The sequence below is a fragment of the Spermophilus citellus genome (genome assembly GCF_964194105.1).
Source record: "Spermophilus citellus genome assembly, chromosome: 17".
Classification (NCBI taxonomy): domain Eukaryota; kingdom Metazoa; phylum Chordata; class Mammalia; order Rodentia; family Sciuridae; genus Spermophilus; species Spermophilus citellus.
In genome coordinates, this window is record NC_138199.1 from 32,515,980 (window position 1) to 32,660,158 (window position 144,179).

A 144,179-nucleotide genomic window follows, 5' to 3' on the forward strand; every position below is an offset into this window, starting at 1 on the left:
CTTTCTGACTCAATCATTTATGACCTACACTGATGGCCTTGTCCGACGGCTTCACCATTAGGAGAAAAAAAAATCTCCCAGAGCCTAAGAGAGGCCCAGAAAACAAATACCTTTGCAAAACCTTGTGCTTTGCAGGTGAGTCACAGTAACTGACCTCACTGGTGAGTCCAGTCCCCAAGGAGGGCCCCGGGGCGCTGCTCCAGGCAGCCTGGGGAGGGTCCACGGTCAAACCCACATGCCAGGGTGTTCTTGGACTAATCAAGGCATCAGGGCGATGCCTTCCAGGCACTGTGCCAGGCCAGAGGATTCTGACCCAGGCAGCTCCCCAGACTGCTGAGCCACAGTGCACTCCTGGGTAGCTCTGAGCTTGGTGAGAGGCAGCCCTCAGGGACGCTCCTTCTCAGAGCTTGCATCCAGGTCTTTGCCTGCAGCCCTGGCTTCTCAGCACTAGGGACTGACAGGTCTTTTCAAACTGCAAATCTGACATCTCACACCTACTAGGATGGCTACAACTTAAACAAACAAACAACAGCAAACAGAACTATTGGTGAGGGTGTGGAGAAACAGGAAGTTCCTGAACTGTGGGTGGGAATGTAAGAGGGTACAGCTTCTGTGGAAGACAGGAGGATGGTTCCTAGGAAAAAACTCCCAGCAACTTGGGAGGCTGAGGCAGGCTGATCGCAATTTCAAGGCCCGCCTCAGCAACTTAGGGAGGGCCTTAAGCAATTTAATGAGATGCTGTCTTTCAATAAATAATGAAAAGGGCTGGGGATATGACTCAGGTCAAAACCCAGTACCAAATTAAAAAAAAAAAAATCAAGATTGGGTGTTATGCTCGAGTTCGGGATCCCCAAAACACCACCAGAGACCAAGATCCATGTAAGCAGCAAAGAGGCATTTATTGCGAGCTAGCTCGGTCCTCCACGCACACAGCAACTGGTGACACTGAGAGGCCCTGAGCCAGGGTTTGCAGCAGTTTTATACACTCTTTGGGGAAGGCAGGGACTTCACATGCATCATAGCATCTCTTAGCAAGTCTTCACACCCCGCGGGAAAACCATAAAACAACTCTTAACATTGATTAGCACAGTCACTAGCTGGATCAAGTTGGGTAAGGGTGATTGGTTAGTACAAGAGGGGGATTCGTTTGAACTGATTGGTTTAAGGCACAAGGGAGTCCGTGCTGAACTACATGGTTTCCCAACATGTTATCAACCACCATAAACTACTGGGGGTCATCTGGCATCCCAGGTATTTTCCCTGTCTCATGCTGACTGGTGGCTGCTAGGGGATTGCTATGGGTCCTCACCTAGCCTGAGTTAGGGACACCTGGTGCAGCAGATCTCTCCTGTTATTTATAGATAAACAACTCAGCAGGGTGGGAATGTGCCTAGGAGTGCTCTGTGGGTTTTTCCAAAGACAAGGGTCACACCCTCTTCCTTGGACAGGCTTTGCTCTGAGGTAGAGGCTGGTTTCTCAAAAATGGAGTCACATCAGTTTCTCAATGGTAAATTTCGTTAGGTGTATTTTACTAAATTACACTTTTAAAAATGTGAGTCAGATGGTCTCAGACTGAGAATCTACCACTGCCAGGTCCCAGTCAGGTATTATCCCTCTTGGGCCTTACCCAGGCACTTTCTGTCAGCCCAGATCTTAAGTGTACCATGCAATTAAATTATGCATGTGTCTCTGTACATGTAAGAGATCAAAATAGTTGATCCCAGTAGTGACCCAGAGGGCCCCTTAGGTCCCCTCCTGGTCAATGCTCCCTGGACTTATGCTCTCTGACGGGGAAGGCGCTTGGTGCAGAACAGAATTCATTGAATGAGATCTTGCCTGCTGCCTCTCTCCTGCCTTTCTTGTGTAAGCAGACAAACCTCAGGTGTCCCTGCCCCTTATGACTTAGATAAGATTGTCCCAAACTACACTTCACATCTTGAGAACGCCCAAGGATGTCCCCTAGACGTGGCCTTGTTCCGGGCTTTGACTCTTGCACCTGTTTACATTGAATTAAATTCTTCTCTTCAGCCTTTCCCCCTCTTGGGCTGCTGCCCGCCTGCCCCTGACATGCTCCTAGCCACTCTGTGTAGGGCTCCCCATTCTTCTGGAGGAGAGATCCCAAGCTATGCCATCACCCAGCCCCGGGGTCAGTCCTGAAGCATATTAGCCAAGACCAGGCTCTGGGTTCCATCCTGAGCACTGCAAAAGCAAAGACCTGTACACTTAAGATCTGTGCTTTCCAATTCAACTGTAAAATATACCTTAGCTTTAAAAAAAAATGGCTTGGAGAGGCTCAAGCATATTTCAAAAATTTTAAAAGGGCCCTGGTGTTTGTGAGCAGAGAGTGAATGAAGGCAGAGACACCATCTATCACCAACCACAGACTATGCCATAAGAAGTCCCTGGGGCTGGGTGCCGTGTGGCCCCAGCCTGTAATCCCAGCTACTCAAGAGGCTGAGGCAGGAGGATCAAAGTTGGAGGCCAGCCTCAGCATCTTAGCAATACCCTGTCTAAAAATAAAAGTTTTTTAAAAAAAAGGCTGGGATGTATCTCAGCGGCAGAGTGCACCTGGGTTCAATCCCTGTACCACCAATAAAAAAAAAAAAAAGAAAAAGAAATCCTCAAATCCTCCTGCAGCCTGGATGGACCCCCTTCCAGCATCCAGACCGTCACCTCCCCCTGGGACTTCAGTGAAGAGCGTGGACATGCACTGCAGAGAACCTCCTCCAGCTTCAGGCTCTTCCCACTGCCTCTCTGAAGAACAGAATTCCCTGGGTTTCCGCTCCCCAGCCCTGAGGCTCCTTTCTCCTCATTTCCTCTTGGCAAGGCCCACACGGGGTCACTTACGGGGACATCGAAAGTCCGCCCAGCTTTCTGGGAGTGACTCTGGGTCACCCAGAGAAGTCAACTCCAGGTAGCCTATTTTTCCTGCACCTTGACAGCTGTGAGTCACTCTGTCCCACCCCCAGAATCAGAGGCCCAACAGAATGGGAGGGAGGAGGAGGAGGGAGGACCCTTGGCTCTGAGGAAAAAGGAGGCAGGACCCCTTAAGGGGCACAGCAGAGACCGTGAAGAGGGCAGGGTCCAGGGCTGCCGCAGCTGGCCTCCTCGCCCTTCCCACTCCACCCTTCCCCCTCCCTCCATCCTAACTCCCATCAGCAAGGCCCAGCAGATTAACAGGTCTTGGCCAGGAGGGCAGAGACTGAAGTCCTCAGAGCTCGGGGCCCCTCCTGCAGGCATCAGCTATTTTCCGGGAACAGGGAGGGATGGATATGAGCAGATCAGACCCCAGATGGGCACCAAGTCTCCAATGAGCCCTCCTGCAAATCTGCCAGCTGGGAATCGGGAAGAGCCTCTAGCCTGGCAGGACTCAAAGAGGAACAAGCTAAGAATCGCCCATGATGTGGTGCCCTGGGGACAGGGCTGGGAATCTGCATTTTTAACCAACATCCCATAGAGACTCAGGTTTGGGGGCCCCAAAGATGACAGATTTGGGGTACATCTTAAAGAAAAAAGAGCCCTAGTCTACAAAAATAGATGGCCACAGGGACATGTGGCTGGGGACTCTCTTGGGACCACACAAGTGGGAGTCCTTGCACCCACTCACAGGCCTTCCTGCAACAGTGGCCCACCTTATGCTTCATGTTCCTTTCTCTTCATCTCCCTGCTCCTCCCTTTCTTCCCCATTTTAGGCAGATTTATCTGTCCCTGAGTGCACCCTCACCACAGGAACAAGGAATCCAGACTCTGGGGAGGGCAGCAGATCTCAGAAATGACTTTCCCAAGTGATCAAGCGAATCACAGCTCCAGCAGAGAACACGTGGAAGGTAGCCTTTGAGTCACCTCTTTAAAAACCCCCTGTTCCTGCAGATGGGCAGAATCCCAGCCTTTGAGACAGGAGTCCCCTGTGCTTCTCCTTTGCTAGTAAGTCAATAAAGCTTCTTTTTCCTTTTTCTCAAAACCGTGTCCTTATTATTGGAGTGGCATGGGGACAAGGACTTAGCTTTCAGCAACATCCCCATGAGTCCTCCTTAGGGCCCAGGGGGATTCTAATGCAAGAGGAAAGCAAAACTCCATTGAGGAAACAGCTACTGTGCTGTGGCCACTGGCTGGGCGCACCCTTGGGGGCCAGGCTCTGAGCTCTGCTCTGAGGACTGGAGATCAGGTTGATGTTTTTGCCCTCCAGAGGGCTGTGAGCCATTAGGGTTGGTGGTTATGCAAATTAGGTTTTATTATGCAAAGTGGGGAAGAGGGGGTTGTGGCAGCTGGGTGAACACAGGAAAGCTAATTCACACTCCAAGCCTCCCTTTCCCCATCTGTGAAATGGAGCTAATGACAGGCCTACTTTATAAGGTCGCTGTGAGCAGGAAATGAGCTAATGCTTGTCAGGCACGAAGAAGCTGGTGGAATGGTGGTCTGAGCACTCCCTAGATTATGTCTACCTCCCTGTTTTAGTATGGAGGGTGAGGCCGGGGTGGAGCTGAGAAGAACTGCGGAGCAGAGGTCTTGATGTAACAGGGGTTCACTTGATGCTTTGACTGTATCCCTTGTCACTTGGAAACTTACACATTTTTGCCTTTTTCCCAAACTTCTTCTCCGTGACTTTCTCCTCCTTGATCTTCTGTCTCTCCTCCCTAGTCTCATTTTTTTCTGAATCACCTCTCTAAAAGCCCCCTGTTCCTGCGGCTGGGCAGAATCCCAGCCTTTGGGACAGGAGTCCCCTGTGTTTCTCCTTTACCTACAAAGCAATAAACCTTTTTATTTGTTCTCAAAACCATGTTCTCATTATTGGATTGGCATCAGGGACAAGGACCGAGCTTTTAGCTTGGGGGAGGCACTTGGCCAGAAGGTGCTGGGGAACCCGGGGCTCCCAATCTGGAAGCCCTCTGCACCAGGCCAAGTAGCTAGCATCTTCTCCTGAGCACCGAGAGGAGTTAGAGACATGAGGTCACATGCTTTGTGTTTTAGAAGGATTCTTCAAGCAGCATAAAGGAGAACAGACTGGAAAAGTTGAGCCGAGAAGCAGGGGGCTGGGAGGTGGGAACTCAGCTTGACCTGGGTGGTGACATGGGGACAGAGAGGTTGGGTAACTGGCCACTGGTGTTATGGGAAGAGCTCTTAAACAAATTTTTATCATTCGTGATAAAGAACTGCACTAGAGCCGGCCAAGCTCATTTGACTTGGCCGAGACAGCAGGTGGTCTGATGTGCAACCAGGTCCCAGCAGACACCCATCTGTGGCAGCCACAGGGGGGACACCGCAGGCCCATCTCTAAGCATCTCAAGCATCTCTAAATTAATCCCTTCTCATTGGCCAGTCCCATCGGCCCTTTCTCCGCGTGCAAGTGGTTCTGAAATAGCTGAAATTAAACACAGGGAGCAGGGTGAGGTGGGACCTGTCCAGATGGCACCCATGTGTGGCTAGGGCAGACCCCATGGGGCTATTTGGGTCAAATCACTTTAAACATTTTTTTTTTGTTTGTTTTAATGAAGAAAGACACATGAAATGGAAATAAAAGAGTCATTTCATGCACTCTTTGAAAAAGAAATGTTCAGAGATAGGTGTGGTGTGCACACCTGTGATCCCGGTGACTCAGGAGGCTGAGGAAGGAGGATGGCACATTCAAGGCCAGCCTCAGCAACTTAGTGAGACCCTGTCTCAAAAAAATAAAAAGTGCCAGGGATGTAGCTCAGTGGTAAAGCATCCCAGGGTTCAATCTCCAGTATCACCACCAATAATTAAAATTTAAAAAGTTGAAAACATAATCTTCACAGAATTATTACAGGAGCCTGGCATTTTGTTCAAAGTATGAAATAAATGTTTTAAAGTACAGATCGATTTAAAGAAACAGATTAAATGATAGTATTGGTGGTACACGGAATGGGAAGATTTAGAAATGTAATACATGGTTGAAATATTAAAACCACGAGTTTAGGAAATCTGCCTCGTTTCAGTTTTCCGATGGGGACACCGAGGTACAGAAAGGGGACGTGACTTTCTCAAGATTGGACAATTCAGGATCAATTTTGGCAGCCGTTAACAGAAAAACATCCAATATGGAGATTAAGTTTTTCTTTCCAACGAAAAAGGCTGGATATCAGTAATTTACAACTGGGGAGGCGGCTTCACTACCCTTAGGGACTCCAGCTCCTTTTAATTGCGTCTGAACCGTCCTGAGTGTGTTACCTCATGAACTACAGGGGCTGCTACAGTCTGAGTGAGCCATCACAACCACATTCCAGGCAGCAGAAAGGAGCATGAAGGGAGAAGCCAAAGGGCACTCCTCTCAGATCAGTTGGCTCCCCCTCTCCCAGTCGACTTCCCGGAGGCCCCAAGCACTTCTATCTCACTCCATTTCTAGAACTTAGTCATGGGACTACTCATATCGGCAAGGGAGACTGAAAAACAGTCTGTTCGTTGGGTCTGTTGCCACTCTAAACAAAATGGGGGTTCTGTTAGGGGCATTTCTAGGTTTTGTGGGTGTCCAAATTTTTATAATTTGGGTGACTCTCTTTAGAAAAAAAAAATGTACAAAATGGTGAATGCAAAACCAGATACTAAAGTGAATATTTATTTGAATAAGCAAAGAAATCAAAATAGATTACACTTTTTTCAAAAGTTGACCATACCCCATGTATCCTACAACCCAGAAAAAACATGTTGTTTTTTTTTTTTTTCATGAATTGCTCAATACCACTTCTTTAGCTGCACACTCTGACTGCTTCTTCAGGTGATGGAGATCAGACCTCTTCTCTGGAGAGAAAATAGATCCTTTTTTGGGTGCTGGGTGCCATGGGACACCATCCTTCGGTCGATCATCTTTGTTTCTGAACCCAGGTGAACTGGCACTGTGGGCAGGAGGCGTGTCCAGTAGGGGGTCCTAAGCCGACAGCTGGGGACAACTGGATTACTCTTAGAAGTGGCTGTGAACCCCACAAACATATTGCACTATATCCCAAGAGAGGCACCTCCAACTTAACTCCCCCTTAACCCCCACCAAAAAAAAGAACCACTGGGGGGGGGGGCTCACACACCAAGTGACTGGGGCGGAAATGCGTGATGGGAGGGGACTAGTGGGGAGACAGCAGAGCTCTTTTAGCTCATTCAGAAGAGCTGGTGAGGCTGTGAACCCACTAAGGCGCCCTGAGGGAAGCAACTTTCAGAGGAACTCACCTCTGGGTTCAGTTCTCACGTAAGCCACAAAGAATCTGTCACAGCTGAGGGCAGCTGGTGTTGTTTGCACAGGGAGGTCACGCCTGCCCTGGGAGGCCACTCCTCCCTCCTTGTCAGGGTCCATCAGCTAATGCTCTTCTGTGTTCCTGCTCTCAGGGAGCAAAGATCCTCTGCTCCATAAACACTCCCCAGGAAAGGGCATCCATTCCGCTCTGCTGGGCCCTGGGCACTGGGGATTCTGCAGCTGGTGCTTCTGTTAGGGCTCCCCCATCCCCACCGGCTGAGTAAGGGACAAACCTAAGAAGCAGAGGAGCACCCAGGCCCATGCCAGGCAGAACCTAGAGCACCAGGAGCAGCCCGGCTCCCCGTGTGTCCTCTGACCAGCAGCACCCCTCGGCTTTGGTCAGTGAAGGGGCCGGCTGTGGCAATTGCCTGAGCAACCAGCAACCTGCTGCCCAGCTGCTGAGCCGCTCTCCTGGGGACAGATTCAAGTAGCTGCTGTCTTGATTATTGTTTTGTGTGTGTGTGTGTGTGTGTGCCAGGGATTGAACCCAGAGGCACTTAACCACTGAGCCCCATCCCTGATGCCAGGGCTCTCTGCAGAGACTCCAGAGCTGGGTGGCCCAGGAAGTGGGAATGACCTGCCCCTTTTATACATTTTAGAGTTGTTTTGTTCTCTTGCTCTCCTCCTCCCCCCATCCAGTGTACATTTGTGACAAGCCACCCAAAAGGTGGGCAAGGACCTGAAAGGTGGAGTGATCCTGGGCTAGAAAGGAAGGGAGGGGCCCAGGAGGCCTTCATTCATTAACAGCCCGGTCACCGTGGCAACAGTGGGGGCGGGGCATCCTGAAGGTATTAGCATTTCATTTCCTCCTGAATCAACCCCCATCTTTCTGACCCTATCCTTTATGACCTGTACTGACTGTAGTTTTTTGTCCCCTGGCCTCATCCCCAGCATCGCCCCCCCCCTTTATTGGGGAGTGGGGAGTACCAAGGATTGAACTCAGGGGCACTTGGCCACTGAACCACATCCCCAGCCCTATTTTGTATCTTATTTAGAGACAGAGTCTCACTGAGTTGCTTAGTGCCTCGTCGTTGCTGAGGCTGATCCTCCTGCCTCAGACTCCAGAGCTGCTGGAATTACAGGCCTGTGCCACCCTGCCTGGCACATTTTTGTCCAATTTTGTTATTGTTAAGATACAAATAATCCAAATGCATTCTGTCATGTATAACTAATTAGAACAAATAAAAAAGATACAAATAATATAAAAGTTACTGTCAGGTCGATGGAGGTGGCTCAGGAATAAAGCACCAAGCAACCCACGCGTGAAAGAACCACCAATCAGGCACTGATGGAGCTGCCTGTCAATCAGCGAGGTCTCCTGGCCAATCCTGGATCTTAGCCAGCAACCCTGGACCAACCCCAGTAGGACAAGGGACTCTAAAACCCCCTTTTCCTGTCCCAAGCCCTCCCTTCCTGCCCTAAGCCCAATAAAAATTCCAGTCCAGTCCAGCCCTGGTGCACTTCTCTGTGGACCCACTCTGCTGGTCTAAGGGTCCTGCCTGGGAGCGAAATCTCAATAAAGCCTCGTTTAGTGGCCTTTTTAAATCTGCCTCTTTTGGTCGCTGCTGCCTGACCTTACATCTGATGCCGAAACCCTGGGGGGCTTTTCGGGCCTCTTCCATACCTTCCATCTGGGGATTGAGGTCCACCCTCCCCACTTCAAACAAACCAGGAAATTCCTAAACTGCTCCTTCCCTCTCCCTTCATCCGGGGCCGACAGGAGTGGGGTAAGTTCCCTCGTTTCCCCTGACCTTCCAGGCCCTCTCTGTCCCCAGGGGTCTATCCATAAGTCACACACGAACCATAGAACCCTGTCTGCCCCGGGAACTGTGAGATGGCCCAGTCCTTGTGTGAGCCATTCCGATCCGTTTGGGCCCCTGGTGGGTTGTAGGGACACCTCAACCCCCCGCCTGGCCCTTATCCTCGGTTGAGTGCCATCAGAACTTGGGCATGATGCCTTTTTCTGATCCCACCCACCCCCGAGGGTGTCGGAAGGTCATGGGAAGCACCGAGTCCTCCTTAGACCCCCAAACTCTCTTGGGTGTCTATATTCAAATTTTGCCAGGTTAAGACTCACTCCAGATGTACGCCTCCATAAGCACCTGGTCTTTTACTCCACTGTGGTCTGGCCCCAGTGTGATTTAGACAATGGGTCACAATGGCCCCCAGGAGGAACTTTTGATTTTTAAAGCCTCACTGAATTGGACAATTTCTGTCGCCGGAAAGGGAAGTGGGCAGGGAAGTGGGCAGAAACGTTCAGGCTTTTTGAGGTCTGCTCCATCCTCCCCTCTGCTCTAGGTAAATTGCTCAAGTTCTCCTTCCTAGGGAACCCCTTCCCATTGTTCTTCTACTTCTCCTTCCTCATTCTCAGATCCACCTGAGCTGCCCTCAGCCCCACCTTCCTGCCTTCCCCCTCCCTACCCAGGCCAATCCTCTCCCTCCTCCCCTGCCCCTCCTCCTGCTACCACAGCCCCTCCTCCCCCGCTCCAGGACTCTCCCCCTCCTCTCCCTCCTCCTCTCCTGCAGCCCTGACTCCTCAGCCCACCTCTTCTACTGAGAAGCCCTTCCCCCTCCCCCCACTCACTCCTCTCTTCTCTTGTCAGTGCCCAAACCGGGTCCCACCAGACCCTCTTACCAGCTAACCCAAAGCTCCTTTGTCCTCTCAGGGAAGTGCATGATGGCTGAAGGGATCATCCGAATATACATCCCATTCTCACTTCAAGATCTTTCCCAGATTGAAAAGCACCTTGGGTCCTTCTCTGCTGACTCTTCAACTTATATTAAGGAATTCCGATACCTCTCCCAGACTTATGAACTTAACCTGGCATGATGTCTATGTCGTTCTGTCCTCCACCCTCACTCCTGATCTAGCTTGCATCCAGCAGGCCGCACAGGATCATGCTGATCAAATTTGTCTAACAGATCTGACTCTCCCCACCGGTGAAGCCGCCGTTCCCCTAACTGATCCCAACTGGGACTATCAAGATGGCCAACAAGGTCGCCGTCACTGCACTCACATGGTCCAATATCTTATAGTAGGCGGTTTCCAATAAGGTGGTTAACTTTAATAAGCCGAGAGAAATCACCCAGGAACCAGAGGAGAATCCAGCCTTATTTCTCAACCGCCTTACAGAGGCCCTCGCCAAATATACTAAGCTGGATCCTGAGTCTCCCTCCGGGGCTACAGTGTTAGCAACCCATTTCATTACTCAATCGGCCCCTGATATTGGAAAAAGCTCAAACGAGCTGAGGAGGGCCCTCAGACTCCTCCTATCTGAGATCTGGTGAAAATACCCCTTTTTCGTAACCCATCAGGGAATTTCCTCTGCTGCTACACTTCCTCTGGTTTAGCACCCTGTGACTGACTAGATCATTCAAATTTCTTCCCCAATCTTTGCTCCTCCAGGGTTTTTTTTTTTTTTTTTTTTTTTTCTGGTGCAATGGTACCGTTACAAAAAAAAAAAAAAAAATCCTAGCCTCAACATGCCCTTTGCGTTTTGTGTTCTTTCCAACGTGGTCCCTCAATTAACTCTGTACAGTGAGGTTGAGTTAACATGGCTTGTTACTACCTCCCTTCCCAGGAAAAGAAGGGCTGTCTTTCTACCAGTAGTAGTTGGACTCTCCCTGGCCTCTTCCCTTGCTGCCTCTGGACTCGGGGCAGGAGGACTTGGTTATGCAGTAATGACTACTCAGAAGCTTGAACAACAACTTCGGGAAGCGGTAGAGGCATTGGCTGCCTGTCTCACTTCCCTACAAAGGCAAATAACATCTATTGCCCAAGTTTCATTACAGAACCGTGGAGCCCTAGACCTCCTGAGAGCAGACAAAGGAGGAACCCGTCTATTCCTGAAAGAAGAATGCTGCTATTATATCAATGAAACTGGATTGGTCAAAAAGAATGTCGACACCCTCTGTTGATTGGGTGAAAGGCTTAAACAGCAACAATCAAATGACCCTTGGCCAGGCTGGCTAAACTCAACCCTCACCACATGGCTGACTCCCGTTCTCACTCCTCTATTAGTCATAGAGCTTCTATGAATGATCACTCCCTGCCTCCTCAGGTTCACCCAAAAGCACATGGGTGAAATTGCCAGAGTGACCTACAACCAGATGCTCCTACACCCCTATAGTCGCCTACCCACCAAACAGACACCCAAACCACCCTCCTCCCCCCAGTGCCCCTAGCAGCAGGAAGTAGCCAGATGAAATTCACTGCCCTATATCATCAAAAATGTTAGGTCGATGGAGGTGGCTCAGGAACAAAGCACCAAGCAACCCACACACGAAAGAAACACCGATCAGGCACTGATGGAACTGCCTGTCAATCAGTGGGGTCTCCTAGCCAATCCTGGATCTTAGCCAGCTACCCCCAACCAACCCCAGTAGGACAAGGGACTCTAAAAACACCCTTTTCCTGTCCCAAGCCCTCCTTCTTGCCCTAAGCCCAATAAAATTCCAGTCCTGTCCAGCCCTGGTGCGCTTCTCCTTGGACCCACTCTGCTGGCCTAAGGGTCCTGCCCAGGAGTGAAATCTCAATAAAGCCTCCTTCAGCGGCCTTTTAAAATCTGCCTCCTTTTGGTCACTGCTGCCTGACCTTATAGTTATTACTACCATTATTTATATACATACACACACACACACACATACACACACACATACATACACTTTTCCTTTTTCCTTTAAAAGTATCATCTTGTCTCAACCTCCCCAGATCTTCCCATTAACCATTATGGCATGCATATCTTGGATTCTAATTCCCTGTTCCTCCAGAAAGTCTCCCTGTTAGGTAGGTTGACATCCCCCACAGTGCAACTGTGATGCTAAAGGAGAGGAAATTCCCTCCCTTCTGGGGTGCACGCTTGTAATTCCAGTGGCTTGGGAGGCTGAGGTAGGAGGATACCAAGATCAAAGCCAGCCTCAGCAATGGTGTGCACTATGCAACTCAGTGAGACCCTGTCTCTAAATAATATACAAAATAGGGCTGGGGATGTGGCACAGTGGTCGAGTGTCCCTGAGTTCAATCCCTGGTACACACCCTCACCCCCCCAAAAAAAAATTCACTTGGCCATGCATGTTGGGGCTTCTTTGTGGGGTCTCTGTTCTGGCCCATTGGCTTACATGTCTGTCTTTGTGCCAGTACCATGCTGTGCTAACTATTGTAACTTTTTGTAGGTTGAGCATCCCTAATCTGAAAATCTGAAATCTTCTGAAGATAGTTGAGTGCTTTTGTGATGCCACAAATGAAAAAATCCACACCATAAAACTTTGTTTCATGCACAAAATTATTGTGTAAAGGGACCTTTAGTCTATGTGTTCATACATGATGCATATGAGACATAAATGAAGTTCTTGTTCGGTCTTGGGTCCCATCTCTGAGATATTTCATTGCACATAAGCAAGTATTCCAAAATCCAGAACCATTTGAAATCTATAGTATTTTTGGCCCCGAGTATTTTGGATAAGGGATAAGGAGCCTGACATAAGTTTTGAAATGAGGAAATACAAGTTCTTCAGCTTTGTTTTTTCTTTTTACCTCACCCCCTAAGATTGTTTGGGCTATGGAGTTCCTTAAGATCACATCTGGGGCTGGGGATATAGCTCAGTTAGTAGAGTGCTTGCCTCAAATGCACAAGGCCCTGGGTTCAATCCCCAGCACCAGAAAATTAAAACAAAACAAAAACACACATCCGAATCACACTAGTGACATCTTAACATTATCTTTCCAATCAATACATTAGATGTGTTCCCATTTATTTATATCCTTTTAACTTCTTTCAGCAATGTTTGTAGTTTTAATTGTATAAGTCTTTTATCTTCTTTTTTTATTTGTTTTACTTGTAAGTGGACACAATAACCTTTATTTTATTTTTATGTGGTGCTGAGAATCGAACCCAGTGCCTCACGCATGCTAGGCAAGCGCTCTACCGCTGAGCTACAACCGCAGCCCCTCTTTTACCTTCTTAATTCCTAAGTATTTATTCTTTTTTGAATAATTTTGTAATTATTTTTTGAATAATTTTTTATAAATGAAATCATATTTTTGTAACTTCCTTTTCAGGTTGTTCATTGTTAGTACATAAAAATGCAGTCCAGGGCTGGGGTTGTGGCTCAGTGGTAGAGCACTTGTCTAGCATGGGCAAGGCCCTGTGTTCAATCCTTAGCACTACATAAAAATAAATAAATTAAAGATATTGTGTCCAACTACAACTAAAAAATAAATATTAAAAAAATGCAGTCCATTTTTGTTTGTATGTTGCTACCTTGAAAAAATTTATTTATTAGTGCTATCAACTTTTTCAAATGGAATTTTTAGGATTCTCTACATATAACATAGTATCTATAACCGGAGTTAATTTTACTGCTCCCCCCCCTCCCATTTTGGATGCCTTTTCTTTTTCTTGCCTAATTGCTTTGGCAAGAACTCCCAGCAGCTGAATAGAAATGTTGGAAATGAGCACCCTTTTCACTTTCTGACCTTATAGGAACAGCTTCTAGTTATTCACCAGTGAGAATTCTGTTTTTTTGTTTTGTTTTGTGGTGCTGGGGATTAAACCCAGGGCCTTGTGCATTCGAGGAAAGCACCCAGCCCTTTTTCTGTGGGTTTCTAAATATGACTTCATTATGTTGAAGTTGTTTCCTTTTATTCTTACATTATTTCTATAGTAAAAAGGTTTTGAAATTTGCCAAATGCTCTTTTTCTGTGATAAGATGATAATGTGTTTTTTTCTTTCATTCTGTTAGTGTGGTACATTACACTGACCAATTTTTATTGGATTCCAGAAATAAACCTCATGTGGTCATGGTGACTCATCTTTTAGCATGCTAAATTTGGCTTGTTAGTATTTTGAGAATTTTTGTGTCAATTTTCATAAAGAATACTGGACTATTCTTTTTTCTTTTTTTGGTATGGGCTTTATATGAGAGTAATGGTAGCTTTACAAAATATGTTATTATTTCCTACTCTTCAGTTTAAAAAAAAACTGAGAAGCATAGGCATTAGCCTTTTAAATGTTTGGAAGAATTCACAGGCTAAGATATCAGGTCCAAAACTTTTACCTGGTTTAATATTTATTTTTTAGTTGTAGTTGGACACAATACCTTTTTAAAATTTATTTTTATGTGGTGATGAATCGAACCCAGGGCCTTGAATGTTCTAGGTGAGTGCTCTACTCTGAGCCACAACCCCAGCCCTACCTGGAGATTTTTGATTACTGATCTCATCTCCTAACTAGTTATAGGTCTATCACATGTATATTTCTTTGTGACTTAGTCTTCATAGGTTTTGTCTTTCTAGGAATTTGTCCAATTCATCTATTATCTAATTCATTGACATACAATTGCTCATGATACTGCCTCATATTCCTTTTTATTTCTGTAGAATCTGTAGTTTCCACATTTATTACTAATTTTAGTCTTCTCCCCCTGCCCCCACCAGTGTAAAGGATTACCACTTTGGTTGATCTTTTCAAAGAACCAACTTTTGGTTTCATTGATGTTCTCTAACATTTTTCTATTCTCTAATATCTCTGTTCTAATCTTGATTTCCTTTCCCTAATTTTGACCCAGTTTCTTTTTTCTGGTTCCTTAATTTGTAAAGTTAGGTTGCTCTAAGTGTTTATGGCTATAAATTTCCCTCTTACCACTATTTTTGCTGCATCGTATCAATTTTGGTATGTTTGTATTAATTTTCATTCATCTCCAAGTATTTTCTAATTTCCCTTGTGATTTCTTCCTTGATCCATTAGTTAAGAGCGTGTTCTCGGGGCTTAGCAGTACTCACCTAGCATGTGTGGGGCCCTGGGTTCGATCCTCAGCACCACATAAAAATAAGTAAAATAAAGATATTGTGTCCAACTACAATTAAAAAATAAATATTAAAGAAAAAGAGCATGTTCTTTAATTTTTACAAGTCTGTGAATTTTCCAGTCTTCTGTTATCGATTTCTCACTTCATACCATGTTGTCAGGTAAAATACTTTGCTAACTTTTTAAATCTATTGAGACTAAATTTTGTGGTCTATCCTACGATCTGTTCTGAAAAACATTCCATCCCTTAGCACTTTCTTTTTAAAAAAAATTTTTTTAAATTGTAGATGGACACAATATCTTTTTGTATTTATTTATTTTTGTATGTGGTGCTGAGGATCGAACCCAGTGCCTCACACATGTGAGGCGAGTGCTCAGCCACTGAGCTACAACCCCAGCCCAGCACTATCTTTTGAACACCTTAGGAGCTCAATAAATATCTGGCTAGTAAATTCCCTGACTTCAGATAAGGAGGAGGTCAAAGCCGAGACTTGGACTGGCTGTCCCACAGCTGTGTGATCTCAGGTGACTACCTTACCTTCTTTTACCTGTTTGCCCAGTGAAAATATCACAATGCCTACTTGAAGGCCCTGTCATCAGGATTAGAATAAAGGACGATTACGCTCAGTGAACAACTCCCCAGCTCAGAGTAGGGGCCCCACATATGATGGTTCCTCCACTCCTCTACCTGTTATCCTTGCACCAAGCTTCCAAGCACCTCTCTGAACACAAAGGCTGCTCCCTTCATCCAAGGCTTCTAAGGCAAAGGTCACCTCAGCCCCGGGGAGACGTACTGGGTCCAGGTTACTTGAGAGCTTCTTACTGTGGGGTTGGGTGATTCTCCTTGTGCATCAGGGGCCTCGACACCTCCCTCTCCAGAGACACCTGCCCTTGAGGTCCAAGCGTAAGTCTTCTCTCTTCCTTTAGAAGGAGCTCCTTGATGTGTGAGGTGTTTAAACACCCATGACCCTTCCATTCCTGTCACCCTATGCCATCATACGAGAGGTCCCCAACTCTCATTTGGAACTGATCAAAGCACACAGGAGCCCCAGGATTCCTTGTATAACTTCACTCACAAACTGCAGACCTGTAGGGCTGGCTCAGCACGGAGGGTGTGTTCTTACCAGTGGCAAAACAAAGACGGGAAAAATCAAAACGTGGAGACAGCACATTTGTTAATACTAACCATTTTAATTTAAATTAATAGCATTTTTGGAAGACAAACGCAATTGATAGAAAATATAAAAACTTTTACTGTACAAATTTTACATCACATTAAAAACAAAAAAAGTAAAATGTGTGCCTCGTGGCCATGGAAGACGCCAGGTGCATACATACTGATGACATCCTGAGCAACGCTGTGTCCCCAAGTCATTCCACAACAACAGCCTGAGAGGGCTTTTCACTCCCTTCAGGGACCACAGGAAGAAATGCCAGGAGATGGCACAGGGTGTTTTGATTTGGTGACATGGAGAGGTCAACTTTGCTACACGCTGCTCAGGACTAGCCAGGATTCAACCTTTGAGTCACAAAGAAACCTGGGGAGACTAGAGACTGGTGGTTAAAGGCCTCGGAGACGAGGCTGGGAACTAGGGGTGCCTGGAAGGGCCAAAGTTTCTTGGGCTCCATTCTTGGACCCCAGTGGGGACCTCTGCAGCCCCAGGGAGCCCTCGGCCTTCTCCATCCCTTTCACAGTGGGCCGTGAGCACTGAATTCACAGTATCTGTCATCCTTCATGCGTTTCCAAGGCAGACGGGGAGGGCACGCAGAAGGGTGAGCTCGTCTTCCTAACCTCAATTCACAGTCACTTAAATAAAAAAAGGGAGAAGGGGGACCATTGTGGAGGATTTTCCTAAACAACAGGCAGTGCAGAGGGGGCTGGCGGAGAGCCAGAGGCTGTCCAGGCCTTGGCGGGGAAGAGGAGGACCCCCAGCACCTTAGCCTTACCATCAGAGCCAAGAGGCTTCTGGGTTCCTGGTGGATACCAGGCTCCCAGAAGATGGTCAGTTCCTTAAGACAGGGACTGTGGCTGTTCCTACCTCTGGGTCCCCAGCACTTGCACAAGTCCACGAGGGAGCCCCCTGAACCTTGACATTCACGAGACAAAGGGAGATTGATTTTCTGAGGGGGATGGGGAGGTGCTGAGCCCAACACACCCAGCTGTCCACCAGCCCTTGGCAGCACAAGGTTGGGGGGATCTGCAGTCCCCTCTGGGGTGCTGTAGGTATGCTTCAGCCACAGAGGCAGCGGCCACATGGCTTTGAAGTGGGGAAGTCACAGGGAGGCAGACACAACGACAGAGCTGACCCCAAGTGGCCTACAGTTCCTCTTTCTCCTGCCCACAATGACCAAAAAAAGTAAGGATGTCACAGTCCCACGGTACCCTGCACCGCTGTATTGTCACATACTCCCAAAGAGGGTGGGGTGGAGGGCCTGGAGAGAGGGAGGCAGTTTCCTAGCTTCTGGATCAGAGCGGCCTGTCCTATGTGACATTAGGACCTGACTCTGGTGCTAGGGAAGGCTCTGAAGACCTGGGGCTCTGCTAGGTGGCTAACTGAAAGAGGTGGGAGCCACATGGCTGCCCTTGTCTGAGCTCAGAGCGAAGCACAGGTTCCAGGCCTCAATCCCGTCGCATCTCCACCCCATCTCCCTCGTCTCTCCTTTGTCTGTGCAGCCCCATGAGACCCAACCTCCACTTAAAGGCCTCTTTTCCATTGGGCACTTTTCTTTGTGATAGTTTTACAGAGGACAGGTGGGGTTCAATCACATCAAAGGTGTTCCCAAATCCAGTCCCCCCACCCCTCCGCCGCTGGTTTGAATGGACACAAGTAAAAGGCCTGATGTTGCCAGAGAAGGTTCTGCAGATGTGGGGGCTCCCTGGGGGTCTAACTGGAAAGGCTGGACTGCCTCATGCCCCTGTCTCAGCTCTGAGCACAGAGAGAGGAGTCAGGGATGGGTGAAGGGGTTCAATAGGGTTGGGAAGGTGGAAGAGGCAGGCAGTTCTGGAACCTTCTAGTAAAACGGATGGGATGGGTTTCTAAAGTGCCAGGGTCACCCTGTGGCCAGAAAGCGGGGCTCGGGCCCCCACTGGCTGTCTCTTTCCCCCTCCCTTTACCATATTCCTTGTTCTGACTCACCAACTCCCCGTGATATGTGCAGCTACCAGGCTGACCCTAGCCCTGGGGTCAGATGTCAGTCACACATTCGGATGTGTCTAAAACCACAAGTGCCTGTCTGGGGGCTTCAAGAAACACATTTCCACGGTGTGTGGACAGTTCTTCTCCACGTAGCAGAAACCCTAGCTAGGAACCACCCAGATGCTGTTTGGGTTCTGCCTTTACTTTTGCAACAGAAACAGCCTGGATTAGAGGGAGTCACAGGGTCTATCCAAGTTCTTCAGGGAATCCTAACACTTGTAAATCCAGCTTGGTTCCCAGCCAGGGTTTCCTCTGCAGAATGAGGAAGGGATAATGTCCCTTTGATAGGACAAGGGGGGAATCCCAGGGATGGAGACTCCCTATGGATGGGTGTTAGGGCCAAGGCAGAGGCCAGGTCACACCATGGGCCGCCTCCCCCAGAACAGCTATAATCACGATGCTTTTCCTCCTTCTGGCCCAACCCTGGGCCCCTCACCGTTACAAGTCCTCCACAAGGGACAGCCACTTCCGCCACCCCAAGGTGCCAGCGCCCCTACACATGGACTGTTTATTATTACCTATTGTAAAACATCAAGTCCGCTCCGCAGAGACGTACGTGTAAACATTCACTGTCAGTCAGACAGATCTGGTTGTTGGTGGCATCATCTCAAATAGCAGGTGTGTGGCTCCATCTCCAGGGCCCACACGTCTTGGTGACGAACAGTCTGAATGGAGGACTCGTGCTCCTCGTGTGCAGCGCTGGGCAGGTGGAGTGTTTTGATTTTTATTTATTTATTTCTGTCGTGGTGGTTGTTGGTGTGTTTTAGAAACACATTTGCAAAAGAAAGAAATGGGTGGTCGAAAAACCGCTCGGCCGGCTACATCTTTGGATTACTGGACTCCAGGGCGCCCAAGCCGAACCTTTCAAAGCGGGGTACAACTTTGCTGCTGTTAATGCTGCGAAGAGGAACAAAAACACGGGTTACGGCCTGCTGGTCTTGTCTAACACTGGGGTGTTGGTTAAAGAACAGGCTAGTTCCAGAAGCTTAGCAGAGGACCCAGCCCCCACCAAGGAGCAACAATGACTGCTCAGCCCAAAGCCTTGGCAGAGCTGCCCCTGGTCCCCCAAGTCCTGGGCCTCGGCCACATTTCCCTCCTGGGGGTAGCGACGTGGCTCATGCACCTCTGACTCCCTGGTACCTGGGGTGCACCGTAACTGCTGTGGGCTCATTTGAACAGCTCCTCACTGGCTTCCCGAGAACACCCTTGGTCCATGCAGAATTGGGAAAGAAGAGAGACCTAAGCCCCAGCACCAGGAGTGACACAAAAGCTCCTTCTACAAATGGTGACCAAATGTTGGGTCCACTAGGGCCACCTGGGAGGCAGACTGAGGTGAAGGCTCCCAGAGGCCCATTCCAGAGATCCAAAATGAACAGCCTTGCACAGAGGGTGGGGGCCATCTGCATCCAGTGAGCAGCACAGTGGCCCGTCTTCCCCACCCCGACGAATGCTGACCTGGGGTCCATCTATATAGCTCCCCGCAGATGTGAAGGGAGAAGATGTGGGGTTGGGCTGGGGAAGCAGCTTTGTTTCGGGTAGTGGAGTTGTTTGGAGACAGGCTCCGCTCTGCTTTAGGACAACGTTTCAGAGTGTGTTGCTGAGGACCCAGCCCTTCGGAGCAGGAGTCTGTCAAGGCAACAGGACTTTGAGTGTCTACTGCCCCAAGTCTACAGAGGACACAGGAACCCAGAGAGGACTCCTTGGCGCTGGTCTTGGGGCAGCTCTGAAGTCATTCCACTCCTTGTAGGACAGGATCCTCATGGGTTAGAAGCCAAGCACCCCGCCGCCCCTGTGCTGTGACCGGTCAGCAGGAGGCTCATTCAGGTGTTAGAAGAGAACAGGGCCACCCGACAGACAGAAGCAAGTCAGCCCTCTGAAGGACAAGAGGAAGAGTCACCACGTCCAAGAAAGCGGCTAGAAGCTGCTGGGCCACCCCGAGCGGGGAGCCAGGTTAGTGAGATCCTCGATCCTCGCCAACAGTTACCCAGGCACACACAGGCCACGTGGAAAGGGAAGGGGGCTGGTTTTAAAAACAAACAGAGCAAGTCTGGAGAGAGAAGTTGGAGCAGCAGAGATGGTATCCCCTGGGTTAGTGCCCGCTGGGCGTTTTGAGTGTTAGCAGAAGTGTCGCAGAGCCCAGCGGTCGATTAGGAGGAAGGAAGCCCTGGGCATGCAAGTCAGCCAGGCCTACAACCTAGAGGACAGAGAAGAGGGAGAGCAGGTCAGAATCAGAGCCCACAGGGAGCTGACCCCCAGGGCAGCCAGACAGGGGATCCTCCTCCCTGCAGAGAAAGGGACCCCTCCGACTCCATCCCTCAGGCCGGCAGCAGGGCAAGCCTGGAAGGGACCCTGGCCACAAGGAGCCTTTCCTCAACTGTCCCAGGCCAGGTCCATAGAGGCTTCTTAGCCCTTGACTATCAAAACTGACACCTTGGCGTTGACCACTTCCGCTCACTGGATTCCCTTTTGTTGACCTCTGGCCAGAGGAGGGGCCCTGGGAGCGGAGGTCAATGATCCAAGCTCTCTCCCACCCAGGGACAGGTCATGCACGGTGGGGCTCTCTCTTCCACTGGGAGAAACAAGTCTGCAGGGCCCTGGCTGGAGGCCATTTCGGCTGTGGGGTGTCACTTTGGATTATGGGGACACAATGACACGGTTAGGAGAAGCCGAGATGCAGAAGGCCGGATGCAGAGACAGGAAGAAGGGGTACAAAGGGGCAGCCACACTCAGGCGGGGACCGAGAGAAACGATAGCAACACACTATTCCTCCAGAACAGGACAGGAGTTCTTAAAGTCAGGGTGGCCGTAACGTCCTTTCCCGTAGTAGCGGCTCCGCCAGCGGCTGGGAGTGCCCACGGCCATTCACCAGGAGTGGGGAGAGCGCGGTCCAGCCCAGCGCGGATGGCAGACAGGAGGAGGAGTCAGGATGGCAGGGCAGGGGGAGAGGCCAGGACCGGCCAGCACATCCGCCATCCCCCCAAAATAAAAAAGCAATAAGGCCAATGGGAAAGAAGAGAGAGAATGAGAATTAGAGGCTGTCCGTGCAGAATGGCCGTGGTGAACAGGAAGGTCGGACAGCTCACTGGGGTCCTGGACCTCCCTTTCCGAGGGCTGGAATTCACAGCGTTGGGCAAGTTAAGTTCCCCCCTTTGTGATTCAGTTTCCCATCTATGATATGAAAAGGGGGAGCGATTTGCTTTTCAGGGAATAAGAACCATCCCCTGAATGCCAGAGCCCACCTAGTCTGCCTTCTGTGCCATGGAGGAGAAAGCCAGGGCCCGGGCTGGGCAGAGAGGCCCCAGGTCTGAAGGAGTGGATCAGAGCTCAACCCTGCTGCCGCTGTGCCCTGCCCAGCTGGTTCCCGCTCAGACCCAGCTCTGATGACTGTCTTCTGGGACCCCTCCTGCAGTCCTCCAGGGGGCGCTCCTACAGGGCCCTGTGTGCCTTCACGTCACTTGGCCTGATAAGACCATCTGCTTATTCATTCAGGCACCTGTTAAACATATGTTGCTCAGCTACTCTGTTCCTGCGACTGGTCTAGGAACTCGGGACAAGGACAAGACAGAGTCCTGTGGCATAGAGGTTTCTCTGGAGCACATCTGCTTGTCTTATCTGATGAGATGATTAAACTGCTCACTGGTGGAGGCCCAGCCTGGGCCACCTGTGCATCCTCAGGTGTGCAGCAAGGGTGGGCTCGAGCTCACACCTCCAACGGCTAGACTGTAACCCCCACCCGTACAGGCTGAGCACCCCTCATCTGAAATCACCGATGCTCCAGAATCTGAAACTTCCCAACCAGTAAAGTCTGTGCCAATAATTCAAAATCTGAAAAATGCCAAAATCTAGCTGAGGAGGTAGCTCAGTGGTAAAGTGCTTGCCTCGCCTGTGTGAGGTACTGGGTTCAATCCCCAGCACCACATAAAAATGAATAAAGATACTGTGTGTTCATCTACAACTAAATAAATATTAAAAATGAAAAAAGAAAAAGAAAAATGCCAAAATCTAAAATATATCTGGTCCCAAGCACTTCAGGTATGAGATGCCCAACCTGTACTGGGCCCTGACCCACCCTAAGATCAAAATGTTGAACCTAATGCATTACAAGATGTGATATTCCCAGATGCCCAATCGCCGCCCACTCCAGAGCACCCCCACCTCTGGCCTAAAGCAGCCAAGTTCACTGCTTTTCTTCAGTAATTTCTCTCACTTGTACCCTGCTGGGGTGACTCATGCTGGGACCAATCCTCACCTGAGGCTTGGGGCCTAATCAGTTTGGTGCTTCCTCAAAAGAGGACATGGCCAACTACGGGCAAGCCAAACAGAGCCATGAGCTAAGGTTTTGATGAAAGGGTTTTATTCATTTTTTTTTTTTTTTTTTGGCAGGGGTGAGGTATTGGGGATTGAACTCAGGGGCACTCGACCTTTGAGCCACATCCGCAGCCCTACTTTGTATTTTATTTAGAGACAGGGTCTCACTGAGTGGCTTAGTGCCTTCTGCATTTTTGCCAAGGCTGGCTTTGAACTTGCAATCCTCCTGCCTCCACCCCCGGAGCTGCTGAGATTACAGGTGTGTACCACCGTGCCCAGCCAAGGGGTTTTAAAAGAACATACGACAGACTTATCCCTGGCAGGCCTCTCTGACCTGTTCCAGAAAGAGGAATGCTACCACCACACGTTTGGGCACCAGGGGTGAGCTCTGGGCCTGCAGCTTCTCCAGGGACTAGGTGGAGACAGGGGCTGGGGGCCAGGGCAGCCTTGGCAGGGGGGTTAGCCACCAGGTTCTTGCCCTCTACTCCCCATCTAGGGCGCTCCTATCTATCTATCTATCTATCTATCTATCTATCTATCTATCTATCGATTGTTTGTTTTGGTTTTTTGGTACCAGGGATTGAAGTCAGGGGCAATCAGCCACTGAGCCACATCCCCAGCCCGATTTTACATTTTATTTAGAGGCAGGGTCTCACTGAGTTGCTTAGCGCCTGGCTTTTGCTGAGGCTGGCTTTGAACCTGCAATTATTTCTTTTAAATATTGGGGCTCTGTGGAAGGGTTCACTTTTAGAAAGAGTCTTTGGCCTTAAAAAGATCTAAAACTATTCATCTCAATCCAGGAGCCCAGCCTGGTTGTCAACTATGGCCTGCCACCTGTTTCTATATAATCCACCCACCAAGGAAGATTTGACTTTTCTAATGGTTGGTAGAAGGGGGGAAAAAGAATATTTCACGATGTATGAAAATGACATAAACTCAGATTTCCATGATCAAGAGCAGCTGGCCCACAGCTAGCTGGCTGGCCTCCATCTTGACAATGGGGGGTCCTGCCCTAGAGTCGTGGTAACAGAGACGCTCTGCACACTGCGAATGCCAATGTCAGATTAGAATCTGAACTTCCTTCTTGGCCTGCAGAGTCTAAAATATTGACCAGATGACTCCTCTCAGCAAAAGTTTGTGCCCCCTGGATCTTATCCAGCCTCCACTTTTTATAGTTGTAGAAAATGAGGCTCAGAATTCAGGCCCCAGATCCCCACAACAAAGGTTGTGGCAGGGCAGAGGTCTTTTTTGGAGTGTTCTGGGCAAGGCCACCAGAGAGAGAGAGAGAGAGAAGGAAGGGAACAAAACAGAATGCAAGAGAGGTGACGGTGGCTTCTCTGCCCTGCAGGGACTACCTTCAGGCCCGGGGTACAAAGGTCCTGTGATTACATAAAGAGGGGAAGGGCATCAGGCATCCAGGTACTGCACAAGGCTGGGGCACAAGGCTGAGTGACCTGGGGCCAGTTTTTGATGCTCAACACCTCTGATTTGAGCACCAGGTCTGAGTCACGCCATTCTAAGGATCCTGGCTCTGCTTGTTGTGGGGTTACTCAGCACCCACGTGGCTCTGACTTCCAACCCGCCCTCCTGCCCCTCCCAGGGCAGAACCTTCTCTCCTGGCCTCACCTGGTCATAGTGGTATGTGGATGTTCCCGGGTGTGAACTGGGGGAGTTTGCCTGTCAAAGGGAGTCTTCAACATAAAGTTGGCAAACGAAACCCTGGCATCCCTGGGGCTAATGTGCTCTGTACCCCTCCCAGAGCAGGGGGTTGGGCCCAGCAGAAAGTGCCTGCTGGGACCCCAGGTGAGGCCCGGGGCCTGCTGGCAGGTCTGGCTCGGTGAGGGGTACTTACTCAGCGGACTTCCAGAAGTGCCCAGGGTGGGAGAGCCTGCGGTTCAGCTTGGGCAACTTATCCAGCATGTCCATCAGCAGGCTGAAGCTGGGTCTCTCCTGCAGGTCGAATGCCCAGCAGGCAGACAGGATCTCCTGCAAACGGAGCTGCCCTCAGTGCTGTGGGAGCTGGTGGGAGGGGAGGGGGCATGGCCAGGGCCCTCCACCAAGGGACCCTCCAATGCTCTCAAGCACCTCGCTGGTATCCTCCCGCCCCCAGCACCCTGTGACATGGAGTGCTGAGAAATAACCGTATTTCAGAAGAGCTCTTAGACTTCCAGTTTAAAAGAAAATGCATGAACTTGACAGCTCTCTCCTCCCTTCTTAGACCCCCCACTCCTGAAATAACAGGGGAACAGTGGGGTGGTGGGAAAGAGAAGTGGCAGGGTCAGGGGCTGGTTCTTGGAAGATGGAAACTGGAAGGCACAGTGCTCACAGGTGACACGCGAGGTGCTCGGAATATTGTGCAGGGTGGGCTGCAATGGAGACAACTGAGGCAGGAGCCTTGGCGTCCCCAAGAAGGCCTAATACACATGTGGCAGCTAAGAGCCAGCAGAGGAAAGCCCTTCTCACTGTGGCATTTGGATCCACGTATACGCACAGCACACCCACAGCCTGTGATTCAGGAAATGCCCCCGTGGGACAACAGGCCCACACAAGTGCAGGACACAGACACTCAACATAGCAACACAGGCTGTCAGCACGGCAGGAGTGTGATCCAAAACACAGCAGACCCCATGGGGTGCTTCCAGAGAAAGACCAGAGACAATCAGAACAAAACCCTGCCTTCCAGAAGTGTACGTGTAAGGAAGGTCCTCTACCCATTTACAAATATCAGGAAGAAAAGAAGTTCACAGAATTAGCCAAAGGGGAAGGAAGGGAAGGGAGGGGGATGGGAATGGGAAAGACGGTGGAATGACCTGGACATCACTTTCCTGTGTTCATATATGAACACACGACCAGTGAAACTCCACATCACGGACAACCACAAGATGGGATCCTAATTAGAATAAGTCCTACTCCACGTATGTATCCTATGTCAAAATGCACGCTACTGTCATGCATATCTTAACAAGATCAGCAACTAAAACGATTAGGGTATAATAAAAATAAAAGTGCTTAAAAGCAAAAACATCATTTCTGAACCCCAATAGGAGCAGTGTTAGAAAATCAAAAGCAAGGAAATTCCCCAGGCTGTGGACACTTTTAGATAGGAAGGGACCAAAAGTATGAAAGACAGAGACTCATTGAGAAGGACCGAATTCCACCCAATGGGAATTTCCACCAGAGAAAACAAGCAATAGGGCAGGAAGTTATCAAAGAAAAACATAAAATTTCCCAGAAACATTCAAAGCAAACAGGAATCTTCAGCTGAAAAGGCCCAACAGAAAAATCTCCCTTAAAAAAATTTTATGAAATGTTTCAATAGCAAGGATACACAAAAGATCCTAGATGATTCTAGAAAGAACAAGACAGAGCATCTCTAAAAGGTTGAGAATCAGCCCAACAGCAGATTTCTCAATAACGCACTGGGTGTGAGTGGACAGCAGAGCCAAACGTTTGTGTTCTGAGGGAAAATGATTGTGAACCTAGAATTCTTCTCATGGCGTGCAGAGAAAATAAGGACTTTTTTAGGCACGCAAGGATTTAAAGATGTGGCAGTGTCTTTCAGTTTCACTCTCATTTTGCTGGAGGAAAAATAAAGGAGGAAAGTTATGATCGATGAAGAATCATGCAAGTGACCCAGAAATGAATCACAAACAACAATAACAACAACAACAACAACAACAACAACAAAAAACTCAGAAGGACCATGGCATTGCAGCAAGCCTGAAATCCCATCGATTTAAATAATCAGAAACAATCATCAGAAAAGTATGGGACAGGGGTGGGAGGGAAGGGAGGGGGCAGGGGGTTAGAAATGATGGTGGAATGCGATGGACATTATTATCCAAAGTACATGTATGAAGACACGAATGGGTGTGAGTATACTTTGTGTACAACCAGAGATATGAAAAATTGTGCTCTACTTTGTAATGTTGTGAACAACCAATAAAAAAAAAAATTGTGCTCTATATGTATAGTAAGAATTGCAATGCATTCTGCTGTCATATATAAATTTAAAAAATTAATTAAAAAAAGAGAAGTATGGTACAGAGGCCAGTCAATAAACCATAAAGGCAGAAGGAATACAAAGACCTTAGGAGCCGGGCATGGTGGCACACACCAGTAATCCCAGTGGCTCGGGAGGCTGAGGCAGGAGGATCGAGAGTTCAAAGCCGGTCTCTGCAAAAGCAAGGTGCTAGGCAACTCAGCGAGACCCTGTCTCTAAATCAAATACAAAATAGGGCTGGGGATGTGGCTCAGTGGCCGAATGCCCTTGAGTTCAATCCCTGGTACCCTGCCCCTCAAAAAGAAACCCCTCAGGAATATGGTAAAACTGTCTGTTCTTTCAACAAGAAAAAAAGAAGCTGGGCCCGGTGGTGCCTGTAGTCTCAGTTACTCAGGAGACCAAGGCAGGAGGATCACTCAATCCCAGGAGTTTGAGGTCAGCCTGGACTACACAGACTACACAGGGAATCCTCATTGGGGAGAGTAAAAAAGCAATTAGAATCTACAGGAGGGGCTGGGGTTGTGGCTCAGTGGTAGAGAGCTTGCCTAGTACATGTGAGGCATTGAGTTTGGTCCTCAGCACCACATAACAAAAATAAAGGTATTTTGTCAATCTTCAACTACAAAAAAGAAAAAAGAGGGGCTGGGGCTGTAGCTCAGTGGCAGAGCACTTGCAGAGCACGCATGAGGTACTGAGTTCAATCTTCAACACCACATAAAAATAAACAAATAAAATAAAGGCATTCTGTCCATTTGCAACTACAAAAAAAAAAAAAACTTAAAAAAAAAAACTTCAGGAAAAACCTAAAATTTCACAGGAAAGTCATGGTCCAAATGTGAAGCCAATAAAATTGGGAGCCTTTGAGAATCGATGGAGCGCAAGAGCTAGGCCCACAAAGAAGAAAATGTAATCCCAATGTGCCACCCACCTGGCTTTAATTCCCCACCTTTTTTTTGGTACAGCCTTGAACCCAGGTGGACTCTACCACTGAGCTACAGTCCCAGTCCTTGCTAAATTACTAAGCCTGGTCTAGAACTTATGATCCTCCTTTCTCAGCCTCTGGAATAGCTGGGAACACAGGCATGCGCCACTGCACCTGGCTTCAATCTATGTTCTTAGAAAGCTTCTACACTCTGGTCTAAAAGAAATCCTTCCAATTAGTCCAGGCATCTGAAGATGCTCATTTAAAATGACACTACATTTGATCTACTTTGTTCTACTGGAGTGTCTGTCATCAGATTCAAGTGCAAAATATTTGGACAGGATCGCTTCTCCGGGAAGGACCCTGGCTGCTCACCAACAGTACCAATCCCTCATCACTGAAAGAAAGCCTTCCGATTAGTTCAGGTCACTGGCTATGCTACAGAATCATCTGAGGAGCTTTTCTAAAAAATAAAAATAAATTAACTATGACTTTAGTCTCATCCCAGGCTGATTAAATCCGTATTCCTGTGGGGGAGGCCCTGACCCTGGTGTATTTACAAAGCTGCCAGATGATTCTGACTTGTAGCTGAGCCCTGCCTCTCCTGCGGCCCCCATCCAGCTCTGATGCTCTGCTCCAAGGTGCTAAGTGTGCAGAAGGGGAACCCAGGTGGTCGCCAGGAGAACTTGATAAAAAAATTTTTTTTTCCCCAGATATAACATTCACACACTCTGGTTTACACAAGGACGTCCTTCTGAATATTACCATAAAGGTCAAATTAGAAATAACCTCGACAGGCAGTGACAGAGGCAGTGACATGGTGGTGCAGCCAGAGGCCACACAGACAATAGGATTTTCTAATGATTTGAGATAATGAGCAAAATAAAATGTCATGTAGAAGAGACGTCGTGAACTGACAGCAGCTGTTCCGGCTACCATCTGAGCTGCCCCAGAGCCCAGGCAGGAGTCTGCAGTCACCCCCAGGAGCCCAGCCCCATGTCCAGAGTCCACCACGACCTTCCTGAGGTGCCCAAGGACACCTCCTGGGGAAGGCAGCCTCTGACTGACTCAGGCCCAGAGCAAGGCCCAGAGGACACTCCAGGGGTGGGGAGGTGCTTGTCACCTAGCCTGCCCAGCACCTGAGCTGCAGGGGTATCCAGGGGCCAAAGCCTGGTGTTGGAGCTGTGCATGAGCATTTGATGTCCTTCTTGGGGGAGCGTATCTGTACAATTATGGTGTACTTAAACCAGATGACAGGTATTTCTGTGAAACCAAGTGAATCAAACAAATTGTCATTTTAAATGAGCCCTCTGAAGATGCCCTAGCTGCTTGCTACCAGTCCATAAGGAATCTACTGAGATCTAGCAGGTCTTGGAGGAAGATGAGGCTGATGCCTGCAAACCCAGCAGCTTGGGAGGCTGAGGCAGGAGAACTGAGGGTTCAAAGCCAGCCTCAGCAAAAGCGAGGTGCTGAGCAACTCAGTGGGACCCTGTCTCTAAATAAAATACAAATAGCGCTGGGGATGTGGCTCAGTGGCCGAGTGCCCCTGAGTTCAATCCCTGGTACTCTAAAAAAAAAAAAGATGAGGCTGAATTCATCACTCTGTCTAGAATTTGTAGGTGATGATCCTACCAACATGGCTCATGACTTTAACTAGAAACTCACAGCCTCCAGAGGTCTAAACCTAGATGACTGTTTCCACTGCTCTGCTGCCCAGATACCTGAGGGAGTTACTAATGACAGGGCTGTGTTGTCCCCTCTGGTGCATGAACTTGGACACATGCTTATCCCTGATCACACCGACAGTGCCGAGGCCAGGAGTTTACAGATTGTGCTGTGACCGGGAGACTTACAAGTGCAAGGAAACCATTCAAGAAAATCCGTTCAAAAATGAGAATTCAGCAACTATGAAATTCAGCATTGTGAGAACAAGTCTGTCATGGAAACTTCGATTTGTTCTTGAGCAGTCAAGAAAAACATTAGGTGTTGGTGGGCCTGACTCTGGACCCTCCTGGAGGAAGGCTTATCTTGCTCATGGTGCAGCAGAGATGTCCTAACATAGAATGCAATGTTTGGGGACAAAGTGCTGTCAGAACACTAGCAAGAGCAATTTCCTTGCTCCTTTGACAGGAAGTTATTCCCCTGTTGGTACACAGCCATCCTGCGTGGCAGCTTCTGAACCCTTGGTGTCTGGACTCCCGTAATATGATATGTTGTGTATCACCTCTGGCCTATCGTGACTGTCTTATGTAAACTGGCACATACCCACTATGAAAGCTATTTTTTGCCGCGCAATAAAGCAGATGCAGTTCTCTGAAATGGTCTCTAGAAGGGTTTCTCCGTGCCCCCAAGCTCCCCACAGCCAATGCTGGAAGAGCCGGCCCCTCAACAATTATGGAGAAAGGTCTGATGCCAAAGCTTATCCCCACTATTTGAATTTTCAGTGGTGATTTTTAAATTTTTCTTTCATATAAGTATTATATAAGAATTTACTCTCTTTTCATCTCACCAATAATTAAAAACTTTATCTTTGGAAAAAAAAAAAAAAAACAGAAAGACTGGGGCTGGGCACCATGATGCACACCTATAATCCCAGTGACTCAGGAGGCTGAGGCAGGAGGATCACAAGTTGGAGGCCCTAAGCAACTTAGCAAGACTATATCTCCACCCCCCGAAAAAAGACTGGAAGGAAATGAAGACAAAAGTTAACGTGGGGTGATACAGGATGGGTTTTATTTTTTTCTTTAGGCTTCCCTGCTTTCCCTCATTTTCAATAAGCGAGTATTGTTTTTAGCGTCTAATTTGACACCTCAGGTGGCAGAGCTGAGACCACTAACGAGTGGTCTCTTCCCTGATGGCTGAAGGAGGGGCAGCCAGGTCATACCCCCCCAGTCCAACCTCTAGCCCTGCGTCCCTCTGGGTGGCTACTCACGGTGACTTCCTTCCCCAGGCTGACGGAGGCCAGGACTCTCTTCATGCCTTCCCCGCTTCCAATCTGCCAGATCAAGGCCTCTGCGGGCTGGTGCTTAAAGGGCCAGTCTCTTGCTTGTAGTTCATACCAGACAGTCCTGTGGGGTCGCCATAGGTGAGCTCCTGCCCGGGGCTCCGTGGCCAGAGACCTGGCTGCCACAGAGCCAGGAGCCAAGCCTGAGGACCAGCACCCTTCTCCAGCCCTCCTCCTCTCCAGGCTTTGGGTGATGGTGTGATGGCATCCATGAGGCCCCTCCCAGCCTGCTGCGATGGGGGTGAGAGGCCCAAGGCAGCGCAGGACAGATGGGGTCACTCGGCCCAAGTAGGAGCCCAGCTTCGCCACTCTCTACTGAGAGATCCTGGCACACAACTGCCCAACCAGAGGGGCGGATGCTTGGATCATGAGGATGTTGAAGTAGTAACAAAATACCACGCCCAGCTCAGGGACACATCATGTTTAGGCAATGACACAGTTCACGGTCAGGGAGGAGAGTTGGCCCTCACGGACCCCCCTGGGAAAGACATCCCGAGAGAGTGCAGAGTGGCTGGGGGTGAGCCTTCCTCGGCCTCTTCAAATCCCCTTAGCGTTCTCAACTTACTGGGACAGGGACACTAATTACATCTGCACGGTCCAACGTGGGGACCACCTGCCACATGAGGCTGCTGAGCAACCCACACCGGAGTCTGAAGACTTTAGTAGGAAAAAGAATATGAAACACCTCCTTGATTTTTTTATATTGATTAAACATTAAAATGATAACATTTTTTAAATATTTATTTCTTAGTTATAGATGGACACAATATCTTTATTTTATTTTTATGTGGTGCTGAGGATCGAACCCAGGGCCTCGCATGTGCTAGGCGAGTGCTCTACCACTAAGCCACAACCCCAACCCATAAAATGATAATATTTTAAATAAACTGATTGTTAAAACTAATTTTTGTTTTTTTTTTTTTTGGTATCAGGGATTGAACTCGGGGCACTCGACCACTGAGCCACATCCCCAGCCCTATTTTGGGTTTTATTTAGAGACTGAGTTGCTTAGCACCTCACTATTGCTGAGGCTGGCTTTGAACTCGCCATCCTCCTGCCTCAGCCTCTTGCCCCAGATTGGGGCCTTCCTGCTTGTCCTTGGTGCACCGGGGGCCTGCTCACCCAAATGCATAGACGTCCGCGGCTTTGGAGAAGGGCAGCTGGTCCTCGTCCTTCCCGGGAGTCATCTCGCGCACAATCTCAGGGGCCAGGTAGCACAGCCAGTCGTGGGACAGCTTGAGCTGGTTCTCACGCCTGGAGGCCAGGATGAGAACACAGGCCCTTCAGTGGGCAGCAAAGAGACCTGCCCTGCCCACATCTGCCTCAAGGTCAGCAAACCACCCCAGCCCTGTGCAGAAAAGGCACCCGAGCACAGAACGCTGCTCCTGCTCCTACACGATGCTTCTAGCGACTGTCCCGGGGACCCTACCTGGGCTCCTCTAGGAAAGCAGGCCAAGGACGGTACTGGCAGGGACCTGCATGTGAAGGTGCCCAAGTCTTTCTGCTGGGAGGGTGGGACAGTCTGCCCGGGTCTCAGGCCTGCCTGCGGGGCCCTGCAGCCCAGCTGCCGCTCTCTCTGGTGTGGGGAGACAGCCTTTCTCCCTACCCTGCCCCCTTCAAGACCAGAGGAAATAAAACCTGAAGCTCTTCCTCATCATGGGGACGTGACCCTGGTCCCTCATCCAGTTCTGTGAGCAGTGAGGCGACACATGAGTCAGGGGACCCAGACTCCCTGTGAATCAAGCACCAGGAGGGACTCAAATATCACCAGATGGGATTCTGGACCAGAACCACAGGGCAGGACCACACCAGCCTGGGCTTTTCTGTGGGGAGGGCCATGTGCATGAACCCTAAATACACCCAGCACGCCAGCTTCTCCCGTCCCACCCACACACCCAAGGCCAGCTCACCGTTCTTCTCGGACCACTCCTGAGATCCCAAACAGCCCAAAGTCTGTGATGACCACTTTGCCATTGTCGTAAAAGACATTCTTGGATTTGAGATCCTTGTGCACGATGCCCTTGGCATGAAGATACCCCATGCCCTGGAAGACAGCAAGCCTCACATTAGACAAAGTGACGATGACTGAGCTCCAACTTGGGCCAGGCCCTGGGCGGGAGGCTTCAGAGGGGAAGTTACTTGCCCCTAACCACACAGCAGTTAAGTAGCAGAGCTCAGATCTGACTCTAAGCCAGCGCATACTCTTTCTACACCATTGGGCTACCAAATAGCCACCTCACACTTGGATAAGATGTGGACAGGGTGATTGGTGGGGAGTCAGGAAGGTTGACTATATAAAGATCAACAATGCTGGCTGGGGTGTAATTCAGTAGTACAAAATGCACGAGGCCCTGATCTGATCTCCAGAACTGCTAGCTAAATAAATAAAATACAATACATAAAAATAACACCGTCTGGGTTAGGCCATAAAGGGCCCAGATGAGCTACAGTCTCCATCAGGATTTACACAGCTCATCTCTGCTCTCAGGTGGGGCAAGGGCTCAGAAAGGGAGACAGAGAGACCTTTCTAGAGGGGTCCCCAAATTTGGGTATTCCCAATATTCATGCTGTGGCCAAAGAAGCCCTGGATGAAAACTGTAATCCAGGTTTCACGGTCCATCTCTGCTTGGATTCTCCCTCCCTAGCTGTGTAGCTTGGACGCAGTGCTAACTTCTCTGAGCCTCGGTCTCCTCATCTGTCAAGTGCAAGGTGGGAAATTGCTGATCAGTGCTCTTTGGACTGGACACTGATGGGCCAGATGCATGGAATACAGGTGACTGACACAGAGTGATCTCATCCAAGGTCAAAGCTGTTTTCAACCCCCAAGCCCAGGCCTCCTGCAAAGCCCAATACCCTGGGGACCAGGGAAAGGCACCAAGGCTGAAATGGACCCCCTCCGGCTCGGAAAGAAGACACTGCTATGGTTCAGATCTGAAATGTCCCCAAAGGCTCATGAGCTGGAAGCACAGTCCTCAGAGCAGCAAGGTTCAGTGGTAGCTTTGAGGCAGTGACTCCTACCCTCCCTCCCTCCCTCCCTCCCTCCCTCGGTTTCCTGGCTCAGGTCAGGCCCAGAGCAAGGGAGTCTGGGGACCGTGGACTGAGACCTTGGAAACCATGAGCCCCGAACAAACTTCTCCTCCTCCCAACTGTTCCTATCAGGTATTTTGGTCAAAGTGATAAAAATCCCCCTGACCTCCCACAGTCGAGGGAGCTTTAGGCCTTATGCAGACACGTCCCAGGCCACAAAGGGGTCTGAGGGTGACGTCTAGGGACAAACAAGCCACATCTAGGAAAGAGGATCAACCAACCATGAGGCAGAACCAGAAGCAACTCAGCCCCAGCCGGAGCGCAGTCCTGGTGGGTCCGGAGGGCGCTGGAGAATTTAAACAAGGCGATTCCCCTCTGGAAGGGCCTGGGGTGTGTGTGCAGCTGCTGGGGCTCCACCCCCAGGCCTGCTGAGAGCGGTCACCTGACAGGGGGACAGGGAGCTCCGGGAAAGAACAGCTTGCTTCATTCCCCAAACCCTGATCTGAATGCAACATCTGCCCATTTCCCAAACCAAACCAAGGCCCGCGCCTTGCCCAGGAGCCACACAGAGGCCCAGACAGGGACCAGCTGTGGACCTAAGTTCAAGCAGCTCACCTTCTCTCTGAGGCTTATTTACAAAACAGGTGTCACAGACTGAGAAAGGCCAGTTTACAAAGACAAGATGAAAAGTGTCGGGTCTGGAGTACCAAGTCTCCTTTCCCAGAATTTCATGTTTCCGTAGCCACTCCTGACCTCAGACCCTCTCCCAACCAACAGTTAGGCCCCTTTTATTTAGCTTGACCCCCCAGAGCATCGGAGATGACTGTATGAAGGAAGTTTGTGGCCGGAAGGCCCAAAGGGGAAGAAGGTGGTTTCGCAGCAGGAAAGAAATCAAATAAGCCAGCAGAGGCCGCTTCTGAAACCTTTTAGTAATTTTCCTCCTGGTTCCTGGAATCTCCAGGTGTCATTGATCATGACTCAGGAGCCAGGCAGCCTCCCAGCCCTCGGAGGACAGGAGAGGACTTGGAGGAAGCAAGAGGAAACCTCCCCCAGCTCCCACAGGCCTGTGCTTAGCCACGCGGACTCATCACATGGCAAACTTGGTTCATCCACAAATGTCGCTGTGATTTTTGATCCCACGTGCACAAAATGGACTGAAGGTCAGAACAGGGGAGGAGAGAAGGGGGCAGGCAGGAGAACAAGGAGGAGAGAAAGACAAAACAGAAACTTGATGGCGCTGGTAGAAGAAAGCTTTTTAGCACAAACAGAGGAGGAGAGAGAGGAAGTCCCACCCATCAGTATTCTAATTTTTATTTGAGCCTCTTTGTTGCTAAAGAAAGCAACCAATGAGCTTTTCTTTCACTTTTAAGGAATTACTGTTGAAATGATGAAAGGAAGCCCAGGGAGCCTGCCCTCGAAGAATTTAGATGTGGAAACTTTAAGGTAGAAAGTGTGGGTCCCTTTGTGCCCCAGAAGCTAAATACCAGCCCCCTTATCCCAGTCCCCTCATTCAGTCACCAATCCAAATATACCCTCAACAAATGCCCTGCCTTGTGCCAAATTCTCTCTGCACAGAGGACTGCATTTTATCCTTGCACAGATCCAATGAAGGAGGGTGTGTATTGATATCGCCATTTTACAAGGCTCAGAGAGGCGCAACAACCTGCCCAAGGTCACACAGCTGATGTGAACAGGAGCCAAACTGTCTTCAGAACATAACTGAGAACCTCTCCAACTAATTTAATTCTATCGATGTTGACCAAGTGAACAGCTCTGACTTTGAGAAGGAAGAGGGTGGGCCCCACCTTGGGAGCTCCAGCTAGCAGGTGAGGTAGAGCACCCCAAAGCACCCTGGCACAAGCAGGGACAGCAGGACGGGGGAGGGGGACAGGTGTTCTGGGTCCAGCCGGAAATCCACCCTCCAGCAGCTAGCTGCACACCCCTTTACCTTGATGATCTCCTGAGCAATCTGCCTCGTCTTGTTGATGTCCAGAGACGTCTTGGGGTCCCTCACAAATGAGTGCAACGTCCGCCCCTTGCAGAAGCTGTCGAGGGTGGTGGGGTCGGTCAGAGGTCTGGGGCTTGTACAGCCTGACCCTACCCCTGTGGAGCCATTGGAGGGGACGGGGCCCACCTGCCTCCTCAGTACTCGCCACCCCTCAACATCAATGACCTTCACCAAGCCCGACACCAATCCTGGTGGGCAGGCCTTCAGGAGCACGCTCACTTGCACACTCAGAGGCCTGCCACCCTGCACGAGGAAACAGTTCACCAAAGCTCCCAGGAGTCAGGGCAGCCAGCCCGTCCTCAGCAGGAAGGTTGGACCACAAGCAGGAAAACTCAAAAGGGGAGAACCGGGCCTTTGAGGGACACAAGAGGCCACACAAGGGCTTTGAGGTTCATGGTAAAGATGCTCATTATTGTTCTTATTATTTTTAGATTCCAGAGCCTTTTTTTTTTTTTTAAATAAAGAATGTGCAACTAGGGAGAAGACAGTGGGACAGCTGTCAGGGGCATCAGAGTAATATCCAGCAAAGCAGCTGTGTCCTGGGTCTCCTAAGAGAATGGGTGGCTCCTTCCCCTGTTCCACTGACTCCAATCTCTCGTGGAATTGAGAAGAGGAGGGAAGGATGGATGAATGAATGGATGGACGGACATTGGCAGGTGACCCTGGGGACTGTCACCTGGTGTGACCACAGCCAGGCTCCCTAGGCATCAGGTTGTCCCACATTGGCTGGAATTGCATGCTCCTGGGGAGGGCTCCCTGCTCAGGAGGCCTGGGGAGTGGGTACTCGGACCTCTGATAGAAGCCAAATGGAAATTAATTTTTATTTTGTTCATTACATTGTTGCTTTTCCAAGCACAGGGTCCAGGTATGGGGAGTGTCAACAGAATGTTACTGAGGGATCTCTTGGCCTGATAGAAATAAAGCAATGCTTAGATTCTTCTGGAAACTTCCATGTATATTTCCAAATTTCTCTAATGACCTCATATTGCTTTTCCTGATTTTAAGGTAAACGACAATTTCTTAGATGCTGTGGGCAAAGCTGGTCCAGGGTTACAGCCCTGCTGCTCCAGGGAGGGGACACTGCTGTGGGTGCAGGGTACCAGTGGGCACTTCCTGCTGTAGAAATGGGTGGTACACGTCAGAGTGGCAGGGGCTGGGGTGTGGCTCAGAGGTCAAGCGCTTGCCCAGCATGCATGAGGCCCTGGGTTCCATCCCCAGCACTGTCACTGCACAGAGAAAGAAGAGTGGACCTCAGAACTGTAACCAAGTTTAAAAAGCAAGTATGAACCAGTGTGATCTTTCCTGTGTATTTTTATAAAGGAAAAACTCCATGAGCACATGCCTACTCCTTTGTTTTAATGGAAGGTATGCTGGTGTTTATCCATCTTGGGGGAGAAGTGCCCAGTTGCGGGGGGAGGCAGTAGACTGGATTATACTTTGTACCTTTTATGGAACACTGGAATTTTCTGTATCCTTAGAGATCAGCTTATTTATTTATTAGGTACCGGGGACTGATCTCAAGGGCACTTGACCACTGAGCCACATCCCCAGCCCTATTTGGGGTTTTATTTAGAGACAGGGTCTCCCTGAGTTGCTTAGGGCCTTGCTAAGTTGCTGAGGCTGGCTTTGAACTTGTGCTCCTCCTGTCTCAGCCTCCCGAGCTGCTGGGATTACAGGTGTGCACCTACCAGCCTAGCTCACTTATTTTTGTAATGACATTAGGGCTATGTGAGTGGGGCATTTACTCCCATTGGTTTTTTTTTTTTTTTCTTTATGCCTCTATGAAAACCTCCCTGCCTCCTCAGGGTTCCCGGGCAGCTCACCTGGTGATGATGGCCAGGTGGGGGGGGTTCATGCAGGCCCCCATAAAGAGCACCACGTTCTCGTGCCGCGTCTGCCGGTAATTCATCACCTCCTTCTTGAAGAGCTTCAGGTGGTCCTGGTTGTGGCCATCCATCTCCAGCAGGCGAATGGCCACCTCGCCATGCCAGCGGCCACGGTGCACCCGGCCCCAGCGGCCTTGCCCGATGGGCTCGCCCAGCTCCACCTGCTCAAAGGGGATGTCCCACTCCTGCAGGTACACGCTGGTCTGGCTGGCCTTTCGAGAGATGGGGCCCCGCCAGGGCCGGCGGGAGCTGGGCAAGTCGTCCACCTCGTCCTCGTCATCTTCTGCCTCTGACTTTCCAGCCTCTGGCTCCTCAGCCTGAAAAGGAAGTGGGAAAACATGGAGAGGTCCAGGTCCTCTCTCCTCTGTCCCTGGGCCCCCATCAGGTGAGGGAGGAGAAGCACAGGGTCAGGAGGGCTGGGATCTAGTTGCCACTCTGCTCTGCTGAGGACAGCGATAGGTCATTTATCATCGCTGGGCCTCAGAGTCCTTCATCCACTAAATCTGACTGCTGACCCAAATGACCGCCAGATCCTTCATCCTGCTTACGCCCCAAGATTCACCCATGAGCAGCATCTAATTTGTTTTGGAAGGGCCTGGACATCCCTGGCGTGGAGGATGTAACCCAGCCACCCTTCTGATATTCTCTTGTTTAAACACAGAGCTCCTGACTCTCCCTGGGCAGCAGGAACAGACCCTACGCTGCTCTGCACAGAAGGGATCCAGGCTCAGTTTATACTTCAGTTCAGTGGACAGGTTCTTGAACCTGCCCGCAATCAGAATCACCTGGCAAGTGCTGACACCTGAAGACGTCTGACCTGATCCCAGACAGACTGAGTTTAGGGCTCTGGACAGGAAATGGGGACCTTGAGACCCCAGAGCTTATTCCAGTTAGCCTCCAGAACAGAAGAGCAAGAGGAAGGCTGTTTGGGGCATCCTTCATCATTCTTCCCTGCTCTGCACATCTGCAGGCATCTGGGAAGCCCGTGCCAGGACGAGACACCCGCTCTCTCCCCAGAGCCCTCCATGGTCCGAGAGGGGAAAGTAAAGTCTATCTGTGGGTCTGTCACCCTGGCTTACCTCCACCTCAGGAAACTCCAACACATCAGCTTTGGGTGGGTCATCGAGCCTAAGAGTAAGACAGGCCTGGTTAAGGAGGTTCTGGGCTGAGCAGGGGACTCCCCGGTTGGGCTTGAGACAAAAGGCCACCAAGCAGGCCTGGACCTTCACTGCGACTCAGCCATCTGTGGGTGGATGCTGTGGCGACAGGCAGAGGCCAGGGACCAGGTGCACCTTTCTCGGCCTCAGCCTTCTCTCCAGCCTGTCTTGAGTGTGCAGGAAGGTGACAGAGGCTGGAGGGTGGACATAAGCATCAAGGCCCCTTCGGATCTGTCACTCCGTACATGGGTTCAGAGTACACACAGGAAGGACTTAGAATCCAACAGCCTGGCCTTGGAGAATTGGCTGTCACTTCCTCCCTGTGTGACCTTATGGAACTTAGTGGCCCTGAGCTGGCTGTGGGTTCAGATGACATCGACTGCGATGCCAGCTTCACTGGACTAGGGCACAGGAGGCGATGGGAGTCGGCACCCAGCACAGCCCAACTGGGAGAAAGGACGCCCTGATGGAGCCAGTTCCAATAGGTCTCTGACGCTGAGTGCCCTCTGTCCACCCTCCTGGGTCACATGCAGCCCCACCCCATGCTAACTGTGCTGATAGAGGGCAAATAAAACACAGGTGAGTGAGCCCAAGTTCTCCATCTGGCCGGCTCGGGAACACGGTGCTGTCCAGGACGGGAGGGTTGGAGGTTTTGGGGTGGGGGTTAGGGATTGGGGTTTAGCCTCACGAAAGAGAAGGGGCGCCTACCGGGCACTGTCGGCCGAGTCGGGGAGCGGGGCTGGCGGCGGGAAGGCTGAAATGTCTGGAGGAAACAAAACAAACACAGGTGTGAGACCCCTGCTCCATGTCTCCAGAGACACCGGCCTGAAGCCAGGGAAGCGGATGTCCCCTGAGTGGCTGCCTCTGTCCACCAGGCCACTTCTCCCAGGACCAACTTGGGTTCATCTCTCAAACCTGATACAGACTCAGGCTCTCAGCCCGTGGTTTTGTCCACAGAGCTCCATCCCAGGAAGGGACCTGGGGTAGAAAGAGGGCGCCGCCTCGGTGAGCCCCAGTCCCCGAAGTCAAACCCACCCTGCACGCAAGTGGAAAAGCTAATGGGGCCATCGAGGGCTGGGGCTGGTGGCCAGAGGGACCTCCTGGTTGAGGCAGAGCCAGTCTCCAGGACAGCCTGTGGGCTCCTAAGTGACACCTGGTGTCCAAAGCAGCTTTGGGAATTTCTAGAGTGAAGACTGACCCCGGGCCTGGGGCGTTTCCAGAACAGATGGGCCGACATGGGAACAAAGAGCTACACAGAGACTATGATCCCTGGAGAAGGCAGTGGCCCAAGTGATCAACAGCCCTTTTCTGCCTTGGACAAAGACCCTCCCTGCTCAGCCATGAGACCTCCCCTGCCCTGCGCTTCTTCCAAAGCTCTCTCTCAAGGTCAAAGGAACCAGGCATGAGCATCTCTAGGTCCTCCCAGACTTGGAGAAGCTGAGGGAGCTGTAGGCCTTCTTATCAGGGCAATGCACCCATACACCCCAACTGTGCAGTTAGGGCTCTGGACCTCGGGAGACTCTGCTAGCACCTCCCTAGACATCACCACTTCACGTCTGCAGACGCCAGGAGTGGCCTGGTGTTTCCACCACCCACCCAACCCTGCTTGGATGTTCCCACAGAAGATTAGCACATGCCTAGGGAGGGGGGACTGGGAGATTTGGGGAGAAACAGCCCAGGTTGGAGGGCAAACATCTCTGAAGGCTCATACTTTTTCTTAAAAAGTTAAGAATGTTGTGCATTCTGCCCCCAAACATGTTCCGTTTTTTGCTTTCATAAGCATTTCCTTCCCCTGCCCTTGACACATCTCCAGGGCAAAATGGATGCTTCTAGAAGAACAATATTTTCCCAATTTGGGGACACTCCTCTGTACATGTCCTAGAGGTAGCAACTAGGTGGGCTCTGGGGAGGCAGAGAGGGGGACAACAAAATCAGATACAAAACCGTAAAAGGCAGCTCAGCTGTTCACAGGGTCGCCTATGGACGCTGACCCTGGGTCCTGACCGCTGCTGGCCTGCAAATACCCGAGCAGAGCCACATGGGTAAGGACTCACCAGCTCTCCAAGCCAACTCCCTAATGGAGCTGAGATGGGGAACAAAAATATCCCGGAATAACCAAAACACTGTGACTTCAAGACAGTCTTGTTTAACTCAGAGAATAAACAACCAGCTACAGACAGAAGGTGCTTGCCGTCTTCAGCTGGAGAAGAAAGCGCTGATATTATAAAACACTTAGAGGCAGGAATATGGTCAGATGCAAAGGCTGGCACAAAGGTTTCCAGGGTGTGCAAAACAATTTTTGTGAAGGAGAATCAATCGATTGTCTTTATTTGATTCTCTCCTTTAAACTCTGCACAATGAGGCAGTCCCGAAAATGGCCAGCAGGTGGCACTGTGGGACAAGGCTCAGAAAGGTGAGGCCTGCTGACCAAACAAAGGCTGCAGACCTCCCCCAATGGCTTCCCTTCTGTAAAACTAAGTAGTGTTTCCCTCTCACTGTATAAGGAAGGACATGGGAACAGGTGCTCATGCAGCATCAACAACAAAGCCCTCTCCCCTCGTTCTGCAAACCCAAGTTCTAGCCTTGCTTCTGCTACCTCCTGGCGGTGTGACCTTTAATGAGTGGCCTGAAGTCTATCTGCAAGAGGCTGGAGTGGATGGACTCCAGGGTCCCTCTCAGCAAGGCACTGTCCAGCCAAAGGGCCCTCCTCTTAGACACTTGCCCCTGCTTGCTCAGCCATGATGGACTCAAGCACCCAGAGAGAGGGCATCCGTGTCGGGGGGTGGATAGGGGGGTCTTGGCAGGGGTCAGTTAGTGGAAACATGCAGAGGACTCACCTGGGAAGATAAACTGCTGTCTATGATGAATGAAGTAGGCAGCTTTAAACAGAAGAGGAGGTGAGTCACACACACAGAACAGCAAACACAGCGAGGGAGGAGGGGGACACGTGGGCTTGGGAGACAGGAACTGGTTATTGGGCTGGGACGGTCCTGCCCAGCTTACTCCCCCCGAGGTGGGCCTGGCAAGGACAGGCTGAGCCATGCAGGAGGGAGGCAAAGAGGAAAGAAATGGGTGCCCCAGGAGCCCCAGGGTACAGGGGCTCCGGAGGACCGGGATTCCAGGGCCTGGCTCAGTGTCACCTTGATACACAGCCCAGTCCAGCAATCTGCTCTGGGAAAAAGCCAGGACCCCCCCTCTCCTGCTCTGGAGAATGCACGGGAGCCCAGGAGGGAAGACAATGAGCGAACGTGGTGGCTCTGAGAAAGTTTTAACAGTGTCGCGTGTGGGAGAACGGCCTCCTACACTTCAGCCCACCTTGACCCCTGGAGTGCTTCAACCTCATCCCCTGCTTCCTCCCATAGACATGTCTCTTAAGGGATGCACTGGGGTTCTGGAATCTGACATGGAATTATTCCTCTTGTTTCATTTGTTTTGTATTTTGGAGACAGAGTCTCCCTATGTGGTCCAGGCTGGCCTTGAACTTCTGGGCTCAAGTGATTCTCCCATCTGAGCCTCCTGAGTTGCTAGAATGACGGGTGTGTGCCATTGCCCCGCAACTTAAGGCAACCTCATTCCACCACGGGGCTCTGGGACCTCGGGAGTCGATTAACCTCTCTAGCTGCCTCACTAGAAAATGAGGGTCACCTTCCCAGGGTCACCCTTGAAGGCCAACGACACTGTTCGTACGCAGCCTAGGGCAGGTAGACAGCAGGAGTCGCAGTTCTTTCCCCAGGTTAACTCTTGTCCCACCCCAGCCCCAGAGAGGTGGGTCCCAGTGGTCCAATAAGAGATCAGGAAGAGTAAGGCCCCACGCAGGGGACAATGAGGCCCAGCCCCTTATGGGACATCAGTGAAAGTGGACAGGGGTTGGCTGATATCACAAAAAAGGATTTTTTCCTGTAGCTATTGTTTTTCAAATAGGCCCTTCCTTTTAGGAAAAGCTAAACTAGGTGGTTTTGAAAAGGGATGATTTCAGTGAATAAAGACAGAGTAGAACAGGAGAGGAGGTAAATCAAATGGGCCGTCGCTGCACTGCAGGAAGGGGTGGGGGCACTGGGACAAGGCATCCGTGTCCGGAGACACCCAGCCACGTGCATATTAAAGAAATAAGCCAATGAGAAAGAGCCCTACAAAATCTGTCTCACCACCCATGAACGAGGTCCCCAGGACCCTGGTGAGATGGACCAGTGAAGTCACCTGGCTTGCTGCTGGCTGGGTGCAGCCCCAGGGGCATCTCCTGGCACAGAGAAAGCTGAACTTCTGTCCCCCTGGGCCTGGGGCTGGTGGGATCATGATGGGGGCCTGGCTGGACCCCTCAGTGCAAGAGGGCGGAGGGTCTGCCGTTGGGCCTGGAGCAAACAGGAGTGTCATAGTCGCTCCCCTGCCTTCCTCTGGGACTGCAAATGAAACCGAGGCTGAGACAAGGGCACAAGGAGCTGCCAGAGGAGCCCAGGCAGCAGCTGAGTCCCAACAGCGGTGAACAGGCTTGGCTCTGCCACTGGGAGAGGCAGGACACCCAGGCTGGGCTTCTGGCAGGATAGAGATTCTGGCTACTCTCTGCAGACCCAGGGCATCCTGGGCTGTGGGGAGCACTAGAGATCAGCCTGGCTCAGGCCTACTCCCCCAGCACCCCTGTGGGGACTCGGTGTCCTCATCGGTACCAGGGGTACCACCTAATTCTAACTTGACATGGTTTCCTTGGTTTATGGGAAGGAAGTGAGAAGTCTCTTTTGGGTAGTTGGCCCTAACTGTGGAGTGTGCAGGTGACAGGTCCAAAAGCCCTGTCCTAGGCTTTCTGGCTCAATATGCTGCCTGCTATGCCAATGGGGGGGGCCAAGAAGCCCGCCCTGAGTGAGTGATAATGCCCAGCAGAAGCCACCACAGCACAGGAGGACAGTGTGGGGATTAGGCCAAGAACACTCAGCCTGCTGTGTGTCAGGGGGCATGGGCTTGGCCCTGCCTCTTACAGGCTGTAGAACTCAAGGCAACCACTCATCTCTGAACCTCTGTGGCCCCATCTGTAGAATGGGTGCAGCAGCCTCACCAACCCCAGAGCTCCTGCCCTTGAGGTCAGCGTCACATAGACAGTGGCGGCCTTCGACCTTGAACCCGCCAGGGGTCTTCTGACTGCACCCCTGAGAACCCGGAGAAGCCCAGAAGTGTGGTACCTGGGAAGTTGAACCTGCTGTCCCGCTGGCCAGGCGAGGGGTTGGGGGGTGTGGTGGCGCTGGAGGGGTTCGTTGGTGTCGGGAAGGGTGCTGGCGAGGAGGGCGTGGAGGACGTGGCGGAGGAGGGGTTGCTGCTGGAGTCCAGGGGGTTCATGGCGGGAGAGTGCTCCTGCAGGACCAGAGCGGGGGAATGGGGGGCTGAACTGCCCCACCAGGCTGCCCCCCACATGCCAGGAGCCCCCACTTTCCCACTGCAAAGGAGCCCAGCCAGGGGCCCTTAGGGTCCCACCCTCGGCACTAAAATTTTCCAGGTCTTATTAGATGGCCGCACACAGAGACCCTGCTCTCAAAGGCTCCTGTTCATCTTTCTTTTTTTTTGATGGGGCGGCGGGTACTGGGGATTGAACTCAGGGGCACTCGACCACTGAGCCACATACCCAGCCCTATTTTGCATTTTACTTAGAGACAGGTTCTCACAGAGTTGCTTATTATTAGCACCTTGCTTTTGCTGAGGCTGGCTTTGACCTTGCGATCCTCCTGCCTCAGCCTCCTGAGCCACTGGGATTACAGGTGTGCACCACTGCGCCCAGCTCTGTTCATCTTTCTTATTTCAGCTCAAACACAATTTCCTCCCAGAGGCCCTTCCTGGACCCTGACTGGGACCATGCTCCTCCTCTAGTTCCTCCTATAGCTCCCAGCAGCTCTTCCTCAGGGCACTGTAACTGCAGTTTGTCAACTGCAGATGTCCTCAGGTAGTCTGCTGGATGGACACTTCTCCCACCCCAGTGCCTGCCTGGCTCTGAGTTGGGCAGAGTAGGTTTTTGTTTTGTTTTGTTTTTTAAGTGAATTAAATCCAGACTCTGACAAAAGTTCATGCAGCATCTACTATGTGCCAGGCTCTGCTAGAAGTAAGAAGAAAACGAGGAGCATACAGTCCTTGTCTTTGCAGACCTTGTCCTTAGTGTACTGGGACTCTCGGTGCAGATACGGCTGCAAAATCCCGAGAGCGCAAAACCCTGGGCTGGTGCGACCAGCCATCCTGGAGGGTCAGGAATTCCAGAGCTGGAATGAAGCTTCCAGAAGGTGACCACAGGAGCTGGTTTGTTGGTCGGGCCTGGTTCCCACTGCTGTCCCGACTTCAATGTTACTGTCATTCCCTTCACACCCCAAAGCAAGCACAGGGCTCAAGGCGGCTCATCAGTGACCTGGCTAACCAGTGCTTCCTGGACACAGCGCCTCAGAGGGTAGGAGGCAGTTGCTCAAAATAGGGCCAAGTGCCAAGTTCAACCTGTGTCCTCAGCAGGCCCTGGAGACTGGGGGATGCACAGCGTGATGGAGCCCACCTGAGCTGGTGCAGTGGGCCTCACTGGTCAGCAAGCCGACCCTGTGCAGTGCCAACTAAAGGAGAAGGCTGGACTGGTCCACTGAGCCCTCACTCTTCCTGCTCATCCTCCAAGGCTCAAGACCCTCCACTAATCCCTGGCTTCAACAGTGGCAATGAGGACAGGACAAGTCCTAGCTCCTCCTCTCAGCAGCTGTGTGACTCTGGACAAACTACCTAACCTCTCTGAGCCACAGTGTGAAACCCATAAAATGGGGGTATCCACTTGATGATCCATACAAATGCTTCCCAAGGCAGGCATCAGGAACATGGGGAGCAAGATACTGCCTGGCCTCCCAGGGCATCTGCGCCAAAATGGAATGGGGTGCTCGGAGGGGGAAGGGGCTGAAGAAGAGGTCAGAGAGAAGTAGGATGAACCCCATCTCAGCCAGTGCCCCTAGCAACTGGCAGCTCGTGTTATAACAACGATCAAACAGGACCCCAGAAGGACACTATGGGTTCGCTGCGCTGGGCGTGGTGAGAGAGACCGTTGGCAGCACCAGCTTCAGTGCCTCGGGTCCAGCTGTGTGCGCAGGAGGGCGGGTGGAGGTGGCCCTGGAGAGGACACTGCACTGACAGGCGGCTGAGGGTGGACAGGCAGGAGCAAACACGCCAGGCTGTGACTGAGCCTGGGTGAGGGCTGTGCGAGGGGGCCCCAGGCGCCGGAGGGGAGAGGACAGGGTGGGAACAGGGGGGCTGGCATTGGAGGACACTAAGATATTTTAAGAATTTCAGCAGTCTGTCACAGGCCCGGAAACAAATAACAGGTGACAGACAGTACCCAGCCCTACGTGGGACCTTGTGAACATTCCCACCGCCCGAGGACACCCCGTGAACGAAGCACCATGACCCCCCTTCACACCCAGGACAAAACTGAGGCTCAGAAAGGTCAAGCAGCTCACTCAAGGTCATAGAAGCGAAGAGGACGAACTGCTGCCACTCACACCCAGGGTGGTGGCCCTGCCAGCACCTGAATGTCCCCCTACGGCTGCTGAACTCCTGGCTCAAGGTGATGGTACTGAGCTGTGGGGTCCTTGGAGGGGTGATCAGCTCCTGAGGGTGGGGCCGTCCAATGGGACACGAGCCTTTACCAAAGAGGCCAGAGGGACCCCTCCTCCCATTACATGAAGACATAGCAAAAAGGCACAAAGGCCTGAGAGGGGACCCTGGGCTCAGCTTCCCCAGCAGGAAAATGCAGGTAATTCCAGCAGGTGCCTTTCAGAGCTTTTAAAAAAAAACTTTAATTAATTAATTAATTAATATGGTGCTGAGGATGGAACCCAGTGCCTCACACGTGCCAGGCAGGAACTCCAGCCCTGAGCCACAACCCCAGGCCCCTTCAGAGCTATTTTAAGAGTCAAAGGAATCACCAATGGAGAATTCCTGGCACACAGTAAGTGCTCAGGAAATGTTGGCTCAGAGGAGAAGAAAGGGCGTGGGAACCAAAGCTGCACAACCACCATTTGGATAGAACATGGAGCCTGCTGAGTGGCCAGGACAGGATCCCTCCTGGCAACCACAGCCACAGGTACGGGCCTGGAGCGCCCGGTCCTGCATCCCCACCGAGCCTCCACTGGGGGGCGCCCTGCAGGAAGGAGCGGGCAGCTCCCCACCAGACCCTACCTTTTTCGTCAGTGCCTTGGGGAGGGTTCCAAAGTGGGGTTCGGCTGCTCTGTCCACAGGGTTGTTGATGTCCGAAGGGACCGATTCCGTCCTCCGGAGCCTTGTTACTGTTGGAAAAGGGAGGAATCCCATCAGCAGGGTCACACCAGGCTAAGGAAGGTTCCAGACCACCACCACCCCAGGGAGAGGGGAGAGGACGGGGCACTCACGTGGGAGGAAGGATATTCTACAGGCCGGGGCTTCTTTTGTGCACTTGTTGTGACACTTCAACCTGGTAAAGGGGGCAGAGTCAGCGCTGGGAGGGCGTGCACGTCATCAGAGCAGCTGTGTAGCTCTCACCCCCACTGCCTCAGTTTCCACAAACTTCTCAACAAACATTAGCTCCAAAGATTACAACACTCCATCTTAACTGCAGCTGCCACTGCCGGCTGCCTGCCATGTTCTGCAGTCCTCTACCGGTTCCTCGCGGCCCCTGTGGCTCACCGCAGGTCACACATGTATTCCTCCCATCTAAAGAGAAGATGACCTGCCACCCAGCTTCAGAAAGCTTGAGGCAAATCTGAACTTACAAAACACAAATGAGAATGTTTGCATTACCCAAAGGCCCTAGGGGTCCCAAGGGCAGCCCCTGGACTCAGGCCCCTGCTGTGTGGCCTAAGGGTCAGCTCTCAGCTCAGCAATGAAAAGAGCTGGCTACTTCTCTGGGTTCTGCTGGTGGCACCCAGCCTCAGTGCTCTCATCAGTAAAATGGGCTGACAGCTGGCGCCGTACCAACTTTACACTGCAGCTGCAGGGCAGTGTGGAGTTTGGGGTCATCCAGGGCTCTCCACCCAGAACAGGTAGGAAAGCCGGAGGTCCCCCATTTAAAGCCAAGATAGGGAACAGTGTGGGTTGAGCCGTGGGTCATCGGCTGTCCACTTGTCGTTCTTTCCCACTAGAAACTACAATGCTAGGAGAAAATAAAGCTGATTTTGTACAGAATCTACATTCTCTTCTCACTCTTGCCCTTCAGAAGCCAACTCTGTTTATACCCCTGCCTGCCGGTCTCCGACCGCTCATGTGCTGAAGTGTAAGGCTGAACTTCAGAACTCCCTACAATTCCCAGAACAGGCCCCACTTTCCTCCTGGACTCTGGATTCCTTCTCCCCTAGTCTAACTGCTAAACTTCTATTCATCCTTCAAAGCCCACCTCAAATACCCGCTTCTTGCAGGGGTGCCTCACTTCAGTTCCCCTAGGGAGGCCTGGTGTGCTGAATGGGATTATGGGTAGCAGGTTATAAGGAACTCTTGACCTTGGACTTGACCTGAGGCCATGGATGAAGTATCAGGACTGCTCCTGAACTCCAAGCATTTCTCCCTCCCACCCTCTGCCTTCACCTGCAGTGCTTGCACTTCACTCCAAACATCATGCTCTTCTGGCACACGTGGCAGACCTGCGACAGCCAGGACTTGGTGGAGAACCTGCAGCGGGTGGACACAGACGGGTTCCCGGGGCTACATCCCAGAGCCCCAGGAAACCTCTCCCAGGGACCATTAGTCACCCCCCACCACCACCACCACCAAGTAGATTTCCCAGCCACAAAGTCACCAGTGTCCACATTCTCCAACTGGTGCAGTCACTGGTGCTGAATTTGGCAACAGCAATCAAAATCACCCATGGGCTTCCCCTTTAAGCCAGCAACTAGGTCCTAGGAATTTACCTACAGAGCCTCCCCCAAGTGTCAAATCAGCAAGGCATCTCTGCAGTATGAATACAGCAGGAAGACCAGAAATGACCTGTGGCCATCACCAGTGACTGACTAAAGCAGGCTCCAGCCATACAAAAGAACACTGCATGGGGCTGGGGCTCAGTGGTACAGTGCTCGCCCAGCATGTGCAAGGCCCTGGGTTTGATCCTCAGCACCATATTAAAAATAAATAAACAAATGAAAGACATCATCAAGAATATCTCAAAGGATTGAATTTATATAGAATATTGTCCCTTAATAAAAAAAAAAAAAAGAAAGAAAAGAACACTGCAGCCAGAAAATAAAACCAGGAAACTCCTTTTGTGCAAATAGAGAGCAAGCTTCCAGTCACATCATCCATTGATAAAATTAAGGTCTAATATCATTTAATGTTAATATAATTCCATTAATACAGAGTTCAAGCACAGGAAAAACGCATCTATGACAGTAGCCACGAGTAGTGATTGCGCAGTGGTGACATTATCAATTGCGAAGAGCCAAAGCAAACTTTTTGGTGTGCTGGAATTCCTGTATCTGCATCTGCCTGGTCTCAACAGGGTCTACATACATAAATGCACATGTGCATTTTGCTCTAAATAAATTATGTAATTTTTTTAAAAATATTTTTTTAGTTGTTGATAGACCTTTTTTTTTTTATTTATTTATACACAGTGCTGAAAATTGAACCCAGTGTCTCAGACATGCCAGGCAAGTGTGCTACCACTGAGTCCCAGCCCCAAATTACGTAATTGTAAAAAGAAAAAAAAAAAAAAAGCAAAGTACAAAATAGTGTGTATAATATATGTTATTTGTGTAAAATAAAAAGCAAAAAACCAAATATACATATTTGGTAATTATAAAATCTCTCTAGGAGATAGATACAAAAGAAATTGGGGAGCCAGGAACAGGGGTGAGGGAGGACTTTTCTGTCTACCTATTTAAACCTCTTAGATTTTGAACACATGAGTGCCTTTTCAGTCTCAAGCTTAAAACATTGAAAAAACAAAAGGTAGCCTAGAAGGCAGGATGCGATCGGAGCAGATGGAATCCTCCAGAAAAAGACACTAGGCCAGCCCACAGCGGGAGCGGGGGGAGACCTAAGAGCAGACAGATCTTTCGTTTTGGGAGGAATGTGAGTAGCATCGTGTCTGCTGTGTGTCCTTGAACGTCAGCTCACTTGGTCACTATGACCACCCCTAGGAGTTAGGCAGGCCCAGGATTCTTAGTACACAGGCCAGAAGCCAGCTTGGACAGGTAGGTGACAGGCCTGGCCTCCCTATTCATATGTGCCCTGGGCCCTGCTGTCAAGACTATGGGCACAGGTGTCCCAGCTCTGACAAGGCTCCATGCAGAGGTCTCTGGACTCAAGCTCTGTCTCACTGAGTGTGACCTCAGACACGGTGCTTGATCCTGGGGACCTGCAGCTGCCCTCTGGGAAACAACAGGCCCTGGCAAGGGGCAGCACCCTTGAGAACATTCCCTATCACGCTTCAACAGCCTTTAACAGGGACAGCCAGAGCATGGGCGTCCCAAGACAGTGTCCTGCTGGCCACCCAGGGGCCATGAGATACCACCCAGACCTTTGGGGCCTGAACACACAGCCTCAGGAGCGTTGAGGCCAAGACCTCTGGACAGTCCACATCACGGGCCCACATCAGCCCTCTTCTACGTTTGTGAGCTCCAGTTACCGAAAGTTAAATATCCAGATGAGGAGCAGGCCTGGGAATGTGGGTTTCCTGCAAGCTCCACAAAGCTCCCGATGGGTGGCCAGCCCAGGACCTCACGACGTCACAGGGTGTGAAAGAGGCTCTCGGCTCCTCCTTCCCACGACTTGACCCTATTCATCCTGGGACCCATGTCTTAGGAAGGGGAGAGGGCACTTTCCCTCATCAGAGTGGGAAAGAGACACAGGAGGGGCAGGGGAGGGCCCAGCAAGTCCATATGGCTGGCGATGAGGTGGGTGCAGGTTTATGGCACTCGAGGAGACAGGCAGGCAGGCTAGGGGCAAAGAAACCCAGGCCAGGACAGATGCCCCCGTCAGTGGGCCTCCCAGCACCCTCTGGTCCCAGCCCAGCTCTGCACGCCTCCCTACCTGGACTCACCTATGTGTCACCGAGAGGCCGATGTCCCTTCGTACCATCTGTGGGGATCCATGTGGAAGATCTGCAGGGAAAGAGGTCAGGTTGGGCAAGCTGAGGAAGCTCTGCCTAGGACAGCTTACACCTGTGACCTTGCACTTCAGAGGTCGCAGGCCAGAAGGGATGCTAGGTGTCACACAGTAGAGCAATGCTGACCTGAACCAACACCTATCAAGACAGGGACAGGCCAGCTAGGCCAGGGAACAGATGTCACCTCCCTCACACTGGGCTTATACTCTGGTGGAAGCTGCCACCTGCCTCTGCAGGGCTCGGCCTGTGTTCCCGTGGGGTCAGCCTTGAAGGCAGGAGGCTAAGCACAGGTGGAAGTGGAAGCTTGACCTTGACCTTGGGTGGAGGCTCAGCCTGTACCCTTCCTCCAGAGGCACCCTGGGCACACTCCTGAGAGCCACCCAGCCGGATCCAGACAGAAAGAGCGAGGACAAGATGAAGCCCCATGTGGCCAACTCCACTGGGGCCCTACCGTTTGAGCTCTGGGGACATCCCAGGTACTCTCTTTCCTTGGTGAGAGAAGGGCCACAGGCTCTGAGATGCCCCTCTGCTTGCCTCCACGGAGGACATCCTGGGGACGCCTCTCCTGATCTGGGTCCCTCTAAGAACCAGTGTTGAAGGCCTGGTGGGTCTGGGTCACTGAAGGCTGCCCTATACACAGCTGGCGCTCACTGAGTGCCAGTCCTTCTCACACAAAGGGGATTTTGATGGGGACAAAAGGCTGAAGATCAGGGACATCACGATCCTATCACCTGGGCTCTCTGGCTCATCTGCCACAGGGCCTCTCAACTGCCCCCTGGGTCCCATGAGAACCCAAGGATGTCAAAACACAGGCTCTAGGAGGGGCTAGTGGCCAGCCTGAGAGACAGACAAGGGGCAAATGAGTCTTCAACTATCTGGCTCTGAACATAACCTGTGGTTTGTACCACTGGCCACAGGTGGGGGACAGGGACATGAGATGGCATGCATGCCAGGCGTCCCTGCTCCTGATCTGGATGGGACTATTGGCCCTGAAGGCCTAATAGCCTTGCTTCTGTGGTTCCGGTGTTACCCCAGCAACAGAAGGATGACAGGGCCCAGGCTGTCTGCGGACGGGACTCACTGGACATTTCTCTGAGGTTTTCTTAAGGGTCTGGGGGCTCCTGTGTGTTCCCTGGGGACAGGGACATGCAGGTTCTCTCCTTTCATATGCCCTGCCCCTGGGGCTCCAGCAGCGCTCCCTGCAGCTCTGTCACTTCCTCCTCAACCCTGCCTCCTCCTGGGGCCCTTCCTGCCCCCAAGTCACTCTCCTTAGCCAGCTAAGGATGGTAAGAAAAGAAACTTCTATTTCATTCAAGCAAAACCAGGCACCCCTGCATTTCCACTCAATTAAAAGCAGATGCCAGGCATGGCCGACTCCCCGGCTCTGCTGCGCGAGAGGCCCTGCAGGACATGCCAGATTCTGTGCCCAACCTGGAGGTGGAGGGGCGGAAAAGGGGGTCCAGGGTTGTCTGGTCTTCCTCCTCCCCTCCTGGGAGGACATCTTCACCCTCCAAGTCCGAGTTGCCTCAAGCAATGTCCCTCTTCTGGACGGTGGGGTTCTGAGACACCAGCCAGGGCTCTGAGGACAGCTGACGTCCACCTGAACCTGGCCAATGGCACCTCCCTCCTCTATCAGAGCAGCCCAGAGAGCAAGTGTCCACCACAGAGGTCTCTGCAGAGATAGCAGGGTGGAGACAGGACTCGCCGCTGGACTGTGGAGGACTGTGACACTCTTAGAGCCTCTACTTCTCAGAGAGCAGCCACTGGCTGGGCTAAGGCCTGCCCATCATTTTTTATTTTTGTCCCCATAACTGGGGACTGAGCCCAGGGCACTCTACCAATGAGCTCTATGCCCCAGCACTTTTCCTTTTTTCTTTTCTTTTTTAAGGATGTAGTAAGAGGGAAAGAAACTGCCCGTGGAGGTTAGCCAGATGGGGAGTATGGAATGAGATGTTTAAGAAAGAGACTAAGTTGCCCAGGCTGGCCTTGAACTTGTGAGCCTCCTGCTGCTGCTTCCCATGTGGCTGGGATGACGGGCCTGTGCCACCACGCCCAGTTCTCAGCCGCTCATTTTAAGGCCACCTGTCTTGTAACTACTCCCTGCAGTGGTTCCCAGTGCCAGTGCCTCTGGACTATGGAAAGGCCACGAAGGTTAAGAGAGGGTCAGAGACGTCCACCCCCGATGGGGACAGCACCACAGACAGGACTCCAGGTGGCAGAAGGGATGAAAATGAATCACTCTTACCAAACCTGGAGGAGACAAAAAGGAGAGAGAGGGATTATGTCACCACACTGGCTCAGCATGTCCCTAGAACACCACCCCTGGGGAGGGAGCAGGCCAGGGGCTGGGACCAGCGACAGAGGCTTGGCTTGGGGCCAGGCTGGCTGATGACTGGGAATTGCTGCAGGCTCTGTGGAAAGAATGTGTCCTCGATAAGAAGGGCCAGGAGAGCACTCCTGGGGACACTGAAACACCACCTTGTGCTGGGCACTCTAATGTGTCAGCTTCCCGAAGCCTCGCCAGCATGGGACAGGCCACCCCAGCTCATAGCCGAGGAACCGAGCTTCATGGAGTCTTAAGTCACATGACCCCTAAGCTGGGCCGGTCTGCTGGCCAAGTTGTGGCTAGGAAAGAGGACAGGAATAACAGCTATGCAGAGCAGGAAGGTGGCCCCCAAGAAGGGCCAGGGGGGAACATACTCTGAGCAATGCCTCTTGTGGGACTGCCATTGCCCCCAGGGATGCAAGGAGCTGGGGGGGAAGGAGGACATTGCATCTACCCTCTGGGCTCACCAAGGTGGCCTGAGCATCCGTGTCCGTGCTGGTTCTGGTGGCCCAGGGGAGGGTGGCTGAACTCAAGACTCCTAGGATCTAAGGTCAGTGATGTCACTGGCCTGACGCCTTGTACCCCACTGTATCAGAGGAACAGGACCAGGGCCTCCTAACCCTCTTCTCAAGAGAACATGAGAAATGAGCTCTGGCTTGAGTCCACCGTGAGGCCCCTCTGCCCACATGGTAGTTACCACTGAGCTCCTCAGCCACATCTGCAGGGCACCCAGGCCCCGCAGGGCAGCCTGCTCAGTAGCAGCAGCATAGGGAACACGTGATTTCTCTGGTGCATTGAAAATCATCAGAGCTCTCCAGGGTCCATCCCTGCTTCAGGATAGGGAGAGCAAGCCCCACTCCACTGCCCACGATAGAACAGGGCCTGAGGAACCTTCTAGAAAAGGGGTGCCTGTGCCAAGGAGAGAAGCCAGGTGCCTCAGCTCTCGGGGGTACAAAAAGTTAAGAGGGACCCAAAGAAAACAGCCCTTTTCCCCTCAGTCCTGCCCACAAAGGCATATGGACAGGAGTGGGCTTTAAAATAGCTAAAAGGAGAGTGATCTAAAGGTCCCTCAAAAGAGGACAAGTTAGAACTGTGCCATACAGACAAGGTTTTAAAACAAGGTCATATGAATTATGACAGCTAATACGTACAACTGACAACCTGCTGGGTCCCTGAAAGAGGAGCCAGGCTACTCAGTAAAAATGGTGGGAGTGGGCTGGGGTTGTGGCTCAGTGGTAAAAGCGCTTGCCTGGCATGTGTGGGGCACTGGGTTCAATTCTCAGCACCATGTATAATAAATAAGTGAAGAAAATACAGGTCCATCAACAATTAAAAATATATATTTAGAAAAAAAATGGTGGGGGTGCACTTTACCATGCACCCCTGAGAGACAGATGGACATGAGGCTATAGTGCTACTGCATTTTTGGATCATGTGACTACCACTTCTTCAAAATACACAGAAATAAAAATAAATAATAAAGATATTTGAGCCAAATATTCTAGTTCTCCCCTTCTGGGCACATAAGAGAACTGCATCATTTGATTATCTTGTTTGGGAAAACTATGGATGGCAATGACTTCTAGGAAACAGTATAGCTATCTCTATCACAGAGAAATGGCTCAGGATTGATTCCAAGACCTCCTCATGGATATTAAAATCCATAAATGCTCAATAAAATGGCATAGTATATATATATATATACACACACACATGTCGCGACCCCTTGCCCGCAAGGAAGACACAACAACAGGAATCTTCTTTCAGCCGTTTATTCAGGCCCCTGATGTTTCTTCTTCTCTCTTTCTCGGATGCCCCTCCCAGCCTTAATAAAGCATCCCAAGCCCCAATGTGAAGCTGCTACGTGGAGCTTTCTCATAGGGTGTTAAAAATTCACGTGCCAACTCTCCCAAATAAGGAGTTGTTTGTCACAGACCACAGCGGAGCCAGCGCCATCTTGTAATGGTGACCACAGTCCGCAGAAACGGCTCACCACAGTTCCCCCTTTTGTTTTCTAAGAACAACACAGGAGAGAGTAGAGGTCCTATCCCACTGTGCAGAAGTGGCTGCATAGTATGGCTCAGCCCCAAGGAGGCGCCTTCCCCAGATCTGAGGCCATATCAGCCGACGCTTTTCTCCGTGGGACGGGGCGTGGACGCGTCTAACCCGCATACAATAGGACATGCTCTCCTTGAGGTCCACTTCAAGGATCACTCAAGTGCAGTGCCTTGCCTCGCATCCTGTATCGTGACGATGGTGGACGAAGGGGGATAGCTAAGGCTGAACTGTGGCTGTATAGAAATACAACGATAAACAAGTTGGTAACACCCTAAAAGAAAGGCACGGGTCTTAAGGCGATAGAAAAGCACTAGTGTGGAAACCCATCTGTGTGCAATGGTAGGAAAGCCGGCAGAGTGCAAGGGCTTTCCAACACTAAGAGAAAAACAAGGAAAGACATGTCGATCCCAGTGCAATGTCCGTAAGACTTGGGGTGCGACGACCATGTCAAAGATTTACTGTTTAATTTGCGCAAGCCAAACTTGAGGTGAGTTGCCATTTTCTAAAGCTGCAAGAGCTTGTATGATCATAGCTTTATCGTGAGCATTGCGGGCCTTGAGGCGACAGAGAAACCACAAGCAGAGAACCATACCGAAGCAACACATTGCACCAAAAATGCCTACCCCCACCCACTCTTTAAAAAAGGAAAAGGCAGAGGATATCCAATCGGTGAATTGACCCAAAGTTACGGGATCGACATGAGTACTGTTCAAGACAGCTATCTGGGTTAGTTGAGACTGGATCATGTCTTCCGCTGCCATGGACCAATTTCCGGCCAAGTATTCGCCAATGATACGGGAGGCATTCCTGGAATCATTAAATCTGACAGAGGTTATACATAAATGTGCACGTTGGTCAACACAGCCCAAAAGCACCAAATCAGCCAATTCTTCTACCTGAGCTTGGAGTAAATCTATTCTTTGGTTGGCAGCTAAAATCCCTGACAAAATATGTTGATTAATTGTATTCTGAGATTCAAGTATGGTGGAAGTTTGTTGAACAACTTGATTAATGGTGGCAGCAGTCTGCACTTGACTGGCCATGGCCACTCCGGCCGTGACCGCTGCAGCAGCAGATACCGCCACGGCTGTCACTATAGCAGCTGAGATTCCAAAATCCCTGCGGACTCTAAGTAGCTCAACAATGGGGAATTCGTCAGGGTCCGCAGTGACTGGGATAGGGACAAAAGTTGGAATTTTCATAACCACCGCTACAGTCCAAGAACCATCCCAACACTCAGATAAGAGACAGGTAACATTAGAACAATCCAGCACCCCTGACGAGGTGTCATTAGCCAAAAGGAGTAAGAACGGGGATTGGACACAGACCATTGCAGGGGGCAATGCGGCATTATATAACAGAGAGTTGAACGAAACAGATGTGAGTCTTTTACCTCGTTCACTCTCCCTAACAGTGCCAGAAACATTAGCCAGCCAACTTTTGGCTCCCAGCAATTGAGCCAGTGCAGAAATATCAGCTGAAGCCCCCTTTTCATTGGAGATCAGCCATTGAAACCAGGACCAACCCACTCCTGTAGAGGAGTTGACACTGTTGTTAAAGTTATAAACATACCTCTTAAGAGAGGGGGAAAGGGAGAAACCTTTAGCAACTTGACGTTGCTCCCAAGAATGATCCTGACAAGGCGTAAATGTTGGGGGGAAACCAAGATTAGGGGTACAGTAAGGAGAGGCCTTAAAATGGGTGGCATTATAAAGACTATTAGAAGAAGGAGGCACTGGGATTAGTACCTCGGAGATAATAGCCAAGGTAGTTGTGTTTAAAGCAGAGCTATTTGCGGGGGTTCCTGAGCCTGTTTGTTCCCTTGAGACTACTTGGCTCAGCACAGCACTGAGAATGCTCCCTGAAACCTGACTGGACCGCAATGGGTCCTCCCAGTTAGTCAAATTCTTGGTCTTAAGACTAATACAATGAGTGTTCCCAAGGCTGAAACAAAAAACTCCTGTGAGATTAACTTGAGATTGATTAAAAATGCTATCCACGTCCCCTCTAGGAGAGGCACAGGGAGCAGACATCTCACATGAGGTAGAGAAAAGAGTGGGGAGGACACTAGAATTACCATGAACCGGCATTGGCATTGGCCAAGCCCGTGCCACTGCCCACCACTGCATTGGTGTCATCTGTGTCATCGGCATCAGCACCAGAGCCAGAGCACTTAGCAGAATGAAGATCCTCATCACGGGATTGCTGTGGTATTTCCTGTTGCTGGTTAGCCGACGTCAAGACTCTTCTTGTCAGGCGTTCAGGGACCCACAACGGTTCCGTGCGATCCTGGGGAAAAACACATACAGATCCTCGTGCCCATGTCAGCACGGGGTCGGGGCCGTTCCATTGGCCCGTAAGAACATCTTTCCACTTAACATAGCCAATCACAGAGGGCTGAGGGGACACATGTCTATCGGCCGCAGAGCGATCATGAATATCCAAATTCAAAAAATTAATGGTAAAGAGAGCTAAGGACAGGCGTTCTTTAGGAGTATGTTCAGCACCTATTCCCCCCTTTTGTTTATGTAAAGTTTCCTTTAAGGTGCGATGAGCACGCTCAACAATGCCTTGCCCTTGAGGATTGTAAGGCAAACCATGAGTAAGTTGCACTCCCATAGTAGAACAAAAAGATGTAAATTGTCTTCCAGTATAAGCAGGTCCATTATCAGTCTTAAGGGACGTAGGTGCACCCCACGCCGCCCAGGCCTCCAGGCAATGAGTAATGACATTACGTGCCTTTTCTCCCGATAAAGCAGAAGCATGAATAATTCCAGAGTACGTATCAACAGAAACATGGACATACTTGAGGCTACCAAAGTCAGGTATGTGTGTCACATCCATTTGCCAGACAACCAATGGCTTCAATCCCCGTGGGTTCACTCCATAAGTAGGGGGATGAAGAAATGTGACACAATGGGGACAGTGTAATACTATCTGCCGAGCATCTGCTCTTGAAATAGAAAAACGCCTGCGCAGTGTTAAAGCATTAACATGAAAATTTTGGTGAAACAATTTAGCCTCCTCTAAGGAGGAAGCCAAACAGATCAACTGACCTCTAGTGGCTGAGTCCGCACAGGCATTACCCTGCGATAACGGACCAGGAAGAGAGGTGTGAGCCCGGATGTGCACTGGATAAAAAGGAGCAGTGCGGCCACGGATAAGCTGTTGAAGCTGATTAAAGTAAGCAGATACATTACGGGCATCACTAATAGCTCCCACAGCCTCCAGGATTTGTAGTGCTTGCACCACATAGATGGAGTCCGAAATGAGATTAAAGGGAAAAGAACACTGTTTAAAAACCTCAATAACAATTTGTAGTTCTACCCATTGTGGATTTCCAGGAGCAAATTGATGCTGGACAGGGGGAGAATCATTAATTACATAAGCTCCCATTCCAGACTTGGAACCATCAGTAAAAATGTTAACAGCCCCCGGAATGGGACTGGATGAAGTTACTTTAGGGAAAATGATAGGATGTTCTTTAACAAAATGGAGTAACGGATGAGAAGGGTAATGATTATCAATATCCCCTTGAAACGAGCAACATAGAATAGCCCAGTTATCTAGAGTAGCACACAAGACACTAAGTTGAGCTTTAGTGTAGGGTATAATAAGAGAAGAAGGTGATTGTCCGAAAAATTGAATGCTTTGTTGAATCCCTTTAAGTGCTAATGCTGCAACAGCATCAGGATAATATTCTAAGGATTTTCCTGGGGATACATGTGGGTGAATCCATAGCAAAGGTCCATCTTGCCACAGTACTCCAGTAGGCTGCCGCATAGTGGCAAGCACACATAACTGGAAAGGTTTATCACTCTGGAGCCTGCATAAAGTAGCATGTTGTATAGCTTCTTCTACTGTCATAAGGGCCGCTCTAGCCTCTTTGGTGAGGCTACGAGGGGAAGTAAGATCTGGATCACCCTTAAGAGTAGCATACAAAGGCTGTAGCATAACATTAGAAATATGTAAATATCCTCGTATCCAATTAATATCTCCCAGCAGTTTTTGAAAATCATTTAGAGTTTGGAGATCCTGAGCTCGTATGGTGATTTTCTGTGGTCGTAATTTGTCACACCCAATTGTTGCTCCCAAATACTTAATAGAATCCCCTGTTTGAATCTTTTCAGGTGCGATATGCAGTCCATATTGAGCTAACAACTTCACTAGGTCTTTATAGGCCTCATGAACTGTCTGCTCTGATTTAGCAGCCAATAATACATCATCCATATAATGAATGATCTTGATGGAGGAATACTTTTGTCTGAGAGGTGCGAGTGTCTTCCCCACATACATCTGACACATCGTGGGACTATTAGCCATTCCCTGCGGCAACACTACCCACTCAAACCTTTGATCTGGTTCCTCGTGGTTACACAAGGGAAGGGTGAAGGCAAAACGCTGCGAGTCTTTAGGATGCAAAGGAATAGAAAAGAAACAGTCTTTAATGTCAATAACAATAATGTGCCAACCCTGAGGAACCGAGGAGAGCAGAGGCAGCCCTCTTTGAATGGGCCCCATAAGTTGCATTTGAGCATTAACTGCTCGTAGATCATGCAGTAGGCGCCACTTCCCTGATTTTTTCTTAATGACAAATATGGGAGTATTCCATGGAGAAGTAGAAGGCTGGATGTGACCCAAGTCAAGTTGTTCTTTAACTAGAGCATGAGCTGCTGCCAATTTAACCGAGGGAAGAGGCCACTGAGGCACCCAAACAGGCTCCTCGGTGAGCCATGTTATGGGTATTTGAGCCCCAGCGGCCCCTAGGAAAAACCCAGACCAAATCTGTCAAGCTTTTGATGACCTTGTACAGGATGCTTACGTCCCTGTAAATGTTTTCCTAGTCCTAAACCTGGCCTATACCCCATATTTTGCATAATCTGTTGAGACACTGGGGAATAGTCATTACTAAGAGTGAACCCCATGTCTTTCATCAGATCACGGCCCCATAGAGAGATAGGTAAATCAAGTACATAAGGCTGAAAGGTACCATTATGTCCTTCTGGATCCTTCCAGACTAGATGTCTACAGCTGATCTGAGGGGCCTGGGCATATCCAAGTCCTCTCAAGGATTGATCAGAAGTCTGCACTGGCCATCCCTTAGACCAGTCCCTAAGTGCTATAATACTACGGTCTGCTCCGGTATCCAGTAATCCCACAATAGATTTACCTTCTATGCTTAATTCCAAAGTGGGGCGATTGCTCATATCTAGTGACAAATAGGCACAATTCCCTCCGGTGGTACCAATCTCATTCCCTGTCCGTGACCTTGAATCAGCAGGGAAGTGATTATGTAAGCTAGGCAAAATTAGCAATTGAGCAATCCGATCCCCTGGGGAGATGGACACAATGCCCCTTGGAGCTTCCACCATAACCTTTATTATCCCTACAGTATCAGGACTTATGACTCCGGGGAAAACATGAAGACCTTGTAAAATAGAGGATGCACGTCCAATTAGCAAACCTACAGTGCCAGGTGGTAGAGGCCCTGTAAACTCAGTTTCCACCAATTGGACTCCCATCTTAGGTGTTAATACGAGTCTGGAGGTGGAACAGAGGTCCAATCCCGCGGCACCTGTAGTGGCTCTCCGCGTTTCATGGGATGGCGTAGAGATGGCCATGTCTCGGGTTCGGGTGTGACATTGTCTACTGCCCCATATATTTGTGGGCCCTGGGGTTGAGGGCCCCGTCGGCCGTTTTTTGGCCCAGCTGAAATAGGCTGTCCATGGATGTCCCTCACTGATCTACACTCTCTTGCCCAATGCTTCCCCTTTTTGCATCTTGGACACAACCCCGGTAGACGAAGGCCATTGGAAAGGCCACCGTGAGAAGGTCCAGTAAAATTGTCTTTTTTGGAATTGTCTTTTTTGGGACATTCACGTCTAACATGACCGGGTTGACCACAATGGAAGCATGTTCCGGCGGCAGGACCGCCCCCTTTTGTAATCCGAAGGACAGCAGCTGCAAGACCTGCATTAGTTAAAGGTCCTCCAATCTCTCTACACACCTTCATCCATGCTTCTATGCCTTTGTTCTTATAAGGAGCGATTGCTGCTTTACATTCCTTGGTGCATTGCTCAAAGACCAATTGCTTGACAAGGGGCATGGCTCTATCAGGATCCCCAAAAATCTTTCCAGCGGCGTCCACCATCCTTGCTACAAAGTCTGAAAAGGGTTCTGTAGGGCCTTGTATAATCTTAGTCAAATTACCAGATACCTCTCCTCTATTTGGAAGTGACTTCCATGCCCGAATGCAAATGTTATTAATTTGATCATATACCTCAAGAGGGAATCCTGTCTGTTGATTAGCAAATCTACCTTGCCCCAAAAGCATGTCCTTATCCCAATGAGGGTGTCCCGCCACATGGTTTTGGGCGGCCTGCTCTATTGCGCCCTCTAGCACAAATGCTCTCCAGTCCAAATATTTACCTGGGGAAACACAAGCCCGAACAAGGCTAGCCCAATCAGAGGGAGTCATACAGTATCTAGACAGACTCTCCACCTGAGTTAGTGTGAAGGCGGCATCCACCCCATAAGTGCGCACAGACTCCGCCAGAGTCTTCACAATTTTGAAATCTAAAGGCTCATGGAATCTTCCCCTATTATCATCCTGAAAAACTGGATAAGCAAGACCCATCTCAGCGTTAACAGCCCTCCATGTTTGAGCATGGAAAGCTCTCCCCGAAACACCCCCGCCATACGGCGGTGGATCCGGAGGATCACATTTCTTGAGCTCCTGTTTATTTTTGTTCCCTTCTCCTATAGCTAAACTCCCTAGCTGGCGAGACAGCCTCCCAAGCTCCTCCTCCTCATCCTCCTCTTCCTCTGACCCACTTTCACATGGGGGTGTGCGCAGCGCACTGAGATCTGGATACAATCGTCTCTTCCCCTGTTTCATGCTCCGCACACTTCCATCCTCCCGAGATACCTCACTTCCTGCCGTCTCCGATTTCTCCTCATGTAATTGTTCTAGAACTTCCTGTCCTTTAGTAAGTGCTTCCTGACATCTGCCATCTGTGAGGCAACTACGGACCATTTTCCAAAGGGGTATCACCCCGCCCTCTAATATGCCCTGCTCAGAAGCAAAGTCAAGATCTTTGCCTAATTTACCCCAACTAGGTATAGTAAGACTGCCCGAAAATGCAAACCACGGTGCAGCAATATCCATCTTCTGTAAAAATCTTTGTAAAGTACTATGTTTCACTTTCAGGCCCTTGGAACGTAACAGGCCGTCTAGGGCCAGAAGAAGCGGACTTGAAGATGCGGCACCCATGACACAGCAACAAAAGAAACACAGAAAACAAAAGTGAAAGTACACAGTGCAGCTGCAATAAAATATAAAGCTCTCTCTTTCTTTGTAGAGGAGCTGACCCCGCTTTGATCGCGGATCCCACTTACTGGGACTATCCCCGCTTTGGTCGCGGATCCCACTTACCTGGGACTAACCGGTGCACCACCCCTGACGGCTGAAAGTTCTGGTTCCCGGGTTTCGGCACCACTTGTCGCGACCCCTTGCCCGCAAGGAAGACGCAACAACAGGAATCTTCTTTCAGCCGTTTATTCAGGCCCCTGATATTTCTTCTTCTCTCTCTCGGACGCCCCTCCCAGCCTTAATAAAGCATCCCAAGCCCCAATGCGAAGCTGCTACGTGGAGCTTTCTCATAGGGTGTTAAAAAATCACGTGCCAACTCTCCCAAATAAGGAGTTGTTTGTCACAGACCACAGCGGAGCCAGCGCCATCTTGTAATGGTGACCACAGTCCGAAGAAACGGCTCACCACATCCCTGTCTTTGTTCAAGTAACTTTCATTATGGGACAGAGTCATTCCACGCCTCTGTCCCTGACCCTTGATCACTGGACTGAAGTCCGCATAAGGGCTCAAAATCTTTCTTTTTCAGTAAAACGTCAGACCTGGCAGACTCTCTGTGCCACAGAATGGCCCGCCTTTGGAGTTGGATGGCCTCCAGAAGGATCCTTCTACTCCCCACTGATTCAAAAAGTCAGAGATATTGTTTTTCAGCTGGGGCCACATAGCCATCCAGATCAACAGCCGTATATCTTAACTTGGCAGGACCTCTGCAAATCTCCTCCTCCATGGGTGAAGCCTTTCCTTGTCCCTGCCCCCGCTCCTGCTCCTTCCCCCACGATTCTGTCTCTCAAACCCTCTGCTCCTCCTCCTCCTCTACCCTCTGTTCTCCCTAAATCTCAAGATTTGACTCTACTGGACTCTCCTCCCCCTCCTTATCCCCTGCCCTCATCCCCCAACCCCCAACACCCTCTAAGTGATTCCCCTGCTGCTGACTCAGCCTCTCCACCATTGGAGGAAGCTGAGCTGGCCCAGTGCCCTCCAAATGACTCCCCCATGGCACACACAGCCCCTCCTCCCCGAAAAAAACTGGCCCAGCTAAAAGAACTCAAAGAACCCGCCGACGTTTTCACACCAGCCTACTTGGGATGACTGCCAACAATTCCTAGGGACTCTCTTCATGACAGAGGAACGAGAGAGCATCCTCCCGGAAGCTAGAAAAAAATATCCTCGGACCAGATGGGTGACCGACACAACTTCCCCTTGAACCAACCCAACTGGGACCCCAACACCTTTAAAGGTAGGGAGCATCTGTCCACTTATCGCCGGGCTCTAATAGCGGGTCTCCGAACAACCACTAGATGGCTAACTAATTTGGCCAAGGTAAGAGAGATTATTCAAGGACCTAATGAATCTCCCTCTATGTTTTTGAAAAAAATTATGGAGACATATAGGAAATATACTCTTTTTGATCCTCAGGCAGAGGATCAAAAGGCATCTGTTACGATGGCCTTTATTGGGCAAGCTGCCCTACATATTAAAAAAAATTATAACGCTTAAATGGATTACAAGATATGACTTTGAGAGATTTAGTCAGAGAAGCTGAGAAGGTATACTATAAGAGAGAAACTGAGGAAGAGAAGGAACAAAGGAGGGAGAAAGAAAGGGAGCAAAGGGAGGATGAAAGAAGCAAAAGACAGACTGAGACATTGACTAAGGTCCTGGTTACAACAACAAATAGGCCAGAAGTTAAGAGACAGGGAGACAGAAAGGGATACCTGGGCCCACGCCAAAAGCCATCTTTGGCCTCAGATCAATGTGCCCACTGTAGAGAAAAAAGACACTGGGCCAAAGAGTGCCCTAAAAAGAAACAGCCACACCAGCCAGCCATTCTAACTCTGGAGGATGACTAGGAAAGTCGGAGCTCGGATCCCCTCCCCGAGCTCAAGATAACTTTTGAAGTGGAGGGGACCCCAGTAAACTCTGAAATGGATACAGGGGCAGTATACTCAGCCCTTAAGGCCCCATTGGGCCCTCTATCAACTAAAAGGTCTCTAGTTCAAGGGACTAATGGCAGTAAATATCGGGCTTGGACAACTAAGAGGACCATGGACCCCATGGACCTGGGGAAAGGAAAAATCCATCACTCTTCCTAATGATCCCAGAATGCCCGGCCCCATTGATGGGCAGAGATCTGCTCACCAAACTCCGGGCCAGAATAACTTTTAACCCTAAAGGCCCCCAAATGAAATTTCTAAATCCTTCAGTAAAAACTCCTATAGTCATGGCTTTAACTATGTCAGTAAAAGATAAACATCAACTCTTCACACCCCCCCAAGACTGATCAAACAGGCAAGCTACCCCAGAAATGGATAACAGATTACCCAGATGCCTGGACAGAAACTGCTGGGTTAGGCCTAGCCGTAAAACAACCTCCAATAACAGTGAAGTTAAAAACCTCAGCCTCCCCAATTAATATTAAACAATATCCTCTGAACAACAACAATAACAAAAAAACTAAAGATGGGATAAGGCCCCATATTCAGAAATATCTGGCCTTAGGGGTCCTAAGGCCCTGTCAATTGACCTGGAACGCTCCCCTGCTACCAGTAAAAAAGCCAGGAACCGGGGACTATCGCCCCATTCAAGACCTAAGAGAGACCAACAACAGAGTGCAGGACATTCACCCCACAGACCTAATCCGTACAATCTGCTTAGCATCCTGAACCCTGAGCGAAAATGGTATACTGTTCTGGACTTAAAAGATGCTTTCTTTTGCTTGCCTCTGTACAAAGATAGTCAGTTGCTGTTTGCTTTCAAATGGGTAAACCCAGAAACCGAAACTTCTGGTCAACTAACTTGGACTAGACTCCCACAGGGGTTCAAAAACTCCCCCACCCTCTTTGATGAAGCCCTCCACAGAGATCTCAACAACTTCAGAACTACGCACCCCGAAGTCACCCTGCTTCAATATGTGGATAACCTGCTACTGGCAGCCGGTACCAAGGAAAACTGTGAGTCTGGGACCCAAGCACTATTATCTGAGCTTGCTCAACTCGGGTTTAGAGCTTCTGCTCAACTCGGGTTTAGAGCTTCTGCCAAAAAGGCCCAAATTTGCCGGCAAGAAGTAATCTTCCTGGACTATTCCCTTAGGGGCGGTAAACGATGGCTCACTGAGCCCAGAAAACAAACCGTTGTGCAGACACCACCCCCATCTAACAAGAGGACAAATGAAGAGGCTAAATTGACAGCCCCAAACGGAGTAACCATGTTAACACTTTCCACACCGGGGGAACATAAGGACACAGACACCGAACTCCTCGACTTTACTGAGCCCAGCCTGCAATTTCAGAAAGCCTTACACTACATTAAAAATGTACATCAACTCACTCACCTTGGTTCAAAGAAATTGCAGGCATTCCTGAAGGATCAAGAACAGAGTTTTCCACTAACCGGCTCACAGCAAAAGGAAATAGCTGAACGGGTAACAAAAGCCTGTCAGGTCTATCGATTGGTTAATACTTACCCTTCCAAGCTTCCTGCAGGAAGGCACCTTCAAGGAACCAGACCAGAACAATTTTGGGAAGTGGACTTTACTGAAATTAAGCCAGCAAGGTATGGACTTAAATATCTCCTAATCTTTGTAGATACATTTTCAGGATGGATTAAAGCCTTCCCCACAAAAAAAGAAACGACGAAAAAGGTGGTCAAGAAGATCCTGGAAGATATTTTTGCAAGATACGGCCTGCCTAAGGTAATAAGGTCTGATAATGGACCGGTGTTCGTGGCCCAGGTAAGTCAGAGGTTAACCAGGACCCTGGGGATTAATTAAAAGTTACATTGTGCTTATAGACTCCAGAGCTCAAGACAAATAAAAAAAAAAATAAATAGAACCATTAAAGAGACCTTAACGAAATTAAGCTTAGAGACCGGCATAAAAGATTGGACTATGCTCCTGCCTTATACACTGTTTCATACAAAAAATACTCCCTCTGTTTCTTTGTGTAACCTCACCCCCTATGAAATTCTCTATGGTGCCCCTCCTCCAGTAAGGGACCTAACCCCAACTCTAAGACCTAACAATTCCTTCCACACCCCCTTGCTTGACAGACTTAAAGCTCTTAAAAGAACCCAGCGATACCTGTGGAAACAGCTGGCCACTGCCTACCAACCTAGGGACGAAGGGACTCCACACCGATATCAAGTGAGAAACTTCATCTACGTAAGACAACATCAGGTGTCATCCCTAAAACCCCGCTGGAAAGGACCATACCAGGTGCTACTTATAACACCTACAGCGGTAAAGGTAAACGGAATCACTTCCTGGATCCATGACTCTCATCTCAAGCCTGCGCCCTGTCCAGACTCTGGCTAAAAATTAAAAAAAAACTAGTAACCCTCTCAAATTGCGTATTTGCCGTGTGGATAAGGCTATAGACTCTCCCCTTGACCACCAGTAGTCCTAACCCTCATCAGCCCGTACAACAGCGATGGCTAATCACAAATCCTACTGGACAAAAAGTATGATCTATCTCACATACAGCCCCCTTAGAGACCTGGTGGCCATCTCTCCACCCAGACATTTGTCAGCTGGCTATAGGTCTTTCCTATTGGGTATCCCTGATGAAGAGGATCCCACTAAAATTCCATTAAATCCCTTCTGTACCATAGATAATAGAAACAAACATTATGGATGTAGGGACACGCGAGCCAGAAGTAGGTTGACTATCCTAGATTATTATGTTTGCCCGGCGGACTATCAAAGCCACAAACAGTCATGGCTGTGTGGGGGAAAAACCGACTTCTCCTATAAGTCATAAGGATATGAACATACAGGGGCTACCTGATGGAACCCAAACCTCCGCCGGTTCTCAGACCATTGCCCCCTTGCTGAAGTAACAGGTACTGAGGTATCTCTCCACCCATTCACTCCTCTCTTCTCCTGTCAGTGCCCACACCGGGTCCCACCAGGTCCTCTTACCAGCTAACCCAAAGCTCAAACCAGCTGAGGAGAGCCCTCAGACCCCTATCCAAGATGTAATGAAAATGGCCTTTAAAGTTGCTTTGTCATCACTGAAAACAGGTTACTAAAAATTTAAAGTCCCTCACAGGCTTTTTGGGATACTCACTCCAGTCTTCCCCTCTACTCTACCTGTTCTACCACTCAAGTTTTTGTTGCTAGGAAAATCCCAAACCCCTTTCCCATTATTCTTTTACATCTATCCTTCCTCATTCTCAAATCCACGGAGCTGCTCTCAACACCGCCTTCCCCATCCTCCCCCTCTATACCAGGCCCACAGAAAAGTCTTAACTGACCTTCTCCAGAAGTCTTCACCATGACTGACTTTAAGACTTTCAGCAAAAGAGTCCCTATAAAAGAGTTCAATATAGATAAACTTCCTCTTTTCATGTTGCCCTGTTCTACTTGGCCACTGGCTGGAAAAATCAGCACTCCTAAGCTAGACACCCCCTTACTAGTTTTTCACAAAATATGTGAACAGGGCCTCTGGCCTTGAGCTGGGGCTTCACAGAGATGGCTACATTTCTAAGATAAAAAAGTTATCAACTGGGCTCCATGGTAACAGCTGACAAAAAAAAAAAAAGAAAGAAAGAAAAAGTTCTCCCCCTCCCAGGTGTCCTTGAAAAGTTAACTTGCCCAGAACAGAGAAAAAAAAACAGAAACAAAAACTGTTTTTTGTGAACTTCTGCAGACTGTGAACTTCTGAGCCCCTTCCCTTACATGTTGAGTACAAAATTCTGAAACTACCTAAACTTGGGGTTCAGGGGATTAATTGATTACAACAGAAGCAATGCCCTCTGAATCCAGTTGCAACCAAATAGGACTGTTTCCCTGTCTTCAGTGCTATCTTAAGTGCCTTGCCTTGTCCGTCCCTACAACAGTATAATTCTATATACTTAAACATTATTTATGTTTTCATAAAATGGTCAACAGATGTGATTAATTGTAATAATAGTACAGATGTTTCCCAGAGTGCTCTATCATGACGCAGGTTCATTTAAAGATCAAATAAGGGGACATACAACCCGGTTCCGCCAGGAACCTGTATCCCTCACTTTAGCCATCTTATTAGGAATGGGACTTGCTGCAGGGGTGGGCACAGGGACCACTGCCCTGGTCCGTGGGACACAACAAATGACCCAATTAGAAACAGCAATGGACCAAAACTTAAAGATATTAGAAACCTCCATCACAGCTTTGCAGGAATCTTTAACCTCTCTCTCTGAAGTTGTTTTACAGAACAGGCGAGGGTTGGACCTCCTCTTCATGAGAGAAGAGGGCCTGTGTGCTGCATTGAGGGAAGAATGTTGTTTTATGCCGACCATACTGGAGTTGTAAAAGAATCTATGAGTAAACTAGGAAGACGCCTTGAAGAGCGTCAGAGAGAGAGAGAGGCCCAAAAAGGGTGGTATGAGTCTTGGTTCACACAGTCCCCCTGGTTAACTATGCTTTTATCAGCCCTGGCCGGTCCTCTAATAATTCTTATATTGTTGCTAACTCTAGGACCCTGTTTGCTCAACCGTGTAGTTTCCTTTCTCCAAGCCCAAAATTAGACAAGTCAAACTTATGGTAATCAGACAACAATATACCCCACTAACAGACACGGAATGTGACACCCCCCAATGATCACTTTTATGATTAAAAGTAGCCAGAAGAAGTGAAAAATGAAAGGTTAATAAAATAGGTACTTGTCACTCCGTTTCTCTATATGCTTAACAAAACACTGTTTGCTAATCTTGTTCCCAGGATGTGCTGTCCCCAACTGTGAACTGTTTGATAATCTTGTTCCCAGAATGAGCTGTCCCCAACTGCCAAACTACAAAATGTAACTTCTCTCCCTGCCCTCTCCAAGGAAAGTATATAAGCTCTGCTTAAGCTGTTCTCAGGGCTCTATCTCTCTTTGCTATAGAGAGCTCTGGGCCCTAGCATGCTGGTCTCCAAATAAACCCTCCCTTCTGCTGTTGCATAAGACAGTCTCTTGTGGTCTCTTCCTCCGACGTTTCGCCGGACCCTTACATTACAAACAAAGATGTTGTGTCCGCCGAAAACTAAAAAATAAATATTAAAAAATTCTCTCTCTCTCTCTCTCTCTCTCTCTCTCTCTCTCTCTCTCTCTCTCTCTCTCTCCTCTCTCACGCTCTCTTTAAAAAAAAAAAAGCAGAAAGCAGAATGACAGTTTCTTTCAGGAAGGGAGCCCCACCCTGTAGCTGAGCAGTTAGAAAATTTTTTCCTTCATCCGTTCTTCTTTCAAAATGGACATGTTACCTCTGAATGTATCCTACAGCTGAGGGAACTAAAGGACTAATCTCCATCTGTAATTAGAAGACAGAAAATGGAAGCCAGAAAATCCAGATTGGATAATTTTTTTCTGCACCTATTCTGAAGGTCAGGATAATGGGCTGAGTTCTTTCTATTTTGAAAAATGAATTGTGTGGTAGGTAGGATCCCAGAAACTTGGCTCACAGTGTGATTGTTACCTCCTGTCGCCAGGGGGCAAAATTGTGACATATGCAGTCAAGAGGAGAAATGAAGAATGTCCATGCGCTTCTGCCCCTTTCAATGCTTTATTCACTCAAATTACTTAATATAATTTCACTCTGTAGGTTCTTAATCAAGAAAACGACAATCCTTAATGCTAGGCACTGCGATAGACATTATCCATTCACACTAAACAATTCTAGATTAATTAATTCACAGCAAACAATTCTAGATTAATTCTAAGCACTGCAAAACACACTTAATCATGACAGGCTAATTACGGACATTCCCTCTGCATGCTAAGTTCAAAAGTCTCAAGCCTTAGGCTTTATGTCCAGCAGATACACACTCACTTAGACTGCGGTGATCAGGTACAGAACCAAGGCAGGCTTTTCCTGGTGTGGAGTCGAAGACTGGTTGAGCAGAGAGTCATAGGGAGAAGTTGGGACTCTCACCAAGGTCCAGGTAGAGTTTGAGAGCCGTGAGGATCACGCAGAGAATCAGGAAATGATGACAAGTGTTGGGATGTCAGTCCAGGTCTTCATCAGGCTCTCTAGCTCAAGTGCATCCTTGTTTCTGCTGGCTGAATCCCTATTTATCAGTTCTATTATTTATACTGAATTTGGGGGCTTTTGACCCCACTTTCAATCTTGATCAGCTACCACCAGATTTCTCCATGACATCATTTACCCTGGGGTCAGAAACATCTGGTCTGGTGGTCTCTATCCTGATCTTCTTGCCTTTCCTCTTATCAGGCGAGGACAGCCTGCCAGAGGCTTCATTCTATTTATGAGGGTGAGGGGAAGTAACTTGTTTGAGGCCATACTGGAGGGCTCTGTGGGTGTGCCTGGTGAGACTGCAGGTTTCAAACTGGAGTTTTTAAAATGGAGTTGCTTAGGCTCAGGCCTAAGTCCATCCTAATACCTCCAAAAGATTTCATGTGTATCAACTGCAAGGAAATCTATCACCTTGGCATTCAGATGTATTGATTGGGGTTTGGATTTTAATAGATTACTGCATTCATATTTTCTATTTCTTTTCTTTGTCCTTCTCCTCCCCCTTCCTCTTCCTCTTTCTTCTTCTTCTCTTTGGTACCATGAATTATACTTGGGGGCACTTAACCACTGAGCCACATCCCCAGCCCTTTTTATTTCTTATTTTCATACAGAGCCTTGCTAATTTGTGTAGAGTCTTGTTAAGTTGCTGAGGCTGGCTTTTGAATTTGCAATCTTCCTGCCTTAGCCTCCCAAGTCCCTGGGATTACAGGCATGTGCTTCTCCACCCAGATCTATTTCTTCTTTGATAATAAATGGTCTCTACCACTTACATCTTCAACTTTCTTGGTGAAAAAGCCTACACCTAAATCAGTTTCTCTGGGGCTGGGGTTATAGCTCAACGGTGGAGCATTTGCCTAGCATGCTCGTTCCAATCCTAGTGCCAAAAAAAAAAAAAAAAAAAATCAAGTACCTTCTCTGCTTTTTCTTTTTCCCTGACCTTCACCCCTTAAGTCTTCATTGCCTCAATTGCTCCTTGATGGCTTTAAACAGATTAAATTTTGCCTACTTTTCTATATATTTTTTCTGTTGGAAAAATATATAGAAATATATTGGGGCTGGGGATGTGGCTCAAGCGGTAGCGCGCTCGCCTGGCATGCGTGCGGCCCGGGTTCGATCCTCAGCACCACATACCAACAAAGATGTTGTGTCCACCGAAAACTAAAAAATAAATATTAAAAAATTCTCTCTCTCTCTCTCTTTAAAAAAAAAAGAAATATATATATAGTCTGCCATTAGCCATGATACTAGTTTTAGAAACAGAAGTTGTTTGCCATTCACTTTAAAAAAATTTTTTTTCTTAGTTTTTTTATTAGTTGTTCAAAACATTACAAAGCTCTTGACATATTATATTTCATACATTTGATTCAAGTGGGTTATGAGCTCCCATTTTTACCCCATATACAGATTGCAGAATCGCATCAGTTACACATCCACTGTTTTACATATTGCCATACTAGTGACTGTTGTATTCTGCTACCTTTCCTATCCCCTACTATCCCCCATCCCCTCCCCTCCCCTCCCATCTTCTCTCTCTACCCCATCTACTGTAATTCATTTCTCTCCCTTGTTTTTTTTTCCCTTTCCCCTCACATCCTCTTATATGTAATTTTATATAACACTGAACTAGTAGTAGTACTAGTACTAGTACTAGTACTAGAACTAGTAAAATAAGTACTACTAGTATGAACTAGTAGTTGTATGTATCACAGATATCTTCTCCCATTATATGGTTTGTCTTTTAGATTTTGTTTGTCACTTAGTTTTAAAATGATGTCTTTAGTTCTGCAATTGTTTAAAATTTTAATGCAATTAACTTACACTATTCTTCCGGTCAAAACCCCCCACCCCCCAGCATGAATCTGTCTGATGGAGATGTGATAGGATTTGATATGGAATGGCCGCCAGTATACAGTAAAGGGAAACTAAGCAGAGTTGCACTAATTCAATTGTGCGTGTCTGAAAGCAAATGTTACTTGTTTCACATTTCATCAATGGCAGGTTGGTTATCTCTTTTTCTTTGTTTCATTTTTATATTGCTGATAATTGTAATATGTTAACTTTATCCCTGTAAAATTAAACTCTTTCATTACCTGGTACTTCTTTCATCATCTTACATATATTTAACTATTTAGTTTCCATCTGATTCACTCATATTCCTGTTTAATTTTCATAGCACCCTGTGAAGCATTGATATTTTTTCTGTTTTAAAGAAGAGAGAAATGAACTTTAGAGGATCTGGATGACCAGTAATATACTGTTGGTTCTAGCAGAGTACTCACACTCATTTTTTCTTACCATTTATTAATCAGGAGTTTTTGATTTAGGCAAGAAAAGAAATACTTGAGGTGAATGTGTTTCCGAATTTAAACTTAACATAAGCAATTTAAAAATACAAATGGCATGTGTAAGAAATAGAGAATAAATCCATTATACTTAACAGAACTTATGGAAATAACAAAATGTTATAGTTTTTCCCCAGGGATTAAAAATGTTGCTTGAAAATAAAGCAATTAAAAAGGCAGGTGTAGGAATTGAAGGAGATCAGTGGAAACTTCTACGTGACTTTGACATCAAATTGAAGAGTTTTGTGGAGTTGACAGATGTTGCCAATGAAAAGGTAGAAATAACAAGTGTATTATTTTCATAAACAAGACGATACTGTGGTTTTTCTCTGTGGATGTTATCTTGTTTTTAAAAAATAATTTAAGCTATGTACTGTTTTTGTATGAGTACAAAAGTTCTGAGTGAATGTCCCATAATGAAACCTTCAATTTTAATCCATCATTTTGGCAGTACTTAGTTTCTTTAAGTTTCCTGTCTTTCTTATCCCCAATTCTTGGTATTGTTTGACTTTATTTTCTATTGCAAATTTAAATATTTATTTTAAGTTTTTTTAAAAAAGTATTTGTACCAATAACTTTTTTTAAAGAGAGAATATAAAGTAGCTATTGTGATATAATTCTCTGAGTGGAAGTTTGACCATTAATTCCACTTCCTCTATTTCACATATTTTATTAATGAAGTCATTAAATTCTCCTATTTGGCTGGGCTGTGGAAAGCATACTAAACTATTGGGCTTTCCCCCCCATGAACAATACTTGTAAAGTCCAATAATTTTAATACCTACATTGGCAAAATTCCAGAGTTAAATTCTTATACTGTAGACTACAAATGAGATTTTTAGTGACAGAAAATTTACTGAGGGTTGTTTATTTGCGGCCTGGTCATGTGGTGGTATTCAGGAATATCTGATTATAGAAGAAGGTAATATTTCCCATGTTGCTTTCTTATTACTTCTAGCTGAAATGTATAGATACCTGGAGCCTCAATGGTCTGGTTAAACACCTCTTAGGTAAACAGCTTCTGAAAGACAAATCAATCCACTGTAGCAATTGGAGTAATTTTCCTCTCACTGAGGACCAGAAACTATATGCAGCCACTGATGCTTACGTACGTACGTACTTAAAGATTTTTAGGTTGTTACGTATTTTTTAAACCTTAGCATAAATTACTTTAGAGTAACTTTATTGTGGAAGAGGCATAAACTCTACTAAGATTATTAATATCAGTTTGGCAGCAAGAAATGCTTTCATGAATTGACACTTAAGTCTTGGTATTAATTAGCAAGTATCAGTCAATACATTGCTCAGTACTAGTTATTTTCATTGTCATGAAGCCAAAATAATGTGTATTTTGTATATAGAAAAAATGTGAAACTTGCTGAAATCATGAAAGACTAATGAGCTCAGGCTTGGAATGCACAAATGGTGATGTATTCAATAATTGCTTATAGCAATTCAGAATAAGAATAGTTGCAAGACATTTTCTATATTGAAACTGGCCTTATTTCTTATATTTAAACTGTGGCAAAAATTTAGAAAAATTGCCTCCAAATTTAACTTGCTGCTTCTGTTAGATATATTTTTATTAGTACAAGTTTATATATAGTCAAATCTCAGCTTATCTTTACAGATAGCATTATTTGTATATATGTATTTAATATGAGGAATATATTTTGTTCCACAGTTCATTTCTTTTTCCCTAATTCATACTTTCATTTGTTGATGAATTTATTATTTCCCATTTTGCATCTATTTTTAGGAATGTAAGCTTAATTTGTAACCAGAAAAATAATTTGATTTTTCTTATCAGGGTAATAGGGTGATACTTTTCCTTTAAAAAAATTAAAAAACTTTTCAAACTATCAAAAGTTTTGTAGCAACTTCATTTGTGAAAAATCATTTTACTTGACTATTCCTGTTAACCATTCTTAGAAGGAGAACTGCTCATACACTAACATTCTTAGCTGATTTATTGAAATGGAAGGAAGTAGATATCTGTAATCAAAGCAGATTCTCTCACTATAATGTATTTTGTTAAATTGTATTTATAAGTCATATGATACCTGCTCATATATTGAGTGTTAATAAACAAAAACTTATATTTTAAGGCCAAGGCAGGTTACTTTCTCCATTCTTACAAATGGAATGTTGATTAAATGAAGATATTTGTGTACCATAGTAGGGTTAAATTCAGTATTCTGGGTGCTTTGGAGATCATACTTTTGGATTTATCTAAAGCTGAGATGTATACCTTTATTTTGGTTATCTTTAACCTGCACCTATTTTTCTGTTTTCCTGTAGGCTGGTCTCATTATTTATTGAAAATTAGAAATTTTGGATATTGCTATGCACATGTTCGCTCCAAATAAAGGTATGTTATGATCTAAAAAGATAAAAGGTGAATCTTCTTTTTTTGTGAGATTTATTTCCAAAAAAAACCCCAATATTCAGATATTTGTAAAAGTATTTTTCAATATTAGAACTTCTCAAATGTCTGAGCAGTGTTGCGTGAAGGTGAGATTTATCAAGATCAAAGATTAGAGTTTTAGTACGTTACTTGTGGTGGAGCAGCATTTATCACTTTTGTTTTGTAGCATTGGAATTTTGTTGGAAATTTGTTGGAATTGGGACTTGTAGGTTTGATAATATCACCAAAGCAAAAAACTTTCCTCCAGGCTAGAGATTATGCATCCTTGCTATAACTATTTAAAATGCTTTATATGTATAATGCTTTAAAATGTTTAAGATGCTTTATATTTTTCTAGTTTAAATCGTCATATTCTTTCTGCTGTGTTTCTTCACCCAACTTCAGTGCCCTTGTTAGATGTTGCGATAGATCAGTGACTGCATAAAGAGTTATGTGGAGTGGATGAGCATGCTTTTGTGTTATGTAGACCAGTGGTGGAATCCCAGTCGTGTGACCTGGGGTATATCTCTTTCCCTATGTTTGGAATGTGGATAATAGTACAATATGCAGCTGTAGAGAGAGTTTTTAATACAGCTTGAGCTTCTCTAATCTGAAATATGGAAGGCTTTGAAATCCAGAACTTTTTGAGTGTAAACATGATGAACATATTTTGAGGTATTCAATAATATTTCCTAGAGAGTGATGTTTTAGGCAAGACCTTAAATATGAGCAGGCATTAGCTACCTGAAGAGAAAGGGAAAAGTGTTGTAGACCCAGGAAAGGCCAGGTGCAGAGTGTTAGAGATCAGAGATATCATGCTGGTTGTGAGCAATTGAAATATATTGAGTCTAATGGGGTAATATAGGAGAAGCAGAAAAGGGAAAGAAGACAGGCTGTGTTAAGAAGTTCATGTTTCCTCCCAAGAGCAATTGAAGATTTTAAACACAGGAGTGAAAAAACATTATATTTCAAAATAAAACGGATCAAAACAAAATTTGAACTATAGAGTACAAAGTGTAGGAGGGCAAAAGTCAAAGTGTGAATTCCCTTTGGGAGACTATGACAGTAAACCCAAATGAGAAGTAATGTTAACTTACCAGTTCTTTGTATTGAGTGATGTGGATATCGTCAAACTACATTTAGTAGATTGGTATTATCAACAGAATTTGAGATTTGGATGAGAGGCCACAATTTTTTTATCCATTCATCCACTGAAGGGCATCTGGTTTGGCTCAGAGACCATTTTAATAGTCCAGATAACAGATGATAATGGTTTGGATTAGGCTAGTAGCAAAGAGAGGTGGTGAGAAGTGGTGGATTCTGTAGATTTTTGAATATTTAGTGAAGTATTTGTAGATGAATGGTCAAAGACCATTCTTATGTTGTTGGCATAAACAACAGTAATGAATTTGGGGATGAGGATTCATACAGTATGATTTAGGATGTTAAAGGAGAGAAACCTCTAAGACAGCAAAGGGGAGGAGGCTTGTAGGCATTTAGATATGTAGGCTGTATCAGAGGACAACATGAGTTAGAGGTAAAAAATTGGGACTAAACTCTAAAGAACTCTTAGTCTTTAATGGTTGCATGGAGGAGAGAACACCACAGGAGTTATCCCAAGTATGGAGAAATCCAAGTGAAGAACATGATCTAAACAGGAGGATGTTATCAACTGTTAAATTCTGCAGAGAGTTTGAGGGACTGGGACCTAGCATTAATCATTAGCTTTGGTAATGTGGCAATGTTTGTAAACTTTTACTGTAGTAGTTTTAGTGTACTGGGTGACAAAAGAGAGAGAGTGGTCATTTGGGACATTAAAGCAGAAAGGGGTCTAGAGGCTTTGGTAACAGGAAGGTATCATAACCATAGCAAGTGTTGAGTAGTGGGATGATGTGGGTGAAATCATATTAATGTCAATAGAGGAGTAATTAAATCTAAGGAATGGGATCTTAGATGTGTGTAAACAATCTTTTTTAGAAGCTTAGTTTGAAAAGGGAATATTCATTGATTCATATAACACACATTTGTTGAGTGCTTATTATGTGTTTTGTAAGTGCTGGAGAAAATTCTTTGAGCAAAACAGCCCAAGCGCCTTCATTTCATTTGACTGAAATGAGTGAGGAAGGCAGGTGGTTATCTGAAGGATGAGCCTTGCATAATTAGAGGAACAAGTGCAAAGCCTCTCAGGTTGAATGCTTGCTTTGTTTAAGGACCAGTGAGTGTATCTGAAGAGAAATGAATAGGGGTAAGAATGGTGGGAAAAGAAGCTTGAGCCAGATCATTTAGGACATTGTATGCTGTGAAGCTGACTTCATGTTGTATTAATGAAAACAAGTGTGGTGCTAGGTGATGGGGAGCCCTTAGAGGGTATGGTGCAGAAGAATGGTATGATTAAAATTTTATTTTAAAAGGGTTTTCCTGGCTGCTGTAAGAGGGAAGGGAGTTAGGAGACCATTTTATTTATTTGTTTGGTTTTTTAGTTGATTTAAAAAAAATGACAGCAGAATGCATTACAATTCTTATTACGTATATACAGCACAATTTTTCATTTCTCTGATTGTATATAAAGTATGTTGACACCAATTGTGTCTTCATACATGTACTTTGGATGGTGATATCTATCACATTCCACCATCCTTGCTAATCTTCTGCCCCCTCCCTTTTCCTTCCACGCCTCTGCCCTATCTAGAATTTATCTATTCCTCCCATCCTTCCTCTCCCTACCCCATTATGAGTCAGCCTCCTTAAATCAGAGAAAACATTTGGCATTTGTTTTTTTGGGATTAGCTAACTTCACTTAGCATTATCTTCTCCAACTCCATCCATTTACCTGCAAATGCCATGATTTTATTCTCTTTTATTGCTAAGTTAAATTCCATTGTGTATAAATGCCATATATATATATATTTTAAATCCATTCATTCACTGAAGGGCATCTAGGTTGGCTCAGAGACCATTTTAATAGTCCAGATAACAGATGATAATTGTTTGGATTAGGCTAGTAGCAAAGAGAGGTGGTAAGAAGTGGTGGATTCTGTAGATTTTTGAATATTTAGTGAAGTATTTCTAGATGAATTGTAAGAGTCAAGACTGAAAGAACAATCAAGATATTTTGGTTGAATCAGTTGATAAATGGAAAGGTCAGTTATAGTGGAAGATTATGAGAAGAATAAATTTTGGTGAAAAACATTTAGATTTCAATGTTGGACTTGATAAATTTTAAATCACTTTGATACTTATATGATATTTTAGTTGGAAATGCAATTTTGGAGTTCAGGGAAAAGATTGAGGTTGGAGATGTGACTTATGAAACTGGATGAGAAAATAGGGAATGAATGAGGGCTGAGGCTGTGGCTCAGTGGCAGAGCACTTGCCTAGCATGTTCTGAGGCACTGGGTTTGATCCTTAGCACCACATAAAAATAAACAAATAAAATAAATGAATTTTGTTCATCTACATCTACGATTTTTTTAAAGGGAATTAATGAAATAAAGAAGAGAAGAGGTATTGACATCAAAGGCCACTCCGACACTTAGGTGAGGAAGATAAGAGAGCAGCAAAGAGGACTGAGAAGGGGAATTAATGAAGCAGGAAGTATCAGATTGTGGTGTTCAGGGGCCAGGAGAAACTGTTTTAAGTAGGAGGAAGTTTTCAGCTGTTTTAAATTTCTGAGTTTGAGCCAGATGAGGATTCAGGGTTAACAATTAGGTTTAGTAAAGTAGAGGCCATTAGTAACATTTCCAGAGGCAGCTTTACTTTACTGATAGGGGTGAAAGATTAGTTGGAGTTAGTTTAGACGAAAATTGAGAAATTTGAGACAGTGAGTGTGGACAATTCTTTTAAGGGTATTTGTTGTAAATGAAAATAAAGATATGAATACAGATCAATATGTGGTTTGGAGAGTAGGAGGATAAAGTAGTCAGTCCTCTTATTGTTTCTATTTTCTTAGTGAAATTAGAGGTGAAGCTATTTCTTGAGTAAAAGGAAGGATAAGCGGGTGTTGGAGGCTCAAAGAGAAAGGAAAAGTTGTCAAATGGTCATCTCTCCAGTGGGAACTATAGATCTGTGCCAGGAATTGAAAGTGAACTGAGTGATTCTCTTTGTGTTTTATTTTCATCTATATTCTTCTGCTTGGGTGTAGGTAAAAAAGCTGGATTTCATTAGAATAGGGGTTTTGCCAAATAAGTACCATTGAGCAGGAGAGCAAAGATGTTGAGAGTCTATGCATCAAATGAATGATTACTAAAATGGGAGTAAGAAAAGAAAGACAATGGAGTGGGACTAGGAGAATAATGGAAAAGGTGGTAGGTTCAATAGATTTGGTTCTGAAAGTGTCAAATAATTGTATGGAAAGAAAGTCATGCTGGTGCTCATGGGGAATACTTATAATTGAATTTTTTCTTCTTTTTTATATTTTTATTGATGTGTACTTGGACTATTGAAGTGATGATTTTATTGGCAATTACAAGGTCAAAGATATATTTAAGGGAATAGGTGGCTGAAGTCAGCTGAAGAAAAATTATTGGAAATGGAGATGTCAAGGAGTGGAAAAGGCCACATTTTTGGATGGACCATGTCTGTGAATGCTGAAATCACAAGGAATGATCACAGGAATAATTGTAGAGGGAAAGACAGTTAATGAACAAGGTGTTAAAATCAACACGTAAAGGCATGTGATTTTGAGATGACAAGAGAATTGTAGCAATCAGGAATAACAGGCTTTATGGCCCAATGTCAGATGCTTTAGAGCTAGACTTTTTAAAGGACAAGGGAAGTTGTGATGAAAAAATGCTAAGAAAGGAAAGGTTTGGGGAAAGGAGAACAGATTTTGTGCTGTTGATGGAAAATGAGATATAATGAAATTGATAATTTGGAAAATGATTACTGATTAGAAAGTCTTGCATTTGATTTTGGTTTTGACTGGTAATGAGGGCAATGAAGAATGACTGTTAGAAGAGATTATATTTACCAAACTGTATCAGCCCTCATGTTACTGTATTGATTTCTAATTTAGAAATAGTGCAGATGAGTGAAGCAAAGTGATATGATTTGGAGACGAATAGTCTTTTTTGTTGGAATTTAGTTTAAGGAAAGAATATACAAATCTGAGCCCTAATACTACTTAATGAAGTAGCTGAATAAATATTTCTGTTTTGCAGTTTGAAAATGAATATTGATTTTTATTTTTCCCTAGAGGAGAAAATCTCACCTGGTGAAGTAAAGAAACACTTGACTTCAATCTCTGAGGAGATGATGTATTTGGCTAAGCATTTTCCTGACAGTTGCAGAAAATTGGAAAATTCACAGAGGTTAAATATGTTTTTATCAATTACATTTATTCTCATTCCTATATATGAAGAATTGACTGTTCATAAAGGTGGATTTATATATAGATTCGTACATCCAAACGTCTAAGGATTTTCTGTCTTCTTTATAGGCTATTTTATGAACAAAGTATGTTTTTGAAATTACTTTTGTATTTTTGTTAAAGCAAAATAAAATAAGCACATATTAAGGAAAATACTTGATGCAAAGTTGTCTTTTTCTGTTATGAGCATCTTTCATTTAATTATAGTTTGATCACTTGAAATCTTTAAATAAAATAGGTTATCATCTGGTTATTATTTAAGACTCTTATCTAGTTGGCAGACTATTAAAATAGAGGGTATACAAAATTTAAAAATTGTTTTATGGTGAAACCACTAAATAACTTGAGATACTTGGATTGAATGTTCTACACAGATTAATAGACCTTAGACTCCAGGTGCTATGTAGCTAAATCTTTTTGGAACCAAACCTTGCTTTGGTCTTAATTGCTGAATGACTTTTTTCTTAAGTCTTTAAAAGCAGGAATGTTCTTGAATAGTGAACAATGTAATAATGTATTTTGTGGGCAAAGATATTTGTTAGAAATGTGAAGTGGTTAGCTGAAATAGAAAATATTTGACTCTGGGAAAGTGCAGTGTTAATGTATTCTTTTTTGGATAAGATTTGTGATAGATTTTGATTAAGAGATTAAAGAATGTAGCATAGAAATTCAAATTTCTAAGTCATTTTTTCCCTTATGAAGAAGTTGTTTTGGTGGTTTTTAGGTAACTGAGAATTTTGAAAAAATATAACTTTTAAATGAGTAAAAGGTACTAGTAAATCCATTTCTTTGTCATTTTTACATTTTCTATAAAATTAGAAAAATCATCTTTTATCTGATTTTTATATACCTTTCAGATTTTTGTACTGGCAGTTAAAATATCTACTTAAGATAAATTGCATATGTTTAATGCTTTTCTTCATAACACCAAAGCTAAATAGATTTTCTTAAAACTTAACAATGAGAAATATTGGGTCTCATAAAATTTTAGTGTCAAAACAATAACTAATCAAATCTCTTATTTCATGTTCTTTGTTATACATCTTCAGTAAAACATAACTTATTCAGATTATACTTCAGAACTAGGAGGGAGCAAAAAAGGCCTTTTAGTAGCCAAAATACCTGCCATAAGCATGCAGTTGGACTCACTTTCTGCATTTCCAGTGGAGTGAATAGGCTGCATTCAGAGTACATTTGCTTTTTGTTTATAGATTGAGTCTGACAGGCTAGGATTTCTAGTTAAAATGACAGTGATATGAATAAAGAATGATATGTACATGACAGCAGCTAGAACTGATAGCTAGAAGTCTATGAAGGAGTAGCCAAATTTTAATAAATTTGAAATAAAACTCTTAAAGAAGTTTGAAGTTTATTGCATAAGGGAACATATGTTTCAGTAGAACCTGGAAGTTCACTGAATATAGTATTGCAGAGTTATTGATTTAAATTCAATACATTATTTGTTTTATTGTTGTTATGTATTTGATATTCTGCTGGATGCCAAGGCTGTCCACAGGCAACTAATGCATGATAACAATCCCAAGAAAGAAGGGGTGTATATTATGTCCTAATAAAGAAGGCCGAATGGCCTTTGGTATTTGTTAGAGTAAATATTAAATTACCTTGTATGAAATATTTTTTAAGATTAGTGCAGGATAAATGAGCCAATCTATTGGTTGGTTAATCTGTGCCACTTTTGCTATATTTATATTACAGCATCCCGTACATTTAATAATTAAGCTGTTTCACATAACTGTTCCTACTAAATTATTATAGACAGTTCTTCAATTTGAATAGCTGTGTATAATGCTAAATATTCTTCTCTCTCTCTATCTCTCTATACACACACACACACACACACACACACACACACACATTAGTTGTTGATGGACCTTTATTTTATTTATTTATATGTGGTGCTGAGAATCGAACCCAGTGCCTCATACATGCTAGGCAAGCGCATTACCACTGAGCCACAACCGCAGACCTAAATATTTTTAATAGTTGTATATAATGCTAAATATTCTTTATAAGATTTAGAGAATTTTATAATTTTAAAATCAATGTTTTGGGGCTGGGGTTGTGCCTCAGTAGTAGAGCACTCACCTAGCATGTGCGAGGCCTTGGGTTCGATCCTCAGCCCTACATAAAAATAAATAAAATAAAGGTATTGTGTCCAACTACAACTAAAAAATAAATATTAAAAAATGTTTTTAGTTTTTGGATTTAATTTTGCTGTTGATTTTGTTTGTGTTAATGTAGAGTTTGCTTAGAAGCTTAGGCCCACTTTGAAGTGCTATTAATGTTACAATTTTCAGTATAGAAATAATTCCTGGTGGGAAATTTTTCTTCTATATTTCAAAGGATATGTGTCCAGTTTTGATAATTTTGAAGATGCAAAAAGTATCATTTTTAAATTGTAGCATAAGCACTATTATGATTTGCATTTGGGACTAGTAATTAATTGATCAGTGAGTTGAAAAAGTTAGCTATAAAATGAGATCATAAAAGTTTGCTTTTAACTTAACATATTAATATATTTGTTCCCAATTTTTTGATATGTACCAAGGGTTTTTTGTTTGTTCTTGTTGTTTGTTTTAAATTATAGGCCTGCTGTTTGTAGTTCTTCAGGGTCTTTCTTGTTCAGACTATACTCAAAATATATTATCTACATTTTCTCATTTCAGTTTCTTTAAATTGGAGAGAAAAATTAAGATGCTTGAAGCCATCTGAGTGTGCAGTCCTAGGAATTTTCCTTCAGATTTTAATTTTTAACTATAGTTTATCAAATAACTTTTTTCTTTTTAAAAGAAATTTGCTAGGTCTTTCCATGTGTTCAACCAGAATTTAATGAAATAGTTTTTCTTTTATGTGGTCATGTTTCATTGACTTACTTTATAGTTAATTGAATTAGTTACCGTGCTCCCTGCCCCCCCAATAAGTAAAGCTGGCATAAATAAGTTGATTATCAAACACTGTTCACTCTTAGCATACAAGTCAGTTGTTAGATGCAAAAGTACCTTGCTGTGCTAGAGAATGCCTACCACCTATCCTTACATGGGCACGAGGGACTAGGGGATGAAAAGCAACTTTATCCAGTGGGTCTTCTAGCAGAAGGTCAGTTTAAAAGCTTTAAAGCTTGCTAGTATAGTTAATGCAATTGAATTGAATAATCTTTCTTTAAAAACTTTTAGGGTTTCTATAATTTTGAAGGATATTTCAGAAAATCTATGTTCACTGAAGAAGATGATATTTGGTTCTTCTAACACTGAGACTGAACTGAGGCCCAGCAGTAGCTTTGATTTATTATCATTGGAAGATTCAACTATTAGTAGACATCAACAGAAACAAATTAGAGAACATAAAATTTTAACTAAAGATGAGCCATGGGATATAACACTTGATAATTTAGTTAAACATGATGGAAAAGATGTACTTGGAAATGAAGTAAAGCAAGAAGATGGATTTAAAGATGGAATAGAAGACAATAAATTGAAAGAAAATACAGAAAGAACTTGTTTGATGTCATTAGATATTACAGATCAAGAACTCGAAATTTTGGAACAGGCTCAGGAAGAATCTCCTCTTAATGATGTTTCTTACCTTTCTGCTGAGGTACTAAATAAGGAGGAAACACTTTATTTATTCATTAGTAGGGATTGTCTTTTTTCTTTATATGGACACATAGTAAATATTTTACACTTTATGGAACATACAGCTACTCACTTCTTCCATAGAGACAATTCTGTAGTGTGACCATAGCCACAGACAAATGTAAACAAACATGCCTTCTGTTTTTTAATAAAACTTTACATATAAACAGTGGGCTGTATTTGGTTTGTGAGCCACAGCTGTTGCCCTGGGCTTAGTATAATAAATAGCACTATATAGTGGAAAAAATTATAGTATCAATAGACATTTGTTGTAATTTTCTATTTTATAATTTCTTATGCTTTTTTTCTTTTTCTTTTTTATATAATAATATCTGTTTTTTGTGTATTCTTTACATATCTGCTAGTGTTTACTCTTCCAAACTTGACTTTTAGGTAGTTTTTATTTCATACAGAGTTTGTTTACCTGCTAGGTAAAGTTTTTAGTAAATACCTCATGTTTTTGCTTGACATGTCTTACTATCATCTTTAAAAATCAGGTACTTGGGGCTGGGGTTGTGGCTCAGTGGTTGAGTGCTTGCCTCACACTTGCCAGACCCTGGGTTCGATCCTCAGCACCAAATAAAAATACATAAGTAAAATGTTTTTCCCCCCTTTAATTTCTCATTTGTTTTTCATTAGTTAAGAAGTCCATATTCTTTGGAATTTTATACATTTTTTGTAATAAAATTTTAGATTTTGAAAGCTTGCTAATAGGATTATGGCCTCATTTTTCTAATGGAAATGAAATTGGAGAAATTCTCTGCTTTGATCACTATATTAATAATCATTTCTATTATGTAGATATATTTTATTTTAAAATTGCTTTTCAGCTATTCTCATTTCAATCATTTGTTCAGAAAGCAATTTCCTCCTTTGGGAAATACCATTTTTTGCTAGCATCTGTATTACTCTTTAATTTTCTAGACATTTATTTTTAGATATATACTTTAAAGTGATATTTTTCATATATAGAATTATGATAATATTTCTTGACTATTTTTAAACCAGTTATAATTTTTATTGTATAATTATTAGCATTTTTCCTTATTCATTCATTCATTCATTCAAGTTTTTCAATTATTTATTCAAGACCTTATTTAAAAAGTAAAAGAGGGCTAGGGTTTTGGCTCAGTGGTAGAGCACTTGCCTAGTGCATGTGAGGCAGTGGGTTCAGTCCCCAGCACCACATTTTAAAAAGTAAAAGAATTTTTATCTGCTAGTAAAATACTTCCTTTAAAGACCTTTTTTTTTTTTTTAAAGCTTAAAATTGGCAGGTCAATTAAGGCTATACTTATCCCACTTCTAGCTGAAATATGCATTTTGGAGGCAGATTCTCTTCCTTCCTTCCTTCCTTCCTTCCTCCCTCCCTCCCTCCCTCCCTCCTTCCTTCCTTTCTTTCTTTCTTTCTTTCTTTCTTTCTTTCTTTCTTCCTGGGGATTGAACTCAGGGCCACTCAACCACTGAGTCACATCTCCAGCCCTATTTTGTATTTTATTTAGAGACAAGTTCTCACAGAGTTGCTTAATGCCTTGTTTTTGCTGAGGCTGGCTTTGAAATCACAATCCTCCTGCCACAGCCTCCTGAGCCGCTGGGATTACAGGTGTGCACAAGTGCGCCCGGCTTTTTAAAATTTCTTTTGTGAGTTTTTGACCACTTGATGTACTGGGATTGCCAAATTATTATAAAGATTCCTCATATCCAAACTTCAGCAGCAGGCCAAGTAAATAACACCTTTTCAAACATATATAGATTTTCTTGGAAAATTACTGATTTATTTAGAGATACCACAGTCATAGTGTATTAGCTTTCATATCCTTTTTTTTAATATTTTACTTTTTAGTTGTAGTTGGACACAATACCTTTATTTTATTTATTTTTATGTGGTGCAGAGGATCCAACCCCGGGTCTTGCACGTGCTAGGTGAGCGCTCTACCGCTGAGCTACAACCCCAGCAGGAATTTTATTTTATGTATGTTTATCTAACTTGTCTATCTTGCTGTATTTCTTTTTTTTCCTTTTATTCATTTATCCTTCTTCCTCTCCCTTTTTTTTAGATATTTATTTTTTTAGTTGTAGTTGGATACAATACCTTTATTTTGTTTACACTTTTTTATGTGGTGCTGAGAATTGAACCCAAGACAGGGCCTTGCACGTGCTAGGCGAGTGTTCTACTACTGAGCCACAACCCCAGCCCACCTTCTCCCCTTTTTAATACATTTGTTGAATAGAGAAGAGGAAGATATCTGCAGTTATCTAGCATATGGAAACTTTATTTTGTAGGAAAGAGGATATAGATCGATTATACTGGAAAGTAATGTTTGAAATACTTTCTTTTAAAGCATTTGTCTCCCACTGATAATGAAAAAGATTCATCTTAATTGAAAGTGATGAAGATTTAGAAATGGAGATGCTTAAGGTATGTTTAAAATTTTGGAAAAGTTACCTATTCTTTCTAAAGGACACTGAATTAAGTAAACTATTATCTGATTCTAAACCAGTTTCCACAGTAATGAAGTTGCTACCAATTATGTAACATTCTAAGTACAAGAAACTCTTCACAGGGCTAAAAAACCATACAAGCCAAGAACAGATTTAGTGTTTTTCAATTCATACTTCTCTGTATGTTTATATGGTCTATAAATAAAGTCCTTTAGTTAAAATTATAAAACATAATAAGAAATGGAAGTTTTAATGGTTTCATGAAATCTTCCATATCACTTCTTTGTAAAAAGTTTCATAGGTGAAATAATTTTGAAATAGATAATCCTAATATTGTGGAACCAGAATAAAGCCAAATAATTTTTTTCACATACATAATATTCTTTCCTAAAATTATTTCCATCTTGTTTTTTGTTTCAATAATTGCAAAAACATTTTCATTGTTTGCTTATGGTTTAAATCGTATCCTTATTCAGTAAGAATGACTGATATATGATATAGAGAAACTTATTACAAAAATAGCATTGGAATCTATATTTATCAATTTGGAATTGCAAACATTTAAATACAAGAAAGAAAAAAATGTTTAAAATTATCCAAATTCAAAATTTATGATAGATTTCCCCAGGGGCAGTTTATTGTATGCTATTAATGAACCTTGTTTATGCTGGATGTATTCCATCTTTGGCCTTGTGCCTTGGAAACCATTCTTAAGCACATATTTATAGAGGAGCACACATGTTCTTTTGTGTTATTGCTTGCACATCTGCCAGCTTTGAACAAAATCGTAGGCTCTGTTAATAATACTTCTTTGTGCTTGATGAAAAAGATTTGATACTGTCAGTGGTTTTGCTTTTAAATTTTCTTTTAAACTTTCAGTCTTTAGAAAATCTAAATAGTGGCATGGTAGAACCAATTCATTCTAAATGCTTAGAAATGGAAAGAAATCTGAGACTTTCTACTGAAGAAGATGATGATAAAAATGAAGCTATTGAAGAGGAAGAAGAAGATGAGGGTAAGCACCGAAGTGTGTTTTATTTAAGTCTCTTGATCCACACCACTGTCTTTAATTTAGAGTACATGTGTTCTGGAGGTCAGGGACTTTGTGACATATAATTATTAGTTCCTTTAAACTTGCTATGAAATTCCTTAGTGCTCTTGTCTCCATAAAGCAGAGTCTTACTATTTATAAAAATGTGTAATAGAAGTGTTGTGTCATTCAGTGGATGTGGTGAATTATATATTTACTTTTTTCATACTGAATTATATATTTTATCTGGATCTTAATGATGGTCAAAATCATTTGCCAATTACTTATATTAAAGACCATTGTGAGTGACATGTATGGATATGCAGCAGTATTCTTCAGGATCTTATTATTTAAATAAGTAGGAAAATATAAAGGAACAAAATGGACTTATTTTTATTTATTTATTTTTATTTTTTGCTGTTGTTGTTCATAACAATTTTATTTTTAAAAGCCCAGAACCTGAGGTGGGGGGACAGAATACCGATCAATAAGTAAACAGTTAAACTGTGATAAACTCACACCATGAAAAAATCACTTGGGAACACAGAGGAACCACTAAAACGTGACAACTTGAATGAATCACTATACTGAGTTTTTAAAGAAAAACTCTCCAAAGATCATATCTTATGTAATTTCATTTATATGACAGTCTCAAAACTACAAAATTGCAGAGATAGAGAACAGTTAGTACTTGCCAGGAGTTAGGGATGTTTGCCAGGGTGGAAGACATTGTGGGCCAGGTGTAACTATAAAAGAACAGCATCAGGAAGATTTTGTGGTAATGACATAGTTCTATATATTGATTATGGTAGTAGTTATATGAATCTACACATGATAAAATGGTGTATAACTTATAAACACACTACTTGTAAAAAAATTCCTGGTTGTGATATACAATATTCTATTGTGTATAGAATACATGGGTCCTCTTTGTACTACCTTTGTAGCTTCAAGTTGGAATCTATAATGAGCTCAAAAAGTTAAATAATAATAATAATAATAACAACAACAATAATAACAACAACCACTATTGGATGTATGCAATAAACTTCTAAATGATTTTAGGGGAGAAAATATCCCACCTACTAAATCCACACAATTTGAAGAAAATAACTCAATTTGATCCAGAATTTCTATTTTTTGGTTTGGAGAAGGAAACACCCAAGTGATGTTTACAATCTTTCAGATAATTATATTGTTACTATTGACATAACAAAAAAGTAGATTGTATTGCTTTGTGAAAGCACTGGGGGGGGGACACATTTAAAATGTACCTAGATCTGATTCCATATTGTCCTTCTGTAGAAATTAAATTTGTTGCACAGCTGTGGTTAAATCTAAATATATAAACTTAATTGTATAAAGTACATCTCTTCAAGCCATTTAAAACAGTCAGATTTCATGTTTGATATTTAAAACATTTATAAGAACAAAACAAGTAAAAAGAACTAGAGTTCTCTTAAAATAGATTTTTAAAAAATGTAAAATAGTCTTTTGTGTTTGAGATATTTCAATGCCAGCAAAAAAATAAAGACATTCCTCATCTAGCCAATATTTTAATAACCCACAGAATAAATCCAAAATAAAAACCATGTTAATGACTTGTTAACACCTAAAACAGCATATCATACAAGTTTCAAGAACACGTTCCTTGACTTTTAACCTCTGCTCTTCTTTAGAGTTACCTTTGCTGCAGCCAGTACATGATCCTTGTTGATGACTCCACATTTATTCTCACAAGCATTTGCCCTGGACTCTTCTGCTAATCGATGAACAAAGAGTCAACCGTTCAAATGAACCAGTAAATCTCCACGCGACTCCAGACGAAGGTGAGGCTTCCGTTGTTTGAAGACGCGCTTGACAAAGCCTCCGGAGCCTTCCGCTTGATCTGCTTCCTCTGGGAGACCTTGGTCGAAAGCGCCATTCTCCTAGCAGAATACAACAGTTACTAATAGGGCATTAGGTAAAATTGTGGATGTGTAACCCACGTGATTGTGCAATCTGCATTTGGGGTAAAATTGGGGGTTCATAACCCACTTCAATCTAATGTATGAAATATGATATGTCAAGAACAACCAATAAAAAATAAATTAATTAATTTAAAAAAAAAAAAAGAAAAGAAAGCGCCATTCTCCCGCTGGGGCACCAGCCGCCTCAGCTGCCGAGATCCTCTGGAGTCTGCTCAAGCTACCAACACGGAGGAAGGAAGGAGAACTCCAACCTCTAAGGCTGCCTGGGTCCCGTGGACTGCGATCGGCCCTTTGAATCCGCAGCCAACTCTGGACTTATCTTTAGACTGTATGTCAACAAAGAATTTATGAAATGAACTTTCTGTGTAAGTGCAAATAAGCATATTATGGAAAGTTTGGGTTATTCTCATAAAGTAGCACTCTTACTAAACTCAGACTTCATCATTGACAAATGAAAATTTTAAAGCCATTTTATAGGTGGAACGTATATATGAATATGTTGATAGATGTTTTCCTCTTTGTTTTCTTATAATTTGTCCAAATATGTTTGGTTTTCTCTCTATATATTATAAATTATGGATTGTTATTTTGCTTATTATGGTGGATTCTAGATGTTAGATCTTAAAAACTTAGCGGATTTCCAAAACATTAGTTTTTTGCAGTGCTGGTAAAGTCTGAACCACAACAAAATTTTAATAATTTAGTAAAATCAAGGTATTTACCTGAAGTCATTACTTATACTCTGAGAACCAAATTAAGTTGGAATTAAAACAGTAACCTCTGAAACCTACCACTATATTTATTCTTTTAAAAAAAGCCAATGAAATAAACTCCTTCCTCCTCTTATTTGGTGTATTTCTATTTGAACAGAAATGCCTATTTTGTTTTATTTTAAGATCTTGTATTGCCAGAACCCAATGAAAAGCATATTGTTTGCCTCAAGACCTACTTTGGCCATAACAATTTTAAACCGTGAGTATAATTTCAGTTAATTAAATAAAATACTTAGTGTTTTCTTCACAAAGAACAAAAAGGTAAATAACCAATTTTTTAACAGTAGCATACAACTTCTCTGCAATCATGCATGCCACACTGTATTTCTTATGTGTGACTATAAAATTATTTCTGAAAATTGTTTTTATCAATAAGGAAAAATGATTTTCATTTTAATTGAATGCTTCTGTTTAGAAACTAGCTTAAATATATTAAAAAATGAATTTTTATTTAATGTTGATTTTTTCCATTAAGTATCTATGTGCTTTTTTTGTGCATCATATTTTCCATTGTATGCTAAGAAACAGAGCAAGAAAGGCAGATTCTGGGTCAACTCAGGGAACAAAAAGTATATGACTTTCAGTTATTGAACTGTTTCCTGGGTATTTGCTGTGGGCGGTTCCCATACTTGACTTGGTATGAGGAGTCTGTGCTGAATGAGACCAGCTGCATCTGGAGGGGCTGGAAATACACTGTGGCTCCAGCATGCCAAGGACCCCGTCTGCATTGACCATTACTGCTCAGTAGATACCAGTGACCATCAAAAAATGACCATGCATGACCAACACAACACACGGTGACCCAGGCTGTACACATGGTGCTTCCATCACCCCACCCCCGTCAGAGGTTGGGACAGGAACAAGCTTCCTGGAGGTGAGTTTGGGAATGTGAGATGGAAAACAGAAGCCAAGACGGAGGGGTACTAAGAACGGATGGGAAAGCAGGCACTGAGCAACGTGTAAGGAGAACCAAGAATCTCCAAAACAAGCCTGCGCTCTGAAGCTGCTGTTGAAGTCATCGTTGGAATTCCAGCTCAGATCTGTCCCGAAAGCCCTAAAGCCCATATTCTCACATACAAACTGTGGGAGTACCACAGTAAGAATCAGACCACATTAGCTATGGACCCATCTGGCCTCCTGCAAGAACCCCAAAGACATGATCTTAAACCTTCGCCCCCAACATCTCTATCGTGTTATGTGGTACCCGTTAATAGGATCCATACAGTACCTCCAAGAAGATCTCAGAGGGCAGAGACCCTTCTTTTGCTAAAAAAAAAAGGAACACCTTTCCTAATTAAATTTCAAGGATCAGTACAAACGCAACTTCAGAAATCAGGATAAAAGTGAAAAATAAAGTGTCCTTTGCATTCCTGGAGTTGGAGTCAGATGAGCCCCAGTGTGATGAGTAAGGGAACAACACAAAGGAGTCCCGTGCTAGTCACCACCAGTGGGGTTGCCACCATCAGCAACAGTTAGCTAGGTAACCCCACCCCCACCCCCAGGGAGGCAGGGCTCTAACCCAGTGCTCCAGACAGAGCAGCAGCCGCCCCTCCCTCCACAGTGTCATTGGTGGGCATTTCTCCTCAAGTCTCACTCCTGCAAACAAGGCACGCAGCAGGACAGCAAGGACCCTCCACAGATACTGACGAGGACCCTGCCTTATGTGGCTGGAAAATGCACTAAAGGACTTTCACAAGTCCTGCCTCACCAGCCCCATCCTTTCAACCCTCCATGGGTAAGAAAGCCACAGATCACCATCACATGTTAGGTGAGCAAGAGGAGCCCGGACAGGAAGAGAGCTACAACCAGGGGAAAGGAACTAGTGATGCGGTTGGGCTTCAAACCTGTCTTGCTAAGGTAAGCTAGAGTGGACCTGGGGAGGCCAGGTGGTCTTGAACTCAGATCCTCCAACATCCTCACGAGCAACACTGCTGCTATCCAACTCCCTGCTGTCCCTTCCTTCCTCTCCAGGTCAGTGGGGGCCATCTCCTATGAATAGGTCACTCTGAAATCAAAGCCTTCTTCTGCTTTGATTTCTGCACTTTCCCAAGGAGGAGAAGTGCATGCCTGCCTGAAGTCAGATTGCCCCAAATGACGGCTAAGAGTATACCTGCACGCCCATGGAGAACACCTGTTTATGTGACAGTCAGGCATTCCACACCTGGCTTCCTGGGGACATTTAGTCTCTACAAACAGCCTCCTCTCACTCTGCTAGAATCATGGCTCATTCACTAATTAAAGGGTATTACGCACTTCACTGCACACCAGCTAAGGACTTGGAATAAGGAAGCTTATGCTAAGGCATTAGCCCTGGAGAGGCCATGAAGGACGCTTTATAGAAAAAGAAATACAGAAAAAAAGCCACTCACCTGTGTCGGCCCCTCCCCCACAGCAAGCTTCTCTAATACTTTAGTCTCAGCACTTAGAGAAAGAGCGTAGTGCAATCCCAAGCAGAGCCCAGAAACAAGCCAAGTGGAGAGGGATGCACAGCAGAGGCAGAGAGGCTGGCGAGCTGGCTTCTTCCAGAACCACCTGCCCAAGCCCTCAGCTTTCTCAGAGCCCAAGAATAAACATCCCTAGGCCCGGGGCCCAAAGGACACAGGGAGTCCCAGCATCGGTCAGGAGGGTTCCCACTCAAACATTGTGCTCCCTCTAGTAGAGGCTCGGCATGGCCACTTGCTGTGACCGCCTGGTGAAGACGACAGCCTTCCAAGGTCCATTCTAGCTTTCCTGGAGCAGGTGACCTTTGTGATATCCCTGAGCACCTGCAGGAGCAGCACCGTGGTTCACCCCCTTATCAAGGCTGGGGACAGTCATACATAGAGGGTCAGTCCAAGGACAGGCACCCGAACGGTCTTGAACCTGATGAGGATGGCAGATGATAACACACCACCCATCAAGTAATAAACCTCATCCACAGGCACCTTCACTATTTTGGAGACATGCCAGAGAGGCCAAAGACAGGAAAGGCTTTAAGGTCTGATCTTTAGCTTCATGGGACCCCAGAAGCTCAAATGATGAACCAAGTGCAAGGGAGCAGCCCGAGGTCACAACAACCTTAACTTCCAAATGGAACTTGGACGTGAATACAGAAGAAGCCTCCAGGTGGATGCAAAGTCATGAGGATTCTTAAGGACTGTGTCCAGGGCCTGCTGCCCAGGACTGTCTGTCTGCTGTCTGTGTGTTCCATGTGTGCACAGGCAGACAGAGGAACAGCTGAGTGTGTTTCCAAGATGCATGGTACAGTGTTGAAGCTGAGCGTTGCCAGGCACTAGAAAGCATGGGGTGGAACAGAGTGATGGTAGCAGCCTCCAAGAAAGAGGCATTTCCTCCTCTCTCCCCAAGGCACCTAAGACATCATTTGTGTGTGACGTTTTAGGATCCTGCTAGCACCATTAAAAGGGGCTGGTCCCTTCCCCCAGCTTAGACTGGCTTCCTCTTTAGCAAACACCATGGCTGGCTTTGCTGTGCTTTTCCTCAGAATGTTTTAAAGGCATAATACAAAACGGCTCCTCCAAGAAACAGAGCTCTAGCACAGGAGCTGTGAGAGGCGATGCCCCTGGCACTCTGGGCTTCTCCAGAATCAGAGACAGCCAACAGCAAGCACAGAGGTCGCAGGCAGAGGCTGGCTATAGAATAAGACGAACTCAGAGCAAGAGGCAGGTGAATCTGGGAGGGGGCGGGGAAGAAGCACCACAGAAATGTAGGGAAGGTCTTAAGGAGGCAGAGGACCCCAAATAAGTGCAGATGACACAGTCCGGTCCCTTGGCAATTGCTGCACCTGCCATCCCAAACTTGTTGTAATTGCATGTTGGCTCAAGGCTCTGAGACTCAAAGGCTCTCATTTCTCCCCAAGGCGGTCATGGGGAAAGCAGCTACATTGGACTTCAGGAGGGTCCCACCGCCCCCGATGCCCTAGACTTGCTGGGCAATTGGCAGTTGCCGTCTGACCTACTATACCAAGTTGTGCCTGGCAGCTCACTAACTGGGCCAAGAACCTGATAGCAACAACAGCTCTCCTCCCATCCTTCCACCTCAGCCCCCTCCGACAAGCCCATCCTGAATGGGAGCCACATTCTCCTCTGTGTTTCCTCTTTCCTCAGTTCCACACTCCCCTCAGGGCGTCCCGATCCCACAGCTGCTCACCCCCTCCCCAAACCCTCCTCCTGCACCCACATCGTGAAGCAATTGTGCACAGAAAAAAAAAACAAAAACAAGCCTTTGAGTTTCAAACTAAAGCTCCCAGACAAGACAGCCACCGGGACGCCTCACCCTCCCAGGAAATCTCGGTGCCCTCCCTGCTCACATGCCTCCACCAGACCCTCCCCTCTGCCCCGGCTCTCTGGACTGCTCCTTGCTTCAGCCTGCCAGCAGACCAGATGGAGGCCCCGGGGGCCAGCCTCTCCTCTCCCTCTGAACCCACACAAGATAAAGAAGCAAAGAGCCTCCACATCACCTGCTCCAGCAAGCCACCAAAGCCCTGGAGCCATCCATGCTGCCTGGGGCCCCACACCCGCTTCTCTGACAGCTTTAGCTCCAGCCCAGCCCACAGGATGCAGTGCCTGATGCCACTTCCGAGCAGAGAGAGAGAGAGAGAGAGAGAGAGAGAGAGAGAGAGAGAGGATGCCACCTCGTCAATGACAAGCTGTTCCAATCACACGGCTCGGACACCAAGCACCCCGGACAACAACGGACTACCCAGGCCTCCTCCCTCTGGTTGGGAGGAAGCCAGCTCAGCACGTCTGAGGAAGTGACCCCAGGGTAAGCTCCTCTGTCACCCTCCATGTCTCAACTGACCACGTGCTCTACCCTCGCAGGTAGCCTTTTCTACAACCAGCTCCAACAACTCTCACCAACAACTCTCTTGGCCTTCGGCTGAAGCTCTGCTCTTTCTCCCGCTCCCAAGCACAGGGAGACTCTCCCAAATACTCAGAAGACCACCGGCGCACCACTCCTCCAGAGGACCAAATGCAAGAGTGAGCTGAAAACCAAGTACTCACTGTGGTGAAGTCTTGGTGGCCACACTCTTGCCCCTTGAACTTGCAGTAGAGCATCATATCCTTTAGGTCGTGGCCCACGCGATGCAGAAACTCCAGCATGCTGAACTGCTTGGGTTTGTAGTGTTTGAAGTTGGCCTTCTGCCGCAGGGCCTCCAGCACTGTGGGGTCAGCCAGATGCGGGTCAGGGATCTGCAGGTTGACATCGAGCAGGGCCAGCAGCTCCCCGGCATGGTACAGGTCATTGGTGGTGAGCCTGGAAAACCGGAAGCCATTGAGGTTGCAGAGGGTTACAGCCGGGAAGACCAGGCTTTGGGCCACCACCTCATCCACCTTGGTGACATGTTGATAGGAGAAGTAGTAGGACACTCTCTCCGAGCTCTCCACCAGCAGCAGGCCCAGGGAGCCCACGAAGGCCACTGCCCAGAGCACCCTCCGGATGGTCAGTGGCCCATACACGAAGATGTGGCGGATGCCGTGCAGAGTGGAGGTGTTGGCGAAGATCTGGATGCTCGAAGGTTGCAGGCTGCCCTCGCTGGGGCTCTCCTTGAGGTCCATCGGGACCCTGTGCAGTTCTGCAACTGGCTTCAGGTTGATCAGATTACAGGAAAAGAGTTCCCCAGTCCTCGGGTTCTGCCTAAACCTTGACGTTTAGGCAGGGAGAGAACGCCAGGCAAGCATCAGGCCAGACGCTGGGAGTTTATGCTGAGAGCCCCGCCGCACGCTGACAAGGGGTGAGTGTTTATATAAAACCCATTCAAACTCTAGCTCCTGATTTTTTCCAGGCGATAAGGAGGGCTGGTTTTATTTAGGGAGACACCAAGGTGATGTGGAAGGGATGTGGGTGGGAAGGGAGCGCTTAGCCAATGGAAATAAAGTCCTCCCCCCTACACACGCCACTAGAGACAAGATTAAAAGCGAGAGCGAGGGAGAAAAATGCTTAAAACAAGTCGCTGAGCAGCTCGGAGCCTGTTAACCAGCGCCTGATGCCCCGTGTTAACCATCCTGGGGGGATGTCAGGGCAGCGGCTCTGATGCACTGCGGTCGGGCACAGCTTCCGAACCGCCGCCGCCGCCGCCGCCGCCGCCGCCGCGCTCCGCTCCTTTCCCGGTGATGTTTTGGACTCCAGATGCCGTTTCTCGCCGCCGGCCTCCGTCCCTCCTCTCCTCCTTCCCCTAGGCCCCCTTTTTTTGGGCAGAATTCCAAACGCCAGCGGCCGCGGCTAGCGCCTCCGGGGAGGAGGCCAGCGCGCCACCTCCGAGGGGCAAGGACCCGGAGACTGGGGACCGCGGCGGCGTGGGGCTCGGACCTGGGCTCCATGGTACCCCGCCTCCCAGGGGCGACGGGAGACCGGCGGGCGCTGCGATCCTGCCTCCCTCCGCCCGCCTCCCGCTCGGCTGCCACCGGAGAAGGGCAAGGGCGGGGCGGGGCCGAAGGGCTGGTGGGGGCTGGGGACCTGCAGAAAGTTTCTTTTTCGCTTTTTTTTTTTTCAGAAGGAGCTTCCGGGGCCAGCTGCGGGGGGGGGGGGGCTCCCCGAGGTGGACAACCCCGTCCTGGGAGTGAGAACTTGACACCCTGCCCCCACCGGTCGGTCGCGGGGAGGCAGTTGGTGGCCTACCGTGAGCCAGGCATGGGGTGCAGCAGCATTCCTTTGCACCACTGTGGGCTCCCAGATCAGACCCAGCCTGGGTCAGAAGGGAGAGGCTGGAAATGGGGAAGAAGGGAGCTATCTACAGACTCAGTGCCTCTGCTGCGGCCCCCGGCACGGCGAGGACACTCCAGGGGAGCAGTGAGCAGCCCCTCCCCAGCGGGAAAAGCCAGAGTGCCCCCTTGGAGCCCCTGAGAAAGAGCAACAAGTAGCCCCCACCCCCACAGGGCTCTCAGGAGTTTCTGTGTTTGATTTAAAAAAAAAAAAAAGACAGCTGGGTGCCAGGTAGGGCTGGCTGCACTTGTTCCATTTGGAGAGTGTGTGTGTGTGTGTGTGTGTGTGTGTGTGTCCTGCTCCAGGATTTGCCAGATGGAAGCACAGCTGGAGCTATAGGTGGGAGACAAGGATGGGGCTTTCCCTGCCTGCTTACCTCCTTTCCTTGAAAATCCCCTGGAAATCAGCCCCTTGTGGGGAGGTGGTGCAGCTTGTCAGCTTGCCCCATGCAGAGGATCAAATGACATCAAATGACAGGAACCTACTGAATCAATGATGCTGAATTCCCACCAGGAGGAAAGGAGCAGAGAGTTTGAGTGGCCAACAGGAGTCAAAGCTGAGGCCAGGCCAGGTGCCTTGGGGGGCCAGCCTGGCGTCTCTAGGGCATGCCAGGCTCCCATCGCATGCCTTGGGGGGGTGGAGAAGGCAGCTCAGATCATGTCCCTCTAGGTTGGTATCCACTCTGAAGTATTTCTCTGTCTCCTCTGACCTTCTCCTGAGAACAGTGTCCCAATGCACTCTGAGGCAACATGTGGCATGACATCAGTGGCTTATTGATCCCAGGAGCTCACAGAGCAGAAACAAATAGGTACAAGTGATGAAAGCGGATCAGCCTCCTGCATTCGCTCATCTGAGGGCCCAGGCCCAGGCCGCAGGCCTGCCTCCATGAGATACCGGCTTTAAAACAATGTTTTGGGTCAGGGCCTGTGTGAGGTTGTCATAGCTTCTGATCTGTCTTCTCAACTATCTTCTCAGGGATGTGCTGCTGTTTTTACTGCTGTTGTACAGATGAGGAAACTGAGGCTCACAGAAGTAAAGTGCTGTATCTGAGTTAAACAGCTGGTAATGCTCGAGTTGGGACCTGAACTCCAGGCATGCTTGTTTCCAAAATGCAGGTGCAAGTGCTTCTTTCCAAATTTAGTAAGTGAGGAAGCCTCTTTCTTCCTTTTTTTTCCTTCTCTTTCTTTCTTTCTTTCTTTTTTTTTTTCCTTTCAGTACTGGGGATTGAATCTTCCAGAGGCACTCTACCACTGAGCTACACACCAAACTTTTAATTTTTTTTTTTTTTTTTTTTTTTGCGACAGGGTCTCGCTAAATTGCCCAGACTGGCTTCAAACTCGAAATCCTCCTGCTTCAAACTTCAAGGGCAGGTGTATGCCCTTGGAGCAGCTCAGGGGAGCCAGTGTTTCTGCATTCTATTCCCACCTCCCATTCCACGCCCCCTCCTCTACCCCAGAGTCTCTCTCTCTCTTGTTCTTCACACTATAAAGCAGCCCTAAGCCTTCTGTCCAGTAAGTCACATCCCTCTTGTCCATATCTTCACAGAGAGAGGCCCCCTCGTGCAGGAAGACTTCCATGATTACTCTCCAGTCTTTGGCTCACCCACCTATGTACTAAGTGTGTAGACTATTAACCCTGTACCAGACACTCTGCTGGTTTGGGAGAAACAAAGATGAAAGAAATACATGCCTGCCTTTGAGAAATCAAAGTTCAGCGTGGGCGGAGGCAGATGGACGTATGCACATGAGTTCCTGTCCTGCAGCATAGACGGCAAAGAAGTGGCATAATTCTTGAGTTCCTCATACTAGCAGTGCCCAGCTGCAAACCATGTATCCACTCTGACCATGCTCTTCCACCCCCAGCCCTGGCCTGTGCTACATTCTACCCCCTCTCCACCAGCCCAGACCTGTTTTTCCCAGGAAGCCTCTTTTTTTTCCCCCCCAGAATCACATCTCTCTCAGTTCTTATCAGCACCTCCCCATTGGTTTGTTTTGAGGATTACAAACATAATGTGGCAGCCTAATGTGGTAGAGTCACCTAGACTTGAATTTGCATCTGTGATCTGCTGTGCCTTCTGTGGCTCTGTGACCTTGGAAGAAGTTACTAAACTTCTCTGAACTTCCATTTCTCCACCTCCAAAATGGTGGGGCTTACAATCCCTCCCTCGTAGAGCGGTTGTGCAAATGAAATGAGATAAAGTCGTAAAGTGTCTCTGGTATGATTTAGACACTTAGCAATTAACACTTTCTCCTGATGATTACTCAGAGAACAGTCTTTGTTGATGCTGGTGTTTTTCAGGTGATTGGGAAACCATTTAAAGTTCTGGAAGATGTGATTTGCCCTAAGCATGGTAAGCCTGAAAGTGCCATCATTCCAACCTCAAGGTCAGGGTCAAGCACACTCCTCACTCTGTTCAGCTTCTTGCCCAAGGTCCTCCCTGGGCTTTTATGAATAAAGCTTTCATGGGCCAGGCACTTTAGGGTGGGGTTGATAGAGAGCAGCCCTAATGGTGACTTTCATCATTGGGCAGTGGGCCTGATAGACCCAATAGATGTCAAGGGCAGTACCAAACCCATTAATAGAAGAGAAAGTTGAGAACAGAGAGGAGAGCTACCTTGCCCAGTGTCCCAGAGATAAAGTGTGGAAGAGCTGATAGTCAAAGCCCAGGCACATGTAAGTCCAGAGGGCATGGTCTACAAGCCCATCGGGAACATTGCAAGATCTCAGGGGTGCTGATGATCACCATGGCCCCACCTTTGAGCATCTGAGTTGTAGGGTATTCTTCAAGAAATGCTGTAGCATTTCCTGGCATACATAGTGACTCAACCTGATGGCTAACAAAATGTTTCTACACAGTTCTTCTTAAGGACCTTCTTTAATTGATAAGACTGCTTTTCAATTAGCACTATGGTTTATACACAAACACCAGCTATTGCATGAGCCTTAAAAAAATGCTTTTGTGCTACTCAGTGGGTTAAACATCCCCTGCTTCTGTCAGATTTACAACACCTATTTGCTCAGCTCTGGGGGTATGTGTCCAGGGCACATGGGATTGGGTTGAGAGCGGGTTTATTTGGCCCAGATTTTTAGGCACTGCCCTAATTGTGTATAATTATGTGTGTGAAGTGCACAATTAAACATTAAAGAACTTTCCAGATAAATTCATTTGCAAATTAAGCAACTTAACCCCATATTAGCCTACATGCCTAAATTTTTTGCTGTGGCAGATTTATTCACTTACAAACGAGTGAGTGAATGAACGAATGAAGGAATGAACATGGATGAATTTGCTGTCTGTGACAGACACAGAAATTGCTGCTCTGAAATGCAGGAAGGGGGAACCATTTTCAACCCCAGGGACCCCAGGGCCTGCTCTGAGCTGGATTTCTGGGGAAGGTCAAGAGCAGAGTGCAGCCTCCTGCCTCTGTAAAGAGTGACATGGGACAGAGTGAGGGAAGCTGAGCTCTACAATCAGCTCCCATACTAATTTGCTACTTAATATGTGCTAGATATTTGCCCTGCCACCACCACCCCTAATTAGAAAGAAAAAAAAAAAAGAATGCAAGAGAAAAGCATTCTTTTCTAAGATACAGATGGCATTGTTATTTTAAACTCAGAGAGGTCTCAATACACAACTTTCCTCCTGGCTTGACATTGCCATAAAGCAGGGTTAAAGATCAATCATTATAGGACTAAAGTGTTTTGCTGATGTTGATTGGTTTACACATAAATACCTCTTACAACAACTCTTTCCATTTAGTTTCCTAGGTGAACATTAGCAAATCGTTTGTTATGAAGGGCATACCGGGGAGGGTCATGAAGCAAAATCAGCCTTTCATGAGTACTTTATGGAGATTTGATCTCTAATTGTTTTTTTTTTTTTTCTTTCCAGGTGCTAATTACACAGGCCAGTTCCCACTCAATAGAGCCTTGGGGCTCAGCCACTGGTTGACCTGAACCCTGGAAAGCATTTCACATGCTGGGTGGCCTTAGGGAAACCATAGAGCATCTCTGTGCTATTTTTCTCATTTGTGCTTAATCATTCTGAGGCCTCCTCCTGCTGCTGCTGCAATTTGACATGAGCCTTGACCAAATCATAAATGCCCAGCTAATGGGATAAAAATGAGTTCAAACCTGGGATTCTGGTCATTAACCCCATGTCACCATCTGCTGGAGCAGTATGAGGGCTGGGCCAGGTGAAGAGAGAATCACCCAACACTTATTAAGCATGCAGATTCTTGCTCCATTCCCCTGGAATGCCCACCCCACCACTCAGAATCTCTGGCTGGCTGGAGGGGGGGGAGGGGGGCACTGGGAGGATTACCTTCCTTTATCAAGTTTCAGAGAGCTGCTCAAGACCCCTCCCAGGCCCAGATGTGCCCCATCCTGACCAGAGTTCTTCCTGTGACTCAGGCATGCCAAGCTGGTTTGACAAGTTTTGCGCTATATTTTCCTCTGCCTGGGAAGTGTCCTCCGAAGCTGGCCTCTTTTATGTCACCTCCCCAGAGAAGCCTATCTCCACCTCCACGTCCACCCTACCCCACTCACCACCCCGTCTCCTGCTTCCTGTCTTCTCAGTGCTAATCATTTTTGGCAACGTGTCTCATCTCCTTGAAGTATCTGTCTGTTCCTACAGTAACGTTAGCCCCCATTCCACCCGACTCCAGGGACAGAGATCCTGCCTGGCTGGTTGGAGGTTGTATTCCCAGCAAGAAGTTCAGGAATGTCAGCGCTCATGAACAGATGGACTTGTGAGTCAATTTACTCATCTCTGAGGCTCAGGCTGCTGCTCTCAGATGCAAGAATAGGGGTTCTCTCTTGCAGCCCTGGGGAGCCCAGTCCCTGAGGAAAGCAAGGGGTGCCTCTTGCCTTTCAGCCCTGTTCCTTGTTGTTCTAGGAATCATCTCACTGGAGCCGGGACCAGTGCAGGGCTGTCGCCCTGTTGCAGCTCTGGGCACTCAGAGGTCATTTAACTGGAAAACCCGGACTTAAGGGGCCAGGGACTAACTAGCCCTTACTGCATAGTCTACATAATCATGAGCTGAAGGCTGCTTATCTGCCAGGAGCTCTTCGATCCTCAGCCTGTCCACGGTGAGTGGACAGCGGACACTCCCCCAACACGCTTCTCTCCACTCTCCTCATCTGATAGGATAATGATGTAGTAAAGTAATGACCTAAACAGTAGGTGTTCAATAAATGCTTGCTGGTCTAAAATGAGGACTTATGATTCCCATCTCCACCCTGTTCCTTAGCCTCCATCCATCTTTTTAATAACCAAAAATTGGTTTATAATGAGTCCTTGCGTTTCCCTGTGTAATCAGTAGCTTTTCGTTTTTATTTCGTTGGCTATTACGAGACACGTCTTCCTGTGGGCCCTTCATCTCGTGAGGCCTGACTCCCCGCCTGCCAGGCTAAAAGGAGGCTTTTGGACCACATCTGACCGAGGCTTCTTTTATCCTGAAAGGCCTTTGATCTGGTACATGTGTTTAAAGACACCGAAGTCTCTCCTACATAAACAAAGCAGGCCCAGTTCAAGTCTCCCCCATGGGTGGGGGGGGGATAAAAAGGGGGAGACTCAGGATCAGAAGATGAGAGTCTCTGGTTTTATTTCATGTCATTTCCCTTCCTCGAGGGGGTGAGAGTCACCCCTCCCCACCCCTCCCCTGGGCAGCCTCTGCTGTGAGCATTCTTGGCATGGTTTTTCTCTGTGTGTGTCCTCCTCTTTTACTCTGCCTCTGCCCCTCTCTCCCCTGGGAGCCAAGTAGAAGAAAGAAACCACTGCTGTTTATTTTCTTTCCATCCGTCAATCCCTGGAGCCAACCGCTTGGCAAACAAGGGAAAAGGCACCCAGAGGCCTTGAAGTCATCCATCAGCAGACAGCTTTCAACAAAAACTTTATTAGCACCACCTTGGCCACAGGTGAGCGGGCACTCCATGGAGCAGGAGAGAGGAATAGTGCTAAGAAGTGGGTCCTGGCCTGGAGCTGCATGGAGCTTCCTCTCCCTCTGGTGTTCGACACGTGTGGTTGCAGCTGCTGCTGAGCTTGGGTGGCCGTCCTGGGCAGGGGGGGCGCTGCAGCATACCACACATGGGCTTTCCTGATCACCTGACCTCTGCTCCTCCACCCCAGCTGCTCCCCTCTCTGTTCAACTCTCTGCTCATTTTTAAAACAGCTTCAGTGTGCTCAGATGGCTGTGCAAGCTCTGAACCTAATTGCATATGATAATTTTTTCCTATGTCTTCTGTGCAAGTAGAGATGCATTTGCTTCGATTCAACTGATATGTTCCCCAGCTCTTTCATCATACCAAACCAAACCAAAGTGATCCAATAGGAATAAAAAGAGAAAAACAGAACCGGGAGAAAGAAAGGGGAACTACGTCTATGTTGCTCTTTTTCTGGGCATCAGTGTGCTTTATATTACAAACTCATAATACAAATTTTAATGTGTAGACACTGCATGAGGGGACAGTGTCTGTGTATCACCTCTATGGGAGAAACCACTAGAAGGGATTCTAAAAGATGCAAAGAACGGCGTCTGTATTTTCATGAGACCTTTCATCTGGTGGGTGAGACACACATGAATGTCTTACGTCTTCGTCCCTCCTGATGTGAGACTCTTCTGCAGGCACTATCCTACCTGACTTGCAAAAGCAAAAGAGGGAATGAGTGTTTCCTTGTTACAAAGGCAGAAACTGAAGCTCTGAGAGTTGAAGGACCCTGGGAAGATTAAATCCTGGTTTCCTGAGTCCACATTTCACCTTGTTTCATTCTGTCATGATTCCAATCAAATCTTGCTATAGAATGCCTCTCGGAGCTGGGACACATGAAGCAGTTTGGTAAGATGTGGAGACTTGATCCTAGGAAAGGGGAAATCATTGAAGGCAAGAAGGATCAGAGACAGCATCAAGGAAGCAGAGACAGTTCCAGGAAGCTACAGAATGGGACCAGAGGCCACCCAGGGAGGTCCTCTCAGCCAGAGTGTTCTGGTGCCTGTCATTTAAAGGGTGAACCAGAGGTCAGGTTTTTAAGAATTTAAGGTTGAAAGTCTGAGGATCAGTGTCTTTTCCATCTATTTCTGCATATACATATGTGTATGTCCTTTTCTTCTGTGTCTAATTATGCATGCAATTTAGCAAGAATTGATTGCCTGCTAATTTGTGGCCTGGGCACTTTTATAGTTTTGTTTTGTTTTGTTTTTTCCTGCAGTGCTGGGTATCACACTCAGGGCCTTATCCACGCTAGGCAAGCACTTTACCACTGAGCTACCTCCCCAACCGTTGGCCTGGGCACTTTTCTAAAGCAAGAGAGAAAATACCTGTAACTAAAAGACTTTGCCTCATTGCCCCTAAGATTTGCAGGGGGTTGAGCAGGGCAGGGCATCTATGCCCCCTCTAAAGAGTGCTCTGGATTGTGGCTTCTCAGGGGACATGAAATAGAAATGTCCTTCTCAGTTCTCTGTGCACAACTGAATGTCTATGGAAAGAAGGGGGTGGACACATACTGGAAACCAAATCCCATTCAGTCCTGTGCAGTTATTCTGCCCATTTTACAGATAAAGAGACTCAGGCTTTAAGAGGTAAAGTAACTGCTTATGGTCCCTGCTGTCAGCGTGGGCATGAACTTCAAGTGGGAGTCAGGGTCGTTGAGTCAAGCTGCTACCCAAGTGCCTTCTGCAGCCTGGGGTGCTGTGGGTAAGGACTTAGGAGCTGGTGTCATTCGACTGTAAGGTTGAACGCATCCTAACTCTGTTACTTAAAACATGCTGCTTACCTTAGCTAAACCTTGGTTTGCTCATCTGTAAGATGGGGATAGTAGCAGTGCCTGCCTGAGAAGGCTGATGGGAGAATGTATCGAGATGAAACGTATAAGCACGAATAAGTATCCAAAGCTCAGGAACTATAAGCTGTCGTTATTTATACCATTGTTACGCCATGCTACTGTTGCAAGATGTGGTGGCAAAGCACTACACCCTGAGGACTTGTGAACCCTCCTGGATCCCCACCCCATCCCCATGCAAAATAGAAAGAGTGTAGTCACGAATCAGATGAAAACATGAGAGCAGACAAGCAGTGGGAATAAATATTCATAAGTCAGGGTGCAGGCAGGTCCCAGAGGACAAGAAGTGGATGGAGTTTCAAAGGCCTGTTTTCCTGAGATAGGTGGGGACATTTTGTCAAACAACTCTGGCGTATGAGGCTGTCTGCTAGCCCCCGAGGATATGATGCTCATTCAGACACGCTCCTATGAGCTCTGGTCCAGATTCTCCCAGTATTCAGCCGTACCACTGTTTCCTCCTAAGACAAACACAGGAGCCAGATGACTCCTGTAGGCCCCAGCAGACCTCGTCCTGGGTAGTTCAGGCTCTGACCCAGAGAAGGGGGGCTGTTTTCCCAGGGCTGGAGATCCAAAGATGCCCACCCCCTCATCTAGCGTGTATTCTTCTATAAGGGCCGAGCACTGTGGCCAGCCAGGGCCGGACTCCCTTCCCGCAGCATTCATCAGTGCCTTCTTGCAAAGCCCCACCCTCTTTCCTGAACACTGATCCCCTACATCTATATATCTCTACCACCCCCCAGTCCAACACTGAAACCAACTTTCAGTCACCTCTAGGGGAGCTATTGATTTCACCGGCCATTACAGAGTATATGTCCTTAGTGTAGTCACAGTTCTAACCACCCAGAGAGATTCAAAGAGGCATCAGACTAGTGCCTTTCATCCAAGAAGCTGGCAGATGGGGAACTCTTATGTGGACACACTGGGTACAGGGACCAGGCCTGTGCTGGAGCTGGGTGTGTGCGGGGACCCACATGACAAGTACATGTCAGCTGATGAGGGGTTTTCAACCTCAGCACCGTTGATGTTTTGGGCTGGGTAATTCTATGTTGGGGGGGCTGTCTTGTGCATTGTAGGATGTTCAGCAATGTCTCTGGTTACTCCTTGAGGAGTAATAGCACCTTGCGTCCCCCACTGTGTCAACCAAAAGCATCACTGAACATCCCTAATTGGTCCCTGGGGACAAAAATCACCCCTATTTGGGAAGCACTGAGTGAATCCTAACATAGATCAGTGACGTGGGTATGATTTCATCTCTACTTGACAGCCTTTCTGTCTTATCTGAGATGCTGCTAGGTTAAATTGCATATCCAAGGTCACACAGATCGGAAGGATAAGACAGGGCCAGTTTGCTTTCACAGATCACAAGCTTGCTCTTCTTATCCCCCCCATCCCCAATCTGGGCATCCATGGTACTGAGGTCTTGGCAATGCTTAATAAACTCACCCAAAGATGAACCATTACTAACATCAATTCTTCCCACATACACTGCCCTTCGTGAGCCACACAACCATTCTGTAGTGTAGGTCTGGCCCCCCATTTTTTAAATGAGCACTCTTAGCCCAAAATGGACAGAAGGGATCTGCCCCAAGTCACAGAGAAGACAAGCCACCTGAGGCTGGGCTGGGACCCACATCTTATAATCCTACTGTCTCTGATACTCAGAGAGTTGAGCAAACACTGATTAAACTATGCAAGGCAGGAAGCAACTTAATATAAAAAATGCAAATCCAGGATGATGGATATATTTAGGGGTTGAATTATTATGTGGTGATATAAAAATAGATCAAGGGAAAGCACAGGAAATTGCAAACCTGACTGTGCGAGAAATGGAGAAGGTGCATGGAGAGCATTGGGTACGTGTAATTAACTTTGCTGGGACAATATTTCGAGGCTGCCACTTGACACCAAAACATCCACAGGCTTCATTTACAGTAACCATGCAGGTAACCCCCTGAGGAGGAGTTATAATCTGACAGAGCTCAGCTTGAAGCTATGGATTCCCAAAGTGTCAATGTTCAAATGCTTTGATGGGCAATCCCAATTCTCATATGCACATAGGGTAAGCACACCATACATGTGGGTCCTGCGGCCTGTATGCCTGCTGATACTGAAATGACCTTCTTAGCTCTTGGTGCACACTGGATTCCCACAAGTACTGGAAACCAATTCCCATTCAGTTCTGTGCAGTTATTCTGCCCGTACATAAGGAGACTCAGGCTTCAAGGGGTAAAGGAACAGCCTATGGTTCCCGCTGTCAGTGTGGGCATGAACTTCAAGTGGGAAGTTTGAAGCTGCTTTGGGTGAGGGCTTAGGAGATGGTGTCATTCAACTGAGAGGTTAAACGCTTGCCGGCTCTGTTACTTGAAACATGCTCCTTACCTTGCCTAAACTTGGTTTGCTGTAAGATAGGGATAGTAACAGTGCCTGCCTCGGAGGGCTGATGGGAAGATGCCATGAGATGAACTGTACAGGTACTAATAAGAGCTAATAAATGCTAAGTATAGGATACCATTATTAGCACAATTATTATAATTCCTACTGTCATCAAAGGGAGACCCAGGTGGCATGAAGCTTCACTATGCAGACATATGATCTTTCTTTTGTCCCCATGCCCTATATCTCCCCATGCAAAATGGGAAGAGTACACTCTTGAGGACAGACAAACAGTAGATTTAAATAACAGTCAGGGGGCATCTAGGACCCCAGGAGACAAGGAGGCAAGCCTCATGATTGGTTTCAGGGCCTTTCTCCTGAGCTGGGTGGGGAAACTCCACTATGAGCACTTCCACCTTACCAAGTGTTGCCTGGAGGTCCTCCAACCACAGAAGAGCCGTGATTCCGTGTGTCCTCTGCTTCGTGGGAACACCACAACACAAGCACCTCATAGCCCGGTCTCCCTGCACCCGAAAGAACCTGTTCCAGCCTAAAGGAATCTTATTTATGTATTTATTTCCATAAGAAACAGTTATCCAGTGCTCCCTGGTGCAGCTGATACTCAGCTATTTATCTTGAGGCACAACAGCCCTTCAGGCTGCAATCTTCTTCCCACAGTCCAGGTACCTGAGGGGCTCAGAAGTGAATTCCTAGGTTCGTGGTTTTGATGGACCTGTGAGCATTAGGCAATGGCGGGTGGGTGATTTTTCCAGGTCCCAGAAATTTGTACATGAGGGAACCTCTGCTAAGCAGGGATATGTGTAGTTGAGGAGGTAGAAAAGATATGAAGGGCCTGTTTGCCTGAACGGGAAATGGGAGCCATGTGGGAAAGCATTCCTGTCTTCCTTGTCAGAGTAAAATTTACCCTCCTTCCAACGTCCTGCACCAATCGCCACGAGACCTGCTCAACAAACCCAGCTCCTAACACAGGGGAGAGGCCCAATCAATATCTGATAAATGAATGAAGCTGAAAACCAACTAGGCTGCTTCTTGATCTTCCAAAAGTGTCCCCAAGACTGGTAGTTACCTATGTGTGATACTTCCAGGTATTCAAAGAAACGAGGTTTCAGAGCACAGTTTATTCAAATATTTACTGGTTTTCGCCCATGAGCCAGGTCTTGGGAACAACCTGCGTGAAGCAATCAGGGTCTCCACCCTCCTGGGGCTTAGTGTAAGTGACGCTTCCGCACAAATCAGTTCCTGACCGTCACATATTCACTAATATTCCAAGATGAGCCATAGCTCTTAAAAGAAAAAAAAACTTAATAATTGCCTGCTTTGTGTTTCTTGCCAAAATGGACCAGAAACCACTAGCAATTATGTTGGAGTCATTACTGCAAAGCCAATTTGCTTCTAGAGTTACACTTGTACTCCAGGAACTTGAGCTACACTCCAGAGAGATCATTAGTTGCTGCACATGCATTATCGAGGGCACTGGTGTCGTTTCCAGTCCAGGATGCCCTCCATCAAGTGTGATAGCAGGAAATGGGGGTCGAAATAATTAACCTCATGTGATTTGGGCAGGAATCCTTGCAAAACCACCCACGTGCGTGTAATGTGTCTTTCAGTTGAATAATCTCAACGCATGGGTTTTATGGACGTGATCTCTTTCCCTGGCCTCTTTGCCCACCTTGCTATTTGTTTTTTCTGTCTCTCAATTTATGTCTTTGACTAACCTCTATTCCCATCTCCCTTCCTATATCCAGTAGGGCATGGTTGTAACTAATGGCCCCCACAGGCATTGCTGAAGGTGGCTCTGCTGGGACTCTCAGGCCGTGGTCCTCACTCTAGATCAGAACTCTCAGGTGCAAAACCAGAAGGTGTCATTTGGTGAAGGCTTTGCTCAACTTTACTTCAATCAAATCCCTTTCACCAATCCTAGGACTCCTCCCTCAACTACAACATGAGTGGAACCTCCATGGGTTTGGGAATCTATTCTGAGTTCAAATTACGGTTTTCACCATTTGCTCCAGGAGATGGGCCCTTGAACAATTCCTGTGTAGAAAGAAGGACGACAGCAATGTTTACCGTTTATGAGGATCAAATTGAATGAGTCTGTGCAGTTTTTATCCCAATATGTTATTAAATGAACCTTATTTTCATCTCCTCATCCAGCCACCCATCCCCTTCATTTAAAAAGCATGCACCAGAGAAGGGAAGATGGCGGCGATGGGAGTGCATCACCCCAGTGCGCCGCGTCACTGTGCGGGAGAAAGACGAGGTGAAACGGCTGAAGGCTACCTTGTTGGGAATTTCCAGTGAAATTGAGGTGCTCCAGAATCTAGAGGACGGATTTACATCGCGCGGGGTTCAGCTGCGGGGGCTCAGTCGCGGGCGATTTCTCCACACAGAGGGTAGCAGAGCCTGGTCGGCGGACCGCCCCGCGGATGGAGTCTGCAGCGTGCACTGGGTAGTGGCGAGGTACCAGAGCGGGAGTACAGCGATGCGGATTCTGGGGGCTCCTGCCAGCGGTGCAATGGCCGTGCTTAGTGCTGAGTTCCGCCTTTGACACAGAGGAGAGAAGCGGTCCAGTTCGGTTCTCCACACCGGTCGGACCACAGAGGAGGACAGCAGCCCCATCTTGGAGAGCTGATGTAATCATCCCTGTTTTCTACTGATCTCAGCTCATTCAACTACGGAACAGGTGATTTCAGGCTGGTATTTGCCTGCGTCTCGCAGACAGATCGCTCAGGCTCGGGGCTGGAGAACCTGAGGAGAATACTCCTCGGGGCTCGCTCCTGGCAAGGCGTGCGCCGGGCTTTGAGTGGCCGGATTCTGGTTCCCCGGGCTGCTTTGGCCCAGGGCTGGGGAACCTGCGGGGACTGCGTGCTGAGGCCAGCTCCAAGTGGAACGTGCGCTGAAGGGCGGCTGGGCTCTGACTCCCGGAACAGTTTTGGCCCAGGGCTGGGGAGCCCGTGGGGACTGCGTCTTTGGGCCTGCTCCTAGCGGAGCGTGCACCGAGCTGGGATAGTTTGGAGCGGCCGGGCTCGGGCTCCCGGGGCTGCTTTGGCCTGGGGCTGGGGAACCTGCGGGGGTCGCTCTGTGGAGCCTGCTCCTAGTGGAGCCGGGATCGGAGAGGCCGGGTTCTGGCTCCCGAAGCTGCTTTGGCCCAGGGCTGGGGAACCTGCGGGGACTGCTTCTCAGTCTGGGTCCTGCTGGGTGCTGTGGGGGCCTGGGGGGCAGAGTGGAGCTGCTGCCTGCGCCCAGAGCAGGCCAAGTGACCCACCGGCATGGTATCACGACACCCCAACTGCAGCTGGGGCCGAGGAGAGTAGCCTCCCTTGCCTGGAACAGGACCAGCGACCCGACGGCGCGGTAGCCAAATCATTTGGAGTGGGGGCTGTGCAGAGCCGCCGTCTGAGCCCGCAGGGTAGGCAGAACTGCGACCCACCAGCGGAACAGGCTTAGAGGCCGACCAGCGTGGTAGACACGGCACACCAATTGGAGTAGGGGCGGAGCAGAGCTGCCGCCCACATCCGGATCAGGACCAACAATCCGAGGGCGTGGTAGTTACGTCACCACAATTGGAGTGGGGGCAGAGCAGAGCCGCCACCCTCGCCCGCAGGGTGGGCAGACCTGCAACCAACCAGCGTGGTAGATAGATCACCCTAATTAGAGGAGGAGCACAGCCACTACCCGCCCTGCAAGGGAGATCTCCCAACTATACAAGAGCAATATAAATAAATAGGGGGAAAATTTCAAAAACACAACAGTTTCACCAAGCAGAAAGAAACGCAAGCAGTATGAAAAGACAAGGAAAGAAAGGACCACAAGCAATGCAGGTCAACTCAACTTTAGAAGAGGTAATAGCTGCAGCAGATGGAATGTCAGATAAAGAGTTCAGGATATACATGCTTCAGATGATCTGGAGTCTCAAGGAAGACATGAGACAGCAAAATCAGACAATGAAAGATCATTTTGACAAGGAACTACATAAACAAATACAGGAAGTAAAAGGTCAATTTCACAGGGAGATAGAGGTAATAAAAAACAAACAAATAGAAATCCTAGAAATGCAGGAAGCAATAAACCAACTTAAAACCTCAATTGACAATACTACCAGCAGAGTAGATCACTTAGAAGATAGAACATCAGACAATGAAGACAAAGTATTTCAACTTGAGAAGAACATAGACAGCTCAGCAAGTCTGCTAAGAAACCATGAGCAGAACATCCAAGAAATATGGTATAACATTAAAAGACCAAACTTAAGAGTCATTGGGATACAGGAAGGCACAGAGCTCCAAACCAAAGGAATAAACAATCTATTCAATGAAATAATACGAGAAAACTTCCCAGACCTGAAGAATGAAACAGAATCCCAAATCCTAGAAGCCTACAGGACACTGAATGTGCAAAATCATAAGAGATCCACACCTAGACACATTATAATGAAGATGCCCAACATACAGAATAAGGAGAGAATTTTAAAAGCTACAAGAGAAAGGAAGCAGATTACATTTAGGGGTAAACCAATCAGAATAACAGCTGATCTTTCAACACAGACTCTGAAAGCTAGACGATCCTGGAATAACATATTTCAAACACTGAAAGAAAATGGGTTCCAACCAAGAATCGTAAACGGCGAAATTAAGCTTCAGGATGGAAGATGAAATTAAAACCTTCCACAATAAACAAAAGTTAAAAGAATTCGCAGTTAGAAAACCATCTCTTCAAAAAATCCTTGGCAAAACATTACAGGAAGAGGAAATGGAAAATAACATTGAAAACCAACAGTGGGAGGTAGGACAGTAAAGGGGGAAAAGTAATCAAAGAGGAAAACAAATCAGGTTTAGTAACATTAATAAACAAATATGGCTGGAGGAACAAACCATATCTCAATAATAACCCTAAATGTTAATGGCTTAAACTCACCAATTAAGAGACACAGGCTAGTTGAATGGATCACAAAACAAGACCCAACAATATGCTGCCTACAGGAGACGCATTTGATAGGAAAAGATATACATAGACTGAAGGTGAAAGGTTGGGAAAAATCATTCCACTCATATGGACCGCGGAAACAAGCAGGAGTGTCCATACTCATATCAAACAAAATAGATTTCAAGCCAAAGTTAATCAAAAGGGATAAAGAGGGACACTGCATACTGCTCAAGGGAACCATACACCAACAAGACATAACAATCATAAATATATATGCCCCAAACAACGGTGCAGCTATGTTCATCAAGCAAACTCTTCTCAAGTTCAAGAGTCTAATAGACCACCATACAATAATCATGGGAGACTTCAACACACCTCTCTCACCACTGGACAGATCTTCCAAACAAAAGTTAAATAAGGAAACTATAGAACTCAATAACACAATTAATAACCTAGACTTAATTGACATATATAGAATATACCACTCAACATCAAGTAGTTACACTTTTTTCTCAGCAGCACATGGATCCTTCTCAAAAATAGATCATATATTATGTCACAGGGCAACTCTTAGACAATATAAAGAAGTAGAGATAATACCATGCATCTTATCTGATCATAATGGAATGAAACTGAAAATCAACGATAAAAGAAGGAAGGAAAAATCATGCATCACTTGGAGAATGAACAATAGGTTACTGAATGATCAATGGGTTATAGAAGACATTAAGGAGGAAATTAAAAACTTCTTAGAGTTAAATGAAAACACAGACACAACATATCGGAATCTATGGGACACATTGAAAGCAGTTTTAAGAGGAAAATTCATTGCTTGGAGCGCATTCCTTAAAAAAAGAAAAAACCAACAAATAAATGATCTCATACTTCATCTCAAAATCCTAGAAAAAGAAGAGCAAAACAACAGCAAAAGAAGTAGAAGGCAAGAAATAATTAAAATCAGAGCTGAAATTAATGAAATCGAAACAAAAGAAACAATTGAAAAAATTGACAAAACTAAAAGTTGGTTCTTTGAAAAAATAAATAAAATCGACAGACCCTTAGCCATGCTAACGAAGAGAAGAAGAGAGAGAACCCAAATTACTAGCATACGGGATGAAAAAGGCAATATCACAACAGACACTTCAGAAATACAGAAGATAATCAGAAATTATTTTGAATCCTTATACTCCAATAAAATAGAAGATAGTGAAGGCATCGATAAATTTCTTAAGTCATATGATCTGCCCAGATTGAGTCAGGAAGATATAGACAACCTAAACAGACCAATAACAATAGAGGAAATAGAAGAAACCATCAAAAGACTACCAACTAAGAAAAGCCCAGGACCGGATGGGTATACAGCAGAGTTTTACAAAACCTTTAAAGAGGAACTAACACCAATACTTTTCAAGCTATTTCAGGAAATAGAAAAAGAGGGAGAACTTCCAAATACATTCTACGAGGCCAACATCACCCTGATGCCTAAACCAGACAGAGACACTTCAAAGAAAGAAAACTACAGACCAATATCTCTAATGAACCTAGATGCAAAAATCCTCAATAAAATTCTGGCGAATCAGATTCAAAAACATATCAAAAAAATTATACACCATGATCAAGTAGGATTCATCCCTGGGATGCAAGGCTGGTTCGATTAACGGAAATCAATAAATGTTATTCACCACATCAATAGACTTAAAAATAAGAACCATATGATCATCTCGATAGATGAAGAAAAAGCATTCGACAAAGTACAGCATCCCTTTATGTTCAAAACACTAGAAAAATTAGGGATAACAGGATCATACCTCAACATTGTAAAAGCAATCTATGATAAGCCACAGGCCAGCATCATTCTGAATGGAGAAAAATTGAAGACATTCCCTCTAAGATCTGGTACAAGACAAGGATGCCCTCTCTCACCACTTCTGTTCAACATAGTCCTCGAAACACTGGCCAGAAAAATTAGACAGACGAAAGAAATTAAAGGCATAAAAATAGGAAAAGAAGAACTTAAATTATCACTATTTGCAGATGATATGATTCTATACCTAACAGACCCAAAAGGGTCTAAAAAGAAACTATTAGAGCTAATAAATGAATTCAGCAAAGTGGCAGGATATAAAATCAACACGCATAAATCAAATGCATTCCTGTATATCAGCGACAAATCCTCTGAAACGGAAATGAGGACAACTACTCCATTCACAATATCCCCCCCAAAAAATAAAATACTTGGGAATCAACCTAACAAAAGAGGTGAAAGACTTATACAATGAAAACTACAGAACCCTAAAGAGAGATATAGAAGAAGACCTCAGAAGATGGAAAAATATACCCTGTTCATGGATAGGCAGAACTAACATCAAAATGGCGATATTACCAAAAGTTCTCTATATGTTCAATGCTATGCCAATCAAAATCCCAACAGCATTTCTTGTAGAAATAGATAAAACAATCATGAAATTCATATAGAATAATAAAAGAACCAGAATAGCAAAAACAATGCTAAGCAGGAAGTGTGAATCAGGCAGTATAGCGATACCAGACTTCAAACTATACTACAGAGCAATAGTAACAAAAACAGCATGGTACTGGTACCAAAACAGGCGGGTGGACCAATGGTACAGAATAGAGGACACAGTAACCAATCCACAAAACTACAACTATCTTATATTTGATAAAGGGGCCAAAAGCATGCAATGGAGGAAGGATAGCATCTTCAACAAATGGTGTTGGGACAACTGGAAATCCATTTGCATCAAAATGAACCTGAATCCCTTTCTCTCGCCATGCACAAAACTTAACTCAAAATGGATCAAGGAGCTTGATATTAAATCAGAGACCCGGCGTCTGATAGAAGAAAAAGTTGGCTATGATCTACATACTGTGGGGTCGGGCTCCAAATTCCTCAATAGGACACCCATGGCGCAAGAGTTAACAACTAGAATCAACAAATGGGACTTACTCAAACTAAAAAGTTTTTTTCTCAGCAAAAGAAACAATAAGAGAGATAAACAGGGACCCTACATCCTGGGAACAAATCTTTACTCCACACACTTCAGATAGAGCCCTAATATCCAGAGTATACAAAGAACTCAAAAAATTAGACAATAAGATAACAAATAACCCAATCAACAAATGGGCCAAGGACCTGAACAGACACTTCTCAGAGGAGGACATACAATCAATCAATAAGTACATGAAAAAATGCTCACCATTGCTAGCAGTCAGAGAAATGCAAATCAAAACCACCCTAAGATACCATCTCACTCCAGTAAGATTGGCAGCCATTATGAAGTCCAACAACAACAAGTGCTGGAGAGGATGCGGGGAAAAGGGTACACTTGTTCATTGTTGGTGGGACTGCAAATTGGTGCAGCCAATTTGGAAAGCAGTATGGAGATTTCTTGGAAAGCTGGGAATGGAACCACCATTTGACCCAGCTATTCCCCTTCTCGGTCTATTCCCTAAAGACCTAATAAGAGCATGCTACAGGGACACTGCTACATCGATGTTCATAGCAGCACAATTCACGATAACAAGATTGTGGAACCAACCTAGATGCCCTTCAATAGATGAATGGATAAAAAAATGTGGCATTTATACACAATGGAGTATTACTCTGCTTTAAAAAATGACAAAATCATAGAATTTGGAGGGAAATGGATGGCATTAGAGCAGATTATGCTAAGTGAAGCTAGCCAATCCTTAAAAAACAAATGCCAAATGACTGCTTTGATATAAGGGGAGTAACCAAGGACAGGGTAGGGATGAAGAGCTTGAGAAGAAGATTAACATTAAACAGGGATGAGAGGTGGGAGGGAAAGGGAGTGAGAAGGGAAATCGCATGGAAATGGAAGGTGATCCTCAGGGTTATACAAAATTACATATAAGAGGAATGGAGGGGTAAGAGAAAAATAATACAAGTGGAAGAAATGATTTACAGTAGAGGGGGTAGAGAGAGAAAAGGGGAGGGAGGGGGGAGGGGGATAGTAGAGAATAGGATAGACAGCAGAATCCATCAGTCACTAGAATGGCAATATGTAAATCAATGGAAGTGTAACTGATGTGATACAACAATCTGTATACGGGGTAAAAATGGGAGTTCATAACCCACTTGAATCAAACTGTGAAATATGATATATTAAGAACTATGTAATGTTTTGAACGACCAACAATTAAAAAAAAAAGCATGCACCAAAGTCCAATGACGTGCCAATTGTTGTGCACTGTTCAAGTTTTGTAACTGGCATAAGAAATTTCACTCATTGGGGGCATGATGAATGGTAGCCCCTCCTTTTTTTTGCTTTTAAATAAATCATTCAAGACGTTTATACTAATAGGTATAAATCCAAGATCTCCCTCTTTCTCAGTGTTAATGTACTTCTCATGGCTTCACCCTTTATCCAAGAACTCCAGGGCTTCAAAATTCACATCTTGTTTTGAGAATCAGGGAAGTCTCCTCGGGCTGTGTGTGCAACGCTCCTCCACACCAGCAGAAGTCACTGTTGACAAATGGTCTTTAGTAGGTTCAGATCAGCATAGTCCAGGCCATGCTGGTATTGGCCAAGATCAATGCAGGGTACAAGGTTACCATCTCCTTAATTCACAAGCACACAGGCTCAGTGGTTGGCCCTCAGGTCTGGACAGCATGTCAGGGGAACTGGGTACTCAGATCTTTCCAGACTCATCTATTTGCTGGGTTTCAACCAGGCCTTCCCCATCAGTCCACTTGGACCACTTGGCCCCTTCCCCCCAGCCCATGAATCTGGGTAAGGGCCACGCCCCTCCAGTTTGCTGACTCCCTCTTCACATGCTTGTGGGGTCAAGGTTGCCCTCTTGTCCCTTTTCTGCCTTGGGGGTCTACAGCATCCCTTTACAGACTGGTCCACACCTTCCCAGACCCCTGTAAAACAGGAGAGAAATGACCTCTGCCAAGCCCCCCAAGAGCCCTTCAACAATACACATTCAAAGTCTTCTCACCACCTTCTCGCAGGAAAATGGGTACCACACAGAAAAGAAGGTCTAGTACATGGTTGTTGCTAAATTATCTTTCCAGGATAAAAGCTATGTGGTTTTTTTTCCTCCTAAACAATTAGAGTTGTATCTGACCACATGCTTGATCTCAGTTATTAAAAACACAATCCACTATAAACCAGACAAAACACCACCTTTTGGAAGCTTACAATGTAAGGAAGAAGTCAAAACCAAAAAATAACGAAACCACTCCGTATCAGGAATGGTGGAACAGCCCTACTTGATGGACCAAATTTACTCCACCCGCCTTGAGGGAGACCAAGAAACCTGAAGCACTGAGGTCTATAAGAAGAACCATAAGAAAAAGGTGACCAAGGAGACATGCAATATGAGCACATGAAAATATGAGACATGAAATATGAGCACCCTTGAGCAGCTGAAGGCGATGTAAGGGCCTCCACTGTCCCCTCTGCCACCACTAGTCCTTCCTAGAGTCCCAGGAGGGATAGACCTTATGTGTTAGCTAGACTTCCAGTAGGACAGGAGAGGGGCCAATTCCAAAGGCCAACCTCCCCTTTCGGTCCCTCGCACATTGTGAGTAAATGCAGAATTTAGGAAGGGAAGAGATTCACATCAAGGACAAACACAACACGCCCGCCCCCACTTCCCAGTTGATCCCCCTGGAAAACACAGGCCGGAGGCGCTTCAGCCCTGAACTGTGCTCTGCGCCTCGGCTTCCTTTCCAGGGCGATGCGGCAGGCAGGGGTGCTTCCAGGATGTGCCTGCTCCAGATGGGGGAGAGTGTGAGAGGGAGGGGCTCCCGGGCGTTGAATAAATAAAGCGGATGCGGTTGAGCAACTGTTGAAATATGAGGAAATTGCTTCCAGCAGTTTAAAGTCTTGGCTTGACTCATAATTTAACCTTGAATATAGTTTTCAAAAATCATTAAGTCCCCAAAGCCTTCATCTCTAGCAGTGATTAGCTATGATGCAGTCAGTAGGAAGTTAATATATTTATTTATAAGGAGGCAGATAATGCATGGAAAGAATCTATTCATCCTGCACTCACTCTGGGAGTACATACTGACGGCGAGCTCAGGAACCAGCACCACTGCTGAGCACTGGGAGATGCCAGGGAACAAACAAGCTCCCACCTGCCAAGGAGCTTGACCACCCATAAGAGGAGGCGACAAGGAATCAGCATTAATGGAACACCACTGCATGCCAACCATTGTTTTGGGAGTTTCTGCTGCCTTTAACCTTTACCCTTGAATGAATACACACACACACACACACACACACACACACACACACGTAAATGGAAAGGGAGCATTGTAAGCAATCATGTCGGGAAAATAATCATAAAATGAAACTTCCTGAGGCACATCTGTATTTAAGGCCACCCTATGTATCTAGTACCTTCTGCATGACTGTCATTGTTCCAAGGGTAACACACATATCCACCCATTTAATCCTCATGGCCACCTTATGAAGGAGGGTCTGTCAACCTCTACACTTTACTGATGAAGAAATTGAAGGTCAAAATCACAGATCCAGAAAGACAACATTGCTCTTCATTTGTATACCAGGGTTCTCATTCCTTCCAAATCACCGGGTCCCCAGGGGAAAAAAAAAGTATAACTGTTCTGTGACTCTGTACTAAGTCTGTCATTTGCTAGTGACTTGGGGAAGAAGTTAAAGGGAGAAAAGGAGGGAGCAGGGTCTTAAGGGTAGACAAGGCTACAGAAGGAATCTGAGACACAGGATTCTTCCAGAATAGACGTGGAGTCACGCCAGGCATCTTCATGCCTCAGGATTGGCATCTGGGGCCTTGAGGTCACAAAAGGAATCATGATCCTCGCATTTCTGCATCTGCTTTTGGGGACAGCCCTGTCAAAACCAGAGGTAAGGATAAAATGGGAAGACCAAATACATCTCAGCCTCGGCTCCCACCCACCCCATCTGGTTCCTCCTGAATCTCCCCAAGCCATGATTCAGTGAAACTTGAGAAGCTTCCTGGTTGCCATGGAAATGGGCAAGGCTACATCAAACAGGAAGTAAGTATGGAAGAAACGGATTCTGTAGCTTCCCCAGGCAACTCCTGAGCAAGTTCTCTAATTAACAAAATTTAAAACATTCTCTCCATACAACCCAGAAAAGCTGTGCTCTTTGGGATTTATACAGAGGAGTTGAAAAACTTATGTCCATCCCCAAACCTGCACAAAGATGTTCATAGAAACTTTATTCAGAATGAGAAAAACCTGGCAACAACTGAGAGGTCCCTCAACAGGCAGGTGAGCTGCGGACCCCCTGACAAAGAGCATATTAGTCAGCCTTAAAAAGAAAAGAACCGGCAGGTCATGGAAAGATTGGACGGGGAGTTAGAGATACATCAATAATAAGTGAAAGAAGCTCATTTGGATTTGTGAAAAAGCATTCAGACGGCATGGTTACAACTGCAGGCCATTCCAGAAAAGGCAAACTATGGGGACAATGAAACGATCAGTGGTGGCCGGGAATTAGGGCAGAGCACTGAGGACTTGGAGGGCAGTGAAACCACTCTGTACGTGACTACAATGGCAGGTGCGTGTCACATATTTGAGTGAATCCATAGAATGTACACCACCAAGAGGGAACCCTAGTGTGGACTATGGACTTTGGACAGTGAAGATGTGACCAACGTAGGTTCATCAACTATAAAAAAAAATACGTCTTTGGGGTGGGATGTTGATAATATGGGAGGTGACATGTGAGGGAGGAGCAGCTATGTTGGAAATCTCTGTACCTCCCCTCAATTTTGCTGTAATCCAACAATTCTAAAAAAAAAAAAAACTAATAAAAATTACACTGTTATTAGAGAACAATAAAAAGGAGAAGAAGAGGGAAAAAAGAAGGAGAGGAATATGAAGAAGGAAGTCTGGATTCAGAGACAGAATGCAAACTTGGCCATCTCCTTATGCCAGGCATTTCCCTGGCCATTTGAAATGTACACATTTTATCTCTTTTCCAAAAAGAATGCAATAGAGAGATGATGGGTTCTATTTCACATACAATGAAATGGATAGTTTTAGGGACCAGATCACTCTAATTCAAGGTCAATACACTGATATTAAACATTTTAAGCCACGCGTGGTGATGCACACTTGTAATCCTAATGACTCTGGAGGCTGAGGCAAATTGGAGGCCAGACTGGGCAACTTACCAAAAGTTGTCTAAAAATAAAAAATAAAAAGGGATGGGGTTGAGCCCAGTGGTAGATTGCCCCTGTGTCTAATCCCCAATACTGCAAAACGATTAAAATAAAATACAAATATTTCTTTTGTGTGTGGTACCTGGGATGGAGCCCAGGAGTGCTCTACTACTGGGCTAAGCCCTAGCTCCTCCTCCTCCTCTTCTTCTTCTTCTTCTTCTTCTTCTTCTTCTTCTTCTTCTTCCTATTATTATTATTATTATTATTATTATTATTATTATTTTAAGGTAGGGTCTTGCTAATTACCCAGGTTGGCTTCAAACTGGCAATCCTCCTGCCTTAGCATCCCAGGTTGCTGAGATCACAGGTGGGCCACAGCACCTAGTCAGAAAAACAAACAAACAAACAAACAAAAACCCAGTTCCTCCTTCAATTGCATCGTCATCCCCATGTTGTCCACCACCACTCTCAACAGCACCTTCATCTTCATCACTGATATGCACAGAGCTTGAGATGTACCATCACTGGACCTGTGCAGTTTTCTCATTTAATTCTCACAATTCCATTTCATAGCAAATTTAAAAAAAAAATGGTGCTCAGAAAAAACTAAACACACCCCTCAGATCACGCATCTGGTAAGCGGCAGAGCCCAGATCTGTCGGGCGCCTAACTTCAAATCCTGTTCATCTACTATTTCTCACTCTTTCCAGATAGAGTCTGCCATTCCACTAACTGGCTAACAAATAAGGTTTCCTCCCTTGGATTTGGCCTCCTCATCTACAAAATGAGCAGTTTGTGCTAAATGATTTAAGATTCCTTTCCAATCTAATCTGACAAACTGATCTAATTTCAGTGTAGCAGCTTGGAGGGAATGTTTTGGGTCCGGGTTTGTTATTTCTGAAATAACCTGTCTTCTCTCTTCCCAGGAGAGCAGCAGTAAATATACAGATGGAGAGGGAACAAAAGAGCCTACAAGTCCTGTAAAATGAAATCGCACGGCACAAATGTGGTTATTCTGAGGGAAAGAATAAAGCGGCGTGTTCCGGAGCCTTTTCACACAGCTGCCAATCAAAGCCGCAGCCAGGCAGGCTTTCAGAAGAGCTGCTCTATTTAACCCGAGGACACAGAGTGAGCAATTTGGAGCTCAGCGTCGTGACATCCCATAACCTGCACCCAGACATCCAGGATGCCTTCTCCTGACCCCCACGTACCCAGTCCATCACCAAGTCGCGCTGATTTCTCCACCGGAATAACTTTCAATTCCCAGCCCCATTTCCCATGTTCTTTGTCCAAACTCTTATTATCTCTACCCCAACTATTTGCAGTTTCCTCGCTGCCTCTGTGCATCGCAGTACCACTCACCCCCCACCATACTGCAAGGATCTTGGTCCACCTTCTGCTGTGATAACAGAATACCACTGACTGCATAACTTACAAACAACAGCAGTTCATTAGGTTCTCAGTTTTGGAGGCTAGGAAGTCCAAGGGCACCCATGACTGTCAAGGGCCTCCGTCCTAAGTCTACTTGGCAGAGGGCAAGTGAGCCTGCAGGAGACAAGAAGGCTAGACTCACTTTTATCAGGAACATACTCCCCAAAATCCATGCATGAGAGCAGAGCTCTTGGAACCAACCGCCTCTTGAAAGTCCCAGTTCTCAATGCTGACATTACAATGACAAGCAGCTCTCAAAATGAGCTTGGGGGCATATTCAGGTAGTTGCATGAAATCATATTTTTCAAGTTCAAATCTGATCATGACACAGTCTTATCACTAACCATCTTAGAGAACAAAGTATAATAATGCAGACGTTGAAAAGTCATCCACAGTCTACATGTCCAGTTTCACCTCTCTCTCATTCAATTCTCTTATGCTTCATCCTTGCTGAATCACTCATGCTCTCTCAGACATGGGTGAATGTCCCTGCTTTCATGTCATTTTTTTTCCTATTTGGACCCAGAATGTTCCCAAACTCACCACCCTGACCACCCCTGCCAACTCCTGTCTCTGTTACCTGGAGAACTTCTATTTATGCATTACACTCCAGCTCTACTCTGATCTGCATAAGGATATATCGACTTCACGGCGGTTTCTCAGTTGAATGATCCCTCCTGTAGCTGGAAAGTTCTAGAACTAACAAGACAACATTTCAGATGGTTGGTTTGGTATTAGTTGCCTTTGCTGGACTGAAAGGACCTTAGGGAAAAGGAGACACCTAAATACTTAATAGATATAATAATGCATGGTGCGTATCAATGCCCATGTCAGACGACACTCGGCCAGGGCTTTCCTAAGTGAATTAAAACATGCTCAGAGAAATAAATGAGTGAGAAGGCAACAGCCAAGAAACATCGACCTCTGAGTATCCGAGAAAGAATTTGATGAGACCGTTTTGTAAGAGTTTATGAGGTCCAAGAGCTTGGACAAGAGGTGTAGGCGCTCTGGAGGGGAAATCAGTATTCACAGTCATGAAATAATTTTAAAAAAGAGAGAATTCAATATACCACAAACTAAATTATGGGATTAATAAAATCCAAATCAAAGCTCTAAGGGGATTTTTTTTAAAAACCTTGACAGAATGAAGTTAATTTGGAAGATCGAAAACAGACAAGAGCCATCTCAATCAAAATCCCAGCAGGTTTAATTGATATTCTCACACTAAAATTTAAATGAAAGTGAGAAGGACCAAGAAGGGCCAAGGTAAACTTGGAGAAGAACAAAGCTGGGGGCGTTATGTCACCGGTTAATAAGGTCTGTTTAAAGTTTTAGTATTCGAGACACTGTGGTATTTGCACAGGAATAGATAAGCAGGTATATAGGACAAAATAGAGAGGTCACAAATATTCTTTAGCATATGTGGTTGTTTGATTTATGAGAGACAAAGAATCATATTGACTATTCTTTTCATTCTGTCTTTTTCCATTTAACTTTGTGTGAATCATCCTCATTGTTGAGTACAATCTTAAACCATTCATGTTCGTTGCTACATAGTATTCCTTTGTGGAGTGCATCTCTCCAATGCAGCGGAAAAACGTCAATCATTCCAAGAACCACTTCCTGGAATGATTGACGTTTTTCCGCTGCATTGGAGAGATGCACTCCACAGTGGTTGTGGGTCAATCTGGTATCCATTTGGAAAAATATATTTTGTCCCTCTACTTTATATTATGCACAAAAATCAGTTGCAGATGGATCACAAATATAAATGTGAAGATTAAGACTATTAATCTTAAATAAGAAAACATGTTTGTAATATTGGAGAAAGCAAAGAGTTCTTAAACACATTACCAAAAAAATGTTAACCGTAAAGATTAGATTAGATTAAAATTTTAAGGATCTCATCAAAGGTCACCAAAGAGTAAAAGGGCAATTTAAAGAGTAACACAATGAACACAAATCCCAAATATATGAAGACCTTCTACAAAACAATTAAAAATAAACAATAAAAAGGAGAGACTTGAAGAGACAGCTAATTAGAAGGGATACGCTAGTGATTACTTAAGTTATGAAAATGTGTTCCACCTTATGAATTATCATGGAAAAGAAAACTCAAATCCCAATAGCATTCACACTAGAATAACTAAATCAATAAGACAAGTGACTAAATATTGGCAAGCTGGTGGTAACTGGAACTCTAACTGCACTGCTGTTAGGTGGTAAACTGATACAATCACTCTGGAAAACTATTTGGCAGTAACTACCAAAACAAATCTTCTATCTACCCCATGATTCAGTCATTCTTCTCCAGGGATAGACTGAACGGAATGCATACCCATACTCACCCCTGAGTTGCACCCCAATGTTTTCATATGACACTAGGACATGAATGTCTTATTAATGTACTATGAATGTGCTATTAGCATAGCAGTATTGGTAAGAGCTCCAACCTTGGAAACTGCCCTAATGCAAGTCAACAGCAGCAGGAATAAGCCACAGTGTACTCACACAATGGAGTATTAGATGGCCGTGGGTATGAGCGATGTAAAGCTATTTTCCATCATATGGACCATTCTCACAAACTTGCCACCCAGTATTGGTAAGGATGCCATGATGGGATTATTAATCAGGACTTTGTTTTAGAAGGTACTATACACACACATAGCCATAAAACACCTACACCAGCGGACCTGACAATTTCACTTCTAAGATTTACTCGTGAGGAAATAATCAGACGTACAAAGAGCTATGTAAACGAAGATTTGTTGCAGTGCTACTTAAGAAGACAAAAAGAGTGGAAAGAAAGTAAACATGCAAGAAGAGATGAGTTAAATGATGGTGGAAAGGGAAAATGTGTAGCCAATTAAATGCAAAGACAAACAAAAAAATGTCAACTCCTTTTTGCAAGGGTCTGGAAGAGGCCCCCAGAATCCCCCAGACCTTCAGACACTCTGGGCCACCCACCAGCAGCATCTCAGTGGAAAAGCAAAGCAGCCTTTCCCCCCATGACAATCTGCAACGTGGGACTTCACAACCCACACCGTGAAGTTGTTCCCAGGTGTTGTGCACAAAGCCCATGTGCCACGTTCACATGGATATTCTCTGTGTTAAAGTCACGAGTTTTAAAAAAGAAAACCCAATTCTCCTAAGTTTAACTTGCCTTTTCTACCAACGAACTCAATAAAATTACACCTACAGTAAACGGTCAGGAATCGTGTTTTGAAAGCCCAACAAAGGACATGAAGAACGGCTTGGTGTGAAGGGAAACGGACAGGAAGTCACCTATGTCAAGGATAATTCGATACACACACCCTACACTCCACAACGTCCAGCAAGACCAGCGAGATTAATGGGTGGCTTGCAATGACATCTAAATTTTTGAATTGCTTGTCTTGAAAAATGTGTAGGGATTATCTAAATATAAAGCAATAAGACTATTTTCATTCTGAAATGAAGCAGAAAGAACTTTATAGATTATGATTTCCTTTTTTAAATTAATTTATCAATTGATTGATGGGGGGGCAACATAATTCTTTCCAGATGGTATCTTACTTAGGAATCAAAATTCCTTAATAAAAGTGGCTCTGTGGAGTGAGTGGCAGATATACACTCCAGATGCTGGCTCTCCTTCCTGCCCTCCACCTCTCCCTCCACTTCACCCTGACCCCAGCTCCCAGCACCTGATATGCTTTCCAAGAGCATAGAACTTAACCTTAAAAACTCTATGTTGGATGATCTTTGACTGGCATATTGGGGAGCCTTTCCTGGTACCTTCATAAGTATTAAAATTAGATTATAAAAGAATTCATAGACAAAGATATCATGTTTTGGATTCCCCCCCCCCCATGTATTTGATAATTATGTCTGCCTCTAAACACACATCTAGATACTGGAAAGCAGTGAAAAGACATACAGCAGAGTGTAAAATATGGTTATGTCAGGAACAAGACTGCTTTCTGTTTTCGTTTTTTGCTCATCCCTATCTTCTAATTTTCCTACGATGAATATGTATTGCTTTTGTAATAAGAAAAATGCACTTTTTTAAGGGTAAGCAGGAGAGCATGATTTATTTTGCATACATTCAAGTGTTATTTTTTCTGCCAGTGAGATCCAAGTGACATTTGAGAATTATGATTTTAGGTCTAATTACTTTTTTAAAAAAACCAACACTTCATTCAGGCATATTTTATATGTAGTCAAATTCTGAAATCCTAAGTGTATACCTGAATGGATTTGGGCACATATATATTCTTGTGAACATAATTCCTCTTTTTGTTGTTGTTCCTCTCTTTTAACTTTTATATCTGATTCTGGATGATGCTATTAAAAACCGGCTTTATTGTTCGTGTATTGATATATCACACTGAACCCCATTGATCTGTATGATTCATGCATGTTAAACAATAAAATTTAAAAAGTTTATTGCAGTATAACTAACTTATAATAAATTATATGTATTTAAAGTATATAATTTGATAGGTTTGAACATGGAAAGGAGGGGCAGTTATTCCTGAGATTCAATTCTGGATGTGACCTTTCTTTTTTTTAATGTTTTTATTAGAGCATTAGAGTCATACATAATAGTGGAGTTCATTTTGATATGATCACACATGCCTGGAATATTATTTTGGATAATGTGACCTTTCTTCATCTTAGACAAATTACTGAAAATCTTTGAACTTCACTTTTCTCACTTATGGCTAATGTACTTACTTTGCAAGATCATTAGAAGGACTAACAATGTTGTATAAACCCTGCCCGTAACAGGTTCCCAACAAAAAATGGCTGGTGTTGAAGTCATCTCACCTTTATCCAAAGAGGGAACCTTAGGCTCAAGAATGTGAGAAACTGGCTTATGGTCCCATAGCTGCTGAGAAAACAGCTGACAGCAGGACCTGATTCTGTCTTGGAAACTTTTAAAGATGCCTTTTCCTGAGGGACCCCCAAAATGGTGTGAGATGAATGAAACTGGGAGAACCAGCACCTCTCTAGCCCTTCTCTCCCTCCTCACCTCTGACTCGGGCTTCACCATGAGTGGTGGCAACCCATCCACCATGTTTCCTCAGCAAGCCGCCCACCTCCTCAGCCTGTTCGCTTATCGATCAAAGAAAGAAATTAGATCAAGAATGGCTCCTTGGAAGGCTTCTGTGAGACCCCAAAGGGTGACAGTTAAAATTAATTTTTAAAGCTCTATCAATGTGACAGTTGTTCAATAGTAAGCTCTTGGGGAGAAGAACGTTGGAACACACAGGAAGGACCTTGAGAATCAGCTTCTACTAGCTTTAGAGTTCCTCTGCTAGAGTTACAGTAATCACTCAGTAATCACTCAACACTTCCCATATGTTGAGGACCCACTAAGTGCAATGCTAAGCAGTTTTTCAAATATCATTTCATCTTTTCTTCACCACAACCATCCTAGGTAGACATTCAACCTCACTTTACAGGTGAGAAAATGAAAACCTAGAGAAGTTAATTGTTCAAACCTGTATGGCTGGCCTGGGTTTGCACTTCTATGATAACATTTTTCTTTCAAGTTTTTTTTTTTTTTTCAGAAAGGAAACAATTCCTAGCTCATTTCATGTGTCCAGATAGACCTTGATATGAGTTTCCTGTCCAGAACACCACTATGACTGAAAATTACAGAACAATGTTATAGAACAAGAAATCTCTCAAAGATAAAAGCAAATCAAAACCAGCAATATATAAAAGTGACAGTATATCACAGCCCAGTGTGGTTTATCCTAGAAAAGCAAAGATGTAACATTTTAAAATAAATTAATGCCATTCTTCAAGTGAAGAAAGACAAGAGAAAGAAAATGTGATGATTCAATTTCAATTCATGACTGAAAATCAAGTGTACCAGTAAACTACGAATAAAAGAGAATATTCTTAACCTTACAAAAGGTAATAGAAAGTAGAAAAATATATGGGAAAAAAATTCATCATAATAATAGGGTAACTACTTTCCATAAAAAAAAACTGGTACTAAAGCAAGAATTTCTGCTTCAACTACTTTTATAAAATATTGCACCAGCTATCCTAACCAGCATAATAAGGCAAGATAAATAAAAGCTATACAGATTGTACAAGAAGTAAAGCTGTCTTCACTCACAGACAAAACTGATTCTAACATACAAAAATCTTGGGAAATCTATATAAATACTAAAATAAAGGAATTTAGCAAGGACTCAGAATATATGATCAATACGTAACCAAACATCAATTGCAATTTTGTTTACTAGCGATAAACAAATGGAAAACGAAATTAAAGAATGCCATTTACACAGCATCTAAAGGCATGAATCCTGGGGGATGCATTTTACAAAGCACGTGTAAGGCGTCGGTCACAGTGGGAACGTGGAATATCTCCCAGAGGCTCATGCATGGAATGCTGGTCCCCAATGCCGAGGTGTTCAGAATCAGGGTTCTTGGGAAATGATTGGATTATGACGGTTCTGACCTCATCTGTAAATTAACCCATGGTTGGGTTAATAATTTGGTGGCACTAGGAGGTGGCAAAAACTTCAGGAGATGGGGCCTAGTTGAAAGAAGTAGGTCACTACTGGAGATATGCCTGGGATATTTCTTGCCCTGGCCCCTTTTCTCCTCTCTCTCTCCCCCCCCCCCACCCCTTCCAGCTGCCATAAGCAGAGCCTCGGTCCCCCGCCAGGCCCTTCCGCCCTAATGTTGTGTCTCACCCCAGGCCTACAGCAATGAAACCAACCAACCGTGGACTGAAACCTCTGAAACTGTGAACCAAAGTAAATCTTTCTTCCTCTAAGTGGTTTCCTCGGGTATTTGCCACAGTGATAAAAAGTTGACTCACACACACACACACACACACACACACACACACACACACATGCACACACACCACACAAATTTACAGGAAAATTTCAAGAAAACGCAGAAAAATTAAATGAAGAGCAAAACATTGTTCACGGGACAGAAGCTTAAAACCAGTTCTGTCAACACTGTGCTGTCAAAGCATGATAGTCAAAATTTCAGCTGGTCTTTTTAAAATAGAAATGAACAAACTGCTTAATTTACTTGAAAATACAAAGAACTTCTGATAGCCAAAATAATTACAAAAAAATAATAATAAAGTTAGATACTTTCCACCTGATTCAGGATTTACAATAAAAGTACAGAGGCGGAGATGTGTAGCACTGACATAGCCAAATAGATCAATAAAATAGAACAGAGGCCCAGAAGTATATTGCACTTGCCTGCTCATGGCTTTGCAATTGAATGGCAAAGAGCAGTCTTTTTAGCGTGTGGCGCTGGCTCAATGGATATCCCTTTTGGAAAAAGTGCTCAACTCTCACCTAACAACCTACACAAAAATGAATATGGACCATCCATAAAAATTCAAATCACAATGACAGCTTTTACTTCTTCCTTTATAACCTCTGTATCTTTCCTTTCCTTATCTTGCCTTATTATGCTGGCTAGGTTTAGCCAATGCAGGGTTTTATATAAGTAGTTGCTGCAGTACCAGTTTTTGATGGAAAAAGAATATTCTTGAACCCCGTCTGTAGACAAATATTTCTAGAAAAAGATGTGAAAGACACTAACAGGGAAAAGAAGAAAGAAAGAAATTGGAGGGGAGGTGGAGAGGAAGAGAAGGAAGAAGAAAGAAATAAAATTGCAAAAATGGGACTTCCGTAAAATTGAAAATGTCCCTGTAGAAGATAGCAACACAGAACAGGCACTTCACATAATGAAGAAAATGCATTTACATAATCATGGACTTGTATTCAAACTATTAAAACAACCCTTACAAATCAAAAATAAAAATGACCAAATGACTTTAATAATAGTTTCCCAAGAAGATACACGAATGGGTGATAAGCACCTGAAAAAAAATCTCAGTGTGATTGAAACTGGAGTTTGACTCTCCACTTCTGTTGGTGGGTGGGTGGGGCCCGTGTAGGCTGCAGGCCTCTGCAGCTGAGAAAGCACATTTTAGTTTTTAACAGTTAATCAGTGAGGGCGGGGGATGCCCATCGGTGTCAGCTCAGAGGGTCTTAGCTGGCAAAGCTGGATCTTCTCCACTACCGTTGAGTGGCATGTCGAAGCTCTTGGTGTTGCAGCTCTTAATGTGGGCCAGGCCCTCCGATGTTGCAACAGACCCCACCTGCTCAACACCAACTTCTTTCCAGGTTCTTGTCTCCTGTATCCAAAGAATGAAATTCACTGGGCAGCAGAAGGCCAGGGTGGAAGGATCCAGATTTATTCAAGTATGAAGAATAGAAACAGAACTTCTGGAGCAGCAAGAGGGGAGTCCAATAGAGGTTGCCACCTGCGTGTGCCAGTCTAGGGGTTTTATACGACACTTGGGTCAATGCTATTGGTCCAGATTTATGCTAATCAGGGTTTGGAAACGTACTGATGCTATTGGTTCCAGTTTATGCTCATCAGGTTTTTAACCCTGGAGTCTGAGCTTCCATTCAGGTCTGCCCCACTTGCATTGTCACTCTGCTTGCCTGAAATCCTGGCTTCCTAAGATGTGGAGGTTGTGGGATTGTGGATGCTGGGGGTTCGCAGCTGCAGAGCTGTGTGGAGCGGGAGTCCACCCCAGGCCTGGGCTAGGCTGCCACAGGGTGACAGGTGAGTGCCCCCTGGCCCGGCCCGCCCTGCCTTGCTCCACCACAGGCCCTTGGTGGCATGGCAGGGTCTGTGGGCTGCCTGCACTCCACCCCACACACGCCAGGGCTCTGCAGCTCCAGGACGGGGCTTGACTTCATTGCTAATGATCAGAGAATTGTAAATTCAAACCACAATATAATTTCACATATATTAGAATGGCTGAAAGTTTATAAAGAAATAAAAAGAGTATGGGGCTGGGGATGTGGCTCAAGCAGTGGTGCACTCAACTGGCATGCGTGCGGCCCGGGTTCGATCCTCAGCACCACATACAAACAAAGATGTTGTGTCCACCGAAAACTAAAAAATAAATATTAAAGTTCTCTCTCTCTCTCTCTCTCTCTCTCTCTCTCTCTCTCTCTCTTTCTCTCTCTCTTAAAAAAAAGAAATAAAAAGAGTATCAGTCTCTGATGAGCACATGAACAAGTGAAATCCTCATGCTGGGAGTATAAAATAGTTTAATTACTTTGGAAAAAAGTTTGGTTTTTATACAGACATGCATCTACCTTGTGACCCATCAATCTCAATCTCAATTCTAGAAGATAAATTTAAAACCACACACAAAAGCTTGTACAGCAATATTTCTGCAGTCTTAGGAACCATAATATAAAATTAGAAATCGCCCAAATATCTATCAACAGAATAAAAAATAAATTTTTATTTTTATGCATTTGAAAACTACTTAACAATAAAAAGAAACTAACAAACTAACTCATCCGTAGAGGGCTTACCTGGTATATTCAAGGCCCTGGGTTTGATCCCCCAGAACAAAAAAAAAAAGAATCACTGACACATTTAAAAAAATGGATGATGAATCTCAAAAATACTTCATTTTCCAGAGAATTCAGACACAAATATTACATACTATATAATTCCATTTACTGTATACTCCTCTGGGAGGAATGGTGTAGCAGGTGCTGATTAGCTCTTCAGCACAAACCTTCTACCATCAGGTGGCATCCAAGAGCACTATAAAGGTCATGCCTGCTGTATCCAGCAGGTGGCAGCAGACCCAAACCAAACTTCAGCTCTAGGACACGGACACCAAGTTGAATTTTTCCCTCTGTGCATGTCTTCTCTCCAATAGCTACTATTTCAACTTGGCCACTCTGTCAGGCAGAAAAGGGACAGGCATAAAAAGGGAAACGAATGCAAGAGAATAGGTACACGTCCATGATCCCCCCACATGACAGGTACTCTTAACTATACTTAATAAACAATAACTCATTTCCCCTCCACCTGGTATCAGGGGCATGGTGTTTGTAGTTTAAAGTTAGGCAGACAGAGGCTCAGGGATGGAGGGAACACACCAAATTATTGAGTTCAAACTGGGAGAGAGAGGGTTTGAGTTGGATCTTTCTGTGTAACACTGTCCACACCTACAGACCAAAGACCTCAATGTGAAGGGTGTTTATTGATGTGGGTTGAAGCCGCCTTCTAACTATCTTGGGGCCTTTGACTCAGTCACACTTCACAGCTCCATGAGACAGGGACCATCTACATTACCTGCATGTGAAAGATAGATGGTCAGCTGGATGCTGAGACGTGGATCAACCTGCAGAGACCCATACTGGAGGTGAAGTTTGAGCTTCTACTGGAATCCTGGTTCTGGCTCTCAAACGTGACCCTTCTCTACAGAGCTGTTTACAAAGGGACCAGCTGACAGCCTTGTGGGAAAGTGAAGAAGGCTGTTGATAACAGAATACTCATTGCAGTCCACTTCTCCCAAACTCCAGCTGCAAAGAATGGTTTCACCCTCTCCTTGTCTCCTATTATGGGCTCAATATTAGGTGTCCCCCAAAGGCTCATGTGTGAGACAATGCAAGAAAGACATTTTAGAGGTGAAACGATTGGGTTGTAAGAGGTTTGACCTAATCAGTGCATTAATCCCCTATAGGGATTCACTTGGTGGTAACTGTGGGCAGGTGGGCATGTCTTTGGGGGTATCTATTCTGTCCTTATTGAGTGAGCTCTTTCTCTGCTTCCTAGTGCCACATGTCCAGCAGCTTCCTTCTGCCACACTTTTTCACCATGAGGTTCTGCCTCACCCTGTGCCCTGAAGAATGGAGTTAGCTGCCTATGGACTAAGTGCTCTGAAACCATGAGCCCTGTTTGTTCTCTTGTTTTTTTGGTCACAATGGCGGAAAGCAAACAAACAAACAAACAAAAAACTGACTAAAACATCCCCCAAGGGTCCCAGAGGCCTTTAGAAGCCAACAGTCTTGCCTGTGGCTGCTGCCAATCTTCCAAGACCCATGGCTCCCATCTGTCCGGCCAGCTAACCTTTTTTGCATCAACACTGAATGACTATCAAACACTGACAATGGAAACACGTGCCAGCCTTGCAAATGCCTTCACCCTCCGGGAGGAAGGTCCTGCCAAACTTGCAGAAACAAAACCACAGAGAAAGGATTCCAGGGGTGACTAATCAGCATATGAAGGGCCGAGGATTTCTGCCTGGTCAGCGAGGACTTCCTGGTGGAGGAGGGCTTCCTTGAGCCTTTGAGGTGAGTAAGGTTTGAAGGGATGGAGAAAGAGGTCAGCGAGTTACTGTCTCTGAGTGAAGAGCTTCAGTGAGAACAGAAGGTCAGCTAGACTAAACGAGGGTCCCCGAGGGAACGGCTGGCCATTCATTCGCTTGCAAGGGTTGGTTGGGAGCATATTGAGGAAGATCCTGAGAGCCCAGATGAAGGCCCTTGCATTTATTTTATAAACTTTTGACTTGTGATGGCTCCAAGTCACTCAAGGTATGTAGAGAGAGATAGAAGATGAAGCCAGTCTCCAGGAAACTACCAGGCAAGCCTGTGCAGAGAAGAATGCAAATGAGGCTGGGGCAGGAAGAAGGAGCCAGGCTCATTTGCAAGATGTTCTATGTGGCAAGTGCTAAGTCCTTGGCACCTATGCTAATATCTGATCATCCTGAGTGCTCTGGAAGGTCTGTAACGTTAACATCCCTGGTTTGTAGATGATGAGGTTGAGAAAACTTTCTAAGGTTTCCTGGGCTCAAATCAACAAAGCTGGGATTTGAATCCACACAGCGTGACCCCAAAGTTTATTTTCTTTTTTTTTTTTTTTTTTTTGTGGCGGGGGGTGGTGGTGAAGAGAATGTTTTCCTTTTTTTTTATTATTGGTTGTTCAAAACATTACAAAGCTCTTGACATATCATATTTCATACATTTGATTCAAGTGGGTTATGAACTCCCATTTTTACCCCGTATACAGATTGCAGAATCACATCGGTTACACATCCACGTTTTTACATATTGCCATACTAGTGACTGTTGTATTCTGCTGCCTTTCCTATCCTCTACTATCCCCCCTCCCCTCCCCTCCCCTCCCATCTTCTCTCTCTACCCCATCTACTGTAATTCATTTCTCTCTCTTGTTTTGTTTTTTTCCCTTTCCCCTCACATCCTCTTATATGTAATTTTGTATAACAATGAGGGTCTCCTTCCATTTCCATGCAATTTCCCTTCTCTCTCCCTTTCCCTCCCACCTCTCGTCCCTGTTTAATGGTAATCTTCTTCTCATACTCTTCCTCCCTGCTCTGTTCTTAGTTGCTCTCCTTATATCAAAGAAGACATTTGGCATTTGTTTTTTAGGGATTGGCTAGCTTCACTTAGCATAATCTGCTCTAGTGCCATCCATTTCCCTGCAAATGCCATGATTTTGTCATTTTTTAGTGCTGAGTAATACTCCATTGTGTATAAATGCCATATTTTTTTATCCATTCATCTATTGAAGGGCATCTAGGTTGGTTCCACAGTCTAGCTATTGTGAATTGTGCTGCTATGAACATCGTTGTAGCAGTATCCCTATAGTACGCTCTTTTAAGGTCTTCAGGGAATAGTCCGAGAAGGGCAATAGCTGGGTCAAATGGTGGTTCCAGTCCCAGCTTTCCCAGGAATCTCCATACTGCTTTCCAAATTGGCCGCACCAATTTGCAGTCCCACCAGCCATGTATAAGAGTACCCTTTTCCCCACATCCTCGCCAGCACTTTCCTAACCACCATGTCATATGGTTTATCGAATTCACTGGTTTAACAAAATCCAGGTTGGCTAAGTCTAAGCCTTTTAGATTTCCTGGTTGCTCTGAAACAGCCAATGTCTCTAAAGAAACTATAGGAGATACATTCCCCAAACTTTAGAAGTCTGGAGAGCCAAGGACCATACCAGGCTTGTGGATCCAGAGACTGTAGAACTAAGTACTTGATGGCCTCTGTTCTTAGGAATCAGAGCAGTCCCAGAGGGACAGGAGCCATCAGAGGAACATGCCATCACTGCCAATGCTCAGTACCTCCATCATCGATTCCTTGAGAAGGAGGGAAGAGGTAAACACCTCACTGCCACCCTGAGGTGCTTGGGAAGACTCCAGGGTCGGGTGGGGAGGAAGATGAAAAGGATTCCCTCCAGCGCTTCAGGTGTGGCTGGAGATGTGGACTGCAGATTGAGCTCACTCTTCTAGTCAAGCAGAGGATAATTTCCATCACACACACCAGGCCACGCTCCAAAGGGATTCCTCCCCAAAGCAAGCACAGACCTGGGCAGAGCAGCCACAGCCATGGTGTGTGACAGTTTTCTCCCCGTGGAAGAAAACTAAAAATAAAGCCAGAGGCAAAACAGCATTGGTAGCTCTTAAAGACTGAGGGAAAATGGTCACAGCCACAGTTCTGTAGTCTCCAGTGTTTATAGAGTCCCAGAAGGTCAGGCTCCAGGGTGGAATCTATTGTTGAGAGAAAAGACCTTAGAAACGGAAGCTGCAGGAACGAAACAGTGATCGAGATCTTAGCGCTTGTCTAAGTGAGGCTCTGAAAGGCCTGAGTACCTGTGATTTTGTCTCAGGGAATGTCTTCAAGAAGCCTGGCATCTGTGGGTACTGGGCCATGTGCTGAGTTCACATTTGCAGGGAAGGATTTGTCAGGAAAGGACAGCTTGGTTAGGGGAGGTCGACTTTACTATGGCATATTAATCAGCACAAGGTAGATGGTGCTGCAGTAACAAGCAATCCAAGGTGCTCAGCAATTTTATACAAGAAAGATTGTTTCTTCATCCTAAAAAAGCCATCACCGGTTCCTGAGTCAGAGCGAGAAAGAATTCGGTCACTTCTGCTTTAATCTGAAAATGATCTCATTATTAGCCTGTGGTCAAAATTAGTCACATGGCCCCATCTACTGCAAGGACAGCTGGAGAAGATAGAATGTTGGGTGAACACCACCGTCCCTGGCACACTTGGCAGAACCTGATGTCCGTCATTTTCAGAATTCTCTTCATCCGGCTCCTAATGGTGTGACTTAGGAATCCCTAGAAGATCTCTGCATAAACATCGAGAGTCAATTTACTAAAAATTCTGTGAGGCATTGACATATGGCTATGCTGCCTGGACACGGTTCCTCTGGATAACTTTCATGCAGAGAGGGAAGATGCATGTCCCCTTCCCCAGGGACATACCTCAGGGAATTCAGCATACCAGGAGCAGTGGTACCAGTGGTCCCCAGCAGATGGTCCACCAGGCTTCTCTGGGCAAAGACAGAGCCTGGTGCCATGGATGTGTCTGTGAGCATGTTGTGATACCCCGTGAAGATTCTCGCTGGGTTGAATTGTGACTGGGGAACTATTTCATAAGACTAACATGCAGTACAGGAGCTGAGAAGGTGGCCTCCTGATGAGTCTAAAAGACTGTGACACTCTGCATCACACCCATATTGCAAAGGAGGGCACTGAAGTTCAGGGACGTCAACTGACTTTCCATAGTTGCCTGGTTAACGAGAGCAGCTCAGAGCCTGCTGAATCTCCTGTGTGATTTGAGAGTCATGCACAGTTTGGGAGGCACCATTTACATAGGAAAAGGCCATGCAGGGTAGCCAGTGTGCCTGGATAATGGAATTGGCCTTGCCACCATCTTCCTAAGTGACCTTTGCCACACATTATCTCAAAGCTTCTATTTCTTTTCTTTTTTTTGTAAAGAGAAAATGCTGAGTGAGTCTCAAAGTCCTTCCCATTTTTACTGAGGCGGTTGGAGTAACCCAACCTCGAGCTGATGGTTAAATGGCGGCTGAAGAGAGGAAGGGGTGCCTGGCCACCTGGTCCTGCAAGAGGACTCCAGTACCTGGAAATCTGGAGATGGGAGAACTTGGCCCACATGGCCAGACCTCTCAGCCTTCTTGCACAAGTTCCTGCACAGGTGAGGGTACCCTGGGCAGCTGGAACTGAGAAGAGGATGCTGAATGCACGCTTAGCAGGGCTGGGCTGTGAATTCCCTGCCACTGGCCTCCCTGGCCTGGCCAGCCACCAGCCTCAGCCCTCAGGTGGGGAGAGACGGCATCAGCCATCAGGAAGTGCAGCTTCTGGGTTGCCCTACCTCTGTGTGGCTTCATGCCTGCTCCTGCCTGTCACTGCCTGGGGCCCAGCCCTGCAGCACCGACACCTGGGCCTGACGAGCAACCTTCCAGAGCAGATGCAAGTCTGAGGGCAAGGGGCAGAGGAGGCTTGGGAGGGAGCAGGGTTCTGAGTCCCCATGGAAGGCTGTTCTCGGCCCTCCCTGGACCTGCTCTGCAGTCCCTGTCCCCGAAAGCTTGACCTCCTTTCTCCCCTCCTGAGCTTTGGTCATTCTTGAGACTTAGCTGCTCTTTCTAACACTATGCCCCATCTCTTGGCATTGAGTCCCCCTCACTGCTGGACTCTAGCTTCCCAGTCCCAAGAGCACAAATCTGTCCTTGTACCATACCCTGTCCCCATGCCCAGCATGGACCACCCTTGGCTCCTGTGTTGATGATGCTCCTGTCAATGACCTCACCAAACCCACACATCTGGGCTCCAGCGTCCCTGTCCATGCCCTTCCTCTCTCCCAATGTCCCCCAATACCCTATTCTCAGCATGCGGCCTTCCAAGTTTCAGAAACACTCACTATCCATCAGTCCTTGGGGATCCCAGCCCCCCAGCACACCGGGGTTACCTTTCCCTTACCATCTGCCTTCACTGTGGCCCCATCTCACAATGTACCTCTCAGGAGGTCCTGGGAGTCCTGAAGGGTTACTTCCTCCTAATCCTTTTTTCCCCTTTTCTCAGTCTGGAATACTGTTCTGAGTGTCCCCTCACCTCTGGCCACTTTTGCACCCCATGAGCCCAGCTCCAAACTCCTGGACTGGTCCCTACCTACACAGCCGACTTGTGGCTGGGAAGTACAGCCTGCAACCAGGCAGGTCTCAAGTCACCATGCAGGAGAGAAACCCACTGCATTAAGTGTCACGGCCCACTCGAGACAACCCCACCCACCTTAGACCCCAGGCTGCCCACAGGATGGGGTTCATCCTCAGAACTGAGCCTCTGCATCTGCCTCCTCCTCCTTCCTTCCTGTGAAGCCCTCCCTTGCCTCATTTCTGCTAATAGAAACTGAAAGTGCTTCCCTAGTAAAAGTAACCTCAAAGCAAGGCGGTTCCCTTCCACTTTCTGACATCAAGCAAGGAGCTCTTTCTCCCTCACCCTCCCTTCCTCATGAGGCCTGGAGATCTGAAACTGCTGAGCAGCAGGGGCTTGGGGAGTGTTTTCCCAAATGGAATACCAGGCTTCCTTCCTCATTTCCGCCAAGAGAGTGCTGGCGGCTGGTTTGGGGAGAACATTTATTTTAGTTCTGGGTCACTACACACCTTTCAAAGGCACAGACCTCTGGACAAGGCCCTGGGGGATCCTGGCAGAGGAGCAGGAAGGCCGAGGGGAAAGATGTCCAGGAAAAGCTGGTCCTGAGCCTGGCCTGGGCTCCCTTTCCCTTTCTCTAGTGCAGGGTAGTACCTGCCAATTGAGGGATGGGAAACACCCACAGAATCTTGTCATGATTTCCAGCTCAGACGATCTGAGAGGTGCCTCTAAATCACAAAGTTAAGTCTGAGGCCAAGGACACATCAGGCCTTCAAGAAGCAAGAATTGACGTGAGATTATAAACTCGACTTTCCAGTCCAGCAAGCTGATGTTTGTGGAAGAGAGATTCTTAGAGACAAGTAGTCCAGAATCATCTTTATAAGAATCACAATGGAGGAAGAAAGGAAGGAAAGCAATGAAGAGTCATCACTACTTAAGTATCAAGCAATACTCAGAGATTCACACCTAGTATACCAGACTTTTGGTTTTAATTGAGATGTTATTTATAGCCTAATGTTTCTCCTTTTAAGGTGTATGATTCAGTGATTTTTAGTGTATTTATAAAGTCATACAGCCAACAGCACTATTAATTCCAGAACATTTTTTATCAGCCCCCAAAGAAAGTCCACCCATTAGTAGTTACTCTGTTTCCCAGGCCTCAGAAACTACTTGTCTGCTGTGTCTCTCCTGATCAGCCTTTTCTGCCTCTTCTGGACATTTTACTTACGTGACATTCCTGACGAGCCTCTTTCACTTGGTTCATCCATGTAGCTGAGTATATCAGTGCATTACTCCTTTTTAATGACATAACAACATGACACCGTATGGCCATACTATCCTTTGCTTATCCATTCATCAGGTGATGGACATTTGAGGGGTTGCTACTTTTGACTATTATGAATAATGCTATAAACACTCACGTGCAACTTTTTGTTTGAACATAACATTGTGAGTTCTCTGGGGCAGACACCTAACATGGAATTGCAGGGTAATAATGGTGACTCTATGTCTGACTCTGAGGAACTGCCAGTTCTCTATTGTGGTTGCACATTTTCCGTTCTTACCTGCAATAGATGAGGGTTCCGATTTCTCTGTATTCTCAACACTCAATGTCCATCTTAAGTGGGCGAGGTGGCACTCACCTGTAATCCCAGTGGCTCAGGAGGCTGAGAAAGGAGGATCGAGAGTTCAAAGCCAGCCTTGGCAAAAGCAAGGTGCTAAGCAACTCGGTGAGACCCTGTCTCTAAATAAAATACCAACTAGGGCTGGAGAGGTGGCTCAGTGGTCTAGTGCCCCTGAGTTCAATCCCTGGTACCCACCCCACCAACCAAAATGTCTATCTTTCCTATTATGGCCATGCTTGTAGGTGTGACGTGGTGAATCATTGTGACTTGGTCTGCATTCTCCAAAGGACTAATGCTGTTGGGCAGCTTTTCAGTTGCCTTTGGCCAGTTCTGTATCTTCCTTGAAGTGATGTCTATGCGAGACATTTGTTAATTTTTTAAGTTGGGTTCTCTGACCTTTCGTTGTGCTGTGAGCATTCTTTAGAGTCTGGATGCTGAGCTCATAACAGAAATCATCTGCACTCATATTCTTCCATCTGGCAGACTGTCTTTTTACTTCCTTAATGACGTTCTGAGAAGCATAGATGTTTTTCTTTTCGATAAAAGGCCATTTATCTATTGTATCTTTTGTTGCTGAGCTTTGGGTGTCAGATCCAAAACACCCTTGCCTGATCCAAAGTCCTGAAGATTTACGCCTGTTTTTTGTCTAATGGTTTAATAGTTGCTGTCTTTGCTTAGCTCTGCACTGGTAGTTAATTTTGTGCATAGTGTGAGATAAAGGCCCAATTTCATTCGAGTGCAGGAAGCTATCCATTTGTCCCAGAACCATCTAACCACTGTTGTTTCCGAATTGAATTATCTTGATGACCTTGTTGAAATCAATTGACCATAACTGTACGGGCTGGTTCCTGAGCTCCCAATTCTACTTCAGTGATCCGTAAGTCTATCTTTATGCCAATATCGCCGCTCTTGATTACCACAGCTTTGTGATAAGTTTTGAAGTTGAAAATTGTCAGTTTTCCAACTTAGTTTATCTTTCTCAGAACTCTTTTGAGTATTCTGGTTGCTTGAATTTCAATATAAAATTTTCAGTAAGTTTCTCTATTTTATAAAAATGGCAGTGATGTGTCATTAGGGACCATGTGTTTAATCTGCTCAACCATTTGGGGACCATTTCCCTCTTGACAATATTAAGTTTTTCCACTTCATGAGCATGGAATGTTTTTTTTTTTTTTTTCCTGTATGTTTAAGTCTTTTTTAATTGTATTCTATCTTTGGTAGCTTGCATTCCTTATATTAAATGAATCCATAAGTCTTTTGCTTATTTTGGTGCTGTTATAAATGGTATTAGTTTTGTACTATCCTTTTAAATTGCCAGGGAGTACAAATATAATGGATTTTTATAGATTGATCTTATAAATCCTTTAACCTTGCTGAATTGTTAGCTGCACTGAAGGTCTTATGTGGATTGCTTAGGATTATCTCTACACCACATCATATCATCTTCCAATATAGTTTTGCTGCTTCTTTTCTGGTGCAGATGTCTGATATTCCCACATTTTGCCTAATTGTTCTGGATCGAATCTCCGGCAGTGTCCAGTGGAGGTGGTGAGAACACACATCTGGCTCCTGATTCACTCATCTGCTATTGCACATGAAATGTCCATACTGTCACTCATAGGAGTCTTTCGTAATTCTTTCCATTCCTGGAAGGTCAGTAGTAATGTCATTTATTTTATACTTGATGATAGTAATATGAGGGTATTTTTTTGTCTCTTTGTCTTGGTTACTCTGGTTAATGTTTGCCAACCATCTTGATCTGTAAAAGAACCAGATTACATTTTATTTTCTCTATTGTTCTTCTATATTTTCTCTTTCTGTTTTGACCTTTATTATCTCATTCTTTCTGCTAGCTTTGGGTTGAGTTGGCTCTTCTGTTCCTAATTTTTTATATATATTTATTTTTTTAGTTCTTGGCAGACACAACATCTTTATTTTTTTATCTTTATGTGGTGCTGAGGATTGAACCTAGCGCCCCGCGCATGCCAGGTGAGCGCACTACCACTTGAGCCACACATCCCCAGCCCTGTTCCTAATTTTTAAAGTTGAAGTTTATATTCTTTTAAATTTGAAGGTGAGTAAATTCAACATCGGAACATCCTCAGCGGTCATTTTTGTTGACTTCTTTTGTTGTAGTTATTTTGTTTTCCTTTGTATACATTTTAGTTTCTCTGTGGGTTTTTTTTTAATGCCTCATAATTTTGTTTTGAAATGGAACATTTTAAATGATACAAAGTGATAACTCTGAAAACCAAATCCTCCATCCAGATGTGTTGCTATTTTATTATTATTTGTTTTTTTAAAGGAACTTTCAGAAGTTATTTTGTAAGGTCTGAATGATTTATTTGTTTGGTTTTTTAGGCAGGTGTGGTCACTGAAGTCTTTTCTCAGTGAGCATAGTGGTCGACTAGTGATTGGGTAGAGATTTTCTTAGATGCAAGGAACCAATTAGTCTCCCAGACTTTGGGGTTGGGATATAGCTCAGTTGGCAGAGTGCTTGCCTCACATACACAAGGCCCTGGGTTCAATGCCCACATACTCACAAAAGTCTCCCACGTTTTGCCCAGGAGCTTGGTGTATGCATTAGGCCTCACCTCAAACATCAGCTGGACTGTTAACAGCTCTGCCTTAGCCTTCATTTCCTGCTTGCTCAGTATCTCAGGGTTAGCTCTAGGTAAGGGAGATGTTAAATGGCTTGTTCAACATCTCCATCAAGCACTAAGAGGCACTAGATTAAAATCCAAAAGCACGTTCTTTCTACTCCAAGAAGCAAGAACTCATGGATGTTTCTCTTGCATGCTCCCTGGTGATCCCAGCTCTATGCCAGAGCTCTGGGCTGCAGGGTGAGCTCATGGGTACTGGCAAATGTCTTGAAATTAGAAGATTTCAAGGAATCTCAGGATGGAGGGAGGAGAGCTCACCCCACGTGAGGTAAGTGGAGGAGAGTGGCTTCTTCTGCATTCTCAGGACTGGGAGAAACTTCAAGGACATCACAGATGACTCTGGCCTTTTTAAGACCTGTCATTTATTGGGTGCTCGTTATAAGTCCCTGGCCTTGTGTTAAACCCTTAGACTGCAATAGTTCTAATGCAATTGGAGGGGGCAGGACTCAGAAAAACTTAGTTTGACCTAGGATCCACTAAACTGCTTTTCTTGAATTCCTTCCATAGAATCCTTAACAAATGATCTCCTCCTATGACAGGGAACTTGTTCCTCTCCAATACGACTTATTTCTTTTTCAGGTTCCTCTGCTTATAGATAAAGAACCCAATGCAATAGAACAAGCAACATCTTCAGAGTCCAGAAATTTAATTCTTCACTCCAACCCCTTCTGGTCTGTGTGACTTTGCCAAGTCACTGTCCCTCTCTGAACCTGTTTCCTCATCTGAAAAGTGCAGGAAAAAGTGCTTTTTTGGCAAGGTTGTGGATGATTGATGGAATAAAGTAATCCAGTGTATTTGGTCGAGGAGCCCAATGATCAAAGCTATTACCGAAGTTCTTCTATATAAGGAATTAAAAGTTCTGTGTCTCAATAGTTTCCACCTAAAATCTGCTCCTTCCTCGCACTTCCCCAATTCACTCTTCCAGATCATGGCACACAGCAAATGCGTTGCCTCTCGTACTCAGGCTGGATCACTCCACTCCTGAAACGCCTCGTCGACTGTACGGTCTTGACTCCTTTTACCTTCCTATGTTCTCTCTCTAATGATAAGACCTACGTGCCTCCCCCTCTCAGAGTGTGTGAGGGTCTTCCGATCGTTCTGACCAGCTGTGAGAGAAAAGCGAGCCCTTATTCCAGAGTTTCTACTTCTTAAAATGCAACCCAAGGTCACCTTCACTTTTTGTGAATTATGTTACCGTCTGAGGCTATTCCTGGGACTCATGTTTGCATTGAAATTTGTGGAGTATACAGGTCAGTATTTAGATCATCCCTGTTGAGAAACAGCTTGTTATAGTTAACACAATGTCCCAGACGGCTGAGACAGACCCACATCCATCCTAAAGTCTATCGATTGCCAACTACAATGCGAATCAATCCTTGTTCATCATCCAAGTTCTTCCCACTTCCTCGTTCCCTTCCACTCACTGACTACAAATGTCCTAGACAAATGACAACAAGAAACAAGAATGGTACCTGAGACATGCTGAATTTAAGGCCACAAGTATTTATTGAGCACCCCGTACGCAGCAGACATTTGCAGAAGACTCCATCTGACTGTGACCCTTACCACAACCCCCTGAGCTAGGGCATTCTAAACTCGACTTACAGACACAAGTCACTGAGGTCAAGTGATTTGCACCAGGTCACCTAGCTAATAAACTCGGAGGATGAAACACGAGTCTGAGAGACTTCCCAGACTCCAGAGCCCATATTCTTTCCCCCTATTTTTTCCTCCAGGTTTTTCAAGTTGCCTATGAATTGTTCCCCAGATTCAAAGTCCATAGGATTCACCTAGAAAACTTGTTTTAAAAAAAAAAAAAGTCCATCCCTGACCACTCACCCCCAAATCCCATTTCAGAAGTTCCAGCCAAAGGCTTGGACACTTTTAAGAGAAGCTGGGCGATTCCAAGTCTAGTGGCTCCTATTTGACACCTGCCCTGCCACACCAGCTACAAGGCTGTGGAGTTCAGTTCTCAGGCAGTGGCCTGGGCGATGACATAAAGATAGCCAGACTCCCCTGGAGGCAGGAGGGGAGTCCTCCTCGGCCTAACCTCTCATTCTTCTCCAGGGAGTTCTCAGCCTGGACCCCAAACACCGTCTCCTTCTTGGTCTCCTTCTTTTGCTGTCCAGATCTGGCCAGAGAACATGGGAAACCCCAGGCATGGGTGGGATGTTGCAATGGCTGATTACATAACACCCATGGATCTCTCCCTGCATCCCAAAATCCCCAGCAGTGGAAATGAGACATTCCTGGGTTGCTTGCCATCCCACATTCCAAACCACAGAGTGTGCCCAGAGAAGTGAATGG

At 45.9% G+C, this 144,179-nt stretch overlaps 1 protein-coding gene, 2 long non-coding RNA genes and 1 pseudogene across 11 annotated transcripts; 1 reads left to right on the forward strand and 3 right to left on the reverse strand.

Moving 5' to 3' along the window:
• Positions 1-16,213: 16,213 nt before the first annotated feature.
• LOC308636434 (kinase suppressor of Ras 1) lies at positions 16,214-50,784 on the reverse strand. Of its 8 annotated transcripts, none has more exons than XM_081271856.1 (16): positions 50,556-50,783; positions 48,104-48,187; positions 46,936-46,997; positions 46,727-46,833; positions 43,723-43,891; positions 41,392-41,433; positions 39,263-39,317; positions 38,477-38,525; positions 37,335-37,714; positions 35,452-35,548; positions 32,387-32,520; positions 31,599-31,730; positions 30,405-30,540; positions 24,400-24,533; positions 21,001-21,081; positions 16,214-19,136 (listed from the first exon to the last, which is right to left on the reverse strand). In XM_081271856.1, the coding sequence occupies exons 1-16, from the start codon at positions 50,591-50,593 to the stop codon at positions 19,058-19,060; spliced, it is 1,779 nt and encodes a 592-aa protein (XP_081127982.1). In that variant the 5' UTR covers positions 50,594-50,783; the 3' UTR covers positions 16,214-19,057. The 8 variants fall into 8 exon arrangements, with proteins under 8 accessions (XP_081127982.1, XP_081127986.1, XP_081127985.1 ...); XM_081271860.1 differs by having other exon boundaries at positions 50,546-50,608; XM_081271859.1 differs by lacking the exon at positions 50,556-50,783 and adding an exon at positions 50,142-50,534.
• A 4,957-nt stretch (positions 50,785-55,741) lies between these two features.
• LOC308636812 lies at positions 55,742-62,710 on the reverse strand. The gene is made up of 3 exons (XR_014019505.1): positions 62,441-62,710; positions 57,127-57,294; positions 55,742-55,812 (listed from the first exon to the last, which is right to left on the reverse strand). It is a non-coding gene; the product is annotated as an uncharacterized lncRNA (long non-coding RNA).
• Positions 62,711-72,170: 9,460 nt separating this feature from the next.
• On the forward strand, positions 72,171-73,771 carry LOC308636459. Its single transcript, XR_014019419.1, has 3 exons — positions 72,171-72,364; positions 72,835-72,983; positions 73,667-73,771. It is a non-coding gene; the product is annotated as an uncharacterized lncRNA (long non-coding RNA).
• Positions 73,772-89,286: 15,515 nt separating this feature from the next.
• Positions 89,287-89,529, reverse strand: LOC308636458 (centromere protein W-like; annotated as a pseudogene). Its single transcript has 2 exons — positions 89,405-89,529; positions 89,287-89,364 (listed from the first exon to the last, which is right to left on the reverse strand). The product of its transcript is annotated as a centromere protein W-like (transcript).
• Between the last annotated feature and the right edge of the window lie 54,650 nt (positions 89,530-144,179).

Excerpts from the sequence above, each read along its gene's own strand:
- LOC308636434 (XM_081271856.1), bottom strand. The coding sequence starts at position 50,593 with ATGGTACGAAGGGACATCGGCCTCTCGGTGACACATAG. Across the intron at positions 41,434-43,722 it reads CAGCAGGTTCAACTTCCCAG|CTGCCTACTTCATTCATCAT; the intron begins GTACCACACTTC and ends TTCTGTTTAAAG. Across the intron at positions 21,082-24,399 it reads CACTTCTGGAAGTCCGCTGA|CCGCTGGCGGAGCCGCTACT; the intron begins GTAAGTACCCCT and ends GGGCACTCCCAG.